The sequence below is a fragment of the Chenopodium quinoa genome, unplaced genomic scaffold, assembly GCF_001683475.1.
Source record: "Chenopodium quinoa cultivar QQ74 unplaced genomic scaffold, ASM168347v1, whole genome shotgun sequence".
Lineage (NCBI taxonomy): Eukaryota > Viridiplantae > Streptophyta > Magnoliopsida > Caryophyllales > Amaranthaceae > Chenopodium > Chenopodium quinoa.
In genome coordinates this window covers 72,246-216,424 of record NW_018742651.1, presented here as the reverse complement: position 1 = coordinate 216,424, position 144,179 = coordinate 72,246, and the positions used below count along the sequence as shown (strand labels likewise).

Sequence of the window (144,179 nt, the reverse complement as noted above, 5' to 3'; positions counted from 1 at the left end):
GATAAGGACCTTTGGACATGTAGGGAATAAATTTCAAGCGTTAACCCCCTATCTTGAACCCCACTGTGATCATACACTAAAGTACGGTGGCGTCCAAAAGGGAAGAAGATAGAGCAAAAGAGTCGCCAACAAGTTTTAGGAACTTGTAAACCATTCACAGGGTGAAGGTTACACCCCTTAACGATCCAAGAGATCGTCAACTCCATAAGGTCTTGAACCAAATAAGGGTTCGAGGATGAAGGTACAAATCCAACCTAAAAGAGATTGAACCTGCCCGAATAATAGGCGTCTACTTTATTCTGATCGTATTCATGTGCGCTTTTTGACTAACATGCAATCATTAGGATTAACCCTAAACCTGTTTAATCTATGTTGGTTGAATTTAATTCACAAATAAAACTATTATTGGCGATCACTTGAAATATAATCATGTTAACCCTAAACAAGATTATTAATTATCTTATTAAGCGTGATTACAAATACAAATTCCGTTTAAACATGCATAAAAGGTGTGATCAAGCAATAACAATAAATAATGTATCGAGCAACATAATAGTAATCATAATCATAAATTATAATTATAGAAATAAAATATAATCATCATAAATAAAATAATCATCATCAAAATAATAATAATAATAATAATAATAATAATAATAATAATAATAATCATAAATTATAACAATTATAATCATAAAATCATAATCATAAATCATAATTAAAATAATCATATCAACATTAAAGCATAATAATAATAGCAAGATCCTAGGCATGATACTAACAAGATTAATAACAAACCCTAGCATGTCACTAAACAATAAAAATCAAAGCTTTAACCCTAACATGATACTAACGATCATAAATATTAGGAAGAACATAAAAGGTATCATAGAAATCATACTTGATATTAAAATTACCCTAGACATGATACTAGGAATATCATAATAACAATCTAAACATGATTTCTACATCATAACATCAATAAAAACCATTAAAGTACTTACTTTGATGCCTCGTACTTCTTTCTAATAACAAAACACACACGTTAGTAACTTCAAGGAAAATAATAAACAAACAATTAAATTAAATAATTGAAAGAGAGATTTGGGACCAAACCCTCAGAAATTAAAACCTTTCACGTCTAGGGCGAAGGCAACTTCGAATATGGCTAGATGTATCTAGATCTAATAAATGCGGAATTTTGTATGTAAAAGCAAGTTTAGAAAAAAGAAAAGGATAAGATGGTGAATGATTAAAGAGAATGAGAGAATTGAAAATTGATTGTAGGTGAATCTTGATTAAAACTGGTTGTAGGTGATTATCATTGAAAACCGGTTATCGAAAACGGAGTTTTTAATACGTTATTTATAGAGAAAATCATCCAAAAAGATAAAATTAACAAAACAGAGCATTGGCGCACAAAAAAAGAACCAGCGCCAACGCTGGCTGTTGGCGCCAGGCGCCAAGCGTAGCGCCAGGCGCGCGCTACAGCTGGCGTTTGGCGCTGATTTCAGAAATTCATGCGTTTTCTAAAATCAGATAAATTTTGCCGTACAGGAGGATAAAATCGTATTTTCCTCAAAAATGCTCTTTGATTTTAATTAACACTCTGAAAAGTCAACAAAAGTCAATTTATCAATGCTAATTGAATTAGGAATGAAAAGAACCTTCTAGAAGAATCTAGAAGACTAAAACCATTCCTAATTGCATTAGGAATGATAAATCATATTAGGCCCTCCCCTAGATCTTTGGGCCGCATATAAGGTTCAAACCGGGCCCAGTTTAGTAAATTGGCCATAACTTCCTCAATATTCATCGGAATTGGGCTTATAATATATCGTTGGAAAGCTCTTGTCAAGCCCTATCCAACTACACTACTATTTGACCCATATCATGGACCAACCAAATTAGATTGGCTGTTTTCTTAAAATAAGTTTTAAAAAACAGAGAGAAAACAAAAGAAATTAATATTATCCGCAACACTAAACTTTTCACACTTTCGCTTCATTCGATTATGATTCAACGCGAAAGGTACTCATCACTGGGTTTGGTTTTGGGGAGACACAAATGGGTGTCTACAGGACAACATTTACAATCTTATTTGCATATTCATAACATTTTTATGGATAATGAATATTCAATACACATTGTGACGAATGTGATTATACATATTCGTGAGTTGTGTAGAAGTTGTAATCATGAAACGAACGAAACGTAGCTGGATGTATGAAAGGAAAGTTGGACATTCTATTAATCTGGAATTTGTGAAAGGGGTAGATGAATTCCTTAAATACGTGGAAGATCATCCCAAGAGCAGCAACCCGAATGAAGTTAGGTGTCCATGTTTCAAATGTAAGAACAAACGGCTATGGGATGTGGAAACGGTTAAAATTCATTTGTAGCGCAAGAGTTTTGTACCTAATTACTATGAGTAGATGTGTCATGGGGAAGGGTTTCCAGGAGTTCCTGAAGGGCCGTCAAATGAATACCGTGAAATAAACAAAATAGGCATGTAAGAAGCCATTTTGGCTTGAAATGACTTCATTTTGAGGATATGGACCCATAAACTTAGAAATATGCTTCTTTTATGTGATTTCAAGTCATAATCTCTTAAAACTATGTAATTATGAGATGGTTTGAGAAAGAATTAGTTCAAAAGTTAAGAAATAAACAAAATAGGCATGTAAGAAGCCATTTTGGCTTGAAATGGCTTCATTTTGAGGATATAGACCCATAAAACTAGAAATTTACTTCTTTTATGTAATTTCAAGTCATAATCTCTTATAAATCTGTAAATATGAGATGGTTTGAGAAATAATGAGTTCAAAAGTTAAGAAATAAACAAAATAGGCATGTAAGAAGCCATTTTGGCTTGAAATGACTTCATTTTGAGGATATAGACCCATAAACTTAGAAATTTGCTTCTTTTATGTGATTTCAAGTCACATTCACTATATGTTTATTTGCTTTACTTGTAACTTATGTTGTTGGTAATTATTAAAATCATATATAATTGTATAATGTATTTCTTGTAGGAGACCTACCAGAAGAAGGTTGAAGAAGCCACCACTCAAGGGATTAAAAAGAGTCCTAATGAGTTGTATTGGGAGACTGTGGGTGGTCGCAACAAGAAGGGTCGGGTGAGGGGACTTGGCCAAATTGCAGAGCTGTACTATGGCGACCGGATGGGTCGAGTTTCTAGGTCTTCACAACAGTACACACCGTCCGTTGTTTCTCAGATGCAAGATCAGATGGAGCATAGGGTTGAGGCTCTTCGTATTGAGATCCGTAGTGAACTCCGGAGTGAAATACGGAGTGAACTTCGGAGTGAAATGGAAGTTGAGATACAAGCCCGAATTCAATCTGAAGTGGTCAAAATGGAGAGGAGAGGTGGAATGACTTCATCAGACGATTCGGCAACAACGACGCATGTTCCACCTTTCAGCCTCAGCGTCGAGACCCTAGGGATGACTCGGGTAGTGGAGGAGCAAGCCAGGGTACCCCTGTAGTTTTTTAGCCTAGCTTAGGTTTATGTAGTGTGGACATGTACTTAATTTGAATTTATGTAGCATTTGATTATGTTCCTGCTTTTGTAGAACTTACTATATATTATGTAGCTTTTGGATATGTTCTACTTAAGCATATAGCTTTTGTGAAAATATATTTATTAATATTTCTGTGATTTGATTATGATTTTAATTATCACAGGTATTAGGTGCAGGAACAAACGCTATTAATGATTTTTTTATTATTGAAATTTTTTGGAATCTATTCGAATTGAAAAAAAAATTTTGCGATGGAAAAATAAGTGATATTAATAGTCGGAAAAAAGAATTTGCGACGGAAAAAGGAACAAATCGGTCGGAATGTCACAATTTGTGACGGAAAAAGGGCAAATATCGTCGGAAATCTGCTGTATTTTGCGACGGAATTTGGATCCGTCTCTAGTTAGCGACCGAATTTTCCATCGTGAACTAGCGACAGATTAATTTTCGTCGCAACTTTCATTTTCAGCGATGGATGGTTTTCGGTCGTAAAGCTTGATTTGAGACGGAATTTTCCGTCGTCATGGTTATTCCAACGACGGATTTTTCCGTCGTAAATTTGCGACGGAATATTCACAAAAGTCAAAAAAATGTCCGACGGATAATTTTCGGTCGGAAAATCCGTCGGAATACCCCTTTCTGACGGAATTTTCCTCGAAAAAACATGTTTTTCCTACCAACTGTTTTCCGACGGAACTCAACGACGGAATTCCGTCGTAAACGTGTTTTGCGACGGATTTGGAAACTTCAGCGACGGATCTTTTCGGTCGGAAAAAGGCCATGTTCTTGTTGTATTATTTGACATTATGAAATTCTCACTTCTTAGAATTCAAATTTATTTTATAGAAAAAAATTGCTTAACTAGTTGTTGTCGTATTTGATTTGATGGAGTCATGGAGATACCAACATATATTCTTTTTATTATTGTTGATTAAGAATCTGTTCTTTTCTGCTTAATTTCAGTTCAATTCAGTTCAGCTCAGCGCCAATCAGTTAAGTTCAGTAAAGTTGTTAAATACGGGTCTGGGCCGCACCCGTTCCGGGAGAGTGCAAGTCCACCACTTTACAAGATCAAGGAGGTTCCACCTCAAAAACCATATGGCAATGAGGGGAGTAGCCCCTTAGCCTTATATTGTGGCGGTAACTCTTGAATTCTTTCAATGTGGGATTCCATTACCACTACACTCCCCCTTAAGTGTTTAGTGTTTTTAGTGTGGGACAAGAGAATGCTCACATGTGGGCTGTTCATGGGCTCAACGAACAAAAGTTCAGTTCAGCTCCTTCCTTCTCTCATAAACAATTCATTTCGTTTCAGTTCAATTTAGCTCCAATCAGTTCAATAAATCAGAACAGACTCTAATTAATACAGATTTTTTGATCTTTCAAAAAACAAAAGTACAGATTTTGTGAGAATAAACTTAATAGAGGCTTCATGGGGTATTTGGATTACAAAAACAAAAATTAATGGTACAACGAAGAAGGTTCTAGAGAAAAGTACACAAATGAATCATTGGACTTTTGGAAAAATTATAAAGCTACTATCTCGAAAATAATAATATTAGATTTTTAGGAAAAGAATGCCTAAAATTTTTTTGTCCATTTAGTATAGATTGTGATTTATTTGGAGTATCTATTAATTATGTTATTTCAAAATTAATCTACATACTTACATATTGTCCTTTTTTAAAAATGTAATTCGTATTTTTGTGTATAGCAGACAGAGCCATATAAGTATAAGAAATTGATGTAAATGAGACTCGATAACATATTTTAGGTATTATTCTACAAATTTATGATTTTTTTGTTTTTTAAATAAAAAGTCATAAGAGCAAGTGATGAGAATTAATCTCATGATTACCTAAAATCAGAAGGAAAGTTTCAGCTATCTCTCACTCTAGTTAAGATAACTAACATCTACCGCTAAAAATAAATAAAGGATGTAATGGCTTAGAATAGATTTGAATAATTGTTTAATTTCCAAAGAGCAATGTATATAAATTTCTATAATAAGGAATGCAATGAAACGAAGCATTGAGCTTTTGGAGCAAATAAAAAGCTATTACACGTATTAAGTAACGATAATATTTTAAGATTGATTGATTATATTAGACATAATATATATATTTGACATAGTTACCTTGTGAACAAGTTTATTTGAATGATAAACACATTGTCAACCCTCTCGATAGCTTGTTTTACATAAAAAGATAATTGTTTACTCAATATGAATTATCGATACTTTATTTCTATAAGCTAAATATAATTAATTAAGAAGAACTCATAAACTAATAAGTTCAACATCCTTTACCTAGTTTTATAATTTGCTTGTCAGTGTACACCTTTGAGTCTTTGAACCGAAGTATCTCTAACTATGTATTTGTTAATATTGCATTAAATTGATATTATCTGAAAATATATATTTAAGCAAATAATTCGACAAAATCTACATAAATAAAATTTTACGTAAGTATAATTTTCAATAATGCCAATTAAAATAAAACTTGTGAATAAGGTCAAAAGTCAATAAAAGTTTTTTTTTTCTTTTCTAAAGTGAATTGTAAATAATGCATGCATATTATCAATTGCATTAATCCTCACTAAAAAAAACTTACAATTATTGTAGAGAAGATATGACAAATTGACAATTATGCACTTTCATATCGATATTTGTTATGACATTAGCTTGTTAGAAAAATCATTACAACTATATGTCATGAACACTAGCTTGTTAGAAAAATCATTGAAACTATTTCTTCTGAAGAAATGTTACGACCAATTTTCTATTTAGGTGTATGGAGATGTAATAAAAATCATCAAGAATAACTAATATAGAAGGTGCAACTTGCAAGCAAAGTTTAGTTCTATATACATAGATGCATGGATACACGTCTTCTTAAACTTTAACAACTAACTAATAGCGGAACGAGACATTGTCATCTTTGAATTTACACTCTGAGGCTGCGGTGTAAATTTGAATGTCACGTGTCACTATATTTTGATTATTTGCGTATGTCACTGCTTAATATCGCACGACACTGATGTAGTAGGAGAACAAAAAAGAAGAAAATTTGCCTCTAGGAAAAGGTCGAGGGTCACAAGCCACAAGGTGTTGTTGTGCTGGTATGTAGCTTATATTTGACACAGCATTATATTATGGTTGATAAGTCATGCTACCTTTGTTTTCATCATTTGGATCCCACACACGTTTAGGACCATTCTAACCAAGAGATGTTTACATTACATGTACTGTGAAAGCTATGTTATTATTATTATTATTTTTTTAAAAAAAAACAATATTATTAATTTTTTTTTTAGGAAAATTATTATTATTATTATTATTATTATTATTGATCTCAAAAGCACGCATGATATATATAAAAAAGTAAATACATGTGGAAGTGTATTTTTCGGTATTATTTCATAATTCCCAACCTATCATTTTAGTTTTGATAAAATATTTTAATTTATCAGCCATATATTGTGACACATACTCTATTAATTATGATTTTATAATGGTCCAATGACACTTGTAATTTTGTACTCCGATCTTATAAGAACGATTACTTTTTTAAAAAAGAAAAATTAATTTTTTTTAACTTTACTCAATAATTTTAAAAAACAAGATTTCTATATTATAACTGATATAATGATATTTCATATGTATTTCTGTGGTTTGAATTTACCCCAAAAAATAAAATTACATAGATGAAAGTGATTTTTGTTTTTACTAGATTAGTGCTGGTCTTATTCATGGTTCATACTCATACTCCGTAATAACTATATTGAGTTGTCACATTTTCATATTTCATGTTGTCTTTTTCATTAATATATGGGTTAGAGTGGAAATTAAACATGAACACTTTTCTATTTAAAAACCGCCAAAAAATAAAGCAAAAGTTGTCACGTAGTAGTCCAGCATTAATACCATTGTTGATTGTTAAAACATTGTTGTTATTGTCATGTTGTAATCCAACGTTAAGACCTTAATTAAGTATTTGAATTTGGGCATACTTACACTTAGATACATTTTTTTTAGGAAATACACTTAGATACATAAAAGAGTACGGAATATATATATTTTTTAATTTATTGATCGAAGAGCTTCAAATACTCCGTAAATAAACTTAAAGTTTTACAGTAATCGTTTGAAAGATGACTATCATAACATTTTAATGATTATATAACTCATAATTGACATATTTATTCAAAGCAATAGTTATATACTTATATTACTTTATTAATGAAATAAACTATGAGTAGTATTATCAACATTTTTTACTTTATTAAATTTTTAGTTTCATTTATGTAATTTTTATACTTATTTTATAGTTCCTCAACAAATATTTATTTTATGTTGGATTAAAATTTTTAAAATTTATATTTATATTGTAGATATTATAAGACTAATTGTGACTATTATTTTATAACGTGAAAAAATAACCGATCATATTGTATATCATTAAAATAATATGGTGTCATTTTTCAAAAGACTGCTATAAAATCATTAATACTTTTGATACTGCTAATTAACTCTAGATATAGGGTCTATTCGACAAAATTAGCTGTAGCTGTTGGTTATCAGTTGTAGAGGTAGCTGTGCTGTCAAGTAGTAGCTGTTATAGGTCAGCTGTCAAGGTAACGGTTCATACTATGAGTGTTCGGTAAAAGTAGCGATTCAAATTATAAAATACAGTCATTATTATTATTATTATTATTATTATCATTATTATTATCATTATCATTATCATTATCATTATCATTATCATTATCATTATCATTATCATTATTATTATTGTGACGTGTTATGTAACATATGTTTGATAATTTTTAAAATTTTATAGTATAATGTACATTGCTAATAGGTAATCAATTTATAAAATAAAAGATAGAAAAAAAAATACTCCTCATAATGAAAGGAATAAAATAAAAAAAGATATGAAATAGAAAATTTTGACATTATGATTGACCGAAACAAATACACTGAGTCAAAAAGATAAAAAAAATACTCATAAAAAAAAACATATATAAAAAAAAAGGTTGAACGCTACTTTACAATTTCAAAAGCTATATTTTTTAGCTTTCAACAACAGCTACTTAAAAACTACCTTTACCTCTAAGGGCTCTAACAACTACTTAAATCACTACTTCACCAAACACTAATATTATTTTAAGGCAGTGTTTTGATTAGGTCTAAAAGCTAACAACTACCTTAAAAGCTAATGCTGAACAGGCCCATAATCAGGTCAGTGCATCTAAGAATTTAACAACTAGAAGCCAGGCTTGTCAAGGAATATATATTATGTAGTATAAACATATTGCATTGCTTTGAATTATCTATAAATGTTTTTTTCTATGGAGATTTCTTGACCTTTATTCAAAAGAATTTATTTCGCGTGTCAATGTTAGGAATTAATTTTCCGTAGTTGTATTACTGAATGAACAAGTATATATATACTAATATACGACCTAATAAGATATTAGGGTCGGTAACATTGGCTCATTAGCTATACAATATATAAGGCCTAACAGTCAATAAATATACACACATATAAACTTATTAACAACTTAAATTGATAACATAAAATATAATATTTCTATTTTGAATCGCAACATGTTACTATAGATCAATTTGACTTGAATTTTAAAATAGAGTAAAGTGAATATTATTTAAAAATTAATACACTATCTACCTTAAAAAGTTTATAAATAATACTTCGTACTAACTTATCAAAATGTAATATCTTGGTGTTTTACATAATTCCTATTAACTTTAAACATGTTTAAATACTCTGGAAGTGTTTAACGCCAAAATAAGCTTAATTCAACAGTTAGTCCAAAAATAACATGTCATTTGAACTGTTTGATAAATTTATGTGAAAACCATAGCACGTGTGAATGTCAATTAAACTGTCTTTTGAGGTTTGGGGTGCTGAGAAGTTGTATAAGGATGAATAGACGAATTGAACTTGCTGATTATAAACAAGACAGTGAGAAGAGTGATAAACAAGCTATCCCCATTATTATCACATTGCCTAAATTATGTGGAAATTGTTTCACCAAACCACGACCAAACAAAATTTTTGAAGACCAACTGAATATGACTTCCAACATTATCCATGTAATGTTGCATGGATCGATCATTATCTATTAAAGGCGGGTCTGGGCCACACACCCGCAAACTAAGAGAAAGAGTCCACTTCACAAGTTCAAGGAAGTTTCATCCCAAAATCATATGACAATAGGAAGAGTAACCCCTTAGCCTTATAAAGTGTTTAATTCTCTCTTCTTCAACCAATGTGGGACACTTATATGTGGTGACACTTGAGAGGTTAATTCTTCAACATTATCATTACTTTATACTCCCTCTGTCCTTTATTATTGTAACTTTGACCTTAAATTACCATTAATTTATAAAAGATAATATAGTTACAAGAAATCTAGTTAGATTCGTCTTATTGTATATGTTATTATTATCACGTTATAACTTTTACGTATATAAAAATAAATATATAGACGTTATAAGGCGAGTGTTGGAGACCGTGTAAAGTCAAAGTGGCAAAAAAAATAGGGATTGAGGGAGTAATAGGGCAAGGGGTCTATTCCTTAATTGTTATGTTATTATTGTTTCAAGTTTAAGGCTCTGTTCTTTTGAGTTGCCATGCTCTGAGCTCTGCTCTACTCTGCTAAAGTCTGCTATATGCTAAAATCTGCTTTACTATGCTCTTCTATGTTCTGCTAACCCCTGCTCTACTATGTTCTACTGTGCCGGAACCTCAAAAGAACAAGATCTTAATTTTCTATTAATCTATCCATACTATATATAAAAAAGACGTTCCTAAAATAAAAGATGTTTCTAAACAAGCTTATAAGTTTGATAACTTAAATGTTTTCCACTAAGCTATTACTAAATACAAGTATTTTTCAAAAGCCAAGCCCTCTATTCTATATGAGTATATGGGACAAGGTGAAAGGCTACTCATCTTCAATTGCGAGCGGGAAATGCCAGAGTAGGGGTAAAAAGAAAGGAATGAGCTTGGGGTGGGTTCGACTCACCTGTTTAGACACTTTGACTATTCTAATTTGATAAAAATGAGATATTGAATCATGGCATTAATCTGTGGTTTATACACACGGGTGTACAGTGCTCATCATACACCCGAATAAATAAAAAAAGGCGGAAAGAACATCCTGTGTTTCATAAAGAACATACATGTATTTGACAAAGAACATGGTTGTATTTGACAAAAACATGCATTACCAAAGAGCATAAAGATATAATAAAAAGAACGAGATAAAAGCTTGATAATTTTTTTGAAAAATTACACATTATTAACGGGAAAAATTTAGAAGTGATAAATAATCGAGTAGGGCCGGGCCATATCATAATTTCTCGTGCTCAAACCCGTAGAAAAGTAGCGGGTTTTCGGGCTTTTTTTGAACCCGAATCGAGTTTTAACTAAAAATGCATTTTTAGGTTTGCCCAAACCCACCCTATTTCGAGCCGGATCGGGTCGGGATGTGAGTCATGCCAATGTTGATCACCTCTTAAAAAATCCTTACCAAAGATATCATTTCCCCAAAAAATAGTTTTCTATCTCTCCAAAAAAAAATTCAACTTCCCATAATAATTTAGTTTTTTTTACTCTAACATTATTTTCAATTAAAAATAATTTAAGATTTCAATATCAAATTTCAAAATACCAAATGTTAAAAAGAACATAATTTATATTGTAAAGTACATATAGTTAATACCTAAATAACACACTAATCAAACTCAAAGAATGTGCGATAATAAAAGTAATTTAAATATGACATGATAATAAAAAATAGAATTTGGGCGTCACTACGACCTTAAAGAACATACACGCCAAATTCAAAGAACATACTTTGTATTATTAAACCCAAAAAAAAATATGTTTATCAACATATGTTAAATAACATAAGTTATAATGTAAAGAACATATAATTTTACTCAAAGAACACACTGATCACACTCAAATAACATATTAAAGGTATGTTCTTTGTCAAACATAGGTATGTTCTTTATCAAACACTATATGTTCTTTCCGCCTTTTTTTGTTTACCCGGGTGCACCATGAGCATGGTGCACCCGGGTGTATTATCTAATTTTCATTAATGCAATAACTCAGAGTATTATCCGGACGCAAAGTCTAATTTTGTTTTATAAAGAGTATATTTATTGAAACAAGTTATTAGTATCGAAATATATTAATTTAATTTAAATTTAATAATATTTTTTTTATTAACAGATTGAATAACTCAAAATTGAGTTTAGTTAAAGTTGATTACTGTACACAATTGAGCTCTCATACTACGTATATAGTTTCGGTTGGGTCACTTTGGGTTTCCGGTTGTTGCTTCGGGTTTAAATTGAGCCTCGGATTGAATAACTGGGTCCGGATCAATTTTGGTGATTGCTTTGACATTTGAATACTACTCTTAAAATTAGGATTAGCTGAAAACAAACTTTAATTTTATTAAATGGTGATTTAAATATATAAATTGATGGGCTAATAGAGAATTAAATGTGAATGGACTAAGAGAGTAATGGAAAATAGTCAAAATTACATGAATGGGCTAATAGACAATGAAGGTAGATGTGTTTTTGCAGCTACTCACACACTCAAGAACCAAGAATAACAATGAAAAGAAGTGAACCCCCCCACCCCCACCCAAAAATACATGTTGCTTCAGCGTACAAAAAAGAAAAATACGCAATCAACTCCCCAATTAAGTAAGTATTATTGTACTCCGCATCTTAAATGTTAGGCAAAATTACCATTATTGACATAAATTTTGTTTTGTGGTTTGTTATTCACATCAACTTATATCACATGTTAAATTAACACCAGTTTCTAAAAAATTACGAAGTATAAAATTGATATAAATGACGCAAAACAACTAATTTTACGTAACTTTATACCCTTAGCTTGTAGAAGTATAAAATTCCTTTCAACAATCATTTGCTTCAAAAATTACTTAATTTGTTGGAAAGATAAGACAATATAGATGTCATATTGAGAGTATTATTAAATGTTTTTTTTACTTTTGCCACCAAAAAAAATCACGAAATTGTTTTTTACTACCAAAAATTTTAAAAGTTGTATTTTATCACCAAAAAAAATTTCTAAAAATTGTGTTTTACCACCTATCGTCAAGAAAACCGTTAAATTTAATGGTTAAGAAAACTCTTCGATTTTCGTGCGCAAAACATGTTTTTCATAGGTTTAAGGGCATTTTGGTTCTACGGAACCAATTTGAAGTCAGAATTGACAAAAAAAAGTGATCAAAAATACCTCTTTTTGCGTGTTTCACACAAATGGCGGTATTTTTAATCACGCAAAAGGAAGCATTTTTGATCATTTTTTTGTTGATTTCGACCCCTAAACCCCTACATATGTGTTTGGCACGAAAATCGAAAAATTTAAAATTTCCGTTACGCTTTTAACGGCAGGTGGTAAAAAGCAATTTTTAATTTTTTTTGGTAAAATAAAACTTTTAAAATTTTTTGTAGTAAAAAACAATGTCATGATTTTTTTTTGTGGTAAAAGTAAAAAAAATCTTAAATGTTTAGTGCCTTTAATGTCAATTTTATTCTTTTTTGAGCCATTTGATGTCAGTTTAATAAGTGAAACAAGTTTGTGTCAATATTTGCAACAAACTCTTAAATTAGTTTGCTGAACTTGAATTATTTTTGCTAAACTTAATTTATTTTTGCTGAACTAAAATTAAGTTTAATGAACTTAAATTATTTTTACTGATTCGCTATTATATTTCTTCTTTTTTAATTTTTGCTTAACTAAAATTAATTTTAATGAACTGAAATTATTTTTACTGATTCGCTATTATATTTCTTCTTTACAATAACAAAGGTTAACGTTGTCAAGATCGAAATCCTACTACTTTGGATCAGTGAGAGGAGTAGGATCGAATCAGTAAAATCGAATCGTAGAATCGTAAGATCCTACAAAATTGATAAAAGAAGTAATAAAATGGTGGAAATTTTGTGTAGAACTACCCTATAGATAGGGTCATTTGTGAACAACTACCCATTTTTTTTATTTGTTTAGAACTACCCGCAAGTTTGGAAAAGATTGGGTAGCACTACTCACTAACTTTTTCATCCAATTAAAACGTTATTTTGGCCCAATTTTTCACTTTTTTCAATTACAATGGCCAATTAATGCTAAAATAAGCAAAAACCCCAATTCAATTAAACCCCCCAAACCTTAGAAATTAAAATCCCAAAATAATACTACACTCATGAACCCTAAAATGAATTCTGATTAAAACCCTAATTAGGTTAATTAAGGTAAATTAAAACCTTTATACAAATTGGGAGAGTTAATTGGGGTGGAAAAAGTGAAAAAGGTAAGCTCCGATAACGTCTTAAATGGACGGAAAATGTCAATGGGTAATGCTACCGAAACGTTTTCAAATTTGTGGGTAGTTCTAAAAAAATACTCCCTCCGTTTCTTATTTCTTGCAACATTTACCATTTTTGGATGCTTCACATTTCTTACAACAAACTTCTTTTTTTTCCTTATTTAGAAGCTTTTTTCTACCAAAAAGACCAATATACCCTTATTTATAAAAATTTAACATATAACACTACACATAATTACAATTCATTATAACCCTAATCGGGCCTAATCATATTTAATTATCTCTAACCCTTCCCACCCAAATTAAATCAGCTCCCCATTATCTTTCTCTCTCCTCCTTATCTCTCATTTCATCTTTTTCACCTCTCATAATCAAATTTGGCTTATTGGTGCTTTCGTTGGTTTTGGTGGTGTTGTGGGTGGTTTTGGCGGTTCATCAGCCTAGATCGGGGAGGTTTGGTGGTGTCGATGGGTTTCGCAGGGGTTTGTCGGTGGTTTAGGTGGTTTGGTTTGTGGGTGGTTTAGGTGGTTTGGGGAGTTGGTGGTTTTGGTGGTTTGGTGCTTCGTGGATAAGAACTGGGTTTGGTGGCGTCGGTGGTTTCGCAGGGGTGGAGGAGAGGTTTTGGTGGTTTTGCAGGGGTGGAGGAGGGGTTTTGGTTGTTTCGCAGGGGTTTTGGTGGTTTCACAGGGGTGGATGAGGGGTCTTGGTGGCGGTTTTGGGTGGCGTGGGTTCTATATCTGGGTGGTTTTTGGTAGAAGCTTAAGTGGTTTCGTTGGGTGATTTCGGGTGGTTTTAGGTGGTTTTGGGTGGTTTCCAGGTGGTTCTGGGCGGTTATGTTGGTGGTTCCAAGTGGTAGAGTTTCATTGCTGGTGGTTCTGGGTGGCTTGCACGTTCGTCGGAGGTGGTGCCGGAGTTTTAGTTGTTTAATTAATTATTCACCCTCTCCCCTTCATTACATTATTTACATGCCCTTACTTTTTTTTTATCATCCTTAAAAACTTTTGACTTGGGAACCGTGCACCTCCCCTTTGTTGCAAGAAATAAGAAACGGAGAAAGTAAGAAAAAATGGGTAGTTGTTCACAAATGACCCTATTTTTAGGGTAGTTTTACACAAAATTTCCTAAAATGGTTGCTACATAACTTGATAACATTTTTTAAGCCATAAAAATGGTAAAATTTATATTTTTTAGTAGTTGGATAGTAATTTTCTTAGCTTAGAGAAAAGTTTTATTGCTTTAAGCTCATTTGTATAAGTAAAAAGTAGGATCGGACTATCCTAACCGATCTTGTAAAATCCAATAATATAATATAAGTGAAAAATAGCATCGTCATATCCCACCCGATCTTGTACGATCATGAACGATCCTACCTTATCCCATGTGATCCAGACCTATCCTACAACAATCCTGCTTGCTCTGCTATTCTGCATCTGATCGAATTATTTGGCTAAGACGGGATCGTAGGAACGCACGATCCTACTATCCGGATCGCGATTTTGACAACAATTGCTTTTTACTGAAGTGAAATTATTTATCGAATATCATTTTTTCAAGGTGAAGTAAGAAAAGGCCTAAGTAATAAGATTGTGAAATTTGCTATTTTAATAAACACTTTGGAAATATGATCATATTTAGCAAATGATTCCCTCGCTATCATAGTTTTGAGTTTTGATATTCTCAAAAGTTACTCTCTTTGTTCTACAATATTATTCATCTAATTTTTTTAAAAAAGTGTCTTAATATAATATCTAGCCCATTTCCTTTTTAGGTGTATCATTTTTTTTATCTTTATTGTAATTGCCTGCATTTAAACTATCTTAAAAAAAATTTATTGTCTTATGTAAATTATAAACTTTTATCTTTATTGTAATTTTGTATTATATTCATCAGTTTATTTTTAATGATATGAGATTAATAAAATTAATGATCAATGTACTTTAGCTTCACTATATTACTTATACAACTTGAAAAAAAAAAAAAAAAATTGTATAAGAATAGCACAAAATTTGAGTCGAGGTTAATTGTCACATGTTAATAAACTCTGGTAAACTTGTATGTAATCAAACTCACCCTCGAAACCTCCACTTTAAATTTAAACTTATGTTTGATACTTTGACCTAGTAAGATTAGTGAAATTGTGACTTGTGAGTATCTAAAAACGAATATAAAAGGCTACTCACAATGATGCCAAATCTCTAAACCAATCAATGAAAAAAACAATTAATTAAAAAAAAAAAAACCTAGCCCTCAATTCTCAGCGCAATGAATTTAAGGATCAACATATTATTAATAAATGCAACTTTCAGATAAGCTATAAAGTCCCACAGTATATTTTGATGACATAATGCTAGTGGAACGTACTCATACGAACTTGGAAAATTGTTACATGGTTCATAAAAAGACAGATATTTGTAATTCGATTTTGACAAGTAAACTAGTTGCTTAAGTGGATAATATTGAAAGTTTTATACATATGAATAATTTAATGGACTTTTGACAAAAGTTATCCGTAATCATAAGTTATAAGTAGATCATCGTATAATGTTCTTTGGGTTAAACCATCAGCCATCGTACGTAATTAAACACTACTGATTAAATTATGGTAATATGGTGGATGACTTATAAGCTACGGCAGTCGAAGGTAGGTTGCGTAAGACTTGTGACTTGTGAGGGTTAAAACCTATACTACAAAGTATTAGGCGGCGTTTGATTCGAAAAGTAGAAACAGAGTGGAAAGAAAACAAATAACAGGGGAGAAAAGAATCATTTAAATACTACCTTTTAATTTGTTTGGTTTAACCATAGAAAGGGTATTTGTTACTCAAAATTTTTGAGAGGTAACAAATAAGGGGTAATCATTACCCTTAATTAATAGTAGTTGTTACCATGCCTTCAAACCAAACACTCGTTAACAGTATCGGTTCAATCGAATCCGTTTCCAATCCAAAAAATACACAAACCAAACGTCCTCTTAGAATTTTAAATCGTAGTGGCTAAGTGGATACTGACGTACTGTACTGTGTAGATGATGGATTTGAAAGTTTATTTGCTTCACATGCTTGTACTTGTCTTAAATTAGTGAATTACTCCATAACTAATTGAATTTATTATGATTTATAAATAAGATAAGTACTCCGTATTAATTTATTGTAATTGTGCACTCTTAATCAAGTACTGTACCTAATTACTTGTGCTGCATTTAAAGAATAATTTATGACATGTTTGATTTTTTTTTTTTTTTTTTTTTTTTTTTTGCACAAGGGTTAAAAACTTAAAACCCGTCCGTAGGGAATATTTCAAGCATTACCCCTAGCTTGAACCCCACTGTGATCATACACTAAAGTACGGTGGCGTCCAAAGGAAAAGAAGGTAGAGCAAAAGAGTCGCCAACAAGTTTTTTTAGGAACTTGTAAACCGTTCACGAGGTGAAGATTACACCCTTTAACGATCCATGAGATCGTCAACTCCAAAAGGTCTGGAACCATAACTGGTAGTTTGGGGATGAAGGTACAAATCCAACCTAAAAGAGATTGAACTTGCCCTAATAATAGGCCTCTACTTTATTCTGATCGTATTCATGTGCGCTTTCAGACTAACATGCAATCAATAGGTTTACCCTAAACCTGTTTATCTATGTTGGTTGAATATTAATGCACAAATAAAACTATTAATGGCGATCACTTGAATTATAATTAAATTAACCCTAACAAGATTATTAATTATCTTATTAAGCGTGATTACAAGTACAAATTCCCTTCAAACATACAAAAAAGGTGTGATCAAGCAATAACAATAAATATCAAGCAACATAATAATAATCAAAATAATAATCATAAAAATAATCATAATCATGTTAAAGCATAATAATAATAGCAAGATCCTAGGCATGGTACCAACAAGATTAATAACAAACCCTAGCATGTCACTAAGCAATAAAAATCAAATATTTAGCCCTAACATGATACTAACAATCATAAATATTAGGAAGAACATAAAAGGCATCATACTTTTAATCATACTTGATATTAAAGTCACCCTAAACATGATACTAGGAAAATCAAAACGCCCTAACATAACATTAGGAATCATAATAACAACCTAAGCATGATTTCTACATAATAACATCAATACAAACAATTAAAACACTTACTTGGATGTCTCGTACCTCTTTCTAATAACAAAATACACGCGTTAGTAACTTCAAGGAAAATAATAATTAAAACAATTAAATTAAATAATTGAAATAGAGATTTGGGACCAAACCCTCATAAATTAAAACCTTTCACATCTAGGGCGAAGGCAACTTCGAATATTGCGAGGTGTATCTAAGTCTTGTTTGTATTTTGAGAAAAGGCTAGTTTAGAAAAGAGAGAGAGAAAGTAATCAAGAATTTCTTAATGAGAGTTGGTGAATGAAAACGGAGTTTTTAGAAGGCTATTTATAGAGAAAATCAGCCAAAAAGATAAAAAATCAAAACAGAGTTCTGACGCGTAAAACGAGGTCAGGCGCTAATGCTGGCGTTTGGCGCTTAATTAATTATTGACGCGTTTTCTAAAAATTAGATAGAAATTGCCGTACAGGAGGATAAAATCGTATTTTCCTCAAAAACATTCTTTTATTCTGATTAAAACTCTAAAAAGTCAACAAAAGGTCAATTTATCAATGCTAATTGAATTAGGAATGAAAAAAACCTTTTAGAAGAATCTAGAAGACTAAAACCATTCCTAATTGCATTAGGAATGATAAATTCATATTAGGCCCTCCTCTAGATCATTGGGCCGCATGTAAGGCTCAAACAGGCTCAGTTCGATAATTTGGCCATAATTTCCTCAATATTCATCGGAATTGGGTTTATAATATATCGTTGGAAAGCTCTTGTCAAGCCCCATCCAACTACACTACTATTGGACCCATATCATGGACCAACCAAACTGGATTGACTGTTTTTCTTAAAATAAGTTTTCAAAAACAGAGAGAAGAGAAAAGAAATTAAACCTATCCGCAACATAGTTATTCCACACTTTCACTTCATTCGATTATGATCCGATGCAAAAGGTACTCATCACCGGGATTGGTTTTGGGGAGACACAAATGGGTGTCTACACCATCCAATTTACTTCGTACTTGATTTGCTTATCAACCGTATGTGTGACAAATGTTTCAATTGTGTTGATGTAGAACAGTAGAAGGGAGTATTTTCCATGTAGCTGCCCATGAACCTTGCATAAAAAATCACGTTTTCAATAGCTTTTGTGCAACTAATGATGATTACATATGATGCAAGCGCTAATGAAGATTACGTTTCTTTTGAATAGAGTTACTTACACGGTTACACCCCTAAGCTTTTGTGTCAAATTTGCCAAAGAAAAATTAAGTTTGGAGGGAATTGAATGTCCAATTTATGAAGCCATGCCACCCCCTCTATATACTTATTTCTACATTCGCATGTATGATGTATCCCATAGGCTAATCAATTCGAGTACAAAGTAGTAGATTTGAATAGGTTGTAAAATTATATGAAGGTAGACAAAGAAAGGTCCAAGCCCAATCTAAAGCAACAATAAACAAAGAGAAAATGTTTTTTTTTTTTTTAAATAGATCACCTTAATGTCTTTTAGAAAATACTTGTTAATAATCTTAATATGGCATATTAACACGTATTATTAATATAGGGGTATAATGGTCTTTTTGATTTAATTAACAAGGCTAGTTAGGGGTGAACAAAAATTCCGAGTACTCGGAATTAGAACTGGAACCGATTAGGAACCGGCGGGTCCGGATCTGGAATTGGACCCGGTGGGGGGTAATAAATTTAGGAACCGGTTGCAACCGGTTCCAATTCCAATTTCCAATTTTTTGGACCCGGAACCAGTTGGGTACCCGGTTACCCAATATATATTAAACTAAATATACTTTTTTCTTAAAAAAAAATGTTAAATGTATCTAGTTAGTAAAATAAAAAAATATATATTATTAATATCTAACCTAAATAAAATAGCTTCATGCATGTATAAATATAAGTATTAAACGCTAAAAATAAAAATGGATCAATATAAGTATTAAATTTGTATTAAAATTTAATAATTATGTACATAAGTGGATACTCGGAACCGGACCCGGTACTTGACGGTTCCAATTCCAATTTCTAAAATTTAGGACCCGATTGAAATGGTTCCAATTCCAATTCCGAATTTTAGGACCCGGTACCAACCAATTCCGGGTCCGGTTTCTAAAATTTTGACCGGGTACCCGGTTTGCTCATCCCTAGCTAGTGGAGTAAATTCAGCATCAAGAACAGTACTGATAGAGTATAAAACATATTCTTGGGCCTCAATTAAAAGCTTAAGCTCATGGTTGAAGCTCAGAAATATGTTTTATACTCTATCACTCCCCTCACATGAAAGGCCCTTTGGGCTTGAAATGTGGATGCAACACAGGCCCACCCATACCTGGTGCAAATTAATTTCACTTTGAAGGAAGGGTAGATGAGATTCGAACCGTGACCTCTATGTCACGTTGGCTCTGATACCATGTTAGAGGACCAACTCAACCAAAAACTTAAGTTAGTGGTTGAGTTCCAGGAATATATTTTATACTCTATCAAGTACTACCTCACTTGATGCTAATTTGCATCGTTAACTCCGTCATCTCCATATCCACTTCTTCTTCATTCAAAATTGAAACCAATAATGGAGAAATTGGCGACTACAATGGACAACTCAAAGGTGATGACAAATTTATACCCTTTAGGGTTAACCATGCCCTTTGCTTCACCCTTTATCCTTAGGTTTTCGTTTATTTTGGCGGCGAAGCCGCCGGAAAGTGGTGGCGGTGGACATGCTTGAGCATCTTCAATTGTGGATGAAAGCTTGGGCATCTTCAATGGCAGACGAAAGCTTGGGCATCTTCAATGGAGGATGAAAGCTTGAATTGGGCATTTACTTAACGTTAACGACGAAAGCTTTGGGTTGGGTTACAGGTGGTAGTAGAAAATAATATATATAATAATATATTCCACTCCTCATATTTGCAAAATTGCCACCATATTAACAAGTTTTGTTAATATGACATATCAACTAGAGGTGTCAATTCGGATAACCGGATGGAGTTAGGGTCGGGTGTAACACCCAAATAATTCTCTCTTTAAACCCGTGAGGACCCTAAACAATATTCAAGAGAATTACTGGCGTGCTACCGCCACGTGCTCAAACGTTAAGGCTATATCAGAAATTAGCAGCGGAAAAACTAAAATAAATATATATAAGTTTCAAAACCAACAACCAAAACCAAATTAAATCTTACAACTTGAAACCCTTAATGCCCTTATTCAAAACTGAAACCAATAGTAACAGTATAAAAGCAAAGTTGAATTTAAATAACTTTAATTATAAATAGTAAATAAAATAAGAAAAGCAACCAACTCTTCACTCAAGATCCCACCATCTAGAAATAGATGCTTCATGTAAGAACCTGTGGTTTATCTGCTCCCCAATATTACAAGTGTAAAAATTGGATCGTCACAGGGTCATTGAAAAGCGAAGGCCATGACCAAAGAAAGATACACAAAGCACGCAATCAGCAAAGCTAAGTACATACAAGCTGCGAAATAAAAGAAATCCCTAACATGCTACTAATAATAAAGCATAAGCATCATTAAATACAGACTCAACACATGACTCAATTATCAAATTTATTAAGACCTCACTAGTTAATATTAACTAACTCATTTATTTATTTCATTGGATTTAGCAATAACAAGGTTGTCTAACCCATGTCCCATTTGGAACATCAATAAAAGAAAAAACCCATGCCTCCTTTCGGAAACATCAATAAACATCCAACGACCACGGGCGTAACTTCGTGACTGTAGTTAGTATGAGATCTCACCTAACTCCTAGTTTAAAAAAAATATTTGAAATAGGAGACTCGTAGATCAGACGACCTCGATAAAAGTACACGGCTAATACCCCATGTACCCCAATCCTTGATTGTCATTACTCTAAAAGTGCACCAATCCAGAGTTTTATTGCTAATCCATATTGCACTTTACGTGATTTACAGGTTTAGACTTAGTGATGACTCATATGCATAACAATATAAACATTCCAAACACAATTCGATCAAACAAGGAAAGTTTCCAATTTCAATTCTTGATTTATTAGTGACAAACAACATTTATTATTTATTTCTTTACTACCTCGGTGTATAAACACCTTGAGTGCGTAAGGCACCCCAAAACCTTAACCCCGTCTTATAAGACTTAAATTCTTCCTTTACTCATCCTGCTTGCATAATCATGAATGAGTAATAAATTAATCATTACACCAATCATATACCTTTGCCTCTAAGCGCACCTTGCATAATTAGAGCACAAATAATACTTGCAATATAAAATATTGCACATCATATGAAATTCACAATGTATAACCAAACAATTTAACCCAGTCATTCCTATGCATGATACTAAGTTCTCGATCCGTTCTTAAACATGCACCTAAAAGCAAGGTTTCGTAACTCGTACGACCTTGAATAAACGAATTGGTATGCCACTTTACTATCTAGAAATCACCTTCAATAAAATCCTCTCCTAAACCAAACAATAACATCTCAATCAATACCCAATCAATCAAATTTACAGCAATACTAACTTACTTTAAAACCTTCAAAATCTAAGTCAAACAACACTTTAAAACCTTCCCTTTAGTTAAAATTAAAGGTTTATATATAGTTTTTTAAATTTTCTTCATAAAAACCTTAAAATACACTCTTATACATGAAATTACAGCAAGTTTAAAGTTTAATAAAAATCTGAACATTATTTAAAAACCCTTTATAATCTCCCTTTTTAATGGGTGATTAAACCCTCTTAATAAAATATCAAAAGTAATACTTAGAAACTATTTCCAGGACTTAAAACTTCAATAAAACATATATTTATGCTTAATTAACTTTAAACATAATTAATTTTATTAATCAAACTCAAGGATAATATATTAAGTATAAAATAACTTCGTTAAATCAAAAACTGCCTGAAAATCATATTTAGAGGCTGAATTTGACCACGAGAGGGTGGTGAGTACTTATTAAAAAGTTATTTCCACATGGAAAACACTAATTTTTTTTATCAAAATCGGATGAGTTCAAAACCTGATCGAGATTAAAACGGGATTAATATTAATGAACGGAAATCTTAAAATTAAAACACGAATTTAAGTGTTTAAAATAATCTGGAATTAAGTTAAACTAATTAGTAGTTATAATCACCAAAATTTCAAAACATCATAACTATAAAAGCCCTAAATCAATTGTTCATAAAAATCCTAAAATCATGATTTTCAATAATTAAAAATCCTAGGTTATAAAATTTACAAAATCCGAAAATTATGACATTTATAAAATCTGAAATTATAAAGTTTAATCATCAAAATAGAATTTGATACTAATTAAATTAATTTCAAACAATAAAATCAAAATCCATAAATCAATAATTATAATTATACAAATTAATAAAACAAAGGAGAAAATAAGACTAACCTTTTTGTGTGGAAAATTTTGGGGATTAATGGGGTATTTATAGGGGAGAATGTTGTAGGGTAAATAGAAAGATTGGGCCTCATAAAAATAAAGGGTCAATTAAGTAAACAAATGGGTTAGGCTTGTTTGATTGGACATAAAGTGTAGAATAAAGGTGCATAAAATAATTTGTTCAAATAATTTTCGACCCAGATTAATAATTTGAAACTTTTGAAATTAAGTTCCGGAAAATAACAAATAAATATTATAAATAAAATAAAATTCCATTTATAAAATATTTAAAAAAATACGGGGGATTACATCGGCTCTGTTTGGGTCGGATATGTTCGGATCAAAATTATCCTTTTACCTCGGATCGGGTCAAATTCGGGTCGGGTCAAATTCTGGTCATGGTCTATCGAGTCTGGGTCGGATATGGGTCAGGTCAACTCCAGATCGGTTCACTTTCGGTGCGGATAAATTTGGATCGGGTTTAAAACGGGTTTAACCGGATAACTTTGGGTCGGAAGAATTTGGTTCGGGTTGATTTCGGTTCGGATGATTTCGGTTCGGTCAAGTTCGGTTTGATTAAGATAAGGTTGATCCGTCGATTCATTAAATGGTCAGTTTCAATTCAATTCTTTTTTGTGTTTGGCTGGATTTTGGTCGAGCTGACCAAATTCATATCCAAATAAGGTTATTTTTAATCTAGAGATATTATTGAATTTTTACCTTATTATTGGTTCAATATGATTATTAATTACGAAGCACGAAGTTTTAGTTTTCTCATTTGATCAAGTTATGTATAATTTTTATCTTAACGGAAAATTGAGATTGAATAATTATCGATAACTTATCATACCTATATAAGTGAGACCGAGCTAGTGATATATTGACGACTTATAGTTACATATGGTGATATATACAAAAAAGAATATCAATTTTTAAGGTTATTACAAGGTTACAACTCTTCATCACTTGTATAATAATCTTACGAGGTTATGAGTTCTGTACTATTAGTTTAGTTTATTACTAATTCAATTTGTATTAGATATTTGTTAGAGTTGTTAGAATTACTTTATTACTAATTCAATTTTTATATTAAAAGTTTGACATTATACATATTGATAGTTAATTGTTACTATGTACATTCTTTTAATTTGAGCGTAAATTATTGCATGTGTATGTAGTGTGTATATAACCGTACGATGTATAACGCCTATAATTCTAGGATAATGCACAGTTGTAGAGGAAGTAGTAATGAAGGAATGTTATTTATTTGTAAATACATAACTGTAGGGAATATTTCAAACGTTAATCCCCTAGCTTGAACCCCACTGTAATCATACACTAAAGTACGGTGGCGTCCAAAGGGAAAGAAGATAGAGCAAAAGAGTCGCCAACAAGTTTTTTTTAGGAACTTGTAAACCGTTCACGAAGTGAAGGTTACACCCCTTAACGATCCATGAGATCGTCAACTCCAATAAGGTCTTGAACCAAATAGGGTTCGGGGATGAAGGTACAAATCCAACCTAAAAGAGATTGAACTTGCCCTAATAATAGGCCTCTACTTTATTCTTATCGTATTCATGTGCGCTTTCTAACTAACATGCAATCAATAGATTAACCCTAAATCTGTTTATCTATGTTGGTTGAATATTAATGCACAAATAAATCTATTATTGGCGATCACTTGAATTATAATCAAATTAACCCTAAACAAGATTATTAATTATCTTATTAAGCGTGATTACAAGTACCAAATTCCCTTTAAACATGCATAAAAGGTGTGATCAAGCAATAACAATAAATAAGCATCAAGCAACATAATAATCATAAACAATAATCATAATAACAAATTATAATTAAAATAATCATGTTAAAGCATAATAATAGCAAGATCCTAGGCATGATACTAACAAGATTAATAACAAACCCTAACATGTCACTAAACAATAAAAATCAAAGCTTTAACCCTACCATGATACTAACAATCATAAATATTAGGAAGAACATAAAAGGCATCATAATGATCATACTTAGTATTAAAGTTACCCTAGACATGATACTAGGAATTATAATAACAATCTAAACATGATTTCTACATCATAACATCAATAAAAATCATTAAAATACTTACTTTGATGCCTCGTACCTCTTTCTAATAAAAAAATACATACGTTAGTAACTTTAAGGAAAATAATAATTAAAACAATTAAATTAAATAATTGAAAGAAAGATTTGGGACCAAATCCTCAGAAATTAAACCTTTGACGTCTAGGGCGAAGGCAACTTCGAATATGGCTAGGTGTGTCTAGGTCGTGTGAATGCGGAATTTTGTATTTGAGAAAAGGCTAGTTTAGAAAAAAGAGAGAGAGAATAATCAAGAAAATCTTGATGAGAGTTGGTAGATTGTAGATGAATGAAAATTGGTTATCGAAAACGAAGTTTTTAGCACGTTATTTATAGAGAAAATCAACCAAAAAGATAAAATATCAAAACAGAGTTCTGGCGCACATAAAACCTGATTAGCGCCAACGTTGGCCATCCAATGCTAGCGCCAGGCGCCAAGCGTAGCGCCAGGCGCTACAGCTGGCGTTTGGCGTTGATTCAGAAATTCACGCTGTAGACACCCATTTGTGTCTCCCCAAAACCAAACCCAGTGATGAGTACCTTTCGCGTCGAATCATAATCGAATGAAGCGAAAGTGTGGAAAGTCTAGTGTTGCGGATAGTTTTTCTTTTCTCTTCTCTCTGTTTTTGAAAACTTATTTAAAGAAAACAGCCAATCCAGTTTGGTTGGTCCATGATATGGGTCCAATAGTAGTGTAGTTTTATGGGGATTGCAAAGAGATTTCCAACGATATATTATAAGCCCAATTGCGATGAATATTGAGGAAGTTATGGCCAATTTACCAAACTGGGCCATGTTTGAGCTTTATATACGGCCCAATGATCTTGGGGAGGGCCTAATATGATTTATCATTCCTAATGCAATTAGGAATGGTTTTAGTCTTCTAGAATCTTCTAGAAAGTTCTTTTCATTCCTAATTCAATTAGCATTGAAAAATTGACTTTTGTTGACTTTTCAGAGTTTTAATCAAAATCAAATAGCATTTTCGAGGAAATTATATGATTTTATCCTCCAGTACGGCAAACTTATCTGATTTTCAAAAATGCGTTAGAATTAGGCTTGGCGCCTGACCCCAGGCCTTGGCGCTTGAAACCAAGCCTGGCGCTAGTGTTGGTGCCTGGCGCCAGCTAGCCAGGGTTGGCGCCAACTCTTTTTTTTTTTGTGCGTCAGACTCTGTTTTGTTTAATTTATCTTTTTGGATGATTTTCTCAATAAATATCGTATTAAAAACTCCATTTTGGATTATCAATTTTCTTCATCAATTCTCCTCATTCATTCATCACCAATTCATTCATTCATCATCAATTCTCATCTACACTCGTCTACAAACAGTTTTCTAATTAGCATTCATCAATTCTTTCTTTCTCTTTTTCTAAACTAGCCTTTTCTCAAATACAAAATTCCGCATTCGCAAGAATTAGATACGCCTAGCCATATTCGAAGTTGCCTTCGCTCTAGACGTGAAAGGTTTAATTTCTGAGGGTTTGGTCCCAAATCTCTATTTCAATTATTTAATTTAATTGTTTGTTTATTATTTTCCTTGGAGTTACTAACGTGTGTATTTTGTTATTAGAAAGAGGTACGAAGCATCAAAGTAAGTGCTTTAATGGTTTTAATTGATATTATATGATGTAGAAATCATGTTTATATTGTTATTATGATATTCCTAGTATCATGTCTAGGGTAATTTTAATATTAAATATGATTCTTGCGATGCTTCCTATGTTCTTCCTAATATTTATGATTGTTAGTATCATGTTAGGGCTAAAGATTTGATTTTTATTGCTTAGTGACATGCTAGGGTTTTTTATTAATCTTGTTAGTATCATGCCTAGGATCTTGCTATTATTATGCTTTAATATTAACATGAACATGATTATGATTATAATTGTTATGATTTATGATGATTATGAATATTATTATTATTATTTTGATGATGATTATTTTATTTATGATTATTATTGTTTTGATTATGATTATAATTTTATAATGATAATTTTTATTATTGTTATGATTATATTTTAATAATAATTATTATATTGATTATTTATTATGTTGCTTGATATTTATTTTTATTGCTTGATCACGCCTTTTATGCATGTTTAAAGGGAGTTGGTACTTGTAATCACGCTTAATAAGATATTTAATAATCTTGTTTAGGGTTAATTATGATTATAATTCAAGTGATCGCCAATAATAGATTTATTTGTGCATTAATATTCAACCAACATAGATTAAACAGGTTTAGGGTTAACCTATTGATTGCATGTTAATCAGAAAGCGCACATGAATACGATCAGAATAAAGTAGAGGCCTATTATTAGGGCAGGTTCAATCTCTTTTAGGTTAGATTTGTACCTTCATCCCCGAACCCTTATTTGGTTCTAGACCTTATGGAGTTGACGATCTCTTGGATCGTTAAGGGGTGTAACCTTCACCTCGTGAACGGTTTACAAGTTCCTAAAAACTTGTTGGCGACTCTTTTGCTCTATCTTCTTCCCTTTTGGACGCCACCGTACTTTAGTGTATGATCACAATGGGGTTCAAGCTAGTGGGATTAAAGCTTGAAATTTATTCCCTACAGTTTTTGGCGACTCCACTGGGGAGGATTTCTAATTTAATTCCTGAATTTGTTTCGGCAATGATTTAGAATGAGTGGATGAGACTCGAAACGTTCTAAGTATTTCATATGCGTAATTTTGATTAACATTATTGTCATATGCATAAAAAAGATCTCACTGGAAAGACCATTCATAATGAGTTAAAAACATAGGATTTTACACGTAGGAAATTTGAGAAATATCTTTCACAACTAGGACTGAAATAACATCGCTTGAAACTGGAAAATTTTATCGAGCATAGAAAGCTGCTGAGGCATGTGGGAAGTAGCGTCAGGGGCCAGAGCTTGGCGCCAGTATTTTAGTTGTAGCGCCAGACGCCAGTATTGGCGCCAGGCGCTACAGTTAAAAGCTGGCGCCAGTCTCTGTTTGCTGGCGCCAATTTTCCCCAATTTTGAGCCAGAAATATGCGTTCTAATTTCGACCAGTTTTTCGTATTGTTTGCTCGATCCTACTTCCTGATTGAATTTTTTCTCACTTTTCTGAAACCCATATGTGTTCTACATATGGACATAACCCTCTGGGAATTCATGCTCCATCTACCCAATAGAACGCTCCGTGCAACAAAGGGTACATCCGAGATGTTGAATTCACCAAACCATGGAAGCGAGTTTTTTCTAAAGCTCGCGGTGTCCCATCCACTCGTGCCAACCCTTCACGGTTAGGCTTCCGCGCGGTGCATACGGACAATTAACCATGGACCCTCTATTGACTAAAATATATCCCAAACTTTAGAGAACTAGAGCCATGGTTAGGATGCAAACTCATTGCATCATATTGTGCCTACTTGACTAATTGTGCATTATTTGTTGTGCATACTCTATGTGATTTTTCCTAACCGTTTGTTTGACTTGTGTCAAAACTAAATAAACCGATTAATGACTAAGGACTTTGTTTAATTAATAAATTAATTAATTTGAGCTAATAAATATACCTAAAATCGAGTCATAGTTCCTTTAAGTCAACCCGGATTTTTATTCCCGTATACTGCACAAACGTCAACTTGTTTTGGTCATAGCCGGAGTTCTAGGAAGAACTACAAGTCGTACAACCTATGGATCTGTAGCCCGAGTTTTATATTTAATTTGGCGTTGGTTTCATCCAAATCAGAGTCACAGATAAAAAGTTATGACTAAAATACCACTGTTTGTCAAGTTTAATGCATGTACGTGAAGACTTAACTTAGTCTTTGCTTGAGTCTAGTCTCATAGTCTAGCCACATGGTCATGACACGAGTCTTAACGTACCATCTACACTCACTAGTCTTAGCACACACTTTGAGTATATGTCACCATGACCATGTCTTAGGTTCATGCATGAGTCGGTCTTTTTCCGTCATTTGAGTTGGGGGGTACATTCTATTCCTAATTCTTCATATCCCTCCATCTACATCATTTTCCTTCACATTCTATTCCAATCTTTCTTCACATCCTCCTTCCATTGCATGTTGAATAAAGTTTGAGTCAAATAATTAACAATGAATATCCCCAAATTCCTTTTCCACACTACTTGGTTGAGGAGAGAAGGGCGATTAATCAAGGACAACCTCTTTGTTCAAGTCTCACTTTTTGATAAACCGATTTGTCAAAAGAGGAAGGCTAAAAAGATAATGGCAACTCAAGAGGAAGTTAATGAACTTAGGAGTCAATTGACTAACGTGACTGAGACACTGAAGCTACTCACACTCAAGATCGATGATCCCGTGAAGCAACAACAAATGAACCTCATGCAAGAAAGTTTGAGCAAGCTATCTAGTGACTATAAATTTCAGGGCATGAGTTCACAAGGGGTCTCGCTGGACAAGGAACTTCTTTCGCATAAGTTCAACGCCACTGACATCCCAAAATTCAAGGCAACAGATAATCCTTACTTTCATTTAAGAGCTTTTGAAACCATAATGAGTATTAAGGGTATCGATAAGAAGGTTTTTCCCTCTCTGTTCTCACTATCTCTTTAAACCGTTTGCCAACAATGGTACTTCTCCCTTGATAAAGAGAAAACCTCTACCTGGGAATCGATAGTAAACGCTTTCGTTGATAGGTACAAGTGCAATATTCAAGTTGAAACCGACCATAGACAACTTGAGATGCTAAGACAAAAAGAGAATGAAGGCTTTACTTCTTTCTTTAATAAATGGAGGGAAACTTCCGCCAAGATGATTGAGGTCCCCACTGAAAAAGAATCCGTGAGGATGTTTATCAAGAATCTCCAAGAGAAGTATTCGAAGCATTTAAAATATCAACACAATTTGAATACTTTCAAGGCCGTTTATGACATCGGAATTGAAATCGAAGATGACCTCGCAAAGCAAAAAGCTACTAACAATAGTAACCACGGTGGCTGGAAAGGAAAGAAGAACGACAATCCTTCTTCTTTCGAAAACTCCCACTCTAGTAACAATGTTAGTACCATTGATCTCAGTGAAGTTTTAGCAATGGATAACCAAGGATCTAAGAAGCAACTAAGGAAAGACTTTACCCCCATTGGGATGAGCTACGATACTGCCTTCGATCGACTCCATTCCAAAGGACTCATTACTCCCATTGGACTTATTCAAGATCCCGCACCTGAAAAGAGATTGCCTAGTTGGAATCCAGACAAACACTGCAAGTACCATCAAGGTAGGGGTCATACTACTGAGAGCTGTTGGAAGCTAAAGGAGGCTATCCAACATTTGATTGATAATAACAAGCTTCCTATGCCTCCAATTAGCAAGAAGAGCGAGTGATGATAAAGGAAGCAACACAAGACAAGAGGCGAGCTTCAATGACAAGATTTCATGACCTCTTTTTCTATTTCTTTTTCATTTTTTCCTTTCCCCAATAAGTCTAGCATAGGCACCTTTTTATTCTCCTTAGATTAATTTTGTAGATTATTTTCTTTCTTTTCTTTTAATAAAATGAGCATTTATTTCCTTATATATGATCATTTCATTATATTACATTAAAAAAAAAACCATGTCGAATTAAACCCAAGGTATACCAATGATTTGAGACACCCCTTGTAGCCACATCATATCTCCTTTCATTCTTCGATTTACAATCCTTTCTTCATAAACCACTTTGAGCCTCGTCTAACGATAGACCCTTCATTTTTTCAACCCATATCTTCCTAACCTTGGGATGGGACAGTGTGCAACTTTTGCAATTCTAAAAAAGGGCTTGAGTGATTCAAAAAATTAAAATAGAAAAAATAAGCAAAAATAAAATAATCATAAAAGTGTACAAAAGGGTAAGTGTTCCAATGTCTTTGATATGAAAATATCTTTGATAAGAACACGTCTCAGATTGCGTCTCTTATCGAGTACTCGGTACCGTGCCTAAGAAACATGAATGCCAAGTGAGAGATAGACCGCATGATCGAGATTGCTCACACTTATAAAAATGAAATAAATGCTAAAGCAAAAGAAAGAGCTAAAAAAAGAGTAGAAAACCTCAAGCATGAAAATACAAATATTCAAAAGCAAGGTTGCACACCTTGGGGGCTTATCTAGGGTCTTGAGCCTTTATCCCTTTTTTCTATAACCCTTAGCCTAACCACGTTACAACCCTTAAAAGACCTTTTTGAGGTATACACACACTTGTGCGAGGTTTGGCTAGAGCTACGTTCGACCTGATTCCTAACGGATACGTAGGCAACCTCACATCGAGGTGCGGCTGTAATAAACATGCATTCATATTCACATTCACACACTCACACCATGATCATATCAAGGGATCTCCTATGCTCATCCCTATTCACTTAGAGCTAGACTTGGGGGCTTGATCCCTACATCATTAGCTTATCTAGCCTAAGAGTCACCACCATTTGACTCTTTTAAATAATATTTTTTCCATACACTTAGCTCTTGTGGCCTAGCTTTAGTGTCACTTTCACACACATCACAGATACATGACTAAATATACTTCCCTTAGGAACCCTTTGTCATGGAATCTTAACACAACGCTGAAGCATGCCTTATCATATCAACATCACTCATCAATCATAATCGTCATTGCATCATGAATCGAAGTATGAAGTGCTTAGCCTCCGTGCCTAAGTTACCCAAATGCTTTCATCATTCAGTCAACAATTGAGATAGCCTAGGATGAATTAATCCTTGCACCTTGAGAGACAGTATCAAATGACATTTGACTAAGCTCATTCAACATGCACCTTCAAAACTTCGATTCTTTTTCGCGTCTTTCTTTTTCGGGAGAAAGTCGGTACCATCCACAAAAATGACGGAAAATTTTTGCTTTTTTGCATTTTTGAGTCGCACGATCACATTACAATGCACACACGAGTTATGTACACATTGAGTCATGTCGTGTCATATCACTTTGATTTGAGTCTAACACATGTGTCATTTCACTTCTATTCGAGTCAACCTCGAGTCAGTCAATCATAGCGAGTCAAGTTTATGCCTTAAGTCATGTCAAGTCAATGAGTCAAGCAATGCTAAACCTTAGGTCAACCCTAAGATAATTAAAAAGATTGGAAAAGTTCTATAGTCAAAAATAAATGCAGGTGCAGCAGAATAGGGAAAACCCTACTCTAGAGATATTCCAGCAGCGACAGAGCTCGAAGCCTCTCAGAAAGGTGATTTCGACCTCATACAACAATTTCAGGTTCCTTGGTACGCTAGTTAGCCCCTATGAGCAATTTGACATGATTAAGTAGTCGGTTTGATTACAAACAGCAAATAAGTGATCAACCTGATGAAAGATCGTTTCACTTAGCTTAAAACGCCTAAGCATTGGCTCAAAAGCAGAAAAGGCACCGACATATATGTTCAAAGCAACGAAAGCACCAACGTACAGGCATAGCATAAGCAAAGTTCGAGCGAGATTTAAAGATCGGCAAGTGTTGGTCTTCGGTAATTTTCTTCGGAATATTATCGCAACAACTGAGGATGATTTCAAGTAAAGTTGTTTTCGACAGCGTTCGCTAAGATTATGGAAGTTGTCACCCAAGATTTGAGGAGATAGCACGAGATGGGCGGTCTTCGACGGCATTCGCTAAGATTGTGGAAGTTGTCACCCAAGATTTGAGAAGATAGCACGAGATGGGCGGTCTTTGACGGCGTTCACTAAGATTGTGGAGGTTTTCACCCAAGATTTGAGTAGATAGCACGAGATGGGCAGTCTTCGACGACTTTTGCTATGATTGGAAAGGTTTTCACTATGATTCAAGAAAAGGCTCAAGATGTAGCAACATTGATCGACGGCGTTCCCTAGATTGCGGAAGATCGTCAAAACAAACAGCAAGATGGCGTTCCCTAGATTGTGGAGAGTTGTCACAAACAACTGAGGATTATTTCAAGAGAAGCAATCTTCGATAGTATTCCCTTGGACGTGGAATGTTATCAATGCGGATGAGGATTGTTTCAAGAGAAATAATCTTCAGTAGTATTCCCTTGGACATGGAATATTATCATAGCGGAGGAGGATCGTTTCAGGCGAAGCAATCTTCTAATTTGGAAGCAGCTACGGGTGTAGCGGTTTTCAAGCCGGATGGCATTTTCTAGCTTGTAGGAGGTCATCAAAACAACAGTAAAGCGGCAGCAAATCGGTTACTTTCAGAGACGTGTACTCGACGGTGCGTCGGCGTTGCAAGATTGATTTAGGATTACATAACGTTCTGAATCATTCTCCGTCCCTATCGATACTTTGAATTTTGTTTTCGAAACTTGCGTTTCTCCAAACTCAGTCAAAGTGGGGGCTTCTGTAGACACGCATTTGTGTCTCCCCAAAACCAAACCCAGTGATGAGTACCTTTTGCATCGAATCATAATCGAATGAAGCGAAAGTGTGGAAAGTCTAGTGTTGCGGATAGTTTTTCTTTTCTCTTCTCTCTGTTTTAAAAAACTTATTTTAAGAAAACAGCCAATCCAGTTTGGTTGGTCCATGATATGGGTCCAATAGTAGTGTAGTTGGATGGGGCTTGCAAAGAGCTTTCCAACGATATATTATAAGCCCAATTCCGATGAATATTGAGGAAGTTATGGCTAATTTACCAAACTGGGCTCGGTTTGAGCTTTATATACGGCCCAATGATCTTGGGGAGGGCCTAATATGATTTATCATTCCTAATGCAATTAGGAATGGTTTTAGTTTTCTAGAATCTTCTAGAAGGTTCTTTTCATTCCTAATTCAATTAGCATTGATAAATTGACTTTTGTTGACTTTTCAGAGTTTTAATCAAAATCAAATAGCATTTTCGAGGAAATTATATGATTTTATCCTCCAGTACGGCAAACTTATCGGATTTTTGAAAACACGTTAAAATTAGGCTTGGCGCCTGACCCCAGGCCTTGGCGCCTGGAACCAGGCCTGGCGCTAGCCTTGGCGCCTGGCGCTAGTATTGGTGCCTGGCGCCAGCTAGCCAGGGTTGGCGCCAACTCTTTTTTTTTTTTTGTGCGTCAGACTGTGTTTTGTTTAATTTATCTTTTTGGCTGATTTTCTCTATAAATATCGTATTAAAAACTCCGTTTTGGATTATCAATTTTCTTCATCAATTCTCCTCATTCATTCATCACCAATTCATTCATTCATCATTAATTCTCATCTACACTCGTCTACAAACAGTTTTCTAATTAGCATTCATCAATTCTTTCTTTCTCTTTTTCTAAACTAGCCTTTTCTCAAATACAAAATTCCGCATTCGCAAGACTTAGATATGCCTAGCCATATTCGAAGTTTCCTTCGCTATAGACGTGAAAGGTTTAATTTCTGAGGGTTTGGTCCCAAATCTCTATTTCAATTATTTAATTTAATTGTTTGTTTATTATTTTCCGTGAAGTTACTAACGTGTGTATTTTGTTATTAGAAAGAGGTACGAAGCATCAAAGTAAGTGCTTTAATGGTTTTAATTGATATTATGATGTAGAAATCATGTTTATATTGTTATTATGATATTCCTAGTATCATGTCTAGAGTAATTTTAATATTAAATATGATTCTTGCGATGCTTCCTATGTTCTTCCTAATATTTATGATTTTTAGTATCATGTTAGGGCTAAATATTTGATTTTTATTGCTTAGTGACATGCTAGGGTTTGTTTATTAATCTTGTTAGTATCATGCCTAGGATCTTGCTATTATTATGCTTTAATATTAACATGAACATGATTATGATTATAATTGTTATGATTTATGATGATTATGAATATTATTATTATTATTTTGATGATGATTATTTTATTTATGATTATTATTGTTTTGATTATGATTATAATTTTATAATGATGATTATTATTATTGTTATGATTATATTTTAATAATGATTATTATATTGATTATTTATTATGTTGCTTGATATTTATTTTTATTGCTTTATCACGCCTTTTATGCATGTTTAAAGGAAATTGGTACTTGTAATCACGCTTAATAAGATATTTAATAATCTTGTGTAGGGTTAATTATGATTATAATTCAAGTGATCGCCAATAATAGATTTATTTGTGCATTAATATTCAACCAACATAGATTAAACAAGTTTAGGGTTAACCTATTGATTGCATGTTAATCAGAAAGCGCACATGAATACGATCAGAATAAAGTAGAGGCTTATTATTAGGGCAGGTTCAATCTCTTTTAGGTTGGATTTGTACCTTCATCCCCGAACCCTTATTTGGTTCTAGACCTTATGGAGTTGACGATCTCTTGTACCGTTAAGGGGTGTAATCTTCACCTCGTGAACGGTTTACAAGTCCCTAAAAACTTGTTGGCGACTCTTTTGCTCTATCTTCTTCCCTTTAGGACGCCACCGTACTTTAGTGTATGATCACAGTGGGGTTCAAGCTAGTGGATTAAAGCTTGAAATTTATTCCCTACACACGCGTTTTCTTAAAATCAGATAGAAATCGCCGTACAGGAGGATAAAAATCGTATCTTCCTCAAAAACGTTCTTTGATTTTAATTAAAACTCTAAAAAGTCAACAAAAGTCAATTTATCAATGCTAATTGAATTAGGAATGAAAAGAACCTTCTAGAAGAATCTAGAAGGCTAAAACCATTCCTAATTGCATTAGGAATGATAAATCTATATTAGGCCCTCCCCTACATCATTGGGCCGCATATAAGACTCAAACCGGGCCTAGTTCAGTAAATTGGCCATAACTTCCTCAATATTCATCCGAATTGGGCTTATAGTATATCGTTGGAAAGCTCTTGTCAAGCCCCATCCAACTACAGTAATATTGGACCCATATCATGGACCAACCAAATTGAATTGGCTGTTTTTCTTAAAATAATTTTTCAAAAACAGAGAGAAGAGAAAAGAAATTAAAACTATCCGCAACACTAGACTTTCCACACTTTCACTTCATTCGATTGTTATCCGATGCGAAAGGTACTATCACCGGGTTTGGTTTTGTGGAGACACAAATGGGTGTCTACAGAAGCCCCCACTTTGACTGAGTTAGGAGAAACACAAGTTTCGAAAACAAAAGTCAAAGTATCGATAGGGACGGAGAATGATTCAGAACGTTCTGCGATCCTAAACCACTCTTGTAACGCCGATACCTGCAAACTAGCGTTAGTTAAACAGATAAAAGAGTTAAGAAACGTGTATCTTGCACCGTCGAGCACACGTCTCTGAAGGTAACCGATTTGCTGCCACATTGCCGTTGTTTTGATGACCTCCTGCCTAGAGCTGGCAAAAACTGACCCAACCCGACAACCCAACCCAAACCCAACCCGAAATAAATGGGTTATGAGAAAAGTTTTAACCCGTTTATGTAATTGGGTCGACCTGAACCCAATCCGAAACTAAATGGGTCAGGTTCAGGTTGAAAATCTCAACCCAAAAATAACCCGCCTAAACCCGTTTAACTAATTGGGTTGGTTTCAGGTCGGGTCAACCCGAACCCAACCCATATAACCCTATATTAGTAAAATGATATTAGGCCTTAGTATTTTTATTTGGACAAAGCCCAACCTATGTCAAAGCCTATAGAGTACAAAAAATCCCAAAAAGTGAAAACCCTATTTTTTTCTAGTCATTTTCCCACTTGTTCAGCCGTTTTCATCTCTATTTTCCCATATTATTCTCTCACCTCTCTCTTCTTTCTCTATCTATCTTGTTTATCAAAATTGCAACTTCAAACTTGTTTATCTTAAAAAATTTTGCCTACTACCGTAATGTAGTCATGTATTTCATTCTATTTACAATTATCTGTTTTAGTGTTGTTAAGAAATGTTGATTGAGACTTTCTAATTTGGTGAATAATATGAATAATAAAGAATTTCGGCTGTGTTTGGGGTTTTTTTTTCGATTTATGATGCTTTGTTTTTGATAAATTGGTGAATAATCTGATTATGTTGCTTTTTTTTGTCTTCATTTATATTTCTATGCATGCATTTGTTACTTTGTTTTTTTCATTTTTATGAGATTATTTTTTGCATTTTACAAGTTGATCAGGATTTTGTGTTATGCACTTTATTTATAATGAAGGTGAATGATGAAGCCAATACACCAAGCCCATTTGAGAGCGCACCTCAAAGTCAGTAGCAAGACTAGCAACCATAGCAACTAGTTAAACCTGATGAAGTTTTCCAGGATCTAATTTTTATTTTGTTGGGAATATTGCCAACCTTAAGACATTGATTTTGATTTTGATTTTGGACTGTACTGTAAACTTATTATGTGTAAACTATGGTTAGTTTTACTTGAATGTATTTTTATTATGCTTAAATTGATAGGTTTATACAGCAAAGTTTTATGAAAAATAACAATTTTAATATACGATTTTTTTTTTCATTATATTGTAAAACCGTTTAAACCAGGTCGGGTTCAGGTTCGCCATTCTGACCTGTTTAAGTAAACAGATCAGGTTCAGGTTGGGGAGTCCTGACCATTTTATTAAATAGGTCAACCCGAACTCGACCCAACCCGACCTGTTTTCCAGCCCTACTCCTGCCAAGAGAATGCCATCTCGCTTGAAAACCGCTTCGCTTGTAATTGCTTTCAATTTAGAAGATTGCTTCGCTTGAAACGATCCTCTTCCGCATTGATAATATTCCACGTCCAAGGGAATTCTATCGAAGATTACTTCGCTTGAAACAATCCTCTTCCGCTATGTGACCATCTTCCACGTCTAGGGGAACATGGTTGAAGACAACTTCGCTTGAAATCAACTTCAGTTGTTTGTGACAACGCTCCACAATCTAGGGAATTTCGTCGAAGATATCCTCGCTTGAACCTATCCTCATTTGTTGCGATAATTTTCCAAAGAAAGTACCGAAGATCTCCTCTTGTCGATCTTTAAAAGCTCGCTTGAACTTTGCTTCTGCTATGCCTCTACGTCGGCGCTTTTGTCGCTTTTGAACCTGTATGTCGGTGCCTTTTGCGAATGAACCACTATGTCGGTGCCTTTTGTTAATGAGCCAATGCTTAGGCGCTTTAAGCTAAGTGAGACGATCTTTCATCAGGTCGATCACTTCGTGTAATCAAGCCGATTACTAAAAATCATGTCAAATTGCTTAGAGGGGCTAACTGGCGTACCAAGGAACCCAAAATATATTGCAAAAAAAATAGAACAACCTCACTGAGTGGCTGAACACTCTGGCGCTGCTGAAAACACATCAGCGCCACATAACTGGCTGTAGCGCCAGACGCTGGGATTGGCGCCAGGCGCCAAGCCTATCTGTTGATGCCAAGGTCTAGCGCTTGGCGCCAGAATAGGGTATTCCTTAAATGCCCATTTCTTCTTCATTTTCCCTGCTGCTCGTCGCATTTTTGCTCGAAAATTTCCAGAAACTTATTTGCTTCGTTCTTGCTCGTTTCTCAACCAAATTCGCTAAAATTTGTTGCAAATCAAAGCTTATTTCATCCACTTTCCTGATCTATGTAAGTTTTCCTCGAACTCACACCGGTTTTTATGAATTTTGCATGTGTTTATTTTCGAATTTCATGAAATATCGAAATTTAGAATGCTCAATTCTCTTTGTTTGTGAAATTTTATGCCATGAAATTGCATGATTATGTTTATATATTGCCTTGGGAGTAATTTGAGACTTGTTTGACTCAATTTGGTGAAGAAATGAACGAATTGCCATTGTTGGACCTCTTGAGGTCGAGAATACAATGTGGCCCGTTCTTGATGTTTTTGCTAGCAATTCTTGTCCAATTTGTCACAATAATTACTATAGTATTGCAAGAAATTTTTTGATTTCTTGAAAAAATGTCGTTATGCTCAATTTGAATTTATGCTCTATTTTAGTACTACGTACTCTGTTTTTTGCGAACATAGTATCATGCGGTTAGGCGAACCTTAGATACTATAGAACCTTAATTTATGATAATTCTGCACAATGTAGCATGGATAGACAACAAGGTTCTGGTTCACGGTCCCGAGACATTCGACGGGAGCACGAGCCCGTGGAGGACGACGCCGAGCCGTCCACTTCGCTTGGTCGACTCCCCGAGTGGGATGAGCGAACCTTGTTCTTTTCCCCCGTCCACCACATTTCTGAGAGGGTGAGACGGGGTATCACCGTTGGGAGGACGCGCTGTCACGGCTCCGGCTGTGACCGTTTGGGCGATCTATACAAGATGTACATCGCCAGAGATGTCGAGACGAGACTCCTATGGGAGTCCTGCGGCCTTGCTGCGCTGTACGAGACCTCCGAGGAAATGGTTGCCTCCAGCTGGGGTCACCATGTAGTTCGTGCTCTAGTGGAGTTCTTTTGGGACACCACCAACACTTTCCACTTTCCTTGGGGTGAGATGATGGTCACTCCTACCGACTTCAATCTCATCACAGGATTGGAGTTTAGCTCCGTGCCACTGCCGTTCGACAGTGGGATCAACGTCTTTTCCCCTGAGGTCGAGGAGCTGTTGGGGCCCATTACCATTCGGGCTCGAGATGAGGTAGAGTCGTCTCAGTTCAGCGCTAGGGGGATTCGCCGTTCGACTTTGGCAGCGGCTTTTGACGATGCTGCGACCACCCGAGAGCAGCGGGTGCGCATCTTTGCGCTTATTTTGTTGTCAGGGACGTTCTCCCTGACAAGGGTAGTAGAGCGCTGCTTTATTACCTTCCTGCCGTCCGCGATCTACGTCGGATCGGGACTTACGACTGGGCCATCTTGGCCTATGCTGACTTCATTCGAGAGCTGAGGGATTCGTGTTGACATCGGTCCTTTGGGACGAATGTTGTTCTATCCAGCTTTTGGAGGGTCATAGAGGTAAACATTATTCCCTATAAAGTTTAGCTCTACATTTTAGCTAGCACTTGCTGATAATTTTAACTCCTTGTAGATCTGATTCTACGAGTACTTCCCTTCTGCTGCACCGGCGAGACCATCGCCGCGCAGGTTTCCAGTCAGTGCTTCATGGGGCAGCCTCCGTGTGGGGATGTCCACTGCGTATGTCCGAGACTGGATCATCGCGGTATGATTCTTTTCTTATTTTCCATTTTGTGATGCTTTAGATAGACTCTCGCCTGATTGACGCTCTTTGCAGGAGCCTGAGGTGTTGTACCGGCCGTGGGTCGGCCTGGCAGTCCCTGGGTCAGCCGCGCAGTATTCCGCTGAGCGTCGCTATTTCCTGGGGACTTATGGAGCGATCGCATACCTTGGAGAGAGGGTTGCTAGACAGCTTTCCTCCGAAATTTTTGTCGTTCCTGCTCCTCCAACACGAGTCATGTTTAACGCCGCGAGGTTGTTGAGCATGTCAGAGGGAGCTGGTACCCCTTAGCGATCTTGCACAATCCCTGGGCGATGCTATGCGGAGGAGCTACTGCCGTTGTTAGCTCCAGATCCTGTACCGGCTGAGGATGTGGCGGTATGATTTTTCAGCTTTTATCTTTCGTTAAATAGCCCCCAAGTAATGCTTCATTGACTTCATTTTTGCTTTATCAGGACGACGTTGCTGAGTTCGTGCAACCTCGTATGTCTATCCATTACCAGGGGACATATGGGCCGATTGAGGAGTTGATTCCTCTGGCTCCTGAGGACGAGCGCTTCGTGGAGCGGTCGATTCTTCGCCACCAGACTCGGGTAAGCCCATTTATTTGCAACTTTCGTCCATATATATTATGCATGTTTACTGACTTATTTCTTTGACAGTTCTCGCGCAAGGTGGTTTTGGCGATGGCACGATGTATAGATGCCTTCCGGAGCCAGCTTGTCCAGATGAGGAACGTGGCTACTTGCCGTCGGGACGACGCCGTTCAGGAGGTAGTCTTTCTTTCATATGTTTTTGCATTACCGCTTCGATTTTGCCTTGTTTCTGATTTTGATTCCTTTTGCAGGGTCAGCCCATTCCTTCTCGTACCCGCACGAGACTTGAGGTGTGGAGGGATCCGGCGAGGTCTAGCTCGAGACGTCGCCACACTACTTCAGGAGGTAGAGGCGGTCGCTCTGAGGTTGCCCGTACTGATGTGGTAGAGGGATCAGCTTCCTCCTCTGAGGGTGCTCATGATGCGCCGGTAAGCTAGGGAGAGGCTACCTCGGCTCTTAGAGGTGGTGGGGTGTACGAGGTTGGCTCGTCATCGCAACAGCCTCCGCAGCCTCAGCCTCAGGTTTATCTTGGGTGGACGTTGAGTTTTCCTCCTCATGCGGAGACTGGAGCTGATACTGGAGCTCGAGCCGGAGCAGGTGGAGAGGTTACTCCTCGTACGGTGGAGTTTTATGCGATGATGAGTTTGCCTCCCCCGGCGCCGTAGTTTGTACCTGTGCTTTTTATTTGTTTTTGACTTTGTATAGAACTTTGCCTTTGAGTTAGACTCATCATTTTTCTTTAGACATATTTTGTATATACATGAGTTTATTTTATTAATCATGTTTTTTCATTTATTATTATTATCATTATTATGTGCATGTTTGTGTGTGCAAGAAAGTGTGACAAGTAATTTTGCCCAAAAAATTCCGTCATTTTTATTATTGATGGAAGGTATCCGACTGTCTCCCCCAAAAAGAAAAAATGAAAAAAGAATAAAATATTGGGTTTATAAAAACTTGGAAATTAGTTTAAATAAAATCCCAAAAAAGATAATAAAATTAATATAATAGCTATATTAATTAAAAAAAAGAATAAAAAGATGTTTAGAATAGATAAGGAAGCCGTAAAGTCATTAGCAGACTCGAATTGAGGTAAAAACGTGGTTTTAGAAAGCGTGTATGACGAGGCAAATTGGCGCCAGCTGGCGCCACGCGTATTGGTGTAGCGCCAGGCGCTACACTTAGCGTTTGGCGTCTGGCGCCAAATAGCGCTGACTCCGTATCCTTCCCAGATTAAAACTGCTCCGATTTCGTTCATAAATAGCCCTCTGCCCAGCCGATTCTTTTCATAATTTTAGCAAATAAAATAATTCTTAGCTTTAGAAAAATAATATCATGTCTCTAGTCACCAAAACTTTTACCCGATACACCCATGAATGGTGTCGGTCTCTTAATGCCAAAGAAAGAAAAGAATTAGATGTGTTCCACTTGGGGGGGATTTATGGTATCAAAGGGGTAGATCTTGACTTAGATTTTATTCATACCGCTCTAGAATATTGGGATGTTGATACTCATTGCTTTAGAATAGGGTATGATGAAATTAGCCCTTTGCCGGAAGAATTTGGTACTATTTTAGGTTTCCCTGCAATAGATCTCATAGTAATCCCTAGAATAGATGCTTATTATTACAAGGATTTTGAACGCTTCTTCAATTTAAAAGAAAGGGATTTATCTAAAATAGTAGATGGCAGCATAGTTAATTCGAAAGAATTTGCTCGCCATTATTTTGATAGACCTCACTCCGAATCTTTTCATATATATAGAAGAAGGTCTTTCTTATTTTGTATGCTTAATCAATTTTTTCTTAGTAGTGGTAAAAATAATGAGGGTCAATCAATTATAACTAGAACAAATTTAATCAAGGAGAAATCCAATGCCATTGATAGTTGGAGAGACTATGATTAGTCTTGATGAATTGAAAAGGAAACCAAAAGCACCTTTTCGAGGTTCTCCAATTTTATTACATGTAGAAAAATAATATTTTTAATTACGGAAATAAAAAAATATATTTTTGTACAGTAATAATAAATTATTTGCATTGCAATTTTTGTACAGATGTGGCTAATGGAAAGGCTAGAATTAATTAGCCCTCCGGACAACATTGAGAAGTACACTCCAAATTGTTTTGTGAGGAGGAAGAAACGTTTCTCTAAAATGGGGCGCCACGAATGGAAAAGGGTCTTCGAATCTCGCAATTTTGCTATCAAGTGGGTCGTCCCGTGGTGGAAAATAGAAAGGATGGTTGGTGTCAACAAGCAACCTTTCTGCCGTCTTCCAAGTTTGTCCCGTATGACTTATTACTATCCCTGCAGGGTAAAAAGAAAATACGACTTACTTCTTAATATTCCTCCCGGAGATCTTCGTCCTCCCTATGAGTTCCCTGTCTCCCAGAAAGTAGACAGATTTGATGCTTATTAGAGTGCTAGACCTTTATGGGAAGTGATTACCCAAAAGGTTCCTCCTTCCTTGCCCAATGATGTGAAGAAGTGGCTGCTGAAGAAACCTTCAAAGGACTCGAAGAAAAATCACGGTAAAACTGATGTGAAGAGTCGTCTAGGTGACAAGGTGGTTCCTGTTAGGGAACGCTTAGGTGAAAGAATTGAATTCAAGACACCTGCAATGCCTAGGAAGAAAAGTACTACAAAAGATAAGGGAAAAAGGAAAGCTGACACCACAGAGAAAAAAGCTTGGGTAGAAAAAAAAGCATGGAGTCCTAGTTGAAGGGGAATCTATCTACTCTAAGATTGAATGTAGGTCCTCTAAAAGATGCCTACTAGCTAAGGTTATGGATGACGAGGAGGAGGCAGACAAAAATTGGAAAAGGGCTAGGAAAGAAAAGGAAGATTAGGAGCATTGCTTAATTTCAAATTATTAGACTTAGTTTATATTTTTTATTTAAAGTTAATTTATTTCAGCTTTATTAAAATTCCATGAATAATGTAATTTTATTTTATTAATGAAATTTCAGTTCTTAATTAATTATTTACTTTAAATTTATTTATTAAAGCAATGAAAATCGAAAAACAAAATAATTTTCCAGAAATTCTTCGAGTACGGAAGTCAAAAATTTTCTGAAAAACACCAAAATATTTCCAGAATTTAAACTGTGAATTGGCGCCACCTATCTGCGACCGGCGCCAGCCATGGTAGTCTGGCGTCAGGCGACGGTGCCGTCGGCTGGCGCTAATGCTCAACTGCTGGCGCTGGAACGTTTTCCGTGACACCGATATTTCGCCAATCTTCTGTCGAATTTTTAATTAATTCTGGGATGCGAGATTTTTTGAAAATAAAGTGGCCGTACCTGTAAAGGGTTGCCTACGTATCCTTTCTTAAGAAATTAGGCCAAACGTAGCTCTCTTGAGTATCCTACTCAAGTAATTATGGGTAGTATTTCTGAAGTTGGTCAAGATTTGTCATGTTCGAGAACTCATTGTCGTCCATATCAGTTAGTTTTGTTGCACCTCCTGACAGGATTGTTTTGACAATGTAGGGTCCAGACCAATTAGGTCTAAATTTTCCCCTTGGATCTAAAACATTTTTCCTTAATTCTTTTAAAACCAAGTCTCCTACTTTGATGTTCCTTGTCTTGACCTTCTTATAAAAATTCCTAGCCATACGAGTTTTATAGCACTGAGTGTGATGCAGAGCTTCTAGTCTCTTTTCATCGAGTAGAATCAATTCTTCATATCTTGCCCTAGTCCATTCAACTTCATCGAGTTTTCTCTCCAATGCGATGCGTAGAGATGGACAGGTTGTACGGCATCCATTCCCTATACCAAGGAAAATGACGTATTTCCTATTGACGTGCGAATTGACGTGCGGTAACCCCACAATGCGAAGTGAAGTTTGTCAGGCCAATCCTTATAATCATCCGTCATTTTTTCGATGATAGTTTTTTAATTTTTATTAGCTGCCTCGACTGATCCATTTGCTTGAGGTCTGTAAGTGGAAGAATGATGTCGTTGAATGCCATATTTTTGTAACAATTCTTCACATTCGGCTTGAAAGTGAGTTCCATTGTCACTTATCATTTCATGTGGGACTCCGTATCGACAAATAATATTTCTCTCGATAAAGAGTGCTACATGTTTTGCAGTGAGTTTAGCGTATGATTGCGCTTTGATCCACTTTGTGAAGTAATCAATTGCTACTAGTATATATTCGTGGCCTCCTATTCCCGGGGGAGCAATTTTGCCGATGATGTCAATTCCCCATGTAGAGAATGGCCATGGCGATGTGTAGGTGTAGAGCAATGATGGAGGAACATGTTGTAAATTGGCATAGATTTGGCACTAAGGGCATTTTTTTACATATTGATGGCAATCCCTATTCATTGTAGTCCAATAATATCCTTCTCGCATTATTTTCTGGACTAACATTTTGCCATTTATGTGCGTGCCACAGATTCCTTTATGGACTATTTTCATTGCTCTTTGTGCATCCTTTTTTCCTACACATAAGAGAGCTCGACCCTTAGGTACCCTTTTATGTAGCTCGTTGTCTATGAGTATATATTGGGAAGCCGAGAGTCTTAATGCTCGTTTTGCTCTTTTGTCAGCATGGGGAGGGTATTCTCCTTTGGTGACATAATTGAGTATATCCGTGTACCACGGTTCTTCTTCTTCCTCTTCTTCTTCTTCTTCTTCGTATTGGACTACTTCGACGTCTTCTATAGCCTAGATGTATGCTGGTTTGTGCCTTTTCACTATAGTTAGAGGCATTTGCTCGATTTCCGTGGGAATCCTAACCATTGAGGCTAGTCTTGCCAAGGCATCAGCAAATTGATTTTCTTCCCTAGGTAGATATGTGTATTCTACCTTCTCTAACTGATCGGTAAGAGTTTCCAGATAGGTTTGGCAAGGGGCCAGACTTTCGCTCCTTACTTTCCACCTTTTAGATATTTGATTGATAATTAAAGAAGAGTCTTCGAATATCCTTAAATTTTTTACTCCTAATGCCCAAGCTGTTTCAAGGCCTACCACGCATGCTTCATATTCAACAGCATTGTTGGTAACGTCGAAATCAAGCTTTATGGAGATTCGAACATGCTCTTCTTTAGGTGATATTAGTAATACTCCAATGCCACATCCCTTTTGGTTTGAGGCACCGTCGAAGTGCAAGGTCCAGGTATCATCTTCAGTGACCATTAATTCTTCATCTGGAAATTCATTGTCTTATATTGGCGTCGAGTCTTCTATTGGAAAGTCTGCTAGAAAGTCTGACACCACAGATCCTTTGATAGCTTTTTGCGGCATAAACCTTACATCAAACTGGGCTAAATTGACTATCCATCTTGATATGCGTCCATTGAGTGTAGATTTCTCGAATAAATACTTGAGTGGATCTAATCGGGAGACTACGAAGACAGTATGCACTAGCATGCAATGTCTTAACTTGGTTATGGCCCACACCAAGGCGAGGCACAACTTCTCAAGTGGTGTATAGCGTGTTTCGTATTCGAGCATCTTTTTGCTTAGATAGTAGATTGCATTTTCTTTGCCCTCTACTTCTTGTGCTAGCATAGCTCCCATTGTCTCTTTGGTAACCGTCAAATATAACCTAAGAGGTATTCTGGGAAGTGTTGGTTCTAATAAGGTAGGATTTGCGAGATAGGCTTTGATCTTTTCAAAGGCTTTTTGACACTTGTCCTCCCATGTCACTGTTACATTCTTCTTGAGCTTTTTGAAGATTGGTTCACATATTGTCGTCAATTTTGATATGAACCTACTTATGTATCGCAACCGGCCAATAAATCCTCGAATCTGTTTCTCGGTTTTGGGCGCTGGCATTGACATGATTGCTTTGATCTTGGTTGGGTCTATCTCTATTCCTCTAGAGCTTATGACATAACCCAAAAGCTTGCCTAAGGTGACTCCAAAAGTACACTTAGATGGGTTCAACCTCATATTATATTTTCTTAGCATTTCGAAAAATTTCCTTAAGGCTACTTGATGGCCTGGGCGGACTTTTGATTTTACAATCATGTCGTCGACATATACTTCGACTTCTTTATGCATCATGTCATGGAGTAAGGCGGTCGCTGCACGTTGGTAAGTAGCACCCGCGTTTTTCAACCCGAATGGCATTACCGTGTAGCAGTAAGTGCCCATGGTGTTATGAAAGTTGTTTTCTCCATGTCTTCTTCTGCCATGAGAATCTGGTTGTAACCTGCGTACCCATCCATGAATGAGAGAAACGCGTGATTTGCCGTGTTATCTACTAGAATATCGATATGTGGTAAAGGGAAATAGTCCTTTGAACCTGCCTTATTTAGATCTCGATAGTCGACACACATTCTTACCCTTCCATCTTTTTTCGGAACTGGGACGATATTGGCTACCCATTCGGGGTATTTGGATACCTTGATGAAACCTGCAGTTATTTGTTTTTGGACTTATTCTTTTATTTTAAGAGCTACGTCGGGTTTCATTTGACGGAAATTTTGTTTTACAGGTTTCATTCCTGGAATTAGTAGTATAGTGTGTTGAGCTATTTCTCTATTAATGCCTGGCATATCTTCGTATGACCAAGCAAATACATCGATAAATTCTTTAAGTAAGTTAATTAAATCGGTTATTTCTTGTTCATTAAGTGTTAATCCAATTTTAACTTCTCTTTTATTGGTTGAATCATTTGAGATATCAACTGTCTCAGTTTCTTCGATTACCGGTGTTTTCTTTTCGAGTGTTTCCATTGCTTTAATAATTTCTTTGTCTTTTTCATTGTTAGTTAAGCAATGCTCGTCATCTTTGGATAGAGAAGAACACAAGAAATAAGGAAAAGAAGAAATATTATTATACTCTGAGATCATTACATCAAAGAGTGATATGTCCTCATGGACTTGATCACTAACTATTCTAGGAGAAGAAATAGAAGGGGATGGTGCTACTACTAAAGACCTAGATGACTCTATAGGGAGAGACTCCGACTCAGACTCTGACTCAGACGACTTTTCAAACATTGGTCCTTGCCCTATCGTGATGGATATTTTTCTTCCACTTGGAGTAGTCACCTTGACGGTCTTGCGCCACCCTTGTAGTGATCCTTCAGCTGGAGTGATTAGCTTTGAGGGATCGAAGCTTTCGCTTTGTAAGACTGTTTGAATGAGCGAGGAATTATCTTCTCTGTAAGTTGGCTCATTCTTTTCTCGCCCAAATAGTAATCCCATGACGTTAAAGTCAAAGCATGGGGGTGCTTTCTCCTTATGGACAGGAGTTGGGATTTCATCTATGAAGTAACAATCCAAGAAAATCTCAAATCCCGGTTGCCTTATGCCATTTACAACAAATGGATCGGGAAATTCATGACATGGATAGTCCTCTCCTTATTTTATAAATTGACCATTAAGTGTAAGAGGGTACTGTTCCATTGGGATTGCCTTCTTTTGAGTGCGAGCGTCTCTACGCGCCTTTGATTTTTCCTGGGCTCGCTTGAGATCTTTCCGAGTCGGTTCGAAACCAAGTCCGAAAATGTCTAGCTTAGGGAGGCCAGGTGACTCTAGCGATTTTGCTATTCCTTTCTTCTTTCCTAGGGTCATCCCAGGAAAATGTCCTTGTTTCTTCAGAATAGCATTTACAACCATGTTGGAATGGGGGTTATGGCAAAGAGGGGTCCTTCAGAACAGCAAGGTGGTGTTCCCTACAAACAACTAAGGATTGTTTCAAGAGAAGCAATCTTCAATAATATCATAAGCGGAGGAGGATCGTTTCAGGCGAAGCAATCTTCTAATTTGGAAGTAGTTACGGGCGTAGCGGTTTTCAAGCGGGATGGCATTCTCTAGCTTGCAGGAGGTCATCAAAATAATCGGTTACTTTCAGAGACGTGTGCTCGACGGTGCAAGATACGCATTTCTTAACTCGTTTATCTGTTTAACTAACGCTAGTTTTGCAGGTATTTGGCGTTGCAAGATTGGTTTAGGATCGTAGAACGTTCTGAATCATTATCCATCCCTATCGCTACTTTGACTTTTGTTTTCGAAACTTGCGTTTCTCCAAACTCAGTCAAAGTGGGGGCTTCTGTAGACACCCATTTGTGTCTCCCCAAAACCAAACCCGGTGATGAGTACCTTTCATGTCGAATCATAATCGAACGAAGCGAAAGTGTGGAAAGTTTAGTGTTGCCGATACTTTTAATTCTTTTCTCTTCTCTCTGTTTTTGAAAACTTATTTTAAGAAAATAGTCAATCCAGTTTGGTTGGTCCATGATAAGGATCCAATAATTGTGCAGTTGGATGGGATTTGAAAAGACCTTTCCAACGATATATTATAAGCCCAATTCCGATGAATATCGAGGAAGTTATGGCCAAAATACTAAACTGGGCCCGATTTGGTTTTTATATGCGGCCCAATGATCTAGAGGAGGGCCTATTATTAATTATCATTCCTAAAGATATTAAGATTGATTATAGTCTTTTAGAATACTCTAGGAGGTTCTTTTAAATCCTAATGGAGTTAGGATTGATAATTATGTTTTAAAGAGTTTGAAATTGAATAAAACTACTCCTTTTAAGAATCCTTGTTTTGTACAAAGTGGAATATATTCAGATTTTATTTTCGTGCCTCATAATATTTATCCAAATTTTATATGCTTGGATATATATTGAAATTATCTTTTCAATTATATATTATAATATTAAATCCGAGTTATAACGAAAAAGATATGAATGAGACATGAAATTTTATCCAAAACTGAAAACCTTCCACTATTTTGGCCATATATTTTTATCTACAAAATATTTTAATCTGATTCTAATTGAGTTGGAAAGTAGACTTTAAGAGCTTTCCAACGACATATTATATGCCTTATTTGGACTTCCGGATCAAAAGATATGATAAAAACAAAAACGCGTGAATTTCTGAAATCAGCGCCAAACGCCAGCTGTAGCGCCTGGCGCTAGTGTTGGCCCTTGGAGCCAATAGCCTAATGTTGGCACCAGCTCTGTTTTAGCTGCGCCAATGCTCGGTTTTGTTAATTTAATCTTTTTGGCTGATTTTCTCTATAAATAACGTCGCAAAAACTCTGTTTTCATTCACCAACTCTCATCAAGATTTTCTTGATTATTCTATCTCTCTCTTTTTCTAAACTAGCCTTTTCTCAAATACAAAATTCCGCATTCGCAAGATCTAGAAATACCTAGCCATATTCGAAGTTGCCTTCGCCCTAGACGTGAAAGGTTTAATTTCTGAGGGTTTGATTATTATTTTCCTTGAAGTTACTAACGTGTGTATTTTGTTATTAGAAAGAGGTACGAGGCATCAAAGTAAGTACTTTAATTGTTTTTATTGATATTATGATATAGAAATCATGTTTATATTGTTATTATGATATTCCTAGTATCATGTCTAGGGTAAATTTAATATTAAATATGATTCCTGCGATGCTTCCTATTCTCTTCCTAATGATTGTTAGTATCATGTTAGCGTTAAAGATTTGATTTTTATTGCTTAGAGACACGCTAGGGTTTGTTATTAATCTTGTTAGTATCATGCCTAGGATCTTGCTATTATTATGCTTTAATATTAACATGAAAATGATTATGATTGTATTTGTTTAATTTATGATGATATTATTATTATTGTTATTATGATTATTATAATATTATTCATGATATTGATTATTATTATGTTTCTTGAAACGTTATTTATTTTTATTGCTTGATCACGCCTTTTATGCATGTTTAAAGGGGAATTTATACTTGTAATCACGTTTAATAAGATATTTAATAATCTTGTTTAGGGTTAATTATGATTATAATTCAAGTGATTGCCAATAATAGATTTATTTGTGCATTAAATTCAACCAACATAGATAAACAGGTTTAGGGTTAATCCTATTGATTGCATGTTAATCAGAAAGCGCACATGAATACGATCAGGACAAAGTAGAGGCCTATTATTAGGGCAGGTTCAATCTCTTTTAAGTTGGATTTGTACCTTCATCCCCGAACCCTTATTTGGTTCTAGACCTTATGGAGTTGACGATCTCTTGGATCGTTAAGGGTGTAACCTTCATCCTATGAACGGTTTACAAGTTCCTAAAACTTGTTGGCGACTCTTTTTCTCTATCTTCTTCCCTTTTGGACGCCACCGTACTTTAGTGTATGATCACAGTGGGGTTTAAGCTAGTGGGATTAACGCTTGAAATTACTCCCTACACCTAGCATCCTCGCAGTTCTAAGTGGACAGACGTTGATGGCCGAACCATTGTCTACAAGAGTCATAGAGACATTCATTCTCTTGCAAACTACTGTGAGGTTTAATGCCTTGTAATGTTTGTCACCTTCTGGAGGTAAATCCTTGTCAGAAAAGGTGATCAAATTGATTAGACTAGGAAGATCACTTGTGAGGAAGTTGGCTAACCCCTCAGGAGTAGTGTTAGAATCTATCCCTAATTTGTCCAAGGCATTCATTACAGCCAACCTATGTTCTCGAGATGTCGCCAAAAGTTTCCATACGTTCATCTCAACTTTTGTCTTCTTAAACTTCTTAACGATATCATTATCTTCAATGATAGGTATGGGAACTTGTTGCGTGGTTGGCATGGGTTGTGTTGCAACGGGAGGTTGCATTCTCCCGGATCTTGTGAGGATGTCTATCGATGAGTCTTCTTCAGCTCAAATGTCATCCATGGCGTACGACACAGAAGGTGGAGATCCTACTATGTCTTTTAAATAGACGTCTTCTTCATCACTATCCCAAACTCCATTAATGGTTTCATCATCTTCTTGCAGAACTTGGACTAGTTTCTTTTCATCAATCATTTTCTGAATTAAATCCTTAAATTTAAAATAGTTTTCGATAGTGTGACCCCCTGATTGATGATACTGACAGTAATACCTATATGTCCTTTTCAATGATTCGAATGGTCTTGGTTCGAGAGGTTTGATCTCGCCACTCTCGGAGAGCATTTCGAACATTTGTACGTATGGGATCCCAATTGGAGTGTAGATTCTATTACTCTTCTTGGGTTTTTCATTGAATTGTAAAGGAAAATGCTTTGCCTCATAAGTCGTTCCCATGGGTGTGAATTCTCTCTTAGGTACATCTTTCGGGAGTGGAATTTCGTCATATTTCTGCTGAAGTCCCTTTATAGCCTTGAGAGCTTCACGTAGCAAATGCGATCCTTCCATCATAGACAGTGTGAGAAATTGTACATCTTCTTTACTTGCCGCATCTGGAAGGCTTTCCATGGCGTTGAAGAATATCTCATCGTCTTCTTCAATGGCATGGATTTCTTTGATAGGTTTAATGAGAAACGAGGGGTCAACCTCGTTTTCCTCATTAGAGATAGCCAAGGCATGAGCGAGAGGTGCATTATCAATGCTTGGCTTCTTACTGGCAGGGGGAAATGGCAGCTTGTTGTTGTCGATTAAATCTTGCATAGCTTCCTTAAGCTTCCAACAGTTTTTGGTGAGATGGCCTCTACCTTGATGGTACTCGCAATGTGCATTGGGGTTCCAATTAGCTGACCTCTTTTCGACTGGTGGGTCCCCAAATGGTCCAATAGGAGTTATAAGACCTTTTGCATTTAATCGATCAAATGCGGTGTCATAACTCATGCCAATAGGAGTAAAGTTCCTCCTAAATGGTTTCTTTTGTCCTTGATTGTTCATAGCAAGGACTTCACCTAGGTTAAAAGTGCTAACGTTGTTTGAGTGGGTGGTTTTGGAAGAAGAAGGATTTTCGTTCTTCTTTCCTTTCTAGCCATTGTTGGAGTTATTGTTGGCAGCTTTTAACTTTGCTAGGTCGTCTTCAATATTGATTCCAATGTCATAGAAAGCCTTGAAGGTATGGAGATTGTTTTGATACTTGAGATGCTTGGAGTATTTTTCTTGAAGGTTTTTGATGAATAACCTTACAGACTCTTTTTCACTTGGCACCTCAATCATCTTAGCTGAGGTTTCTCTCCATTTGTTAAAGAAAGAGGTGAAGCCTTTGTTCTCTTTCTGTTTGAGGATTTCAAGCTCCCTATGGTCAGTCTCAACTTGAATGTTGCACTTGTATCTATCAACGAAAGCGTTTGCTATGGACTCCCAGGTAGAGGTCTTTTCTTTCTCAAGAGAAAAGAACCATTGTTGGCAAATGCTCTCGAGAGATAGTGAGAACAGAGAGGGGAAAACCTTCTTATCGATACCCTTAATATTCATTATTGTTTCGAAGGCTCTTAAATGAAAATAAGGCTTATCAATTGCTTTGAATTCCGGGATGTCATTGGCATTGAACTTCTGCGGAAGAAGATCTTTGTCCACCGAGACCCCTTGTGAAGTAAGCCCTTGAAACTTGTAGTCACTAGATAGCTTTCTTAGACTCTCTTGCATGAGGTCCATCTGTTGTTGTTTCACGGGATCATCGATATTAAATGTGAGGAGCTTCAGTGCCTCAGTCACGGTAACCAGTTGGTTCCTAAGCTCATTGACTTCTTCATGTGTTGCCATTAGTGTCCTAGCTTTTCTCTTACGAGCTATTGGTTTGTCGAAAAGTTGGACTTGTATGAAAAGGTTGTCTTTGATTAACCGTCCTTCCTTTCTTGACCACGCGCTGTAATTTAAACCATTTTGTGTTTTAATTACTTAACTCGCATCGACTTGACTTTACGGTTTTTTAAAGAGGAAAAAAAAAATGGGTGCATATTTTTTGGCAAAAATAATGTGTATATTTTTAAGAGCTAAGTATAGTATATTTTTTTTTAGAAAAAATGGAGGATTAATATCCGACTTACCCCCCTAAAAAATGACGGAAAAAAAAACGCGCATGCAAGACTCTCTTAGACATGGTCAAAGTGTGTGTATTGGTGTGTGCGTTGAGTGTAAGTGACATGTTTGGACTCTTGTGTAACACCATGGGACTTAGTGCCTAAACTCGATTAATGACTCAACCAAGTACTATTGACAACGAAAATTAACCGAATTAATTAGCAAAATGGTTAATTAGACACTAGGTGATGACTCGACCAATAATCCAAACTGTCGGCAAAACGACAGGACTGGCGTCGCACTGTGTAGTGTAGCGCCAGATGACAGAGCTGTCGCCAGGCGCCACACCCCACAGAGTGGCACTACAGCTCATCTTTTGGCGCCAATGCTGGAGCTTCAATCTGAGACTGTTTTCGGTGCTATTAATCAACAAGGGCATGCCTAAAGTCGTACTAGGTCAATTCTGATTAAAATATTAGACTTTATTTACTCAAATTAATTAATCGATTAAGAATTTAGGCAAAGTTCTTTAAGTAATTAATTTATTATATCTCAACACAAGTCAAACAAACGGTTAAGAAATCATAGTATATGCATAACAAATAATGCACAATTAGTAAAATAGGCACAATATGATGCAATGAGTTTGCAACCTAACCATGGCTCTAGTTCTCTAAAGTTCGGGATATAGTTTGGTCAATAGAGGGTCCATGGTTAATTGTCCGGATGCACCGCGCGGAAGCCTAACCGTGAAGGGTTGGCGCGAGTGGATGGGACACCGCGAGTTTTAGAAAAAACTCGCTTCCATGGTTTGGTGAATTCAACATTCTCGGATGTACCCTTTGTTGCTCAGAGTGTTCAATCAGGTAGATGGAGCATGAATTCCCAGAGGGTTATGTCCATATGTAGAACACATATGGGTTTCACAAAAGTGAGAAAAACTCAATCAGGAAGTAGGATCGAGCAAACAATGCGAAAAACTGGTCGAAATTAGAACGCATATTTCTGGCTCGGTATTGGAAAAATTTGGCGCCAGCAAAAAGAGGTTGGCGCCAGGATTTAGCTGTAGCGCCTGACGACAGAGATGTTGTCTGGCGCTACTATTAAATGTCTGGCGCCAGCTTCTGTTCGCTGAAGCTAATTCCTAAATGCCTCAACAGCTTTCTGTGCTCGATAAAATTTTCCAGTTTCGCGCAGTGTTATTTCGGACCTAGTTGTGAAAGATATTTCTCAAATTTCCTACGTGTAAAATCCTTTGTTTTTAACTCATTACGGATGGTCTTTTCAATGAGATATTTTTTATGCATATGACAATAATGTTAATCAAAATTACGCACATGAAATACTTAGAACATTTCGAGTCTCATCCACTCATTCTAAATCATTGCCGAAACAAATTCAGGAATTAAAATAGAAATCTTCCCCAGTGGAGTCGCCAAAAACTGTAGGGAATATTTCAAGCGTTAATCCCCTAGCTTGAATCCCACTGTGATCATACACTAAAGTACGGTGGCGTCTAAAGGGAAAGAAGATAGAGCAAAAGAGTCGCCAACAAGTTTTTTTTAGGAACTTGTAAACCGTTCACGAGGTGAAGGTTACACCCCTTAACGATCCATAAGATCATCAACTCTAATAAGGTCTTGAATTAAATAGGGTTCGGGGATGAAGGTACAAATCCAACCTAAAAGAGATTGAACCTGCCCTAATAATAGGTCTCTACTTTATTCTGATCGTATTCATGTGCGCTTTCTGACTAACATGCAATCAATAGATTAACCCTAAACCTATTTATCTATGTTGGTTGAATATTAATGCACAAATAAATCTATTATTGGCGATCACTTGAATTATAATCAAATTAACCCTAAACAAGATTATTAATTATCTTATTAAGCGTGATTACCAAATTTCCTTTAAACATGCATAAAAGGTTTGATCAAGCAATAACAATAAATAAGCATCAAGAAACATAATAATCATAAACAATAATCATAATAACAAATTATAATTAAAATAATCATGTTAAAGCATAATAATAGCAAGATCCTAGGCATGATACTAACAAGATTAATAACAAACCCTAGCATGTCACTAAACAATAAAAATCAAAGCTTTAACCCTGACATGATACTAACAATCATAAATATTAGGAAGAACATAAAAGGCATCATAACGATCATACTTAGTATTAAAATTACCCTAGACATGATACTAGGAATTATAATAACAATCTAAACATGATTTCTACATCATAACATCAATATAAATCATTAAAATACTTACTTTGATGCCTCGTACCTCTTTTTAATAACAAAATACACACGTTAGTAACTTCAAGGAAAATAATAATTAAAACTATTAAATTAAATAATTGGAAGAGAGATTTGGGACCAAACCCTCAGAAATTAAACCTTTCACGTCTAGGGCGAAGGCAACTTCGAATATGGCTAGGTGTGTCTAGGTCTTGTGAATGCGGAATTTTATATTTCAGAAAAGGCTAGTTGAGAAAAAAGAGGGATAGAATAATCAAGAAAATCTTGATGAGAGTTGGTAGATTGTAGATGAATGAAAATAGGTTATCGAAAACGGAGTTTTTAGCACGTTATTTATAGAGAAAATCAGACAAAAAGATAAAATATCAAAACAGAGTTCTGGCGCACATAAAACCTTATTAGCGCCAACGCTGGCTATTTGGCGCTACAGCTGGCGTTTGGCGCTGATTAAGAAATTCACGCGTTTTCTTAAAATCAGATAGAAATCGCCGTACAGGAGGATAAAATTATATCTTCCTCAAAAAACGTTCTTTGATTTTAATTAAAACTCTAAAAAGTCAACAAAAGTCAATTTATCAATGCTAATTAAATTAGGAATGAAAAGAGCTTTCTAGAAGAATCTAGAAGACTAAAACCATTCCTAATTGCATTAGGAATGATAAATCTATATTAGGCCCTCCCCTAGATCATTGGGCCGCATATAAGGCTCAAACCAGGCCCAGTTCAGTAAATTAGCCATAACTTCCTCAATATTCATCGAAATTGGGCTTATAATATATCGTTGGAAAACTCTTGTTAAGCCCCATCCAACTACACTACTATTGGACCCATATCATGGACCAACCAAACTGGATTGGCTGTTTTTCTTAAAATAAGTTTTCAAAAACAGAGAGAAGAGAAAAGAAATTAAAATTATCCGCAACACTAGACTTTCCACACTTTCACTTCAGTCGATTATGATCCGACGCGAAAGGTACTCATCACCGGGTTTGGTTTTGGAGAGACACAAATGGGTGTCTACAATAACAATGATTAAAATATTTTAAAAACACATGGTAGAGAGAGAAAAAAGGAGAGAGATAGGAAGAGAGAGCTTTTTATGTGGACCCCACCTACTTTTGGTCAGATTGTCTCACGTGATGGGTTTGTAGTAAACTTAAGACTCCAGACTATTTTTTTTGTAGTAAAAAAGTTAACTTATTAATAATTAGTAAATATATAGTATAAGAACTTGAATAAAAAATTCAATAATCAATTATGGTCGGGTTAAATTCGGATCGGATAAAAATCAAATCGAGTTAAAATCGGGTCGGGTTAATATCAGTTCGGGTCAAAACAGATCGGATCTGATCGGTTATTTGTCGGGTCAATTTTGGATCGGGTTGAGCTCGGGTCGGGTCAAATTAGTTCGGTTTGAGTTCAAGTCGGGTCAAATCGGATTCGGGTTGAGTTCAAGTCGGATCAAATCGGTGTCGGGTTAAGTTCAGATCAGATCAAGTTCGGATTTTGGTTGAGTTCAGTTCGGTTACAGATCGGGTTTGGGTCTTGAATTTTTCAGATCAAATCGGATCGGTTACAGTTCGAAACGGATAATTTTTTTCGGGTTGGTTCGGGTTTGACACCTCTAATATCAACTGGGCTTTCCTCAATGTCTTCGATCCAATAACTAACAACTCTATAAACTCTATAAGTATATCACCTTCCCCACCCTCTTACCCTTAGAATGCCTCCAAGCTAAATCACTTTGTATTGCTTATTTCTCTCTCCTTTATCACTACTGAACCACCATCGGCACCACCTTCTGATAACCGCACGACCATGGGTGATGATGGTCGGCAAGGCCATGAGAGGGGGGGGGGGAGACAGAAATGAGTGGCCATGGGAGATGATGGTCGGCAAGACCATGAGAGGGGGGGGAAGTGCTTTTATTTTCCAAAATGCTACTATATTAACAAGAAATGTTAATATAGGATATTAATGAAGACTAGCTCATTAATTGAATGGCTAAATATAGACAAGAAAATAAACCTCGTCGCACAGTCCTATACTTAGCAACTTGTAGGGCCCTCAATAAAGATTGATCCCTAGGGGCAATTTCAATGTTATATTTCATAGTAGCATACAAAATCACAATATAATTGGATTCTAAATGTTTAGTGCGTGTATTTTCATGTAGAATTTTAAATTAAAATCAAACTTACATGGTTTGGGCAAGACATGTTAAAGGTGTTTAAATTTTCATAGGTAGGGTAGATCCCACAATTTCTTACGGATTATGTGGGCATCGGTTCATAGCAAAAGGAATTTTTGTGCTCCCTCCGTCTCATAATGATGTTTTTGTTTATGTAAATCTATCAATACAGAGAGTGAGGGATAGCTCAAGTGGTTAAAGGACCAACTCAATTAAAACCTTAAGCTTATGTTTGAAATCCAAGATCGGTTTATATACTCTATCGAGATCTATGATGATTGTTTTCGTTAATAATACCCCACCATTTAAATAGAGAATCAAAACCAAATACTTAGATTTAATTTGGGTCTAAAATACCATGAACATACAGATTGTTTCTTGTAATGTGATATGCTAAATGTTGATTATTATGCATGTTTAGTATTAGGATTAGCTAGCAGATTTAGTTGAGTGACTAATTTTACAATCTAAATGTGATTGAGAATGGCTTGACCTTGGCACCTTGCTCTATTGATTCAGGGATTTCGTAGGTTAGTGTGGCTGTGGTAACATCAATTGAGGTATGACTTAATAGTTGTGTTTATTAATCATCTTTTACTAATTAACAAAGTAATAATGATTTCCCAACTTTATAGTGTCACAAAGAGGGAGAAGACAACAAAATTCATGATGCGCTGCTATTCAAATTTTATGTAGTTTGATTATTAAAATAAGGTTTTCAATTTGACATGATGCGCTGCTATTCAAATTTTATGTAGTTGTAAACTTGGAATTCTATTAACCAACTTTTCATCCAAACCCAGGAAGGTGATCCACATACATTCAATGTATGTAGAGCCCACATACATTCCCAATTAGGTGATGCCACATAATCTTGAGCCAAAAAAAGAAGAGGGAATATTAGGGGGGAAAATTTCACCCTCAATGGCGCTAAGGAGTAACTTAAGCGGGAAAAATGGGTGGCGAAAATTCTTGGCACCTAACCTCATTTAATGCACAATGATTTTTTTTTTCTATTACTTTATCATTGATGGTATCACAACCATTATACAGGTTAATATGAAAAGGACGCCGGAGAAGATGAGCAGGACGTCGGAGAAGATGAACAGCGTCGGTGAAGATTACGGAATCCAACGCCGACAATTATTTCTCAGATGAAGTTATCAGAATTTTCTATTCGCGAGCATGTTTACTGGACAAACAAATTCGATTTTGGACAATCAACAATCCACCATGATCGATTTATTTCTAACATTTCTTTAATTTAATTAAATAAATTTCACTGCACTTATCTATCTCGCTTTTCCAATTAAACAATTGATGGTGAATGGCTAATTAAATTCCAGTATATGATATCAATTTAGATAAAACATACATTATATTGAAATAATGTCATTCATTTCTCGTATTAAGATTTCTACTAATTTCCAAACTGGATTCTGAACTTGAACGGGTAATTAATTTTCAGTCATTGCAACTTTCATGGTTGAAACATAAATACATATATATTTAGTAACAAGAACAATTGTTTAAGTAAAATCATATTTTTCCACTTATCATGTATAAATTTAAATGTGTTAAATTGTCTAATCAATTACTAATTAAAACAGTAACAAATCCTATACCGACCTTTATTAAGAAAAAAAATTAACTATTTATATTAGCGTATACTAAGTATACTTAAAATAATTAACAATTTATATTAACAATTTGCACAGTATACCCTGAAACCCCGAATACAAATGGCTTGTTAGGTTATGTTATAATTAAAAAAAATTAAACTAGTCAAACAGTTATTGTTACTACATAATAATAATAATAATAATAATAATAATAATAATATTAGTGAGCTATTGTTACTTAGGGCTTGTACCGGAGTTTCAAAACTCTACTTTGCGTTGCGTACTTGTCCCCCTAGTACTTTTGAGGCGGCTCAGCGCACTTTTGACGAGGCTCTTCGATCTTCTTTGGAGCGTATTGTTACTGCTTCAGGACCTGGGTTTGGCGATTGGCAGTGGCGGCTTGCCACTTTACCATTTGCGTTTGGAGGGCTTGGTGATTATTCTGCAGGTGATGTTCGGCATTATGCTTTTCTTGCTTCTCGGTTACAGTCTAATGGGTTGCAGACAAAGCTTATACGACATGCTAACATTATTGGTCATGGTCGAGCTTTTGAAGACGCTTTGGGTCTGTTTAATGGCGCGGTGGAGTCTGGTTTTTTAAGTAATCCTAGTGAGGTCGCTGCCCCGAAACTCATGAAGAAATTAGCGGATATATATTTCACGAAGGTTATCGATTCTGTAGAATCCACCTTTTCATATGCCCTCGTCTATCAGCATTGTGGAAATCTCAGCAGGGAGATCACACGTCTGCTTGGCTTCGGGCCGTTCCTATTTGAGGATTGGGTCAGACTATGAACGCAAAGACTTATCGATGTCTATTATGCTACCGATTGGGTGTTCCGTTGTTCTCTGCCTCGATGTCGTGCTCTGCTTGTTCGAGGGTTTTTCCAGGGGATATTTTTGGCGATCACGCGGTGTCGTGTGCTGGTATCGTGGGTATTAAACATAGACATAATGTTGTTCGGGATACCCTAGTTGATGTTTGCTATCGTTCTGGGATTTCAGCAAGGAAAGAGGTTGATATTGGGTTATCTGGAGGGAACGACGAGGCCCTCAGACCTGCTAATGTGTTACTTTATTCTTGGGATCGTGGTCGCGATGTCTGTGTAGATTTGACATGATCTTCTCCTTTGACAAAGTCAGGGCTATCTGACTTTATTCCTAGACGGGTTGTGGCTGATGCAGCTCATCGGAAGCGGGTTAAGTATGAGGCTCATTGTCAGACGATTTGGTATGGGTTCATTCCCTTCTCCTTTTCTTCGTTTGGTGAATTAGAGAAGGAGGTTGTTGCGTTGCTTAAGCGAATTCAGAGGTTCTCGACGACGCAAGACATTGGAGCACGTGCTGCAGGGCTTTGCTATATCTAGAGGAGTGGGGGCCCAGATTGTATCTCGGCTTCCCACTAATTTATTGTAGGTTGTATGACTTTTTGTTTTTGAGATATAATAATAATAATAATAATAATAATAATAATAATAATAATAATAATAATAATAATAATAATAATAATAATAATAATAATAATAATAATAATAATAATAATAATAATAATAATAATAATAATAATAATAATAATAATAATAATAATAATAATAATAATAATAATAATAATAATAAACCAGAGCAATAGAAAAAGAAGAAGAAAAACAAATCACATCACAACAACCACTAATGTAAGAATAATAACAACAATGTGGCCTCCGTTTCCTTTATTTTATGAGATCATAATTAACTTACAACTTTGATCTAAATTGATTACTTAGGGCTTAAGTTAAACAGTATTTCCAAGAGAAGGAGAGAATAACCATCTTTCATTATTATAGATAAGATATGTCGCATACGTATACAACTGAAGACTTTTCAATTACATTTTCTTATTAAAGAATGAAACACAAATCATTGATTAATTTTTCAACGGAACTAATCATATCTCGATGCCAGTGTTGTAACAATTTAAGAAGAAATAATACATTTATTATAATTTTATACTACGTTAGTACGTTACGTAGAAAGTTCCATTGGCTAATTCCTTTGGCATGTAAACTAGCGCTTTTTAATTGTTTGAAGGTGATCCATCAACAAGATTTATATTATTCTCTTTATTAATTTTCTCGTGTATGACACATTTACACTTAATGATTATTTCAATTGCTAAATACTTATTATTGCTAAGATTTTCCATTTTGTTTTTAACTAATTTCATGAATCAACATTTTCTGTTACTAATTAAGAAAGTTATTAATTTAATTTTTTCTTTTATATAATTCACGTTACTAATTAATATACTAACGTATTGAACAAAAATGGGTTTTTTTGGGGGGGGGGGGGGGTGGGGGTGGGGAGGGGGTGGGACAATAACAATAAGGAATAATAATAATAAGGAAAACAGTAACTTCGTGACCTGCCTCTGCTTTATGAGGTCATAAAAATTTACAACTTACTTTGATCTAAGTTGATGAATAAGGTCTCAAGTTACAATTTTTTTTTAAAGTGATTATAGTACTGATATCCTCTTTACCGACTTTCAGTATTTTATATAAGATATGTCGCAAATTAATAAGGACTATATACAAATGAAGGCATTTCAAACAAATATTTTATGTATAGAATGAAATACAACACAGTGATTATTTTTTTCATGGGACCTTATCAAATCGTGATGCTAGTCTATTAAGGATTTGAGAATAAATAATACATTTTTACAATTTAATACTGGTTAACATAGAAAGTTCATTTGACAAGTATACACTTTTTAATTGTTTGAAAGTGATCCGTCCACAAATTTATAGTATTTACTTCATTATTTTGAATTGGAGTATGAAATTTTTCACAATAAATGATTATTTGAATTGCTAAAAAATCATCATTGCTAAATTATCCATATTCTTTACTTGATAGGGTGACCTTTTTTCCTCTAAGGGTCTGTTCATATTTACTGAACTGAGCTGAACTGAACTGAACTGAACTGATTGGAGCTGAACTGAACTGAACTGAATTGAAAAATTAAAATGCATAAAAATATATGAAAATGTTTATGAAAATTAATGATAATATATATAGTGGATTGTGAAAAATATAAAAGTGTTTTAAAAATAACTCTGTATTTTAAATTTTTAAATTTTAAATTATTAAATTTTTGTGTATTATATTTTAAATATATATATATATAAAAATAAAAAGTATTCTTCAATATTTTACTGTAGTCAATCGTTGCTTGTTGTACTCTACACAATTTTGTTCGTTTACATGAACTAGGGATTCCATTCACGCACCAAGTTGAAGTCATGGGACCAACAGAAGATCATACTATGTACGATAATAGCAGAAAAGCAGCTATGGATATTGTACGAAACCAAATAAATGATCAGATGTGGGAGTCAATTCAGAGGAATGCCGAGGTAATGGAGCAACTTAATGAAGAAGAAGAAGACGAAGAACTAACCGATTATGAAAGCTAGTAGCTGTTGCGTAGTACTCTCATTTTGTCAATGAGTTCAACTATAAAAAAACATGTGACCATTTTGAACGACTAATATAATTTAAAATAATAATAATAATTATTATTATTATTTTTATTTTTATTATTATTATTATTATTATTATTATTATTATTATTATTATTATTTTATTATTATTTTATTATTATTTTATTATTATTATTATTATTATTGTTGTTGTTGTTGTTGTTGTTGTTGTTGTCATTGTTGTAATATGCTAAAACATCTAAAACAAAAAAAATTAACAACTGAGCTGAACTGAACTGAACTGAACTGATTAGAGCTGAACTGAACTGAACTGATTGGAGCTGAACTGAACTGAACTGAACTAAACTGAACTGAACTGAACTGAACTGAAAATAAGTAAATATGAACAGGTTCTAAACGTGAATGTATTTTAAACACATACAATTATACATGGTGAATGCCAAATTATAATTTTTTTTTTGTAACCATTGGTAGTTATAATTACTAATACAATAATTACACAAGATCACTATAAAGGTAACAACAAAAAAATAAAATACAAGGGAGACAAAGCTTTCAAATAGTCTCGTAACTCAGAATCGATATGTTCGTACCAAATTTACTTTCCTATGTTACTAAAAATCATATTATGAATTGTAGTTTCATTTTCAGATTTTTGTGCATCAATATTGTTTCCTGAGTTACTAAAAAGTTATCTATAAACAATGTTCGAATATTTTGGAGGTTTTCCGCCATCGTCGTTGACGACCTAAGCCCTCTTACAACCATTGTTGTTGTCGTCCTTCAAATCTCTTAATTATCTAATATTTAATAAGCAGTCGGATATTTATGTGCCTACAATTATAGTATTCCAACAAAAAATCCAAATCCGTTTGAAATCGATAAGAAGAGAAGATTCATTTCACTTATTCAATTGAAACTGGGTATATTCTGCAAATATACCCATTAACGAAAAGGATACGATTAATGGAGGAATAATAAGTCAATTACACAATAACTCTACAAATAATATATACACGTTTACATAATTAACTGGAATAAATCCAATTCGTAAACCCCCAAATTGAAAACTCCAAAACCTAATTCACTCGAATTTTCTCAATATTCTCGGGTAAACAACGATTTGTTTGTTCAATTAAACCGAATAATCTTTGCGGTTGTCGTTAATTTAAGCAATTTGTCGTATAACGAAGCAGCTTCAAGGTTTTTTTGTTCATCTCCAATTAATATCCATCGTCGCCCATTTCGCCATTTCGTCCTTTCCTTTCTCCTTTTTGGTTTTCGTGTTGCAGAAATGATTTTTTTTTTTAATAATATTAAATAAATTGCATGGGAAATAACAATTAATTTGAATTTCAAACATCTGAATTTTCATTCAAATTTGAATGAAAATTGAAAATTAGTGGAAATTGGGGCCCAAGCATAGAACCAATGAAATGCTGCCAGCTATGAATGTATGTGAACTCCACATACAGTGAATGTATGTGTAGCTTTTTCGTCCAAACCCCAACTAATAAATCAATGTGTTATTGAGCACATTTATTGTATTAATGTGTTGGAGACCAATCTTATACTACTACGTAATTGCTATGCATAGATTATCAAAAGCATAAATAATTGAACTCTTTTGCCATTAATGGTATTACAATAAATTTGCAAAAGTATAATGGTCTGTTTAATACTCTACTAGGGGTGGGACTTCGGTCTGGCAGTTCGGTTTGACCTCGGTTTGAGTCGGTTTCGGTTTGGAGCGGTTCAGATTGAAACGGTTTAGTTTAGCTGGCGGGTCGGTTTGGGTTAGTCACGGCTCGGTTTGGTTTCGGTTTATTTCTTCGCGGTTTAAATTCGGTTTGGGTCATAAGCGGGTCGGTTTATAAACGATTCGGATTATGTCGGTTCGGTTTGATACGGGTCGGTTTAAGGGGCGGGTTTACCCGGGTCAATGTCAGTTCGGTTTACAAACGGTTTGGATCAAGCCGGTTTGGTTTGAAATGGGTCGGTTTAGGGGCGGATTTACCCGGGTCAATATCGGTTCGGTTTATAAACGGTGCGAATCGTGTCGGTTCAGTTTGAAATGGGCCGGTTTAGTAGAGGGTTTACACAGTTCAATTGGTTCGGTTTATGAACGGTTTGGATCATGTCGGTTCGGTTTATAAGCGGTTTGGGTCATGAATTGAATTCATGATTGTTTTAAAGATCGCGTCATGACCATGATTTAATGAGTTGATACTTATAATACGATAAATCGATAATTAAGAATGTACAAATACTCAATTAGATTGATCAACAAGTGTTTTAAACTTTTAAGTTTTAATAATCAGATATGTAAATATGTTTATCGATTGTAGATTTGTAGTACATACCAATAATTCAATGAGGCAATGATACTTATGATAGTATGATAATGATACCAACCATACATTCGTACGATATGATATACATAATAATTAATCTATAATTACATATACATTAACAATATCGTATTGAATCAATTTCCATTTCCAAACATTGCATTTCTTATAAATTATAACTTACACGAGATTAAATGGATTCGTTATTTAGTTTGTTACTTTATTTAGATTACTAACTCAAACAACTTAATAAGTTAAATGGACGAAATCACGAAATCATGACCATGATTTAATGAGTTGATACTTATAATACGATAAATCGATAATTAAGAATGTACAAGTATTCAATTAGATTGATCAACAAGTGTTTTAAACTTTTAAGTTTTAATGATCAGATATGTAAATAACTAAATATGTTTATCGATTATAGTACATACCAATAATTCAATGAGGCAATGATACTTATGATAGTATGATAATGATACCAACCGTACATTCGTACGATATGATATACATCATATACATAATAATATAATTACATATACATTAACAATATCGTATTGAATCAATTTCCATTTCCAAACATTGCATTTCTTATAAATTATAACTTACACGAGATTAAATGGATTCGTGATTTAGTTTGTTACTTTATTTAGATTACTAACTCAAACAACTTAATAAGTTAAATGGACGAAATCACGAAATCACTAATTAAAGTGGTGATGAAAGCATTATGCAATACTAATGTACGAATAGTCAAATATACAACGGTTAGATTGAATGCCCATGAAAAAACAATGGTTAGATTTTCATTACTTTATTAGTTATTAGTATTATTACTTATTAAGTTATTATTAGTTTTATAGTTTATTATATATACTGATATACAATCACAGACTCACATATGTCAGATATTGTCATATTGATGAGCATTAAGCCATTAACTCATTAAGTCATTAACTATGTCGTATTGAATCAATTTCAATTTTGAAACATTTGCGTTTCTTACAATTTATAACTTATAAGTAATAAACTAATAATAATAATAATAATAATAATAATAATAATAATAATAATAATAGTAATAATAATAATAATAATTATAATAATATTATAATAATAGTAGTAGTAAACTAGTAATAATAATAATATTAACAAATAATTATACTAACAATAATAATAATAATAATAATAATAATAAATAATTAAAAAAACGGTCAAAAAGACCTAGAAAAGCACAAAGAAAATCTAGACCGTTAGATCTAGATGAATATTCTAGAATCTACAAAAAAAAAAAAAATGAACGGTTAGATCTAACTTAGATGTTGAGATTGAATATGGACGGTTAGATCAACTGAAGTAAAACCTAAACCTAGAAAAAAAAACCACTCTCACTCTCTCAGCCATTCTCATTCACTCATTCAGCCGATTCTCTCTCAATCTCACAATCTGTCATAGTTTCTCTCTCTAACTTCTCAGTTTCTCACTCTTTCGTTCTGAAATTCTCAAGAATCTCAAGCTCAATTTCGTTTCATTTGTGTTTTGGATCTACATTTCTGATTTCTAGCTTTACATTCTCGTTTTTTTGTTAATTTTTGTTGTTTTCGTTTTGATTTTTTTCGTTTTTGTTCCGGTTTGTTTATTTAGGGTTTTTGTTTTCGTTTCATTTGTGTTTTGGATCTACATTTCTGATTTCTCGCTTTACATTCTCGTTTTTTTGTTAATTTTTGTTGTTTTCGTTTTGATTTTTTTCGTTTTTGTTTCGGTTTGTTTATTTAGGGTTTTTGTTTTCGTTTCATTTTTGTTTTGGATCTAAGTTCTGATTTCTGATTTCTGATTTCAAATCTTCCTCTCCTTCAAGCCGTCAAACCCTAAGGTAATTTTTTTGTTAATTTATTCGATTTTTTTCGTTTTCGTTTCGGTTTTTTTTTTATTTCAAGTTTTGATAATCTACATTCTTGATTTTTTCTTTTGATCTCCAGTTCAGGTAGTTCTCCATCTTCAAATCTCCTTCAAGCCGTCAAAGGTAATTACTTTTTCCTTTTTGTTTTTTTTTAATACAGTTTTTCTGTTTTTGTATTTGATTATTGTTGTTGTTCTTGCTTGAATATAGTCAAAATATGCCTAAAATGAGTAAAAAATGTTGTTGATTGTATTTTTGTTTTTTACGGGAAAATGGTAGATTTGTGCTGTTTTGTTGTTTATTATGCTCGATTTAAAAGTAATGATGATGGGTTGTTCAGATTATGTGATTATTATTGTTGGAATACATGCATTGTTTATTTATTGGGATTTTAGCTTTATATTTTTAACCCATATTGTTGGAATACAAGCATTGTATATGATTGGCTTAAAGTTAGTACTTAAAATGTACACATATGTGACTGTATCGTATATAACTTTCTATATTCTGTTAGGATATATGTTGTAATCACGTTTGTTGTATAATTCTGAATTTTGAAACATTGACTAGTGCAAATAAAATTCTGAAATATGAACTATCTATTTAGTTGAATTTTGGTATTGAGTGAATAGGATTCACTGTCGTGACTTCAGTGTCAGTCACATGATTCACTGTCTCTGCTGAGTTGTTATTGCCTATATTGTTGCCTGCATGAGCTGGTTCCTGCCTCCTGCCAGCTTGAGGTGATGTGTTGCTGCCTTTTGTGTTATGAATTTATGATAAGTTTTGTTGCTGCTGTTTCTTATGCTTGCTGTTTTAATTTTTCTTGAATCATCGTTGCCCTTGTCATTTATGTTGAGACTTCAATGTATATGTACTTGCTGGCAGCATTTTTCAAGTTTTAAGTTAAAACAGCCATTGCTCAGTGATGATACGATAAACGTAAATCTGAGAGCAATTTTGAAAAACAAAAATAAGTTCTTGCTGAGTCCCTTCTGCTTATATTATTCCTTGCTTCGGATAAGTTGTTGATCTGTTATTGCGTGTGCTGGTTCCTGCTTGTTGCTGCTATTTCCTCTGCTCTTGGGTGCTGGGCTGCTGCTTCAAGATTCTGCTTCAAGATTCTGCTCCCAAATCACTCACATTCTCACTCCTCCCTTCATCTTATCATGTATCATTTTTTGCAACCCTAAACTTGATGATGTTTCAGTTGATAAATCTGAAATCTAATCTGGGTAGTAGTGATAGTAGTTTCATTATGTATTGGTATATGTATTGTGAATTTTAATCAATGAAAATGGTGACTTTTTTTAATAGCTTGTTGATATTACTCTAATTTTAATGTTATTTATCTCCAATCTTATGTTATCTTATTGGATGATCATGAATATCAAGGAACAATGAAGATAATTTGGGTGGACTTTATTACTGGAATGAAAAGATACAAATGATATATCTTGTAATTAAAATAAATAAGTAATCTAAAACGATATTAATAATGTCGTTGGCCTAGATCTAGGTGATATAAACCTTTGTATAAACCTAAGCCGTTTGATTAGATCTACATTTATTAACATTAATTATTTAATTGTATTTACTATTTATCCATTTAGGTTGTAAATAATTCAATTTGAATTAAGCAGTTTGTAATTGGATAAGTTTAAACAGGTTGCGATTCGAAAACAGTTCGATTTTAACGGTTTAACGGGTTATGGCAGTTCTGTTTAGACGGTTAGCGGATTATAACAGTTCGGTTTATACGTGCGGTTTAAACGGTTTCGGTTCATAAACGGGTCGGTTTAAACGGTTAGCGGGTTACAAATGGTTCGGTTTAAACGGTTTTTTTTCGGTTTAAACGGTTTCGGTTTATAAATGGTTCGGGTCATTAACGGGTTTATAAACCATTCGGTTCGGTTTCGTTTCGGTTCGGATTTGCGCAGTTTGGTTTGTTATCGGTTTACGGTCCGTAACGGGTTGACATTGAGCGGTTCAATTCGGTTTCGGTTTGATATTGAACGGTTCAGTTCGGTTTTCGGTTTACATTTATCGGTTTATAAACGGATCGGTCCGTGATGGTTCGGTTCGGTAACGGGCGGTTTCACGGTTCGGTTTGAAAAGTCCCACCCCTATACTCTACGTATTTGATAACCTTTAATTATCGATGATGGAGTATATTTGGTGATCGAGTTTCAAGTTGAATACTCTCTATCGTATTATAATTGACACGCTTGACTTAATTTCATTAATTATATATTTTCTTTGACTATAGGTTTTGTTTTTGTTTTGTTTTGTTTTTTTTTTTTTTTTTTTTAATTTTTATAACTAATGTTGTAAAAATAAATATTGTCATAACGTCTTTCAAAAAAAAAAAAAAAAAAAAGAAAAGAAAAGAAAAATTGTCATAACAATGTTATTAAACGGTATTAACGATCTGGATGAGCGGTAAATTGATGTTTGATGGTGTCGGGTTAAGAAAATGGTTCATGTGAAGAGGACTAGATTAGGAGGTAAAGATTATTCCCCAACCGACTTTAGATTGGAAAGACATATTTTTGTGTTTACAGGAGGGCATTATTTTTTTTTTTCCCCTCAAATATCCACTACCATTTATTATCAACTATAATGGAGAAATGAGTGAAGATGGAACATTCACTCGCAAAGAAGAAGAGAATCCATAATGATAAAATAAATCTCTCCATATGAACCTCACATATAAAAGTTATTACATAAGTCAATATAATCTTTAATACATGGTCAATTCTTGAATAACACAACATCTATATTAAAATGCCTAAAACACCGTTAATTTATACGTATGGCTTTGCATATCTTTTTTGAACTAGGTTACCTCCCGTGCTCTGAACGATAATTTCCATTAAATAATATTAAAATTAACACTATATTGTAATTTCCAATAACTATTTTTTTTTTAAATTAACACTATATTAAAAAAAAAATTAGTTTTGTATGATATATTTATATCAATTGAATGGAACAACAAAATTTGGCTTGGCAAGAAAATATCACACTAATAATAATCAACATGTGCCGGTCTAGACAAGTTTTATTGAAGTATTCATAGTTAATTATAGTATAGTATTAATTGATTAATATTCTTGTCATAAATAATTCAAGGAAATAGCAAAAATTTCATTAGTTGATTTGATATGGGCATTTCATTATTGAAGCTTATAGCTTAGCTTCTATTGAGAAAATATATAATCTTATTGTAATAAACGTAGTACGTACTACGGGCCTGTTCATATTTACTGAACTGAGCTGAACTGAACTAAACTGATTGGAGCTAAACTGAACTGAACTAACTGAACTGATTGGAACTGAAATGAACTGAACTGAACTGAACTAAGCTGAAATGAATATTTTATGAGAGAGGGAAATTAAGAGCTGAACTGAACTGATTGAAGCTGAACTGAACTGAACTGAAAATAAGTAAATATGAACAGGCCCTACGTATGACATACATAATACATACATATATAATATGTACATATATAATGTATGTCTTTCCTAAAACAAATACTCCATATGTCACAAATATGATAAGAATATAATTTTTTTATTTTATCTTTTTGCTTAATTTAAGTTTATAGTTGTCAATATTTTTTTTGGAAAGACGCATCAAATCTTCTATTATACTTTATACATTATACATGTAAAAGATTTGATTCTTAAATATTCTTTTTCAAAAAAAAAAAACAAATTAAGGACACACCAAGAGATGACACGTGTCATTGCGGGTGTGTCTTTTAGTATATAGTTATTGATTGATGATTATTGATAATAGAACACCCACACATTCATATAGATCTATTATGAATTCATTATAGGTTTGATACAAACATGAACACCCCTATTCAACCAATCAACCATTAATTTAACTATCTTATTTGAAATTAAGAATGGATTCGTACTATATAAACCAATTCAAACTCTAACATTCTCTTGAATAATTGAAAACAATTTTAATCTGTATATAAATCTACTCTAATCAACAATTATAGCATGAAATAACTTACTCCGTAACAAATAAAAAAAAAAGTAAATTCATTTTAATTCATCACATTATTACCGTCTACCAAACGAACAACTAGACGTAGTCTAGTTCATCCATTGTCATCGTATTGACATGTCCAAAAGAGGTAGATAAACACTTCAACAGAAGACAAAGAACAAAACAAAAGGAAAAGAAAAAGAATAGAATTAGAAAGTTAAAAACAAAGAAAACGCCAAAAAGTTAGAAGTGGAAATAGCACCAGTATTTGCTGGAATAGGAGAGAGAAAAACTCACCTTACCTCACCATTATGCTTGCAAATCCAAGTTTTTTGATACCATTGCATTGTCAATTCACTCAATTTCGTAAGTCTTTCTACTTTACTGTTCATCAATTTTGATGTTTAGTGTAATAATTTGTAATAATTGAGTTTGAGGGTTTCAAATCTGTAATTTTGGGGTTCATTGATCTGATTTCGTCGATTAGGGTTTATGTTAATTTGATTGCTAGTTTACGGAATTTATAGAAGTAGTTAAAGTAATCTATTGTTATATTTCAGTTAATTTTGTAATTGAGTGATTTTGTGATGTTAATTTATATGGTGGTTTTTGTTCCCGAATGAAAAAAATTGTTCAAAATTACTACTTTTTTTTGGGTTTATGATTTAATTCTGTTTATTTTGGGTTTATGATTATCAAGTTAGCTAGAAATTGAAAATTTGGTATTGCAGGTGAATATTTTGTTATGAATTGCCAGTGTCAAACTAGTTTGCTGGGTTTCTAGCATGATGGTGAAGATTTCGAAAGGCTGTTATGCAGCAGTGGAATCATTGTTGGTATGAATTAATTGATTCATATAAGAGGAGAGGCGGAATTCGACGATACATTCTGCATTAGTTAGTTTCAGGACTGTTGGGGAGTGCTAATTATACATAAACTTTAAAAGGGTCTTGTTGTTCTGCTTTCTGCAATGTCGAAGGACTCGTATGAACGGCAGACAAGGAGCTCTTCTGGTTAGATATTTTTATTTGTTTTTGTGCTTTCATTTAATTACGCATTTGCTTTTGAATTACTCAGCTATTTGATATTAAGGTGCATTCCATGAGTTACAATCTAGTGTAATCTTGTCTACTAGAATTATACTTTTAAGTTATGATGCCTGTAGACCTCTTGCTTGTAGCCATATGAATGGAAGTAATGCCGCGTTGAATTTTCCAAAAACTGGCTCTTTGGCGAATCATTTGCAATTTGGTGGGGGTGGTGGGAGTCCTGAACTTTGGGTGCTTAAATGCTTAAAATATGTTATGTTTGCAGCTAGACTCTTCATGTGCTTCATCTGTTTTTATTACCAACCTAGGTTCTATGGGTCACAGGAAGTCTTATTGATAAATAAAGTGGACAAACTGAACATCTGCATAGCATTAGGTGGCAGTTTTGTACTCATTTAGTTTTGTCTCAGTCTATTAGTAGGAGGGCCACAATTTTATAATCTAACTACTTGTAGATATTTTGAGATGCACATATTTAATATCGGTGAATATTTTACTTCGAATGTTGTGATTAATAAAACCAAATTTAATTGTGAGAATTATGAGAGGGAAAACATCTTAAGACAAAACTGGTATATAGTAGAAGCTTTCTTAACTTACTTGAAATTCTAGAAATGATAGGAGCAATATGCTTTGTGCAACATTAGTTGGTAGTTTTGGTACAAATGACAATGCTAGATACCATGCACAATGTAAGCCTTACTGTAAGTTTTTATTATAGAGGTTAATTTGGCACGTAACTGATCATAATCAAGCCTTCCCAATCCTTCAATTTGAGGTTTTATCTGTGAAGGGGAAGAGAGGTCATCCTCCATATGTGTGTCCTTATTGGGATAACTTGGTCGCCTCTACGTATCTTGAATTGAAGTTTTGGGCCGTTCAATTGAGAGATTTGTGTCACAGAAAGGTCAGAAACCACCTTTTTGGTTCTTCTTAATGCAAATGATAAGGAAGTAGGAAGAAGAATGCATCTAGCATAAACTTTTAAGGACAACTTGACGAGAAAAGCAATGGACCATTGGTTGTAGAAATGTTTAATACTAAAATGATCATTTCTCATCATTGAACTTAGGTGTACAGTAGTGAAACTATCTTGAAGCTTCTCAAATGAGAGGAAAGAAATGAGAAATTGAAGGACATTAGTTTTAGAACAATTTTTGTAGGATGGATTTCCCGTGTGAAGGTCAATAAGTGGGTTGAGGGCATAAACTTCTATTTGTCGTGTTACCTAACGAAATGATATATGAAACTATTACGATTAGTGTATTAGAATTTTCTACATTTTGTACTTTAGTTTAAGATGTACCAGTTTTCTTATTCCTCTTTTAGAATCAATTGAATCAATGGTATGTATAGCCTTGCAAAATTCTTATGAAGTCTAACCAGTTTATGGAGATCTCATTTTGACCCTGTTAATTAGGATTTCATTATAACGTTACATTGCCTTGTTTTGTGAACGGTGGATTGTGAGATTCTGGTAATCAAGTAAGGATTTTGGCAATCACCTTGCTTCAGTTACTAATGATGCATCTTTTGTAAATCTTTAGGGATTTCTTGTCATTGTGCATCTGCCCGTCTTTAATCGCAGTGGCTTGTGCACTGGTGGTTTTTCTTAATGTTACTTCCTTGCTAATTTTCAGATCATTTGGTGATTTACTCCTTTAGTGTATATTTTAGCAATATGAAACCACTTGTAAAATGATTTCTACACTGTCTTAATAAATACACTTGTCCTATGATTCAATATGTTGCTTTACTGTGCTTGGTCCATCGGGTTTGTTTACTGATGTTAGGAACTGATTTGCAGTTTCTTCTTTCAACTTATTGATTTTTTTTTGTAAAAAAAAAAAAAAAAACTTCAAAACAGTACATTTGGAAGTCCTTTTTTTGGTAAAAATGACTGAATATGAGGGAGCTGACTCAGCTGAGGCCTGAGATTTAAATAGCATTACATCAGCTCTCAATTCTGTGCACAATGGTGTAAAACAATCTCAATAGAAGTATAGGTTGAGCAATAATCTTTTAGTTGCTGAGGCTTTCATGGAAATGTGATGACCAGTGGAGAAAGCTCAATAATTCAAACCAGATCATTAAAGGCACAATAAAGCTTATAGTGTAGAATTGTAGATCCTAAACGTCAAGCTGTAATTATTGTGGCATTTGACTAGGAGGAGCAACAAATGATATTTTTTTTAAAAAAAAATAATTAAAACTATGGATTGTGTAATTGGGAATAACATGTCTCTCATGTTTATTATATTTAATATTTAACAAATGCCTCTATGACTCTTCAAGGTGCCAAAATTTCTACTTCCTTAAGTTGTTTGGTTTTCTCCCTGTTTGCATGATGGTTCTTGGTGAGCCTATATTAGTCAGATGTGTTAAAGTTGATTGATGACCGAACTGCTAGGTCCCACTATTGTTGTGCTGTCTAGGAATCTAGGCTACTTAGTATTGCTCCAAGGTGATACTTCAGAAACAATAAATACTACTTATGGCTGCATTGTATAATAGGATTTATTTTTATAGGGATAACCGGAAAATATATGCAGCCATGAGGTGCAAACTATGCATTTACCCTTAATCTTTTCTATTCATCACATAGATTTATTTAACCCGGAGTGAAATTGAGATTCAATATTGTTAGGATATGCCTTGAATTAATTAGCCTCCTTTAAACGACCATCATGAGGGTCTTGCTTTTGGGCCTAATTTTCGACCTATTATGTTTTCTGTTTTGGGGGCTACGATATAACCTATCTGGGTTTTAACCTAAGCACTTCTCTGTAATCTGTACTACCCTCAAGATCGATAACTATCCTCTCGCCAGTCCGTGGACCTAACTCATCGTTAGTGACTCACGTAAAATCCTTGTTTGTTTTTGTTGATTGTGTGAATCTTTCTTGTATTTGTTATAACAATTAACAACTTCACAAAATGTTGTGAAGACTATTGTTTTTGGCTTGATTGTATTTGATTGAATAGTTTTGTTGTGGCTTTATTTAAGGTGCGATAGAACAAGAGCACAAATGTCAAATGAAGCTTCAAAGACATAATTTCTAAAAGAGGCCTTTTCTTTCAGGGGCAAATAATTTCTTTCAGGGGCCAATAATTTCTAACATAAGTGTTCGTCTAAAATATAATACTCCCTCCGTCCCCGATTGATAGTCACTTTTGCCATTTTTGGTGACTCAAAATGTTAGTCACATTTACTTTTTTCAAGTACCATTAATATAACTTTTTTACCAATTTTTTCTAATATTTGCAAAAATATTTGTGCAAATTTAACTTTCCCATATAAATTTTACTTTCCCATGTACTTCAATTACTTTCTCTCTCTACTTTTTTGCATACCAAATGTAAATTTACCTTTTCAATGTACTTTTTTAAATTCTCCTTAATTCCCGTGAATTTTCTTCAAAAGTGACTATCAATCGGGGACGGAGGGAGTATGTTCTAACATAAGTATACGTCTAAAATATAATATGTTCTAACATAAGTGTACGTCTAAAATATAATATGAATGAAATCAAGAAACTAACTTTAAGCATACATTCAATTGATTGACTAATTTATTTACTACCTCTGTTAAATGTTATGTGCAACTTTGGAATATTTTATATCTCACAAATAATACCCAAAGTTGCACATAATATTTAACCGAGGTAGTATTATCAATGCATTACTATTCATAAATCACAAGTATAAATCAAAAGTTAAAAATAAATTATCAATTGATAGATATTAGTAGAGAAATAAAGAATGACATACCAAAAGTAAAATAGTACTCTATATTCTTAATTGAGTAATTTATTGACTTTAAATCTTTGATAACGTCTTATCGCCTAAAATTATTAATTTGTTTTTTAGTGCATTGCCTGATTAATATAGCATAGAAATTTAATTAAAATATAAAAAAACTTAAAACCAAAAAACTTAATGAATACCTGATTCATCAATTGGATGTTGGGATTGAATTGCAATCATGAAAAAAGTAAAAATATTTATCAATTGTGTTGGTGAACTTTGAAAACGTAGTAAAAGAAGGAAAGGGTTTGGGATTTTGGGCTGTCAGTAATTTCTAGGGAATTGGTAAATTGAGTTACTGAAAATTAGCATTTAGGAGTATACTGACTTACTGAGTATGTTAGCTTTCTTCTGTTGCTACTGCTTGACAAATAAAGCAAACACTTTATTTTTTTAATGGGCTTTTACATTAATCAAAATATTTTATCCAAAAAGTTATCAGGGGCCAAGCCCCATTGAGCCCCTATTATGGTCCGCCCCCGAAGACATTGTCTGACTTCAAATTATGCTAGTTTTTATCATTGTTCCTTCCGCTATTCCTTTCTTTCTACAGTATTATCTGCTGTAAGTATATGAACTGGGCTTTATAAGTCCCTCACATTTGGCTTTGAAGAAGGGGGCAAGTCCTCCCCGCGGGGGGGGGGGGGGGGGGGGGGGCTTCTAGTATACAACCTATTAAATATTCACCTGCAAGGTCTATATCCAGAAAATACCTACATTTTATGAGTACCAAGGTTTGTACAAATACTAAATTCAATCCCAGAGGCTTTTAAATGAGCAATCCTTTGTCCTTAACACCCAAGATTTTGTTCTTGTAGGCTTGTAGCCCATCTTTTCATGTGTATGTGGCTAAAATCCAATTCTGATGCTTAAGTCTTTGGAGAAGAAAAACAAGCATTGTTTTTCTTTGAATAGGCTCGATTTAGTCATGTGCTCTGTTCTATATATATATATATATATATATATATATATATATATATATATATATCCCATGCTTTATTTATTTATTTTTTTTCATGTAATGATACTCAAATCATTTTTGTTCGTGGTAAAAGTTGAAATGATATTGTTTTGTTGCTCCTACAAGGTTACAAAAGCCTGCATACTGAAGGTTTGTTAATGGTTTATGTTACTTTTTCTGTCTTTGAAGTAGGTCGTTGTCTACTCCTGCTTCTTTTGTTGCTTCATTAGATTGCTCCTTTGTATTTTGAGTTTGTTATTTAGGCACTAATACCAAATGTATCTAATTGCCAACAGGCATATCCCCTGACCAAGCGTCTATTGGCTCTGGGACAAAGAGGTCCAGCGTATCATCAGGCGGAAAGAATCGAGATAAAAAGGAATTTCTTCGGAGATTTGTAGACAGCAAAATATTTACTTCTAATTTGGAGGAGTGGTTTGAGGCTGTATCAGATGATTCAGGACAAGAGACATTTGATGTGCCTTTTGAGTTGGTAGAGCTTCAGAAATTTGATTATGCATTAGAAGGGGTTTCTTTCCAACAACTTATCCGTATGCCTAGTGCTGTCTATGCTTCTACATCTGATGGTGTTGAAACTACAGCATTTCTAGCAATTGAGGATTTCCTACATGCATGTGTAAAGGGGTTGTGGGAAGCATTTTGGAGTGATGGAGAACCTTTACCATTCTATGTTGCTTGTCTTAATAATGAAAATATGAAATTCTATCAAGCTGAAAGAGCAATTGCCAATGGTAAAGTAGGAGGTCTCTGTGCAGCTTCTATTTTACTGAAGAATGCCAAACATCCACATGGTAAATGGGATGAAGTGCTCGAGCTGGCTCTGTTGACGCCTGATATTGGAATCCTTGCAGAAAAGAATGTGCGCCTTCCTCCTCTGTCCATATTAGGTGAAGCTTTATATTTTGCTCTCCGGATGATGTTGTCTAGAAGCCTTAGCAAGAATAGTTTTCTTCAAAGTCCAAGCCCTGTTTTTGTGCTTCTTGTTGATTCTCAATATGCTGGTGTGATTAAAGTTGAAGGAGATTTGAGCAAATTGAAGCTAAATGTAAATAATGTATATGAGTCTGCCACAGAATGGATAAAGCATCATTCAAATATTTCGATGTCTCCTATTGATAGGATATGGAATAAGCTTGGAAATGCTAATTGGGGTGATATTGGTGCCCTTCAGGTGCTTTTTGCAACTTACCACTCCATCCTGCAGTTGGCTGGAGTGCCCAAGCAGTCTATTGAAGATCTGGCTGCTGACCACAGCTCTCGTCTTCAAGCAAGAAGGTTGGAGAGGCAACTTGCTGACACCACAGTAAATGGACATGGCTTACACCAGTATCAGCAGCGCCATGGCTCCCCAGAAATTGTTGAGGTCCTAGATGAATCCAACAGAAGGGAGAGTGCTGAGCCAATGAATCTAGAAGTTGGGTCAGTTTTATGGTTGGAGGATTCAAACCACCAGAAAGGCTATCAGATTAGTGAAATTCGAAGTGATAGTGAACTTACTTATTACATAGCGTTTTCTGTTGAGGACCCTGGAAGGTCTCTCTTCTTATACATTGGTTCGCATCCCTCTCAGGTGGAACCTGCTTGGGAAGATATGAATCTGTGGTACCAGGTTCAGAGGCAAACTAAGGTATTGACAGTGATGAAACAGAAAGGTCTATCCAGCAAGTACTTGCCTCAACTGGTTGCTTCTGGTAAGATAAGTCACTCTAGTCGTTCTAGGAGGTCAAGCTCCAGTGATGATTCCAATCATCTTTGGTGGGGAACCCCTGTCCTTGTGACTAGCCCAGTTGGTGAAACAGTAACTGATATGGTCAGAAGTAGCTGTTTTGGCTCAGATGAGGCTATCAAGTGTTGCCATGACTGCTTGTCTGCACTTTCTACTGCCTCTTCTTCTGGCATTCGACATGGTGACATCCGACCAGAGAATGTGATATGCATTACTTCAGGTGTAAGAAATCCTTACTTTGTCTTGGTTGGGTGGGGTCATGCTGTGCTGGAGGAGAGGGATCGGCCTGCATTGAATCTTCACTATTCATCTACATATGCCCTTGAAGAGGGTAAGTTGTACTCAGCATCTGATGCAGAGAGCTTAGTTTACATGCTCTATTCCTGTTCTGGTGGGGAGCTGCCTGAATTGGATTCAGTTGAAGGGGCATTGCAGTGGAGGGAAAGGGCTTGGTCAAAACGGTTGATACAGCAAAAGCTTGGGGATATTTCAGCCGTTCTTAAAGCTTTTGCTGATTATGTTGACAGTCTATGCGGGACTCCGTATCCTATTGACTATGATATTTGGTTAAGACGGTTGAAAAGACATATTTGTGAAGATGATCACGGCAAGGAAATTGACATGTCAGGGTGAACATACCTTTTGAGAACCCTTCTCTATAAACCAACATTTTTGCTCTCCAACATTGTAGCAGGGAAATCTGGAACCTGAGGCGAGCTGTGTAAATAAATCAGTTTGATTGATGCCATGGTTGGAAACTGGGTGCAATCCGATGAGGGGATGACATGAAAAATCAGGGCCTGTAAAGTGTCTGTGAAAGTTTGAGAGCACTGGTTTGAGGGGCTACTTTTGGGTACGTTGATGATCAGCTTTCACGTTTTGAGCTTATCGGAGGATCTGACTTTTGTAGCTTATATATATATATTTTGCGGCAAGGGTGGTTCTCAGTTTCTTATCACACTGGGGGTTTTATTTTAATATTTTTTTTGGTATCAAATTCAAATGATTTGTAATTCATTTGTAAAGAATAGGATGTCCTTTTTGGTTCGTTGAGAAATCTGGGTTTTGCTGCTTGTATTGAAGTCTGTTTATTGATTAAAAAAGGAGCCCAATTAATGGTGTAAGTTCCTTACCGTAATGTTTGGATGATGTCCAGACATCAATGCTTACTAATCTTGTTCAGCTACTCAATTTGAAATAAGACACTTGCTCGGATAATTACTCCGACATTCAATGAAATAACTGCTCACATCCCTGTACATTGCTATCAATTGCAGCAGCATCTTCAGCGGATCTATACTTGGTTAGTATTTAAAAAGACAAACCACAATCACTTATATGACACATGCATCATAATTCACCCATATGCCACATAACACATTCATTAATATTTCCTCTTTATACTCCCTTTCAAATTAAAATATAAAAGGGTTTTTCTATATAGTAACCCTGTTTTTTTCACTTTTCTACGTTGTGCCCAAACATATATCACTTTCTACACTGTAACCTCAATATATTTTTTGTTTCCATACGGTAACCTTGCCGTTAAAAATCAAAATTCAAAATACAATGTTTTCCCAATATATTTTCCCAATATATTTTTTGTTTCCATACGGTAACCTTGCCGTTAAAAATCAAAATTCAAAATACAAAAGGGTTAAGTTAGGTTACATCAGAAACAATGTTTTGTTAATTCAAAATACAGGCAGCCCTATCAAATTACATCATTCTAAATCAAGATTAGCATTTTCCTAATTCTTAAAGTTGTGTTAGTAGATGCAGCTTCTTTAGTTACAGGAATAGGCTCCGTTGAAGACCGACAAAAAAAAACTAGCCGCCACTTCATCACCAAAAAGCCACCCTGAAAAATAAAAATTGGAGGAACACATGGCAGAGTTCATAGATGAACTTATGGATGAGTACATTCAGCATCAACAAGCATTGGATGATGAATTCATAGAAGATGAACAAATTGAAGAAGAATATCCATGGTGGTACGATTCAGATGATGATCAAGAGCAAGAACAGGAAGTGAATGATGACGGATATGATGCAGATGATGATGCAAACAATGAAGAAGCACAACAACATGTAAGAGCAAGCAGAGAAATGAATGTAGAAGAGAAAAGAGCACTTGTTGATGAGATTATGTTGCACATGGAGGGGGACTCACTGCCAAGGGGCTTCTTAGCCAATTTGGCTAGAAAACATTCAGTGCACAAATCACCAACAACAATGTGGTTCAAGGTAATCAAACAATCTCTTGCTGAAGGTACTGTTGTTGATGTTAATACCAAAAAATTAGGCAGGACAGGAACCAAACCAAAAGTGTACACAGATGAATTTCTAACATCAGTACCACTGTACAAGAGAGGGACAGAGAGAGGTTATGTTGCAGCCTTCAAAATACCAAAGACATCACTGCACAGACTCAGGCAACAAGGCAGGCTGAGAACACACACCAGCACAAATCATCCAGCTCTTACAGACAAGCACAAAGTGTCAAGACTCAAATGGGTCCTAAGTCACATAGATCCCATTCCAACAGAAGGGGACCCAAAATTCAGAGACATGCATCAGTGGATACATCTAAATGAGAAATGGTTCTTCATTAATCCAGAGACTAGAACATTTTATTTGTTGCCTACAGAGGAAGATCCATACAGGGCACAACAATCAAGGAGATTTAAGATAAAAGCAATGTTCATGGGAATGATTGGGAAACCCTTGTTTGATGAGCAAAACAACATGGTACATGATGGGAAATATGGTCTATTTCCTTTTGTCAAGTATGAAATGGCCAAAAAGAAAAACAAAAACAGAGATGAAGGGACTCTAGAGACAAAGGCACTTCAAAGTGTCACAAAAGAATGCATTAGGGACATGCTACTAACACATGTGATTTCAACTATCTATGAAAAGTGGCCAGAACAGCTACCTAAGGACATCTTCATTCAATAGGATAATGCAAGACCTCATCAAGTTCCTAAAGATGAAGAAGTTCACGCAGCTTGCCATGCAAATGGATTCAACATTCAATTCATTTTCCAACCAGCTCAATCACCAGAAACAAATGTGTTAGATTTAGGTTTGTTTAGTGTCATTCAATCACTACAATACCAATCATTCCCAAGGAATCTAGATGAGCTCATAAAGGAAGTTGCTAGAGCTTTTGAAGAGTTTGATCCAGTTTTGAACAAGTACACATGGATCACACTACAATCATGCTTGATTAAGATACTAAAGAAGCAAGGTGGGAACACCTTCTCTCCCCCTCACATGAAGAAGAGAAGTTTGGACAGTCAAGGTCTACTACCACAGTTACTAGAAGTTGACAGGAATCTCATTGGTCAAGTTGTTCAATATTTAGATTCAGTGACAGTAATTGGTGATGATCAAGGACACATGGAAGTGGATGCAAACTGAAGCACATGAGGAGAACAATGCAAATGGAATAGGGACTCAACACATGACTGCCACACATAACCTTTTAATATTCTAACAACTTTTTGAGTGAGTTTATGTCTAGGTTATGTGTCCTTTTGGTAAATACAAGTTACACATTTATTAGGCAGTCATGTATTCATTATAGTGTTAATATTTTGTTTAGTGAAACATGTAATCAACCCAAATAGTTAAATGTTTTGTAACTAATATTTCCATCAGAATGGGTGTTTTTTCAGTCAAAGCTTTGGTGAGTGTTGGTACCTTAACAAAACCTCATACAGAGATTACATGAGCATCCACACCACCCAAGTAGCTATCAGGTGAGTCCCATCATCATTTGGAAAATAAACAAGGTACGTATTTACAGTTGGGGGGACTCAATGCATTTTAGGGACTCAAATGCTAAGGAAGGCCATCTAGTACATGCATCTATGATCAACCAGGAGACTCAGAAGGGATGTGTTAAGCATTAAACATGTGTTAAGCATTAAGCACGTGACATGGTCCAACTAACACAATTAAAACCTTTAGCAACCTAGAGCACAACCCTAGGACAACCATAGCACAACAATAGCCACAAGACAGAGCACAACCCTAGCACAACCGTAGCAGCACATTAGCCACAAGACTGAGCACAAGCCTACCAGCACACAACATAGAGCAGAACCAAGACAACAAAGAGCACAACCATACCAGCACACAAGACAGAGCAGAACCAAGACAACACAAAGCCCAGCCCTATGAGCATTCAAGATACAACAGAGCCAACACAGGCTATCAACAACTCACAACCAACATAATCCACATAACATCATACAGTGCAAAACCCAAGTAACCAAACAACAAGTTTTAAATACAGCAAATACACAACACAATACAACAACAATTTTGAGATTTACCAGTACACACAAAACATGATCCAACATCAAAGGAAGACAATCACCATCGTAACAAACCAAACATAATCCAAAGGAAAACAAAAATAAACCAGGGTTTACAGAGTATACGCTGCGCAATCAGTTAGGAGGAGGGTTGAATTGAGGGTAGTAGATCTGCTGGTACGCCTCAATCACCTCTTCCCTCGACATCCCTCCAGGTGGACCAGATTTGATCCTCTTAGCTCCGTTAGAAGGCCCTTCATCGTCGTCGTGGGACTCAGGTGGCTTAGCTACCTCAGAAACCTCCAGATCTACTGGGTTTGACTCCCCAGTAGCAGATCCAGCAGCGGAGACCTCACCCTCATCAACTACACCAGCAGGAATATGGTGAACCTTAGCAATCGAAACCACCCCAAGTGGTGGTTCATCACCGGCCATAGCCACAGGGACCACTTCCCGAGGCTTCTCCTCCTCATCGCTCAACTTAGCAAGTTTTGCACCACGGATCTTCCTCCTCGATCGCAATCACTGAAGCACGACAAACGGGTTTCATGTTTCCCATTCCTCGCTGCGGCTTATAGGTTACACGCCCAGATCGGCGCTTAGATGCAGTTGATTCAAGGGTCTCATGGCAAAGAAGATCGAGTTCTTTGTCCGTTGAATTTGACATAGTGGGACTCAAGAAGTAGAAGAATAGAACAGAACAATGAAGGAAGGAGAAAACCCAGACCGCAAAGACAGTGACAGAGTTGGAGAGAGAGAGAGAGGAGATGCTAAACGGCGAAGAGTGAGGAGTGAGAAAAATATGAACTAGGGTTTTGGGGGGTTAATATAATCTGGAGAATTCTCTAGAATAAATGCACCCAACCATATTCATTTGATGAATTGAATGTTGTAGCATTCAATTGAGTTGGTTGGGATGATGTAGAATTTAAAGAGTTGGGTTTTTTTTTTTTGGTGGGAATGATTAATCTAATTGCTCAGTTAGGTAGTGTAATTATATTAGGTTAGTAGTATAATAACATTGGTTATAAAAATAAGTAAGGGTAAAATTGTAATTTTACCTAAAAAAAGTTACTAAATAAGGAAAAAAATGGAAAAGTTGCAAGTAATGGGGACCGGCCCAAAAAGAAAATAGTTGCAACTAATTTGGACCGGAGGTAGTATTTTTCAATTAGTATTATGTGCACCATGGTGCACCTAGAAATAGGTGCACCACGACTATACTTTTAAACATTTAGTAAAAAAATTTGAACATTTTACAAAAAATGAACATTTAGTAAAAAAATATGAACACGTCACAAAAATTAAACATAAACATGCAATTTTTATGTTCATATTTTATTAAAAAATGTTCATTTTGTATACATTAAAATGTTCAGTTTATATTACAAAACTATTGAATTATTACGAGTCAGTTCAAAATTTGTCTGACTCATAATAATTCAAAATTTGCGATTGTTCAGATTTTTTTTACTAAATGTTCAAAATTTTGTTATTGTTCATATTTTTTTTTTACTAAAAGTTCAAAATTATAGGCGTGTTGCATTGCGATTGTTCAGATTTTTTTACTAAATGTTTAAAATTTGCGATGTTAAGATTTTTTAACTAAATGTTCAAAATTCTCGATTGTTCAGATTTTTTTTTACTAAATGTTCAAAAGTATAGACATAATGCATTGCAATTGTTCAGATTTTTTTTACTAAATGTTCAAAATTTACAATGTTCAGATGTTTTTACTAAATGTTCAAAATCGCAATTGTTCAGATTTTTTTTTTAATAATTGTTCAAAAATATAGATGTGGTGCACCTAAATCTAAGTGCATCTTAAAATTTGCCAGTATTTTTTTTTATTATAAAAATAAACTTACAAAAATAACCTTTCTTGAAGATCTAAAAAAATCAATTACTCGTAACCTTGTTGTCTCTTCTCAAATTCTCAATGCTCAGTTGTTCGTTCTGAGCTCTTCCTCTTTCTCCGTTTCCCGCTTTCTTCTGGTTTTCCGGTTTTCCGGTTTTCCCTCTTCTCTACTACTCTACTTGCTTTCCATTTTCAAAGCACTCGATTTTCTAATCAATTTCTTTCATCTTTGATTTCTAATTTCTCCAATCGCCTTTTAATCTTTCGCTCCTCCATTGAAGCCATCTTCTAGTGTAAGATTATTTTTCTTTAACCACTGAAATCAATTTTACATTCTAGGGTTTATTTTATGCAATTTCGAGAAGAATTTTATGCAATTTCGAGAAGAATTTTATGTGATTTTTTAGCTTTTTCAATATTGGGTTTTTTTTATATGCAGCTTAATCTGAAATGGGTAGTGACGCAAATTTAAAATCATGGGTTTCGGACAAATTAATGACATTTCTTGGCTACTCTCAGCCTACTGTCGTGCAGTATATAATCGGTTTATGTAAGTATAAATTTTTAGGTTCAATTTCTATTTTTACTGAAGTCAAATCATTGAAATTGTTTGTTTTGTGAAAATTTGATGAATTTTATTTGGTTTTTTTGCAGCAAAACAGGCTTCTTCTCCTGGGGATGTTGTTGGTAAGCTTGTGGAATTCGGGTTATCATCGTCAAGTGAAATCCGAGCTTTCGCTGAAGAGATATATGCTCGTGTTCCCCGTAAAACTTCTGGTGTTAATGTGAGTTTTATGATGAATTTGATTTATCAATTTAGCTGTAGTACTAGTTTCTGTAGTATAACTTACAATGTGGAACATAGATTAGGAACCTAAACTTGTGAATTGGTACATTGGAACACTTTTCGGAGTATAATTAACAAAATTAGGTAGCGAATTGTGTACTTGTACTTGTTCCGTAAGCAGACTGAAATTGTAGCTTTATCTTTGAAAAAGTATCCTGTAATGTGCCCACACAAGTGATGCATATAGTTCAGGACGGTGGAAAGAATCTGATACTTGAGGGATGTTCATGATGCTATTTCTCAGGACATGTTGATAACATTTGAATGTTTTAGACTTTTAGTTGGTGGTGTTGAATTTGATGTGTAATCAATTATTGGAAAAAAAAAATGCCGAGGAGATTGATAGGTGTATTGGAATACTAAACAAGATTGTATTTCCCACAAAACTTCTGGAGTTAATGTGAGTTTGCTGTTGAATTTGCTGTATTGATTTAGCTGTAGTACTAGTCAGTGTAGCTTTAACTTACTATCTGGAACATAACTTACGAACCTAAACATGTGAAATGGTACATTAGGACACTGTTCGGAGTAATTTAACAATATTAGGTAGCGAATTGCGTACTTGTACTTGTTCGGCAAGTAGACCATGAAATTATAACATCATCGAAAAAGCGCAGTAGAGATATAGATAGATATATTGGAAAACTGAACAACATTGTATTTTCTTTTATCAGCTTTATCAGAAGCAAGAGAGGGAGGCGGCAATGTTGGTTAGGAAACAGAAGACTTATGAGCTTCTAGATGCAGATGACGACGATGATCGTATGCCTGTTTCCAATGCTGAGCCAATGAAGAAAGAATCACACAAGAAGCGGTTCAGGAAGAAAACTGACAATCCTGAGGATGAAGATGATGAGGCATAGTGTTTACTTTTTTTTTTATTGATTGATCAGTTTTCATTGTTATGGTAAGCTGCTAGATGATTAATTTATGAATTGACTTGTCATCTTTGTTGTTGACTTTATGCCATACTGCAGGTGACGGTAAGCAGAGAACAAAAAAGACAGGTCAAGAGAAAATATTCTGATGATGATGATTCTGAGGTATGCACTTGCTGATTTTTTTCAATTCATCGGCCTTCCCATCTCCTAGTCTCATAATTCTGAAGTTATTTTTGTATTAATCTGGGGAAAAATTTGGTTGGAATCTAAATTTGGGGGTACACACACACACACACATATATATATTCAAAGTATGTTTAATTTCTACATGAGGTTGCTTTCTGTTGATATTTTCTTGATTTGTCTATTTCATAAACAGTCAGAAGAAGAAAGAATACGTGACCAAAAAGAGAAGGAAGAATTGGAAAGACATATGAAAGAAAAAGATGCTGCTCGAACTAGGAAGGTAACATTTCTATGTCAGGACGGTTCAAAGTGGACTAATGAATTCTGTTGCATTAATTTTGGTTTTATTTTTAGTAAAATGCTTTTTGCTGTGTTTCTTTGTTCCATTCTTGTTCTTTCCATGCTTTGTGGTTTGGCAATGACACCACTTTTATTTACAGCTAACAGAGACGAAGTTGACGAAGAAGGAGGAAGGTTAGTTACAAAGAGTTACAATTTCGTCTTAAGGGGACTATTCTAAAGTTTGAAACTTCAAAACCATTCTGTTGTTCTATTTACTTTAAAGAAAACTTCATTTCTGTTTTGCAGAAGAGGCAATTCGGAGATCTAATGCTTTGGAGCAGGATGATATAGATGCACTTAGGTTAGTTTCTTGCTTAATCTATAGTTATATGACTCTAGCATTTGGCATAATTGCATCTTACTTCAATTTTTGAACTTTTTCCAGAACATGCCATTGTTGATTCATTGCAGGGAAACCTTTTTTTTTTTTTTTTTTTGTTCTCTAAAATTGAAAGCCTGTTGCTCTGCACCTCATTATTTTTTAATGCCTTTTTGGCCTCAAATTGCCTCCTCTCTCTTTCTCTTGCTTCCTCTCTCTCAAATTTTACAAAGGATACTAAAAAAAATCCTGATTTGAAAATAATAATTAGATGTACATTTGTACATAATTTCTTTGAAAGTTCTTGCTCGTATGAAATTTTTGGATTTCGTAGAATTCCACAGAAAGATCCTTTTATCTTATTTATAAAAGCTGTAGAGTGAAGGGCCATTATATTATGTGTGCTGAGAAATACTATCACAAATTAATAATGAATCTTAGAGTGGAACCGTAGTCATCTGAAATCCAGCTTAACCTTAGAGGCTTTGTCATCATTGTGGTGTGAAGATGTTGTTATGCATGATTTAGGTGGAAAGTATTATGCATTCAATTGAGTACAACTGTATCTCTAAATATTTTGTTTGTATTTATGTAGTAGTAACAGCTTCGTCATTTGATGAATATAAAGGTGATATGAATCGTTCCTTAAGGGTTATCTTTATGTCTTTGAATCCGACCTAGCTCTCTTTGTTAAATAGCATCATCAACTTTGGACTTCTGTCGATATTAATACATGTTTTCTACTAGGTTAATCTTTATCATGCAAAATTGAGTTGAAGAAGTGCTCCCAGTCTCCCATCATTGATTGTGTTTCGAACTTTGATGAAGCTTTAGATGATTTTAACTCGATGTTGAATAAGACTAAAATGAGTTTACTCTGCCTTTGAGACACCCTCATTCTGGTTTAATTTGCTTTTGTTGCTGTTCTTATTGTGATTACACTTGATTCTTAATGGTCCTACTTTGTCTACTTTGTCATTAGAAGGCTTATTAATTTCATCAATTTATTGCCCTGGCTCTTAGGGTGGCTCCTTAATGTGCTTTGTAAACCTTACATTGTTTTTGTGTGATGATTGCAAATTTAATTCTGGTCACCATGAGATTCCTTACTGATATAGTATTAGTAGGTTTGCAGCTAAAGAATTCTGTTCCTTGTTTCCTGTGCTGATGTTGCTTCGTCTTTGTTTTGCTCATCTGCTGCAGAAAGGTTTCAAGGCAAGAATACTTGAAGAAAAGGGAGGAAAAGAAATTAGAGGAGCTCAGGTATGTCTGCAGTAGCACCTTAAGTTATTTTTTTATTTTCTAAATTGTTAAATAGGATTGAGCTCGGGTAATTGGCTAGTTCATGTATTTTTCGCCTTTTCTACCTGATCTTATGTTTAATGTGATGCAGAGATGAGATCGAAGATGAACAGTATCTATTTGATGGTGTTAAGCTTACTGAAGCAGAGCAACGCGAATTAAGGTGATTCTTTGTCCATGTACTTAGTGATGTCTTTTAAAGTGTCATCATCTTCATATTCATTTGCTAGAATTGTTAACTTATTTATCTTCCTCGTATTTGTTTCATATTTCACAATCTGAACAGTACTGTCTTCTGGAGTCACTCCTATTGTGTTTCTTTTTTCTGTAGTCTTAATATGCCTCTTGCTTTGCATTATTGAAATTGAGGTGTATACTGCAACGTTTGATGTAATTTAATCATGTTATTGGTGGTTTTCATGTGTCCTAGACTCCTAGTAGAGTAATAGCCGGTGTTCACTGTTCATCATATGTTTTTTTCCCTTAAAATTTGTTTTATAATATTTTTGTTTTCATGAAAATTCATGTGTTTTATTATCAGGCTTCTCTTAAATTCTTTAAACATCCTTATGCTGCTGACGATTTGAATCCTTCTCATGTGGCGGTTTTGTTTATGGCATGGATACCATTTATAGTTTTAGGATTTACTTGGAACATGCAAGTATGCAACACAGCTAACCTCTAGTCCTCTATAAGTTTCTGCATGTTCTAGGGCCTTTAAAGTTTCTTTAGTTGTAATCTGGTTACGTTTTTGTTCAATTGTTTCAATGTGTTTTTTGATTAAATATATTTGTTTGTTATTTTTTTAATTTATAGCTGAATGACATTCATATTATCACAGGTACAAAAAGGAAATATATGAGCTTGTCTCCAAAAGGAGAGGAGAAGATGCTAGTGAGATAAACGAGGTGATTTGTCTTTGTTGTTTTTTCTCTTGTGATTGCTGTTTTTGAAACTCCCCCCCCCCTTTTTTTAATTTTTTTTATAATTATTATCATTTCGCCCCCCCCCCCCCTATTTATTTATTTTATTTTTTAAATTTCAATACCTTTAGTAAGGTGTACTCGTCCGTTATGCTCCTGAATGCATCTTACTGTATCCGATCACATTTCCTTGTTATATTGGGCAGTTAATCAGTTATATGGCCACTGCATATCCATCAAAAATATTTTGTTTGTTTGGATGTTTTTTGGATTATTTTGTTACAGGTCAGATTCATCATCACCTTCAACCATTTTTGCCACAAGCATGTTTATAAGTTTATTAGTCCTAAGCTAGGTTTGAATTTACTTGTGTATAGCCAAATCCTAAGTAAAAACTGTTATACAAGCTTCATAAGTTTTTAAAGTTAGAAGACAAGTAATTTTAAACTCTGTTTATCGATTCTTTGGACATAAAACATATCTACTAATGAAGTCAGTGGAAGTCTAATTATTTTCCTTCCTAAAACATGGATTCAAATTGTGTTAAGATTACCCTTGGTTCTCATATAAAGTGCTGTCTGTGGGCTTTCTGATAGTTTGGTGTACATGTATTTGCTTCTGAATCGCAGTATAGAATGCCAGATGCATATGATGATGTTGACGGTGGAGTGAACCAAGAGAAAAGATTTTCTGTAGCTTTAAATCGTTACAGGTATGTATATATATATATATATATATATATATATATATATATATATATATATATATATATATATATATATATACGGAGTGGATTTTAATTCATCAACACTTGGCTGTCAGTCTAATTACGTTTTCTGCCTCTTTCTATTTGTTCATTAGGGATGGTGGTGAATCTGGGGGTAAGATGAACCCATTTGCTGAACAAGAAGCTTGGGAGGATCACCAGATTGGTATATTTATATTACAAGAAGATTTTGAAGCATATTTTCATATTCTTCATTTTTAATTTCTTTTCCTCTCTAAACTGAAGCCCTTTCTTTCAGGAAAAGCAACCCTCAAATTTGGTTCCAAAGATAAAAGGCAGAATGCTGAAAGCTATGAGTGAGTCTTGTTTTCTCGTTGGTTATATCTGGCTTTATTGCTGATGTCTATGTTTAACTTACCACTTTTATTTGTTTACTTTTAATTCAGATATGTCTTTGAAGATCAAATCGACTTCATAAAGGCCTCTGTAATGGATGGGGACAAGGTAGAATAGATTATGTAATAATTAAGATCTTGTTTGCTTGTCACTTGTGCTCGTATATGCTTATAAGTTATAATTGTTGTTCTTTTTTGCAGTTTGAAAGTGAGATGCTTACTGAGTCACAGGAAGAGTCCAAAGCAAAGACCGCTTTGGAGAAGCTTCAGGTTTTTAATCCGTACTCATATTTTCTTGTAGTTCAACCTTCAGAGTAAAAAAAAAAAAAAAAAAAAAAAGTAGCTAACAAAAAAAAATAAAAAATGCTGTATTTAAATGAGATGATTATAATTGAGTAAATGACTGGCATCCTGAATTCTTGCTTATAAACAATGGAATCAGAGACTTATAGATGAATGAGTTTGAAGTGGGTAATCATGCTGACTTCTAACTTTGATATATAATGGATGTGTGTATGCCTCTTTTACTATGATCAGTTGTGAAATTACCTTATTTAACTTGTATTAATTAATTGTGCAATTACACCCAACACTAATTTCCCTGCAAAATTCTCCATGAAAAAGAAAATATGGCAGCCATTTATCCATGATCTCATGTATTTTATTTTTCTTTGCTAGTATGCTGTCTTCTTATTGTTGTTGCTGCTGTTGTTGTTTTATGTTGTCTCGTATTGCTGACTGTTGTGGCGATGAAAGATTGGCCACATATGGCTGTACAAACTTCTGTCTATCCTCATGTTGTATATTGCCTAATTAATTGCCACAAGTATGATCTACAAATGTTGTACCTCTTCTTTTTATTGTTCTCCTTCTGTTCATTAACCAAGGGATTAAATCAGTTTAAAGTAGCTTAAACTTTTGATGTCTACTTCCTGAGCTACGATATTTATGCTTGTGGTTTTGCATTATGCAATTCTATCTTCTTAAGTTTATTTTATTTGCTGAATCTGGATGTTTATGTCTACATTTCCCTGTTAGTTGTGGGAGAAGTCACTGTTTTTGACATGATTTTGTTATTTAACAAATTTAGTATGTTTCCTTGTTTTCCTGATTTTTTTTTTAAAGTGTAAGAACTTGTATTAATATAGTTCTGTGACTTTGTCAAAAAAAAAAAAAAAAAAAAAAAGTTCTGTGACTATTCATTGTCCTCTGACTTGCCAATCTTGCTTTTGACGGTATTCAGCCTTTATGGAGTTGCTGTTTTTTTTTTTTTTTTTTTTTTTTTTAAAATTTTTTTTTAAAAATAGTGTTAATGTGTTCTTTGATCAATAATCTATTGTCTTTTTTCCTTTGGTGATTTCTATTTTGTCGGTGCTTAGGAGGACCGGAAAACCTTGCCAGTCTATCCATATCGTGAACAGTTACTTGATGCTGTCCGAGATCATCAGGTATTTCAAACATCTGATTAAATGCTATGTACATCATACTTAATGCGCTGTCACTGCTATGTGATGTTGTGGGTTGTGACCTGTCCCCCTTGTTTGTCTTGTTAGGTCCTTATAATTGTTGGAGAGACTGGTTCTGGAAAGACTACTCAGATACCCCAGTACCTCCATGAAGGTGGATATACAAAAGTTGGAATGGTAGGTGTTCTGTGCTAAGTATATGTAATATCAGAACAAATCTTTTGTCTACTGTTTTGTTTTGCAAGTATATGTTCTCATATGGTAGTTGTTCTTGTTCTGGATTCTGTTGTTGTATTAAATTTTCTATCTCATTCTTTCTTTCCCTGAAAAATTTAGATTTGTTTTTATGGATGTTAATTCTTTCTGTAAACTGTAAACGTTATATTTCTTGCGAAGATGTTGTAATGTTTCTCCCTTTTTTTTTTTTTTTTTTTGTGTGTGTGTGGACTTGCTTCCCACTGCATGTATCAATAAGAACCTTGGTATTACCGTAAGCTAATGCGAAGTGCTTATGAAGCTTTTCTTTGCTTAACCGCTCTTGTGTTGAATTAATTCTAAGCATTATGCTTATAGAAGCTGATATGCGTATGTGCATGATTTTGTATTGTTGGGCATATTCAAGAATGGTTAATCCTATTTCCTCATTTTGCCTTAATCATTTCACCCCAAACAAGAAACTGGTATTCTGTTCTTCACTCCCTCTTTCCTACCCTCACTGTTTTAGATTCCCCGAGTCTCCAACCTGTTACAGATCTTGAGAAGTCATCCACTACTATTACTCACTTCAACACCAAATCCACGTCAACTTCTAATCCTCACAATTCCCAACCACTTGTCACCTGTAAGGCTATAACCCTTTCAGATCATCCCAACCAGCAATCGTCTACAATTACCACTCTTTTCTCAGTCTACCTCTTTTATCCTCAGAACCATCCATCGCTAAGTCCTAGCTATCACCACTTTTATTGTCCATGGTCACTACTTTCTTCTAGATAATACCTTCATTACCAACTTCTCCCAGCCCCAGAACCTTCCCTTCCTGACTATTGTGGTTCTGTCAATGGAGGTTGGGTCCAATTATTTCCTGGTCGAATTTGGCATCAAACTGTTATAGGAAAGAGGCGAGGGGATGTTTGAAGTTTCTTTTACGTAAACCAAAAAAATGAAAGGATTTGCTTGGTAAATAATTTGATTTACCTCCGCCCCCTCTCGAGCCAAACAAATATTCAAGTTCTGGGATCAATTCTCTACCCTCTCTAGTATGAACCAAATGGTCACTGAATGTGTGTGTGTGTTTTTTTTTTTTTTTTTTTTGAGGTGGACTAGACTCATAATTAATTTAAATGAAAAATAGTTGCTGTTTAGTACTTGACTACCCTACTACAAGGAAAATGACTGCTATATGCACAGTTGTGTAGATGCCTGTAAGTCGACATGTGTTAGTTTATGAAAGTTCATGTATACTCGCTTTTCTGTCGAGATACTCTTGTGGGTTATGTGGTTTGTGTAGTGAGAGTATCTAGTTATCAAGAATTTATTTTATCTTCTTTAGAAGCATACTGCATCAGAAATTTCAATGAACTTGTTCACGTGTCTGTTCTGGATATGCCTCATAGTTGCTACTTCTATGAGTTATGATATTTGTCAAGCACTGGTTAGAGCTCTGACTTCTGACACCTGTAGGAGTGCAAAATAGATTCTTGATTGCTACATTTAAAAGTACCTCCAAGCCAATTATTCCATTGTAATTCTAGATCAACCATGTTGTATTGTTGGAGAAGACTACTATTAGGATGTGTTCTCCTCACCTTATTTTTAAATTTGAACTTTTGCTCGGAAATACGTTTTTAGAAAAATATTTTCAGATAAGTTCATACAAGTTACGTTCAGGATAAAAGCTCACATGAGTGAATTATAGGTGAAGTTAACGCAAATGCACCCTAAATAGGTTCTGGTTTAAGGGAAATAACAAGAAGAAGCTTTTGTCTATACATTATTTAATCCACCCTTTTGACAATGGTTTGAGTTTTTATAATACTATCATGAGTAAATTAGCTGGATGCATTTAGATATTGTCATAAATTCCTGAAAAATCAAAACTTTGCTTTTCCTGTAATGCAGATTGGATGTACTCAGCCAAGGAGAGTTGCTGCCATGAGTGTTGCTGCTCGTGTTTCCCAAGAAATGGGTGTGAAACTTGGGCATGAGGTAAGCTTTGTTCATTGGTTGCCGATTTATGTCACTTGTTGATATCGTACCTTTAAGGTCTCTGATATTTTTAAAGGATGGAGGGAGTATATTGCTTCATGTCTTACATGAAATTCTAAATACTGAAAAAGGGTGGTGAAATGTTAGACATTAGGGTTTTGGATTTTGCTTTGCTGTCTTTTACGTTTTTTTTTTTTTTTTTTTTTTTTTGTCCAACTAATTTTTCAAAAACAAATTGCCATCTTTGCAGAATTTATTCTTGTAATTGTGGAATTTTGTAATTACTTGTGACTTTGTGATGTGCTAGAGTTTAGTTCGAAAACAGAGGATGATTCAAGCAATCAAGAGAAGTGAAATAGCTACCCAGATATTTTGTATTGCAATCCCAGAAAATTACAACACAAATGCCCTCTTTCGAGAGAAGGTTCTCTCCCAAGCAACTCAACAATATTTTTCTAGATACTTTCCCCCCAATTCCTTAACCATATTTATAATCAGAGTTTAGCCTAACAAACTCAATTATTACAGCTAACACAGAGAATCAAAATAACAAACTATATTCTGAATTACTCTTCTGCCCTCAAGCATAACAAACTCTGTCCACTCAGCTTCACACATCAGCAGCAACATTATTCTTGGGCCTTCTCCTTGCATAAGTAAAACGGACCTTAGGCCTAGGATAATCCCTTGCAATACCTCCCACCCAAAGATTCACCTTGTCCTCAAGGTGGAAGCAAGGGAACCTTAAATGGACTTCATCAAAGAATTCCCAGGTAGCTTCGAACTCTTGCAGTCCCTTCCATTGATTGAGTACTTCCATGGCAGTCTGAGAATTCCTCACTCCAAGAACAGCCTCAGGTTCTACCTCCATTATCATGTCAGCAGACAAGTGAGCAGGAAGCTGTGATGAAGTTTGGTGCGCACCAAGAGCCTTCTTTAACTGAGAAATGTGAAAGACAGAATGTATCTTAGCATGAGGGGGCAGCTGCAGCTTCTAAGCTACACTCCCTATACGCTGAACCACAGGAAAAGGGCCATAAAACCTGGGAGAAAGCTTGTCATTTGTCCTGCGCACCAAGGACTTCTGTCTATAAGGCTGTAGCTTTCGATACACCAAGTCCCCAACATTGAATGAGCCCTCTCTTCTGCCCTTATTCTCATGAAACCTCATATAAACCTGAGTTTGTACCAGATGGTACTTGAGATCATCAAGCATGGCATCTCTCTCTTGCAGCTGCTCTTCGACAGAAGAAACAGAGGTACTTCCAGCAGAGAACCTAACCAAGTGAGGAGGATCATGCCCATAGAGTGCCTTAAAAGGAGTACAATTTGTGGCGGTGTGAAAGGACGTGTTGTACCAATACTTTGCCCACGGAAGCCACTTAGCCCAGCTGTGAGGTTTGCCATTTACAAAGCACCTCACATAGGCATCAACCCCCTTATTAACCACTTCTGTTTGCCCGTCTGTCTGTGGATGATAGGCCGTGCTGCGCAAGAACTGTGTCCCTTGAATACGAAATAACTCTCTCCAGAATATACTCAAGAAAACTTTGTCCCTGTCCGAGACAATAGAGCTAGGAATACCATGAAGTCTGACCACCTCATTGACAAAGGTTTGAGTCACACTCTGAGCCTGTGAATGGGTGCTTAAGTGGAATAAAGTGCCCGTACTTAGTCAACCTATCCACCACGACTAGTATGGTATCCCACCCCAATGACTTGGGGAGACCTTCAACGAAATCCATGGATATATCTTCCCACACTCTCTCTGGGATAGGCAAAGGCTAGGCTGAAGGAGACCCAAAGGAGTGAGCGTTGAAGTTTTATTCTGCTGACACATGTGACAATGTTGCACATAAACCCGAACATCTTTCCTCATACCAAACCAAAACCATTCTCCAGCAAGTCTTTGATACGTCTTTAAGTCACCCGCATGCCCACCAATCACTGAATCATGGTACTCTTTAAGCAATTTTCTGGTAAGTTCACATTGCTTAGGAATTACCAACCTGCCTTTATATTTCAAGACTCCACTATCCTAGGAAAACCATTTGGGAACCGACTCTCCAGCCTGAATTTGAGAGATTATTCTCTGTAGGATATCATCCTTCTGGATAAAAGATTGCACATAATCCCATCGTAGGCCACACGAAGTCACCATGTTCCAGCACTCCACCTCTGGTGAAAACTGACGAGACAAGGCATCTGCCAATTTATTCGTAGGCCCTGGCTTATAGTGAATTTCAAACGAGTAACCCAAGAGTTTGCTTACCCATTTTTGATATGCTTGACCAACTTCCCGTTGTTCGAGGAGAAATTTGAGACTCCTCTGGTTAGTCCGCACCACAAAGTGGCGGCCAAGCAAATAATGCCTCCACTTTTCAATGGCAAGGACAATTGCCATCAACTCCTTTTCATATATGGGTTTGTTCCTGCTTCGCACACCTATAATCTTGCTGAATGGTCAGAAGGAGTACTGCACCCAAACCGTGCCCTATCAGTTTCCAACACAAAAAGGAGAGAAAAGTCCGGGGCAGCAAGGATAGGTGCGTTGACCATAGCTTCTTTGAGAGTGTTGAAAAGTTGGTCAGTGAGAGGCCAAGCTATGAGGGCATAACCTTGGATAAACTTCTGGTAATAGCCCGTGAAGCCAAGGAATCCCCTAAGCTCTCTCAAATTCGAGGGAGGAGGCCAATCCATCATGGCTTGAATTTTGGTGGCATCCACCTCAACCCCTGCTGCAGAAATCACATGCCCGAGATATGCCACTCGAGTTTTGCCTATCTCACATTTCTTGTAATTAGCATGGTGTGTGGCCAAAGTTTTCAGCACTTGTCTAAGATGGACCAAGTGGGACTCTTCACGCATAACTAAAAACTCGTCATGGCCATCGTGCGTGCGAAAAGCAATCTTCTGCACGTCTTCTGCCTTTACTCGAATCTGGTGGTATCCAGATTTCAGGTCAAGTTTCGTAAAAATGGCCGCCCCGCCCAATTCATCCAACAATTCATCAATTACGGGGATTGGAAATATGTCTGGGATTGTTTCTTTATTCAGAGCTCTGTAATCAACACAGAATCTCCAGGAATTGTCCTTTTTTTTCACCAAAAGCTCAGGAACTCAACATATCAGACACCAATTTTTCAATTTCATCTTTATGTGATTGTGGGTACCTGTAAGGTCTAATGCTGATGGGATTAGCACCACTGCGAAGAACAATGCAATGCTCAATTTGTCGTTGCGGGGGCAACCCTTGCGGCATATTGAACACCTGATGGAACTTCTGCACCAAGGGCTAAAACACCTCTGGCACTAATGGTTCAGCTTCATTCTCCACTCGTTCCATCCGATTAAACTCAAGCAAAAACCCCTGACCCTCTTTCTGCAGATTCTTGAGCATGACCTTTAACGAAATCCCTGTTCTCCCGAGTTGAGGCTCCCCCTTCAAGGTTACTGTATTTCCTCCCAATTGGAATTTAAGAGTTTGAGTTTTCCAATTGGTGGTGGTGTTCCCCAATTTTTCCAGCCACTGGATTCCCAGAATAATGTCGGAATTACCCAGAGGTAACACGAGAAAATCTTCCACGGTCGTTACCCCTGGAGGTCCAGCACGACTCCTTTACATTCTCCTTCCCCTTGAACAGATTCCCCCGTACCCAAGGTCACCCCAAAATTCTTAGAGTGGATCAAGTGTTTCGTGGCGGTGGAGGAGATAAAGTTATGTGTTGCTCCGGGGTCAATCACCACCACCACAGAGCAACCGTTGACAGTTCCAGCCAACCTCATGGTTTTCGGGCTGGTTAGCCCCATCACCGAACTCAAGGTGACTTGCGGTACAATAGACGGCGACGGTTCTAAGAGAGGTGGTGGTGCTATAGAATTTTCAAGGAGGGTTTCAGCCATGGACAACTCACCAGAGTCCTCGCCGTCCTCGTCTTCCATCGTCAGCAGCACACTCAAGCCGCGGCGCTGGCAGCGGTGGCGACGGGATATGGGTTCGTGTTTAGGCCAGTGTATAGGTTCGAGGTTGGGGATGTGTTGGGGTTGGTTCGTGTGTTTGGGTATTGGGTTCTCCACGTGTTTGAGGTCGGGTTTTGGGCTTAGTTTTAATTTTTCTTCAATCCGCATGGAGAGATCCATGGTCAGATCCAACGTGGGTGGGTTTTGGATCCGAACTTCGACCCGGATATCTTCTTTAAGTCCATTGATATACTGACCTTTGGCAATTTCTTCTGGAACTCCATCAATGGGAGCGAGCAATTCGATGAACCGGCGACAATACTCAGCCACCGAGCCGGTTTGCTGATGAGCGAGCCACTGCTCATGAAGCGACCCCGTGGCGGTGGATCTGAAGCGGCGGAGGAGGAGCTTCTTCAAGGTGTCCCAGCTTGACACGGTGTGCCTCCAGTGCTCCCATTGGTACCAAAGCAGAGCATCGCCATCCAGAGCGACGATCGCCGCCTTCCTCCGACAATCGGTAGAAATGGAAAAAACGTTCAGCTCTGAGAATCCACCCATCAGAATTTACACCATCAAAAATTGGTAAGTCAAGTTTCCTTAACTTCCAATTAGATTGGCCTGCCTGAGAACCTCCATCACCATGATCCAAACGAGGTTGTGAAGAGAATGGGTTTTCCCAGTGATAACTGAGAGCTTCCCCAGATTGCGGTGCATTGGATAAGGTGGAGCGCACCTCCGATCGGATTTTCTCCTGCCCAGCAGCAATCTGGTCAGATATCTCCGATTTGAAGGCCGCCATTGCTGTGGTGATTTCGCGAGCAACGCGCGAGGGCAGCCCTGAAATCTCCTGCTCCAGTAAGTCCAAACGCTGACCGTGATTAAGGCGAGCCATTTTCTTCTCCGGCAAGAATCGTCACTGCTCTGATACCAAATTTGCTAGAGTTTAGTATGAAAACAGAGGATGATTCAAGCAATCAAAGAGAAGTGAAATAGCTACCCAGATATTTTGTATTGCAATCCCAGAAAATTACAACACAAATGCCCTCTTTCGAGAGGAAGGCTCTCTCCCAAGCAACTCAACAATATTTTTCTAGATACTTTCCCCCCAACTCCTTAACCATATTTATAATAAGAGTTTAGCCTAACAAACTCAATTATTACAGCTAACACAATTAAAATAACAAACTATATTCTGAATTACTCTTCTGCCCTCAAGCATAACAAACTCTGTCTACTCAGCTTCACACATCAGCAGCAACATTATTCTTGGGCCTTCTCCTTGCATAAGTAAAACGTACCTCAGGCCTAGGATAATCCCTTGCATGATGTTAGATATATTACCCAAGAATGTAAAGTAATGGTGTATCATACATTCATACAGTTGTCATTACATGTGTTCTCTTATGAAAAACTTACTGACCATATTTAAAAATGGAATCACAGCACTGATCATACTTAAAAAAGTTCATCGTTGATACTATAGGGAATCTGTGTTGTATTATTATGTCTATGCTTTCATGACAGGAATTCAATTATTCAGTGGTTTAGCAGTTGTGATGTTCATGATAAATAGCCATGTGACTATTAGCGAATGCAGTAGTTATCAGTATGATATGCTATTATGCTGTGCCCTAAGATTGTACAACTTTGTTTTCATGTGCAGGTGGGTTATTCCATACGGTTTGAAGATTGCACATCTGAGAAGACAATTCTTAAGTATATGACAGATGGTATGCTTCTTCGCGAATTTCTTGGTGAGCCTGACCTTGCTAGCTACAGGTGACTTGCTAGTTCCAGACTTGTCTAACTCTATTCTTCTATCCAAGTTATATGCCTAGACATCTGATTTGTTATTTTCTCCAGTGTTATCATGGTGGATGAGGCACATGAGAGGACACTTTCTACGGACATATTATTCGGATTGGTCAAGGTAGGTGCAATCTCTTGTTAATCCAATCCCAGATGTTTCTCTCAATTTAAGTGAGGTTGACCTACCTGGTAAATGATGGGGTTGTAGTGCTTTGTAAAGATTCCAACTGTCTTATCTTAGCTAGTCGAGGGAAATATTTGGATGTTTAGGACTATGTGTTTCTCTGGCAGTGAATATTGTTTTGTTTCTGTGATCATTACCAATTTATCTTGCTATATACTCAGAAAAGTGCTCCCGTGTAATAGGATGTTGCTCGCTTTCGGCCAGATTTGAAGTTACTCATCTCAAGTGCAACTCTTGATGCCGAGAAGTTTAGTGACTATTTTGATTCTGCTCCAATTTTCAAAATTCCAGGGAGGCGTTACCCTGTCGAAATACACTATACAAAGGCACCCGAAGCTGATTATTTGGATGCAGCCATTGTTACTGCGTTGCAGATACATGTCACAGAATCACCTGGGGATATTCTTATATTTTTGACTGGACAAGAAGAAATTGAAGCAGCAGAGGAAATACTGAAGCATAGGACTAGGGGCCTTGGCACAAAGATTTCTGAACTTATTATATGCCCCATTTATGCCAACCTTCCAACAGATCTGCAGGCAAAGATATTTGAACCAACTCCTGAAGGGGCACGTAAGGTTGTGTTGGCCACAAATATTGCTGAGACTTCTCTGACAATTGATGGGATTAAATATGTTATAGATCCAGGTTTCGTCAAGATGAAGTCGTATAATCCACGAACAGGGATGGAGTCATTGCTGGTGACACCCATCTCCAAGGCATCAGCAAATCAACGTGCAGGTCGATCTGGACGAACAGGGCCGGGAAAGTGCTATAGATTATACACTGCTTACAATTACTACCAAGATTTAGAGGATAATACTGTCCCTGAAGTTCAGCGAACAAATCTTGCAAATGTTGTGCTTTCCCTTAAAAGTCTTGGAATTCATGACTTGTTGAACTTTGATTTCATGGACCCACCACCATCTGAAGCATTATTGAAAGCTCTTGAGTTGCTCTATGCACTTGGTGCCCTAAATAAGCTAGGTGAGCTGACTAAAGTTGGTAGAAGAATGGCGGAATTTCCCCTTGATCCCATGTTATCAAAGATGATTGTTGCTTCTGAGAAGCATAAATGTTCAGAGGAGATCATTACCATTGCAGCAATGCTTTCTATTGGGAACTCGATATTTTACCGCCCCAAGGACAAACAAGTCCATGCAGACACTGCAAGGATGAGATTCCACGAGGGGAATGTTGGAGACCATATTGCACTTCTCAAGGTATTAGAGCTACTCTATGTTTAGATTGTTTTTTCTAAAATTGGAAAAGGAGAGAAGCACACTGGTGTGGTAAAAGGCATTCATATTATTCTTTTGACACTTTTTTCATGGAAAGCATTATTTTTTCTCTTATGCTAGTGCATTAGACACATTGGTGTCTAAGAACTCCTTCCTTCTCTTTCTAATATGCTTGGATTTATGCCGAGCATGATTATTGTGGAGCTCGATTTTTATTTCTGTGAATATTGCTGAATTTTCTGCTATCTCTGTAATATTTGTTGATTTTTGTGCTAAATTTTTGTCCTCTTTCCCTAGATCTACAATGACTGGAAAGCATGCGATTATGGAAGCATGTGGTGCTTTGAGAATTATGTTCAGGTATGCAGTCTTTTATTTTCATTTTATTTGATTTGGTAAGGAATAGTGCTAACTGCTCTATCTAAAGATTTGGTAGCATTTCTTTTTCTATAGGATGGTGCCTATGTTAGTGCTGTCTATCGTAGTTATCTGATTCATGCTCTCCAGTAAATATTAAATTCTGGATTCTTTTGTTTAGGTCAGGAGTATGAAAAGAGCAAGGGATATTAGAGATCAACTTGAGGGACTTCTGGAAAGGGTTGAAATTGAAGCCACGACGAGTCTAAATGATTTGGAAGCTATAAAAAAGTCAATCACTGCAGGTTCTTATGCAAAGCCCTCTATTCAGATTTTTGATAACATATGCTATCTGTGAGACTGTAAGATAAAGTAGTAAATGCAATTTTACATTAACTGCTACAGGTTTCTTTCCTCATACGGGAAGGTTACAGAAAAATGGATCTTATAGGACAATCAAGCATCCTCAAACTGTGTACCTTCATCCCAGTTCTGGTTTAGCACAGGTAAGCTGTGTTTAGTTTTCAGTTGCTTGGATTCTGTTATTAACGTCAAAGCAAAATCCATCAAATGCATTTTCATGTACTATTCTGTATGTCATGCATTTATATGATGTGAAATTTTCAATGCACACGTGAAGTATTGGTACAACAGTGAGGTAATTAATTTTAATTTTATCCTGGGGCTTTTAAGATGGCTTCGTGGCATTTAAAAAAGAAAAAATAACAATAAGTGGTGAGCATGGGTGGGAAGAGTGGAACTTTGGAATGGTTTTTGGTTTGATAAGTGGCTTCAATTTGTCTTGTTTATTTGAAATTTTTGTGTTGGAGTTCGAACTTCGAATTATAATCAGGTACAGTAGTGAAGTTTTTTTTTTTTTAATTTAGGTCATCATCTCTTTGTCGAGGGCCATTGGATGGATTGATCATAGTCATCTTGAATGGCTGTGCAAAAAATTCTCATTTAAAATTTTCACGAACTAGATCCTGATGGTTTGTTGTCACTTCTTTTACTGAATCTTCTGTTATAGCTATGAACTTGATTACATGATTTGGCCAAGTTGAAGTTAAATCTATCCTGATGGTTTGTCCCCAATCTCTCTATCCCAAGCCAAAAAAAGGGCAAGGGGGCGGGGGTTGTAATTGACTTTTCTCTAAGTTTGTCGTTTGGGGGTTGGTTATTTACATGCATTTCTAGTAATGCCTAATACTGCAAAATATATGCTTTCTGCTTGTGTGTGTGTTTTCTTTTCTGTTGCATACCCTGTTCCCCTGACTTGCCTTGTGCTCCGAATCCTTGGTTACCTAAGTTTGTTAGTATACGAAGTATATAGGTTTTTATATTGTTTTTGGAACTGAACAATTGTTTTCTTTATGAGCAGATGGAGCCACAACCAAGATGGGTAGTATACCACGAACTGGTTCTGACAACGAAGGAATATATGAGACAGGTGACTTTTCATCCTTCTTCCTTCTGCTTCCATTTGACTGTTTTGAGTATTATATTTTGGATGGGCATATATATTCTTCTGCTAGCTTTCATTTTCTTTCGAAAATATATTTTTCGTACATTGTTAAGTTGTTGACTCGATTGGCTAATTGCAGGTAACTGAGCTAAAACTGGATTGGCTGATTGAGATCGCTCCTCATTATTACCAGATGAAGGATGTCGAAGATGGTATATGCTCTCAATCACCCTCTTTAATTTTTCATACCTTCTGAATTTTTTTTCATCGATACTGTTTGATACTTTCTATGTTTCAATTAGATCTTGTTTCTGAAGTTGATTGTATTAGCTGCTAATTTGATTTATTTTTTTTTCTCTTTGCAGCTAGCACAAAGAAAATGCCAAAGGGTAAGGGTCATTCGGCTGCTACTCAGGGGAAGTCTTGAAGAGATAGTAAAGTTTAGTGTATTTTTGCCAGAAGAATTAACTGGGTTCGTTTGGTCCCTTTTCTTAGTTAGAAATCCTATGTTTCATATCCGATTCTTTACAGCGTAGACTTGTACGGTAAAAATGTATATATAACCTCCACAATTCCGCAGACTTGTGTTGTTGAGGTCAAGCCCAATTTTGTAATTTTCTTCAACATCACTTATTTTCACCTTTTATAAATTATTTAGATTAGTGTAATCATAAATGAGCAGTAACATACTTACATACGTAGGTGTAAACCCTTTAGCGACAATTCTAATCGTTGTAATCAATATTGATTTTAAGGAGTTTCAGAACTTGTATGTTTTCTTGTAAACAGTTTATTTATCTTTCGGTTTTTTACAAGCCACATTGTTTTCTCTGCGTAAAATATGGTGAAATTTAGAGTTTTAAACAATTAATCGGTATGTATGAAGATCGACCAAAAGTGGATCGGAATAATATAGAGGGGAATTAAAAAATAATCCACAGGGAATGTGATTTTATTAGTACTTAATACAGGAGCTAGCTATTTCAAAACTGAGCTTGGGTATGTATTGCCCTTCACAAGCTCTACTTTCAACTTTCTTAAAAATTACCATACATAGTTTTACCTTGTACGTGTCACCGTGATTGGTGGCAACAACCCCGTATCTGCCCTCTTCGCCACCATTGCTAAATGCTCTCGGTGGCTCTTCTTAACTTAACACAACTACACAAGTCTATTAACTAAAGATAAGTAAAACTTATACAAGTAAATTTACAAACATGCAATAAAACTGACTATAGGATAACATTTTTTCACACATACATAAATTTCATACTATAATAACATAAAAAGGAAAGGCATTCCTTCAAAATGGCCAAAACACTAACTACAAATCCGTGTCTTCCTTCCCTCCATCTACGACCATTGCAACATACACTTCTAATTTAGAGCTCATCATCGTCGTCATCGTTATCAGCAATGTTACGAGTCGAGGTCATATCTTGAGCAATCTCCTTAGCATTACGCAAAGTATCACCAGCCTTCTTCTTAGCAGCATCATACCCTTCCTTGGCCTTCTCCTTCATCCAACTCGAATGCTCCTCTGCGGCTTCCTTAGCATCTTGGGCCTTCTCCTTGGCATCTTGAGCCTTTCGAGCCGTTGCCTCCTTTGCCTCATCAACCTTCTGGCCCGTTGCCTCCTTGGCCTCTTGAGCTTTACGGCCTACTGTTTCCGATTGTTGTTGGACTTGGTCTTTGACATTCGAGGCCTTGTTAGAGGCCTCGTTGGCGTATTGCTGAGCCTTGTCCTTCACCACTTCGGCATGCTCTGTGGCTGCATCTTTCGTCGATGCAGCCTTGTTCGCGGCATCTCTAGTAGCTTCGGATGTTTTATCTTTAGCTTGTCGTGCCTTTTCGTTTGCTTTGTCGGAGGCTTCATTTGCTTTTTCATATGTCTTCTCTTTGGCTTCGTTTGCTGCCCATATCATAAAATTATAATCTTGCACTTTACTCGATCAATATTGCACATTTGTACTTCATTTATAATCATTCTATTGTTAAAAATCTTTATAAGCTTGATTTATGATCTATGTTATGGATTATAACCATTTGATTTAGTACAAATTAACAAGATTTAAAGTTTACACATCTAAGCAAAACAAGCTATTAAGAAATAACTAATACGATGTACAAAGTATCATATTGTTGTGAATAGTTGTTGTCGTACTGTTCCAATCCCTCATAATAATTATAATACCCTCGTAATAATTATAATATGAATGTAAGATGAAATTATATAGTCGGGTTTTACTTGTAATTTCCTTCCAACTAATTTAAGTGACAACATATTAGTAGATAAAATCTAATCACAAATGATTATGCCATATTACCATCATGATTTTCTAAAACTATTCAAAGAATCCATAACACAAGGGAACAAAAGGCCACCATAACACAAAATAGCATGAATCCATGCATACTCCAAACTCAATTTTTTATTCAAGTATGGTTGTACTAGGGTATGTTACGTTGCGCACTTAACACTTTCAATAAAGGTATTGTTCCGTACACTCTTAGGAATTAAGGGTGATTACGTGGATATTAACTAGTTCAAATTTTGTCTACATCACTGCATACATTACCTAAACTAAAAATTCATCTTGGTAATTATTACCTGCATCACCAACATTTTGATGTTTTAATCCAAGCCCCTCTTGGATCTTCTCCTTAGCCCACCCCATCCACGATTCACCGCCTTCTTTAATCTCCTCCTCGGTGGCTTCGTGTGCATGCGACACGGTGACATTGTCCGCCACCACCACAGCCACCACAATCACCAACAACATCAACTTCATCCCGGAGCGTAGTCGTGCCGTCATTAGCTAATCACGTATGCTGTTATGTTACGCCAAATAGTTAAATATCAACAACTACTATGATTAATTAATACAAAGTAATTCTTAGGACACAAAAGTTAGATTATATGTAAATGAAAGTTGGAGATCCTTGAAGAATAATTGTAACTAATTTAGGCGTATAATATAGAAGGATATGATATTAGGTAGTTTTAAATTTAGAATGTGGTGGAGCGAGGGAATGGTTCTAAATTACACGTGTGGTAAGGGGTGTTAGTTTCATTTTCCAAGTGTTGAGAAGAGAGTGTTGCATGTGTTTCGATTTTGTGTTCATTTTGCCACCTATGTTTTCCTTTCTTGTGGGTGAATGAGAGACCGCCTAAAACTCCCTTTTTGAAATCGTTTTCCAACTCCCTACGTTACAAAATAATTACTCACCTTCGTTTCATAGCATCATGTATGACAATGGAATATTTTATATCTTACACACACATATTTCCTCTGTTTTTTAATAGTTGCAACACACCTTATATTACGTTTTTCGAGAAAGTGATTAGACTAAGTAAACGAATTAATTAAGCTATAAAATTTTAATCATAGAAACTTATCCCTTCTTATCGGTGGTAAAAATTTGTGATTAATTTATCCGTTTACCTAGTTTAATATTCTCTTAAAATGCGTGCTAAAAAGGTGTGTTGCAAGTAAATAAAAACGGATGAAGTATAATTGATACACATAATGTAAAACAGAGGAATTATTTATTTGTTTTTATCATGTTTTTATTGTATAAAGAATCATAAATAACTCTTGTTTTTACCCGGTAAAGATTATTGAGAGAATTATTACAAAAATTATATAAATATCTATCTATAAATCACAAAGGATGCGTAAAAGAGTTTGTGAATAGTGTCAAAAGTCAAAACATGTCAACTAATCTGAATTTAGAGGAGTAGGTATTAACATTATATTGTCAGTGTGTTTGTATGTACAAGGATAAAAAGGTCGATATTGGTCTTAATTAGGTGTTGTGGTACAAAGAAAAAAGTGCCGGTGCTGGAGTCTTTAATTATGACGGCTTTAATGATGTTTGAAGCTAATTGTCCGACTGTATATTCAGGTTAACCAGGACGGAAGAGAAGAGTGAGGTAGGTTAAAATATTTTAATAAACCAAATTGACTAATAATTAAAGAATGACACCTGATCTATATAACATTTTAAAGAGGTAAAAATCGGTTAGGGTTTTAGGAGAAGAAAGTCCCAATGACAAAAAAATTTTAAGGTTGCTAAACGATGAGATTATTTATGTCAATTTTTTCAAATTAAAAAAGAAGAAAAATATTAATTATGGAGAAAATTCCCCTATAATTTAAGAAAGAAAGAATACAGCTTTACAGAAGGAGGAACATTATTAAGCCTAAAAAACTAAATAAATAAACTACAAAATAATAAAATATATTAGGTTTTCTATAGAAGCTTTAAGCCCTCCAAGTTTCTTACTAGTTCCAATATTTCCCTAATATTGCAACATAAGGAGGGGAAACATATTTTAAAAAGAGTTTAGAATTAGAGAGGGATAAAAATAGTTGGATTTATATAATAAGATGATCGAAAGAGAAAAAACAAGTGTAAATAGGGAAATGTTGCAATACTTTGCAATTTAATAGCCGTGGGACGAAAGAAGTGTGATTTTCATTCCCTTGTTTACATCATTTTTTTTTATAAAATGTTTACATCAATTTACTAACATTAATAATTGTACTATTTGAGTATGGAGTATTAAAGTAGAGAGAAATAACATTAAAAAAAATGCGTAGTAGTAATTTTCCAAAAATAAAAGTGTAACACTTCCAAAAAAAAAACGGCCACATAAAAGGGTTACGTTAAGTAAGTCAGACTACGTTTTACTGTTTTAGCACACTTAAAAAATCACCAGTGAGACGCAATCTAAGTAAAATTGTATAAGAACTTTTTATACTACTGGAAGTCCTAATAGTAATATTGATGTTTTTTTAAAGTATTACTAAGGCCTTGTTTAGTTTAACTTATTTTTATTTAAAAAAATAAAATCGGATCAAATTATTGTTTTATGTTCAATTTTTTATAGCTAAATATCTTAAATTTCGTAATGAACAAAAATTATGAAAATTACATATTAATAAAATACCCATTATTATGAATCTAACAAGACCCCCACTTGGTATATTTTTTTTCTTATAGATTATCGTACACTTAAGGTCAACGTTTTTATTATATTACTATTTATATTAGACAAGACCAGATCAAATAAGCAAAAATAAGGTGAACTGAACAAGCATGAAGAGTGTCGTTTATACTACTGGAAGCATATGTATAGTAATGTTCTGTAGTACTTCATTACCTCTTAGGCCCCGTTTACATCATCTTACTTTTGCTGAACTGAAATTATTTTTACTGAGACAAAATTATATTTGCTGAACCTAATTTATTTTTACTAAACTTAAATTATTTTTACCGATTTCTATTATAATTCTTCCATAAGATAACTAAATTTTATTAAACTGAACTGAAATTAATTATATTGAATTGAACTGAAGATATTTTTATTTAACATTTTTTTAAAGGTAGAGCAAATATGGCCTTAGTAGTACTCTTAAAATTCATAATTTACAATAATTAACATTGTTATGTGTTTTTTTTTTCTGGAAAAATGGAAAAGAAAAATTCAAAATTTGCACTTTTTCCGTAGAAAAATCCAACTTTATACCCCTTCTCTAAAATGGACCTGTTGGATAAGGAGGGGTATAAAGGTTGGATTTTTGAGAAATAAACAAAAGGTTGGATTTTTGAGGAATAAAAAAAAGGTTGGATTTTTATACAGAAAAATTGCAAAGGTTGGGTTTTCTGAGTTAAGTATAATGTTGGGTACTAACATTTTAATTTTTCACCTTTTGAGTACTCCCACTTTTTTTTCACCTTTTGGGTACTCTAATTAAGTTTCCGGCCAATTAACTCAACATAAACTCACCGGAGAAAAAGTCAGTCCCCTCTTTCATTTATTTGGCAAAAAAAGTTAGTCCCCTCCATGAAAAACGTTAGAAATAAGTGAGTACCTTGATTAATTTAATCATATAAATGTATTCCAAATTTTTTTAAACAAAAATACTAAATTCCCAAAAAATGATGAGGCTGCTTCAAATATACAACTAGCCGTTGAATTTAAAAATAAAACCAAAAAATTCATATTAGCAACATAAAGCAACAACAGGAAGCCATCAGCAAGCCTTCATTCCTTCAAGTTTGTTCTCCAGTCTCTGCAAGGAAGTAGGAATGGCTAGTGTTACTAATTTTTGTAGATGTTCTAGACGGGTTGCTCGGAGAATTTCAAGAACAACCAGAAATCCTTTTAGGAGATTTCATACATGCCAAAATTATATGAAGCCTAATGGATGTGATTTTTGGGAGTGGATTGCTGACGATTATGAATGGGAGGTGAAAAACGAAATGATAAAACTGATGCAGAGCAATGACAGGCGACTTGAAATGGAAGAAATCAGGAAGAATCATATTTCATTTTATAGGATTGTAATCTTAACTCTACTTATGGTTATTGCTGTAATGTATATGTACAAGTGAATTAGGGATTGTTAAAAAAAAAACCTAGTTAGAACATGCGCACTGTTAGAAATACGAAAGGATTAATTTTGGACCACTGATTTAAGTCACTGGCAGCAGAATTTCCCGCTTCCCCATGGACACGTGTATTTACCCTAGAGGCCCCCATCCAATCATATGTCAGTCGCAATTAATAGGGTACTAACATTTTTTGCTGATTTTATTTCTTAATCCAAGGTACTAACTTTTTTAACCTAAGGTACTTACTTTATCACCGGATTGTACACTTGAGTACCCAAACGGTGAAAAAAATGTGGGAGTACCCAAAAGGTGAAAAATTGTAAATGTGTACCCAACATTATACTTAACTCGGTTTTTCTTTTTTATTTTTTCTTTTTTTTTTTTGAAAGATTGTTACGTGTTTGCTTGTGTCTAACCGTGATGTATTACGACTTCCTCCCCGATTACCCGGAACCTAAGATACGAACCTAGAATATTTTTTTTTAACCCTTTGGAGCATTATCACGTTTCCGCTGCGTTGCTGCAGCCCTCCCTCCCTACTCCATTGAAGGAAGCGTACTCTGAATTCTCCATTGAAGCCGCCTCTGAGCTTTTTCTCCTCCATTGAAATAACTTCCGAGGTAAAATATTTTCAACTTTTTTTCAAATTTATTAACATCGAATATCAATTATACTATCTAGTTTATATCGGTACTTTAATTGTCAATATATCAATTTAGGGTTCTTCTAAGGTTGATTATTGAGCTATTGGTTATAATTACTGTAATTATGAAATATTATAACTAGCGAGTTGTTGCTAGACTTTGCTATTCATATTCTTAAGCAAGAAGAGTTTACATTATTTTTTAAGCCTAATTTGATGATATAGTCAAACTTAATTGCTAATTGTTGGAGCCTCAGGGATAGTTTTGCTATGAAATTACAAATTATATGATATGTATTCTACATTTCTACTTTTTTGTGTCATTATTAGTTTATGGAATTTAGAATAATCTGGCAAATTTATGATGAATTTTTTAAATTTGACTCATAAGAATCTAATGCGTATATGGTTAGATTATTGATATAAGAAAGTTTTAATCTTTTTTTAAATTTTTTTTTTTTTTTTATGTTTTTGAAGGACATTCACTTCTTTTGGAGTATTAGTGATGTTAATAGTTAAGTTATTATTTAGTTCAAAAGGGTTCTTAAGGTGATTAAGAAGAGGATGTTACCTGGTTCAGATTAAGAGCAGATTAATCTCAATTAATTTTTTCTTAATTGTATAAATCAATTTTTGTTAAACTAATACTCGGAGAATTGTAGTTTCGATTATAGAATGATAGGTTGGTCTTTTTTTTAGCACAAATTAATGCTTGGGAATACAAGTTTGATTAAGTTTACGTGCTAGCGTACTCGCCGAGCTTGGTTCAACTTGGCTCGGCCCTATACCTGTTTATATAACCATCTACTTCTATTGGTTTTATTTTTTAGAAGTTGAAGCAAATTTTTTACATGAATATCACAATGTACTATAGGTATGATGCTTGATTATATAAGGAACTATCATTGATTAACCAAGTTGTATGCATGAACTATACCTCTTTAGCTCCATTTTTGAATGAGATAACTGATTTAGTAGTGATTTACATCAATCATTACTCATCTAAGTTTTTATCAATTATTCATACTTGTCTTCCAGTCTTTCTATGTCTTAAGTTTTGGCACATAGACCTTGTGTAAACTATCATTCTGTTGCACAGGTCAAAAGATGGAGGGTAGCCATGAGATAGAGGTTGCTGAAGCTCAAGAAAACCTTGATAATGTACCTGTGGAGAAACAAGAAACCCGTGATGAAATGCTTTCAAGGCACAGGTAAATTTTTCTATATTCCATTAACAATTTAAGCAATAGATAGGATGTTACTTTCTTATGCTATATATTTAGTTATTTATATAGATGCTCTTTTAGTGACAAACCACCATTTATGCAGTTAATCATTTCACCGGGGTTACATACTTCGTATATGATTGAGGCAGAGAGCTAATTGTAATATCGTATGCTTTTTTATAATGTTCCTTAGATGCTCTTTTAGTGACAAGCCTCCATTTTACGTAGTAGATCATTTCGCTGGGATTATGTCCTGTGTAACTCTTCAGTTACCTTGTCCTTATGATCTTATTATAATCCTTATCTCATAAGGGATTTTTTCTGCATTATGGAAGTATTAAAACCTTTTATATTCTGTTGTGTCAATACGTTGTTTTGGTACAGATAAGTAATTCACTAGATTGTTTTAGTAAACTAGTCCATTATTTTACCTCATACCATGGATTGATGGACCATATTCCAATCCCCACTATCCTGAATGATTGGATAGTTGAGTCCCTTGGGTGTGAGGATTATTTAATTAGTACAGACCAATGTGGAATTTACCTTTGGAAGGAGCTACACCAATCCAAACCTTGTCTGACGAGTGAAGCTTTAAAAACTTTTCAATCTTTCTTTGAATCAAGGTAGTCATGCTTGAGAAGTTGAAAGCACTGTAACTGAAGTCTCTGGAGCATTTGTGTTTTCTTGAGTTATGCTTTTGAAAGCTATCTGATGTACAAAGCCTATTCTTTAAATGCCTACTTTTTTAATAACATTTGCAAGATATAGATCTGTCCAGTAATGCTTTCCTAGTTTCCTAGATTGTAAATATTGGGTGAATTAGTACTTTTTTATTTTTGGGGATTGATCATTATGCTGATAGTTTGGTTTACAAATGTGGGTGACTGGGCCTAAGATACTATACTCTGTAAATCTTACAATTTGTGGTTTGTGGACTTGTGGTGAGCATAGTGTAGAATAATTTATTCAGAGAATATGTGGCTGGAGTCTTATGCTCAGGTTTCCTTATCAATGTGACTACCATAGCGATTGCTTTGAGCAGTATTCTGACTACCACAGGAATTGCTTTGAGCACTATTTTGTGAATAGCGATTCCTGGTCTATTAGAATTGAGCAAGTTTAAGTGTAAATCTTCTCTCTTCCAAAGTCATTGGCCCCCTGGGAAAGCTATTTGTTGTTCGATATCCTATGTTATTCTCTAGTTCTACTATGGAAAGTAGAAGCATGTTCCCTTGGCAATTCTGGAGTATTTTTTTTAGTCTTTTCTACATTTTGCTGCCCCTTTCAGATAATTAAATTTGGTTTGTTGGGAGTATGTGTCCGTCTATTCTCTTTGAATTCTTTGGCATGGTAGTTATTAGCATTCCTTAATTTGAAGATGGAATAGTAGCTTCATATTTTTTCATCATTAAATAGAAGTGATGGCTTTTGAAAAAATATTCGTCTACAATGAATAAATATCACATATTAGTTGTAGTTCTACTTACTCTATATGTGATCTATCCAAGATATTGCAAGTATGTGAATATGTCATTTTGTATATCTTAGTGTTACTCCTATTTATGTCTGTAAATTTTCTTTTAAAAAAATCTTTATAAATTAAAAAGGATCGAATATCTCATAGCACTCTAATTAGGGTTATTGGGTTTATAAATCACTGAGCTCTTTGAATCAGTAGGGTCACTGATGAATGTTATAAAGTATTTGGTGGCTATTTTCAAATAGCTTTTTCTAGTCTTTGGAAACAGCAGTTCATTATCTTATAATTTTATCGTAAAAATATTTGAATTTTGGTAATTTTTCATTTTGGCACTTTTGAGTTATGCCAACATTTTCACTTTAGTGCCCTGTTTTTGTATTATTCATAGCAGTTTCACTTCGTTAACCATTGAACACTGCAGATTGTAGAAGTAGTTTCACTTCAGTCACCTCAGATTGTAAATATGATAAATCTATTGGCCTGATGCAAATACTGTTAAAATATCTGTTAAATAGTGACTTGTTATGCAAGATCTTATTTGGAATCTTGTAAGTTGGATCATGAAAGGAGAATAGGGAAATAACAGGTTATTTAAGTGTTAACCTTTTCATTCATTGGCTTATCAAAATTATTATTTTTGAAAGAAAAGTATGGCCTCAAAGACACCAACTATGACTTGGGTGTAAAGAGCTGTACAACTTGAATGGGATGCAAGTTGTGACATAGACGACACTATTTGTGACTCCCTACAACCACCAGAGTAGTGTGGTGCATAGTTTGTGGTCCAAAGTGCACCTGTTTGAAGTTGCGCTTCTTTATGCACCCATGCTATAGTTGGTGTTGTTGAGGCCAACTTTGCCTTTCTAAAAGAAAACCTTAATAACATTTGTTAGTTCATAAATTTTTGTGGAGTGTTAGTGTCACTGATTATAGTATCTTAGGTTACCATAGTGAAAAAACTGAAAATATACAAAATATAGTTTAACAAAGTGGAAATTTTCCTATCTCAAGGGACAAATTGAGCATTTCCTTATAATTGTATTTGATACTTCAAAATAATACTATCTCCATCCTTTTTATGATGGTTATAATTACTATATATATATATACACTGAGTATGAGAGAGTGTGGGTAGTGGGGGGCATGTGTAAGAAATATAGGAAGGGTATTGTTCTTAATAATAGAAAGCTGGCATACTTTTTTTAACCTTAATTATTTTTTGTCATTGGAATAGATTTAGTTTACCTTCTTTTGGGGCATACAATCCTGTGGATCAGAGAATGTTATCTCACTGTCATTTTTCAAATACCCTCTATTAATTACAGGAAAGAAATTTCCCAGCTACAGAACAAAGAGGTTGAGATGAAAAAGGCTGCAGCTAAAGGTAGCAAAGCGGAACAGAAAGCAAAGAAAAAGCAAGTTGAGGAAGAAGTAGCCAAGCTATCTGCAAATCTCAGAGATAAACATGCACAAGAACTTTCTTCACTGGGCTATAATAGCAGCACAATTGGCAATGGAAATGACAAAGGAAACCTTGATACACTTGTCAAAGCAATTGCTGGAGTATCTGTGGCCAGTAGTGCTGATAATCACAAGCCTAGTAAAAGTGTTAAGAGACGTGAGAAAAGAGCTCAGCAAGAAGCTGCAAGGGAACAAAGAATAAAAGAGGAACAAAGCAACATCACTAGTGATAGAGTGATTGAAGATGGGTTATTGGAGAAGAAGCTAGACCCACTTGGATTGACCATCAATGATATTAAACCTGATGGCCACTGCCTTTATCGTGCTGTGGAGGATCAGCTAGCTCACTTGTCAGGAGGTTCTTCACCTTACAATTTCCAGCAGCTTCGAGAAATGGTTGCTTCTTATATGCGTGATCATGTCTCTGAATTTCTCCCCTTTTTCATATCAGAGAATGAGGTTGAAGGAGAGTCAGATTATTCTCTGGCGCAGAGATTTGAAAACTACTGTCACGAGGTGGAAACAACAGCAGCTTGGGGTGGGCAACTGGAGCTTGGTGCCTTGACACATTGCTTGAAGAAACATATAATTATATTTTCAGGGTCCTTTCCTGATGTTGAAATGGGCAAGGAGTACAAGACTGATGGTTCTTCTACTTCATTGAACTCTTGTATCAAGCTATCATACCACAAGCATGCGTTTGGTCTGGGTGAGCATTATAATTCTGTGGTTCCCAGTTTATAACAAAATCATTTAGCCATTTTTTTTTCCTTCTCTTTTTTTATGAGAGAAAAAGTAAGCGAATTGTGAGTGCACATTTAACTCCATCAAGAGTGATAGTTTTCTGTTGCATTTTTTAATACCATACATACTGATACTGATACACTTCAAGTTTGATCTGCTTGGATAGTTGATACCCTTTAAATTTTGATACAATAATCAATGATTGCCATTTTTATTTTTGTCGTGTTTCTTTGTAAGCAATTCTTTGTTGAGACCATCTTGCACAAATCTTGTTTGATCGAATGAACTTTGGGAAAGATGAATGAACTTTGTATGCGATAATTTTCTTTTATCTTATTTGATCGAATGAACTTTGGGAAAGATGAAGCTCTCTGCTAAGGTTAGAGAGATGTGGAGCAATACTGGACTGCTCAACTTGTAGTGACTAGTGATGGCCACTTTTGATTTCTCAGCTTGTGAGTTGTGACATCGTGACGATTATGAAAGCACCAAAATAACTTGCTGCAACACACTCCACACCTGGATTGTGGCTAAACCTTGGCCACGGCCTGGCAATGGCCTCCCCATGACACGCCTGCCCAAGAAGCAGCACTACTTAATCAGGTGCAACTCTCCTACGTGCCACTACCAGATTTTGCTTTTAGATGTATTTTGGTGGATAGAAATGCTCTTTCCTTATTAAATTATGCTCGAATCACAATTAGTTTAACCTTAATCTTAATTCAGAAGAAGTTAATACAACCTACATACATGTGTCCAAGATAGACATAAGATTTAGCAATACAATACTTGAACAATATTAAACCCAGTACTTTTTTTTTTATTTTTTTTATTTTGGCATTCTAGATTGACTCGTGAAGACTTCTGGGCCTTCTCAATAAGTCTTAAATCTTGATTTCCAAAAATTAAAAACCAACACTTACTTTCTTCTTTAACGCGGAAAAGGGAAATATATTAAAATTTGGCTAGGCCATTAAAGCGAAAAGTGCAAACAAAAAGGGAAATAACAACAAACAGACGACGAAGGCCAGAGACATCCTTAAGAACATAGCAATAACCTACTAGTTCAACTTACATCTAATGTCAATCCAAATATAGAATAAAATCACTTGCAAAGGCAAATTGGATAACAAGGGCAGTCAAGTGCACGAAAACCCTTGTTAAACTCTGCAGTGACACCTTGGGCAACTGCTGGTACACAAATGGTTGTCAACATAACGATGGCAAGGATTATAGTAGAAGAACCATACCATAATTGTTTCGCTTCATCATCTTTGCCACAAATATTACTCAACTCTGTCTTATTATTACTTTTGTGTGTTTGGCTGGATAGATCAATATACTCCCCCTTGGTTAATTTGATGCTCAAGTCTTGAGTATATGTGTAACCTTCAAAGTCAATGCATCCACATGTATCAAACGTAGATATGAGCTGGTTATTGATTAATTATACTTCTTCGTATTAGTTTAATAAGACTAGCGTTTACTAATATATATCCAAGCAACTTACAGTATATATAGTACAGTATCAAGGATTAATCTTGCTGCATAATGATTATATAATAAAGAAGTAGATATATATATATACTTCTTATACATCTATACAAGAAAAAAAAAATGTATTATATATGAATTGGAGCTTATATTTTGCCTCTGATTCCTTAAACTTTAAATTCGTATCCAGAAACTGTTACTACTCCATTATTCTATCTGTAGCTAATGGGAGTGGGCATTATGCATCCGAAGCTGATAAGAGTGGGCATTATGCATCCGTAGCTAATGAGAGTGGGCATTATGCATCCGTAGCTAATGAGAGTGGACATTATGCATCCGAAGCTGCTAAAATGGAAAAATATGTAGTTTGTTAATGGCTGAAAACATATAATATGTAATGCCGCACCACATGATCAATATTTCAATTTAAACTCTGAACACAGGTAAGAAAAGCAGTACATTAAATGACCAATATTCTGAGTCATAGAATATGGAAAGGTAATCAGAAAATAGCTTAACCCCTGCCAAATTGTGAGAGACTTCAGTTCGCCACATCAATAGGTATATGGGTCATAAAAACCATGGCACCTCTGCAACTCCATCCCTTTTCTTTCCCGCCATCTCATCTCTTTCTCGAGAGGCTCCCCTCTCAAGCACCAAACTCTACTGCCTAAGAACATTACCTTCAAAACAACATTCTGTATCATTTTATAACGTCCTTTGCAACTCACTGAAACAATGTTGAGATTTTTCCATTCAGCTGATCAGTTTATTCAACTCAATTTTTTTTGGCTAAACTGTTAACTTAATACACCAATGTAACTTCTAAGTCTGCAAATTATACCTTTCTACTCGTACCTGTTTAATTAAAATAAGATACTTAAGCAAAGATTTGGCATATTGTAAATACATCCAACTCTATCAACTGTTTGCAATTTGTAAATGATTACATTGACAAATACCATGATTACTTCCAAGTACGAAATTTGTATCATTATACTAGTAGTTAGTATACATGAAATTTTAGTAATACATCCAATTTATAATGTCAGAAGTATGGTAGTTTGTATATAATGGAAGAGATGTGCTTAATGTGAGGCCAGTCTTCCCCTGTGTGTTGTTGGCATCTTTCCTTGAGGCGTTCAGAACAGCGATAAAGTCGAAGTATCCTGAGGGAAGTCAGTTTAGGCATCCAATCCCTGGCAATCATAAATTTCGAGGGTATGGAGGGCTGCCAAAGATTGCATCCAATTTGGAAGAACCACAAGCTGTGGTAGATAATACAATTTCAAGTAACAAAGGGAGTGAGAAAAGGATGGCCATGACATGCCAATAGTGTTCATTTCCTCCTCTTCTCACAAAAAATTTACATTAGGGCAACTAGAGATTGATAAAGCCTCCAAGGCGGAGAGATGTTCCAATCCTCCAGAAATAACACTCCTCAATTTACGATAGCAATATCCAATTTCCAAGGATCGCAGGGAAGACGAGCAGCTACTGAACACACCCCCAGCTTCTTTCAAACTCTCCAACTCAAAATTATGGAATATACACAGCTCAACAAGACAGTGAATTACTTCTCTGGGAAACGAATTAAGCCATAGAACATCATCTATACTAACTTTCCTTAATTTGGAAACATCATTTGAAGAAGAGGATGAAGATAAGAAAGTAGTAGAACCAGTACTGCTGCCACTTACATCCGCCTTTTCATCCCCCAATTTCGTAATATGCACAGTTATTTGGAGTCTTTCATTGAACTTTTTGATATTCAGTTCTTCTAAGTTGGGACATAGCAGAATCAATTTTAAGTTAGGGCAATCTGATATCTCCAAAGTGGTATTGGTGCCATGCTGAAGTTGCTGTTAATATCAAGACAAAGCTGATTATTACTTCCCACCCCCTCCCCGAAATTTTTCCATCCTTGCAATTCTGGAAGCTGCCACATATCTAGCTTTCTCAGGTGGGGAAAGAATCCATTCGGATCACTGCCACCTGCTAATGCACTCTTTTCAAAAATGTACTTCAAATTATAACATCTGACAATTCTAAGGAATACCAAATGACGAAGATTCCCAAGGCATATCAAGTCCTCCATCCCGCAATCGTAAAGATGCAATCTATTAAGATTAGGGAGAGAGGTCGCCAACTTATTTTCCCTAGCCCAACTCGGCATTCTCATGCCAACACAACTAACCAACTCTAATCCCTTGAGATTCGGATGTGGTTGCAGCTCTTCCATTAATCTCCTTCCTTCTTCATCAATCCCCATATTATCAAAGTTTATTATAATAAGTTTGAGATGTTCCTTACCCCTCAAATATGCTCCTTCCGTATCTATATCTTCCTTAACTTTTATGGCATTTTCTACAAAATTGATTTGGACAAAAAGTTCACCCTTCAGGCTATTAAGTCTTTTTAGCTCTCCCAGCTGATCAAACCATTGCTTCTGACTTGCCTTTGATCCATCCAATACAAACTTACTTAGCACACGAAGGTAAGTCAACTTACTCAAGCCCTTTGGCATGTTAGTCAGGCTATTACAATCAGTTATATCCAATATCCTCAAGTTAACCAACCTCATCAAATCTTTTGGCAACTCTTTCAAGAATATACAGATATTTAATTTCAATGTCTGTAAATTAAATAACTTGGTAATTGATTGAGGAAGCACATCTAGAAGAACATTGTATGAAATATCTATATATCTTAAATGCAACAATTCACCTATTGAGTGCGGCAAACATTGTATACCTGATTTACTCAAATCCAACACCCTCAAACACACCCAACTTGCTACTAATGCCTTCAAAAAAGATTTGTCAATTACAACACGATCTTCCAATGTGCCAGTATCCAAAAACGAACGAATGTGGGTCTTACTAAAAGAGCATTGATAGTGTTCGATTCTTACATGGGAAATATGCCGGACTTTTCTATCCATGTTGTCTCTTACAGAATTTGTAAAACAAATCTCCTTTCCTGCTACATTTTGAGCAATATCACGCATCAGATCGTGTATCTTACATCTTGAAAAAGCATCTCCGCATCAGAATAGCAAAATATTCCTCAACAGCGTCTTCCAAACTTTGACCATCATCTAATGGAACAACATAGCCCTGTGCCAACCAAAGATTTATCAAAATCTCCTTCTGTATGACAGCGTCTTTTGGGAACAATGTACAATATGTGAAACAACTTTTGAGGGGCAATTCAAGTTGATGATAACTAAACATGAGTATAGGCATGATGTCCTTTTGGCTTTCTCTAGAGTTAAATAACCCAATCTTCTGAAATGATATCCATCTACTCTTGTCTTGACCATACAGAAGACTACCTGCCACTCTTATGGCAAGAGGGACACAGGCACATCCTTCAACAATCTCTCGGCCAATCTTCAACAAATCGTCGTGGGGGCTTAATTGTTCTGATCCAAATGCTAATTTCTTAAACAAGGACCATGAATTCTCCTTTAACAACCCTTGGAGTTCATATGTTCGACCACCTCCTACAATTTGGGCCGTCTTGTGCGACCGTGTTGTTACCACAACCCAACTTCCTCTCAGACCTCCCAATAAGAACTCTTCAAGCTTAAGCCAGTGATTGCGATTCTCAGTCCATACATCATCTAAAACGAGCAAGTATTTTCTGCTTGTTAATTTTTCTCGAAGTTTGCTTTGTAAACTTTCTATGGTAGATTCCTCATGCTTTTCACCAGTTGAAGCATAAATCTTACCAAGTATACTTTCTACATCCAACTGCTCCTGATCATGATCAGAGACACAAGTCCACAACCTCAATGGGAATGCACTTGTGACCCTTGGATCATTATACACCAGTTGGGCAAGAGCAGTTTTCCCTAATCCTCCAATACCCACTACACTGAGGAAAGAAACATCTTGTTGAACGGTAGAACAATTCAACAGATGACCTACAAGTTTCTCCAAGTCATCCTCTCTCCCAATGATACTACCCTCATAGATGTAAGAACATGTCTCCTCCCTCCTCCTCCTGATAGGCTGAGGATCAATACTAATGCCAAATTGAGAGTGATTTTTGGCAATAACATCTAACATCAATAGGAATATCAAGTATAAAAATGTATGGACTACTGTATAGTTTGACTACTTGTGCTCAGTTTAAGTCTAGTAATTAGTGTATACTATATAATTGCCTAAATAAATGCAAGTGGTAAATTAAATACATCAGTGCTTATATTGATGTCTTTAATTGTAAACTCATAGTTTTGATGGTTGAGGGAGCCCCAATTCATCTCATTGATAGACATAATTCATTTATCAAAGGGAAAAGCCTAATATCACCGGCATGAAATAGTGAAGTAGAGATTTTGGGGCAAATCCCTATCTCAACTCTCAAGTAGCGGTTTTACTATGACAAGTAGAAAAATTTATGTATTTACGGAGTAGAATTTTGCAATTTGATAAACAACAATCATTTATCAACGAAATGAACTTAGATGTTCTCTTAATCTGTATATTCATTTTTCATAGTTTTTGATCCATTTGATGGGTATTTTTGTTGATTTACAAATTATGTAATTTTTTTAGAGAACACAAATTGTCACTTAATTTGCAATTAACTTTGAATTACCCCATCTTATCATCATAAATAAACCCAGCTTGTTTTCCGATGAGCTACTTTCTAGGTGTTCTTTCTATTCCTTCAATTTACAATCAGATTTCCAAATTTGGATAAAAAGTACTAGTACTAAATAAAGGTAAGAGGAGAGAGACTAAATGCAGGATTTTCTCCAGAATTTGTCAGCTGACCTTTAAATTTGACAAAAAGTTGTATAATTATCGAAATTTGAATTAAAGAATCGAACTCATATTAGTCTCCATTTTCTGGCAACAATAAGCTGCCGCCGGCGGAAATGTTGAAATACTTTGTTGACTCGAATGAACAATACAAGAGGGGGGGTGAATTGTATTGTAGAGGAACTAGGGTAATTTTTGCGGAATTTATAAAGGAACTCGAATAAAAACTAAAAGTGCAAAGAGAGATTTTACGTGGAAAATTTCTTGGCCCTAATCAAGAAGAAAAACCACGACAACAAGGGATTTTATACTCAACTCTTAATAATAATAGGGCAAACAACTTATTACAAATTAAGACTCTAAACTCAAGTTCCTCTACGAACTTAAGCTCCCTTCAACTGATCCCTCAATCAGTTGATCTTTCTAACTCTCTTTTTCTCCTTGCTTCACTCAAAGCAATAAACACTCTTAGAGTTTCCCCAAACTCTATCCCTATACAACTCAAAGATTAAACTCTAAATTGCTAAGTACAAGGACACTCAAGGACTTAAGTGGATTATAACTCTTTTGAAGACTAAAAGACTGTAATGCTCAAGTGTGTTTTCCCAACAGAATACCAATCCTATTTATACTAGAAAAGGGAAGTTAAAACACTGTCGTTTGCCTTAACTCCCACTAAGCCACAACTTCCATAAAACTAGGAAGTGCAGTTCGTGGGTGCTTGGGCAGCAAGCTAAAACTCTTTATAAGGAAGTGGTTTACGGCTTCCTATTTTCTCTCAACTTCCTTGACCAAGTAAAACAACCGTTTTTAAAAGTATTTTCCAAATCAGATTTTCCAAAATGATAGGATAGAATCAAAACAGAAAATCTTTTTAACTAACAAGATATTTTAACTCAAAAAGATATTTTCGAAATTAAATTAAAACAAGTTAAAATATGGAAAATAAAATCTTTAACAAATTAAATTAAATCCACTTAAATCCTATCAATTGACAATGTACTTAACATAAATACAAGAAGCCTAAAATAAAGATAAAATACATTAGACTCCTTCAGATACTATGAAGATTCGACTCTGGAGCTTCAGTTCATCACTAAAGGAACTTGACTTCTGATTGTCTTCTTTGTTCATCCATAGCCTATCCTTAGACCTTGTTCCATGCTCCATTCAGGCTCTAGAACTTCGTTGCATATATAAATCTGTCAATAAATCAAAGCTAATAGACAGAAGTTAAAACACTTAGGGTTTGCTTAGGTTCCTTGTGACATCATCAAAACTTAAGGTCAACAATATTCCCCCTTTTTGATGAATGACAAACCTAAGCAAACTCACTTAAAATAAATAGAAGACAATCAGTAACAAAAAGAAAATATACCTCTATTTAGATGGATGGAGAGCTTGTCAACAATTGAGTTTGCCTTTCTTTTCCCCCTTTTGGCGTTCATCAAAATTAATGCACATATATATCAAAACACAGCACCATTACAATGGTTGTGTCCAAAGCATAGAACAAAGCACATATAGGCAGAAATAGTATGCAAATAGTCATAAAGCAAGCAAGCAACATCCATATAAACAAACTGATGTTCCTCTAGAACATCAAAACAAAAGAAAATACCCTGTTTAATAGTTTACAGACCAAAAGAAGCAAAATAAAACAAGTTCAATCCGGACCAAGTTTAAAGATAAAAAGTTTTAGAACTAAGATAAACATAAAGATATCAAGCTTTAGGGGCGGAGGACTGGGTCTCTTCTTCAGCATCATTCACTGGCACCTCTTCAATGACCAAGTCCCCAGTTTCTTCAAAAGATCAGCCTGCCCCTGAGAGAGAGTTGATGTGCTCTGTTGCATTGCTGAGATGAGCTCTGTGGAAGCTTTTACCAAGTCAAACACTACCTTCTCAAGAGCTTCAATCCTCTGAATCAGACCTGGTTGGACATCAACTAGCTTTTGCACTGTCTCCTTGAGAGCTTTAAATTCCAAGGTGGAACTCACTGTGCTGAAGGCAGTAAAACCTGAACCTGTAGGAAATGATTTTTCAACAGATGTTTGAAGTATGCTCTGTTCCCCCTGAGAACCATCTTTCTCTTCAAGGATCCCTTGATCCCCTGGTGCACTGTTTCTTTCCTCACTCAGATCAACAACTGCAGCAGACTCAGCCTTGTCCTTTCCTTTTGGCCTAATTTCCAACCTAGTACTCTTTCTCTTCCCAGAGCTTTGAGTACCCTTTTTGTTTGACATCACAATCACCTCTTTCTTTTTCTGTTCTCCTTCTCCCTCACTGTCCTCTTCCTCCAACCACTTATCCAACTCTTCATCTTCCTTTTTCTTCAAACTACTCTCATCCTGTTTAGGCTTAGAAAGGGATTTGGAAAGGAATTGAGTAGTTCCTTCAACAACAGTTAGGTTTCGGGCTTCAAGAGTTTTGGGTTGGACATAATGGTTAGTTTTAAGCTTAAGGTATTCATAGTTTGTCATGGAGATTCCATATCTTTCAAGAAGAGTAATAATCAAATTTTCATACCCAACCTTCAAATGATTGGCAAGACAGGGGGTGAGGTGTTGGATCATCAACGATAGAAAATTTATCTGAATTTTATTTTCAAGGCAATACATAAGCACAACATCAAGGTGATTAGCCTCATGTCTATGCTGGGTTCTTGGGATGATAGCTAGGTGAACAAAAATAAATAGCAACTTTTGAATAGGTGAAAACAGATTATGGTTGGTTCGTACTTTGGAAGCTTTACCCCCAATTGACTCAACAATTTTTTCAATAGGTACGTCATCAACACTCAATTCAGTTTCTCCTTTAAAATACTCATCAAATCCCTCATTAGGAGTTCCAAACACAACAGCTAAATCATCATCATCAAAACTAATTTTCTTGTTTTTAAATTTGTTAATACACACACCATTCACATTCCTAAAATTCGCACAAAATTCCTTTAGAGGAGCATGAGCAAGCACATTGTCATAACATTCACTAAACAGCTTAATCCAATTTTGTGCTTCGAGAATATCAAGGAGTTCAGAGTACTTACTCGACTCGCACCACTTTAGGTTTATACAAAACCCAGGAATGAATCGTTCAGAGCTATCTTCAAGCCTTTTGACAGCAGCTGACTTCGATTTTTCCCCCTGAATTGGTTCACCAAGTTCCTCATAGTCCAATTCTTCTTCAACCTCGATCTTTCTCTTTTTCGAATCACTGCGAGCCATGGGTTTATTTTGGGGTTTTTCAACAGCGGCTTTGACTAAGGTTTCATTCTCTATGTCCATGGGTGATTCCTTTTGAGGTGAGGTTTGAATTTTGGGTGAGATTTCCATGGGAATTGGAGAGGTGTCACTAAAGATGAGTGTGTATTTTACGGAGTGAGGTGGTGAGGAACAATGGTTAGGGTTTGGTTTCATTATATAGTGGTGGAATTTAGAGAGGTGAATTAGGTCGGTGGAATGGTGTAGAAGGTTAATTGAATGGGGTAGGTGTCGATTGATGAAGGATGACACAAATACTTCTCACTTGGTCAGATTTAATTTTTACTAAGAGTGATTTGACAAGGAAAAGTCTAGAAGCTATGCTTGATCAGAAACTTAGAATTGAAAGCAAAGAGTCACGGGTATTTAATCAACAATTTTGAGGAATGAATTTGAAATTTAAAAGATAAACAATGTAGAATAATTCAAAATAAAAGATAATATTTTAAATAGATAAAATTAATTAACTGAATGAATTGAATGCAAAGAGTCACATAGTTTGTTATAACACAGACATGCCCAATGCAATTTGATTTCTTCACATACAGCCACAATCCCATATGCAATGCCATACATTCAAATGCTCAGGACTATGTTTTCACATATTCAGATTGTGTAAGACATACATTGCATACATATTGACTTATACCTTTAGGGGGAACTTGAGGTCTTCTTAACTCAATTGTATCATACCAAGTTCCATACACATCTTTTCAAATTTATCCCTGCTCAAAGGCTTAGTAAGAATGTCAGCAATTTGATTTTCTGTATCACAAAAATCCAATTTAATTAAGCCTTTTTTAACATTATCCTTAAGAAAATGATGCCTTATGTGAATATGCTTCACACGAGAATGATGAACTTGATCTTTTGAAATGCATATGGCACTTGTATTATCACAATAAATAGGAATGCAATTATACTTCATACCATAATCTCTTAATTGTTGTTTTATCCAAAGAACTTGGGAACAACAAGCTGCAGCAGCCACATATTCAGCTTCAGCAGTTGATAGGGCCACTGTATTTTGTTTCTTGGATCCCCAAGAAACTAGACATGGTCCGAGGAACTAGATCATTCCGGAAGTACTTTTCCTGTTCATCAAATCTCCTGCATAATCAGCATCTGCAAAACCTTTTAAATCAAAATTATCACTTCTAGGATAGAAGAGACAGAGATTGTTAGTTCCTTTGAGGTATCTTAGAATCCTTTTAACTGTTGTAAGATGAGATTCTTTAGGATTTTATTGAAACCTAGCACAAAAACCAACACTAAAAGCAATGTCAAGTCTACTAGTAGTTAAATAAAGAAGGGATCCGATCATACCTCTATACTTGGTTTGATCTACACTAGTTCCTTGTAGATATTCATCCAATCTTGTGCCAGTTCCCATTGGTGTATGGTTAGTTTTTGCTTGATCAAGGTCGTATTTTTTTCAGAAGTTCCTTGGCATATTTTTGTTGGTGAATTGCAATTCCTTCTTCAGTTTGTTTGATCTAAAGTCCAAGGAAGAAGTTGAGTTCTCCCATCATACTCATCTCAAATTCACCACTCATTAAATCAGCAAAATACTTGCACAAGATTTCATTAGTTTCTCCAAAGATAATATCATCAACATATATTTGAACAACTAATAAGTCAGTTCCTTCAGATTTCAAAAACAAAGTTTTATCAATTTTTCCTCTTTTAAAATCATTTTGAAGAAGGAACTTGGAGAGCCTTTCGTACCAGGCTCTAGGTGCCTGCTTCAGCCCATAAAGAGCTTTATCAAGCTTAAAGACATGATTAGGAAATTGGGGGTTTTCAAAACCAGGTGGCTGTTCCACAATAACATTTTCTTCAAGAAAACCATTTAAGAAGGCACATTTAACATCCATTTAGTATAGCTTAAAACCCATGAATGAAGCAAAAGCAATTAACATTCTAATAGCTTCTAATCTAGCAAAAGGAGCAAAAGTTTCTCCAAAGTCAATACTTTCTTGCTGATTATAGCCTTTCACAACAAGTCCGGCCTTGTTTCTCACAATAGTTCCATACTCATCCAGCTTGTTTCTGAAAACCCACTTGAGCCTTATTACCTTTTTATTTTTGGGTTTCTCTTCAAGATGCCAGACCTTGTTCCTTTCAAATTCATTGAGTTCATCTTGCATGACAATTATCCAGACAACATCTTTGAGAGCTTCTTCATGATTTCTTGGCTCAATTATGGATAGAAAGGCTTGGAAGGCACAGAAGTTCCTCATCTGTGATCTGGTTTGAGTTCCTCTGCCAATGTCACTTATGATGAGGTCAGTAGGGTGAGATCCTTGATATTTGAAGGGCTTTGGATGAAACTCTCTGGCAGGAACTCCTATTTGAGGCAATTTTTCTTCTGCTTCCTCTGGTTCCTCTTTGTTTCCTGTTTCTTCATGACTTTGTTCCTCCTGAATTTCAGGTGGAGGAACTTCAACATTTTCTTGATGATCTTGTTCAGGTTCAATTTGCTTTTCCTTGGGATGACTGGTTTCCTCTTCATCATCCTCCCTGTCTCTAACCATTCCAATTTCATAATCATTAGAGTCTTGTTCCTGCACATTCATAAACATATTAGATTCATCAAATATCACATGAATGCTTTCTTCGACACACATAGTATTTTTATTGTAAACTCTGTAAGTCTTGTTATTTGATGCATAGCCAAGGAACACAACTTCATCACTTCTTTCATCAAATTTTCCAATGTTCCTTTTACCATTATTATGAACAAAGCACCTGCATCCAAAAGCTCTAAAGTGAGAAATATTGGGGTTTCTTCCCTTAAACAGTTCATATGGAGTTTTATTGATGATTGGTCTCATCATAACTCGATTTATAATATAGCATGCAGTATTGATAGCTTCAGCCTAGAAGTTCCTTGGAAGTCCACTAGTGTAGGAAATAATTTCAAGCGTTAACCCCTAGCTTGAACCCCACTGTGATCATACACTAAAGAACGGTGGCATCCAAAAGGGAAGAAGATAGAGCAAAATAGTCGCCAACAAATTTTATGAACTTGTAAACCGTTCACAGGGTGAAGGTTACACCCCTTAACGATCCAAGAGATCGTCAACTCCATAAGGTCTAGAAGCAAATAAGGGTTCAGGGATGAAGGTACAAATTCAACCTAAAAGAGATTGAACCTGCCCTAATAATAGGCCTTTACTTTATTCTGATCGTATTCATGTGTGCTTTCTAATTAACATACAATCAATAGGATTAACCCTAAACCTGTTTATCTATGTTGGTTGAATATTAATGCACAAATAAAACTATTATTGGCGATCACTTGAAATCATAATCATAATTAACCCTAAACAAGATTATTAATTATCTTATATAAGCGTGATTACAAGTACCAATTCCCTTTAACATGCATAAAAGGCGTGATCAGATCAAGCAATAAAAATAAATATCATCAAGCAACATAATAAATAATAATAAATATCATGACAATAAAATTATCATCATCAAAAATCATGATCATTATAATCATAATCATGTTCATGTTAATATTAAAGCATAATAAAAATAGCAAGATCCTACGCATGATACTAACAAGATTAATAACAAACCCTAGCATGTCACTAAACAATAAAAATCAAATCTTTAGCCCTAACATGATACTAACAATCATAAATATTAGGAAGAAAATAAAAGACATCGCAACAATCATATTTAATATTAAAGTTACCCTAGACATGATACTAGGAATATCATAATAACAATTTAAACATGATTTCTACATCATAACATCAATAAAAACCATTAAAGTACTTACTTTGATGCCTCGTACCTCTTTCTAATAACAAAATACACACGTCAGTAACTTCAAGGAAAATAATAATCAAACAATTAAATTAAATAATTGAAATAGAGATTTGAGACCAAACCCTCATAAATTAAACCTTTCACGTCTAGGGCGAAGGCAACTTCGAATATGGCTAGGTGTGTCTAGATCTTGTGAATGCGGAATTTTGTATGTGAAAAGCAAGTTTAAAGAGAAAGAGTAAGAGAATTAATGAATGAATTAAAAGAGAATGAGAATTGAAAACTGATTGTAGGTGAATATTAATTAAAACTGATTGTTGATGAATCTGGTTATCGAAAACAGAGTTTTTAATACGTTATTTATAGAGAAAATCAGCCAAAAAGATAAAATTACAAAATAGAGCATCTGGCGCACGTGAAACAGAGCTGGCGCCAGGCCTAGCTCCAGGCGCCAATGCCTGGCGTCAGGCGCTAGTCTTGTTTTTGACGCGTTTTCGAAAATCAAATAAGTTTGCCGTACTGGAGAATAAAATCGTATCTTTTCCTCGAAAATGCTTTTTGATTTTAATTAAAACTCTGAAAAGTCAACAAAAGTCAATTTATCAATGCTAATTGAATTAGGAATGAAAAGAACCTTCTAGAAGAATCTAGCAGACTAAAACCATTCCTAATTGCATTAGGAATGATAAATCATATTAGGCCCTCCCCTAGATCATTGGGTCGTACATAAAGCTCAAACCGGGCCCAGTTTAGTAAATTGGTCATAACTTCCTCAATATTCATCGGAATTGGGCTTATAATATATCGTTGGAAAGGTCTTTGCAAGACCCATCCAACTACACTATATTGGACCCATATCATGGACCAATTAAACTGGATTGGCTGTTTTCTTAAAATAAGTTTTCAAAAACAGAGAGAAGAGAAAAGAAATTAAAACTATCCGCAACACTAGACTTTCCACACTTTCGCTTCATTCGATTATGATTCGACGTGAATGGCACTCATCACCAGGTTTGGTTTTGGGGAGACACAAATGGGTATCTACAACTAGCTATGAGCATTGGTCTTGCCATGTCTTCTAGGGTCATGTTCTTCCTTTCCACAACTCTATTTTGTCGAGGAGTTCTTGGGGCTGAGAAGTTATGATCTATGTCATTCTCTTTGCAGAACTCATCAAATCTTGAATTTTCAAACTCAGTTCCATGATCTGACTGAATGTGGATAATTTGATTTCCACTAGTTTTCTGCACTTTCTTGGCGAATGACACAAATTCATCAAAGGTTTCATCCTTGCTAGACAGAAAAATCACCCAGGTAAATCTAGAAAAATCATCAATAATAAGTAGAACATATTTCTTTCCACCTCTACTTTGAACACGCATGGGACCACACAAATCCATGTGAATGAGTTCCAATGGCTTTGTGGTGCTCACCAAGTTTTTACTTTTAAAAGATGACTTGACTTGCTTGCCTCTCACACATGCATCACAAATATGTTTTATGAGGAAACTGACTGAGGGAAGCCCTATGACCAAGTTCCTCGCTCTAATTTTATCCATGAGTGAGAAACTAGCATGTCCAAAACGCTTATGCCATAATAAAGGATCATCATTAATGGCACTTAGGCATGTAAGGTTGTTCCTTGGGACAGAATTAAGATCCACAATATATGTGTTCCCTTTTCTAGTTTCTTCAAGAACAACCCTTCATGTTTTGTCATTAATGATGTTTCATGAATTAGAAGTAAAACTTACAGAGTTTCCTTTGTCACAAAATTGTGATATGCTCAGCAAATAGTGCATCAAACCCTCGACCAAAAGTACATTCTTAATTGAATGGGAACTTGACCTTCCTACTTTTCCTTTTGCAATAACTTCTCCTTCCTTGTTGTCTCCAAAGGTCACAGTTCCTCCTGAATAGGTCTCAAGTGAGAGGAATTTTGATTTGACTCCTGTCATATGCTTTGAACAACCGCTATCGAGGTACCACGTGTTGTTCCCCCTCACTAGGACTTGCAAAAGAACTCATTGATTAGTTTTAGGAACCCAGGTGTAGGGAATATTTCAAGCGTTAATCCCCTAGCTTGAACCCCACTGTGATCATACACTAAAGTATGGTGGCGTCCAAAGGGAAAGAAGATAGAGCAAAAGAGTCGCCAACAAGTTTTTTTAGGAATTTGTAAACCGTTCACGAGGTGAAGGTTACACCCCTTAACGATCCAAGAGATCGTCAACTCCATAAGGTCTTAAACCAAATAGGGTTTGGGGATGAAGGTACAAATCCAACCTAAAAGAGATTGAACCTGCCCTAATAGTAGGCCTCTACTTTATTCTGATCGTATTCATGTGCGGTTTCTGACTAACATACAATCAATAGGTTTACCCTAAACCTGTTTATCTATGTTGGTTGAATATTAATGCACAAACAAATCTATTATTGGCGATCACTTGAATTATAATCATAATTAACCCTAAACAAGATTATTAATTATCTTATTAATCGTGATTACAAGTACAAATTCCCTTTAAACATGCATAAAAGACGTGATCAAGCAATAACAATAAATATCAAGCAACATAATAAATAATCAATAATAATAAATTATAATCAAAATAATCATAATAATAATCAAAACAATAATCATCATAATAATAATTATAATTATAATAATCATAATCATAATAATCATGTTAAAGCATAATCATAGCAAGACCCTAGGCATGATAGTAACAAGATTAATTACAAACCCTAGCATGTCACTAAACATTAAAAAATCAAAGCTTTAACCCTAACATGATACTAACATGATATTAGAAAAGAAATTAGGAAGCATCGCATGAATCATAATAAGCATATTTGATATTATAACCTTTTCCCTAAACATGATACAAGAAATCATTGTTGTTATTCAAAACATAAAATTAAGAAAAACATCCTAACATGACACTAGAAATCATAATAACAACCTAGACATGATTTCTATATCATAATAACAATAAGTCAATTAAAGCACTTACTTGGATGCCTCGTATCTCTTTCTAATAACAAAATACACACGTTAGTAACTTCAAGGAAAATAATAATTAAAACAATTAAATTAAATAATTGAAATAAAGATTTGGGACCAAACCCTCAGAAATTAAAACCTTTCACGTCTAGGGCGAAGGCAACTTCGAACTTGGCTAGGTGTGTCTAGTGCTAATGTATGAGGAATTGTGTTTGTAAAAGGCTAGGCTTAGAAAGAGAGAGAGAATCAAGAATTTCTTGATGAGAGTTGGTGAAAATTGGTGAATACTGATGAAAACTGATGATTCAAAACGGGGTTTTTAGGAAGCTATTTATAAAGAAAATCAGCCAAAAAGATAAAAAATCAAAACAGAGTTCTGATGCATAAAACAGGGATTAGCGCCAGACGCTGACATTAGCGCCAGGGGCTAACGCTAGCGCTAGGCGCCAAGCTTAGCGTCAGGCGCTAATGCTGGCGTTTGGCGCTGACTAAGAAATTGACGCGTTTTCTAAAAATCTGATAGAAATTGTCGTACAGAAGGATAAAATCGTATTTTCCTCAAAAACGTTCCTTTATTCTGATTAAAACTCTAAAAAGTCAACAAAAGTCAATTTATCAATGCTAATTGTATTAGGAATTAAAAGAACCTTCTAGAAGAATATAGAAGACTAAAACCATTCCTAATTGCATTAGGAATGATAAATCTATATTAGGCCCTCCTTTAGATCATTGGGCCGCATATAAAGCTCAAACCGGGCCCAGTTCAGTAAATTGGCCATAACTTCCTCAATATTTATCGGAATTGGGCTTATAATATATCGTTGGAAAGGTCTTTTCAAACCCTATCCAACTAAACCATTATTGGACCCATATCATGGACCAACCAAACTAGATTGGCTGTTTTCTTAAAATGGGTTTTCAAAAACAGAGAGAAGAGAAAAGAAATTAAAACTATCCGCAACACTAAACTTTCCACACTTTCACTTTATTCGATTATGATTCGACGTGAAAGGTACTCATCACTGGGTTTGGTTTTGGGGAGACACAAATGGGTGTCTACAGAAGCCCCCACTTTGACTGAGTTTGGAGAAACGCAAGTTTTGAAAACAAAAGTCCAAGTATCGATAGGGACGGAGAATAATTCAGAACGTTCTGCGATCCTAAATCACTCTTGTAACGCCGATACCTGAAAACTAGCGTTATTTAAACAGATAAAAGAGTCAAGAAACGCGTATCTTGCATCGTCGAGCACATGTCTTTGAAAGTAAACGAATTGTTGTTTCTTCCTTGTTGTTTTGATGACCTCCTGCAAGCTAGAGAATACCGCCCAAAGACTGCTACGCCTGTAACTGCCTCCAATTTCCGCTGTGATAGTCTTCGAAAAGATCACTGCTTGTTGATCCTTAATGCTGCTATGCCATTATGTCGGCGCTTTGCTGCTTGTGAACCAGTATGTCGGTGCTTTTGCTGTGATGACAATCCTCTTTTCTTTGGGAATAGTTGCCAACACAACTCTTGTATGATGTATGACAATCCGATTAAGGGAAAGTTGTCAATGCTTTGTAACAATCCATCCTTCGAAATGTTGCCACGATGAAGCGACAATCCGTATCTCGGAAAATTTGCCAAAATCCAATTTTTGGGAAAAGTTGCCAATGCTTCGTAACAGTCTGTCATAAGAATTTTTCTACGATCGACAATCCACATCTTGGAATATAACTCTTGAAAGCAATCCACCTTGGAAATTTGCCAATGCTATGTGACAATCCTTTTGGGAAAATATTGCCACAATTGACAATCCGCGCCTTGGAACATTTGTAAAAAAGAGTTGACCGACAATCCACTTCGGGAAAATTTTCCACTTACTGAAATGAATGACAATCCACGTTGAGGAACCTTTGCCGAAATTTATGATGAATAGAGTCCTACAAAAATCCTTTGGGAAATTTTTCCATAGGGAACTAGGTGTATGACAATCCAATCTCGGAAAACTTGCCAGCGATGACAATCCGAACTTGGAAAAAATTGCCAAATAGAGAAGGAGCACGACAATCCACGCTTGGAAACTTTGCCAGAGATGACAATCCAATCTTGGAAAAATTGTCGTTGAAGTAGCTGCACGACAATCCATTTTTGGAAATATTGTCAGTTGGGGATGACAATCCAATTTTTGGAAAAATTTTCGTTTAAGAAGAATGCGCGACAATCCATATTTGGAAATATTGTCTTTTAAAAAGAATGCGTGAAAATCCGTATTTGGAAATATTGTCGTTTAAGTGCTTGCTTTTAAACCGATACGTTGGTGCTTGTAATGAGCCAGTGTTTTAGGCGCTTAAGCTAAGTGAGACAATTTTTTGTCAGGTCAATCACTTACTATGATTGTAATCGATCCGACTACTAATCATGTCAAATTGCTTATAGGGGCTAACTGGTGTACCAAGGAACCCGAAATTGTTGTATGAGGTCGAAATAACCATTCTGAGAGGCTTCGAGCTCTATCGCTGCTGAAATATCTATGGCGTCAAGAATTGGCTCTATCGCCAGACGCTGGGATCTAGAGTCAGGCGCTGAATTTTGTTGCCAGACGCCAGATGTTGTTGCCACACGACAGCCTTGTCGCCCGGTGCTGGAGTCGGGTCTTCGCTACTCTGCTCTTGCTGCCGTTGTTGCTTGGTTTTGCTCCTAACTTTGAGCTTGGTCTTTTCCTTTCAACCAGATCCGCTCAAATCTTTTATAAATTAAAGCTCTTCATCTCTAATTTACTGATCTATGTAATTTTTCTCAAACTCCTCTCATCTTGGAAGAATCTCATGTATCATATTTGCGGTTTTTTCGAAAAAATCCGGGAATGTCCTCGCTTGCTAGGATGTACCTGCATTTATATCTTTGACTATAGGAATTTTCTTATCTTTCTTTAGGGTTGACCTAAGAATTAGTGTTGCGTGACTCATTGACTTGTCATGACTCAAGGTATAAACTTAACTCGCTGTGATTGACTCGAGGTTGACTCGACTCAAAGTGTTTGACACATGTGTTAGACTCAAATCAAGGTGATATGACACGACATGACTTAATGTGTACATGACTCGTGTGTGCATTGTAATGTGATCGTGCGACTCAAAAATGCAAAAAAGCAAAAATTTTCCGTCATTTTTGTGGAGGGTACCGACTTTCTCCCGAAAAAGAAAAAGACGCGAAAAAAGAATCGAAGTTTTTGAATGCATGTTAAATGAGCTTAGTCAAACATTGTTTGATACTATTTCTCAAGGTGCAAGGATTAATCCATCCTAGGATATCTCAATGGTAGACTCAATGATGAAAGTATTTGGGTAACTTAGGCACGGAGGCTAAGCACTTCATACTTTGTGATGCAATGATGAGTGATGAGTGATATGACAAGGCATGCTTCAGCGTTGTGTTAAGATTTCATGACAAAGGGTTCCTAAGGGAAGTATATTTGGTCATGTACCTGTGCAGTGTGTGATAGTGATTCTAAAGTTAGGCCGCAAGAGCTAAGTGTGTGGAAAGATATTATTTTTAGAAGAGTCAAATAATGGTGACTCTTAGGTTGGGTAAGCTAATAATGTAAGGATCAAGCCCCCAAGTCTAGCTCTAAGTAGATAGGGATGAGCATAGGAGATCCCTTGATATGATCATGGTGTGAGTGTGTGAATGTGTATATGAATGCATTTTTATTACGGCCGCATCTCGATGTGAGGTTGCCTACGTATCCGCTAGGAATCAGGCCGAACGTAGCTCTAGCCGAACCTCGCACAAGTGTATGTATACCTCAAAAGGTCTTTTTAAGGGTTGTAACGTGGTTAGGCTAAAGGCTTGAAGAATAAGGGGATAAAGGCTCAAGACCCTCTATAAGCCCCCAAGGTGTGTGTAGGGAATATTTCAAGCATTAACCCCTAGCTTGAACTCCACTGTGATCATACACTAAAGTATGGTGGCGTCCAAAGGGAAAGAAGATAGAGCAAAAGAGTCGCCAACAAGTATTTTTTAGGAACTTGTAAACCGTTCACGAGGTGAAGGTTACACCCCTTAACGATCCAAGAGATCGTCAACTCCAACAAGGTCTTGAACCAAATAGGGTTCGGGGTTGAAGGTACAAATCCAACCTAAAAGAGATTGAACCTGCCCTAATAATAGGCCTCTACTTTATTCTGATTGTATTCATGTGCGCTTTCTGACTAACATGCAATCAATAGGATTACCCTAAACCTGTTTAATCTATGTTGGTTGAATTTAATGCACAAACAAAACTATTATTGGCGATCACTTGAATTATAATCATATTTACCCTAAACAAGATTATTAAATCTTATTAAGCGTGATTACAAGTACCAATTCCCTTTAAACATGCATAAAGGCGTGATCAAGCAATAACAATAAATATCAAGCAACATAATAAATAAAAATAATAATCAAAATCATAATAATAATTATAACAATTATAATCATAAATCATAAAAATAATCATAATAATGTTAAAGCATAATAATAGCAAGATCCTAGGCATGATACTAACAAGATTAATAACAAACCCTAGCATGTCACTAAACATCAAAAATCGTATATTTAACCCTAACATGATACTAACAATCATAAATATTAGGAAGAACATAAAAGGCATCATACTTTTAATCATACTTAATATTAGAGTTACCCTAGACATGATACTAGGAATCAAAATAACAATCTAAGCATGATTTCTACATTATAACATCAATAAAAACCATTAAAGTACTTACTTGGATGCCTCGTACCTCTTTCTAATAACAAGATACACAGGTTAGTAACTTCAAGGAAAATAATAATTAAAACAATTAAATTAAATAATTGAAATAAAGATTTGGGACCAAACCCTCAGAAATTAAACCTTTCACGTCTAGGGCGAAGGCAACTTCGAATATAGCTAGGTGTATCTAGGTCTAATGAATGAGGAATTTTGTATTTGAGAGAAGCTAGTTTAAAAAAAAAGAGAGAGAAAGTAATAAAGAAAAACTTGATGAAAGTTGATGAAAGAAAGGATTGGTGAATGTAGATGATTGTGGATGAATGAAAACGGAGTTTTGCGACGTTATTTATAAAGAAAATCAGCCAAAAAGATAAAATATCAAAACAGAGTTCTGGCGCAGATAAAATTGAATTAGCGCAAACGCTGGCTATTGGCGCCAGCCGCCAACATTAGCGTCAGGCGCTACAGCTGGCGTTTGGCGCTGATTCAGAAATTCACGCGTTTTCTTAAAATCAGATAAAAATTGTCGTACAGAAGGATAAAATTGTATTTCCCTCAAAAAATGTTCTTTGATTTTAATTAAAACTCTGAAAAGTAAAAAAAAAAAAAGGTCAATTTATCAATGCCAATTGAATTAGGAATGAAAAGAACCTTCTAGAAGAATCTAGAAGACTAAACCCATTCCTAATTGCATTAGGAATGATAAATCCATGTTAGGTCCTCTCCTAGATCATTGGGCCGCATATAAGGCTCAAACCGGGCCCAGTTCAGTAAATTGGCCATAACTTCCTCAATATTCATCGGAATTGGGCTTATAATATGTCGTTGGAAAGCTCTTGTCAAGCCCAATACAACTTCACTACTATTGGACCCTTATCATGGACAACCAAACTGGATTGGCTGTTTTCTTAAAATAAGTTTTCAAAAACAGAGAGAAGAGAAAAGACATTAAAACTATCCGCAACACTAAACTTTCCGCACTTTCACTTCATTCGATTATGATTCGACGTGAAAGGTACTCATCACCGGGTTTGGTTTTGGGGAGACACAAATGAGTGTCTACAGTGTGCAACCTCGCTTTTGAATCTTTGTATATTTTTTTATTCTATCACTCACTTGTCATTCATATTTTTCAGGCACGGTACTGAGCACTCGATAAGAGACGCAATCTGAGACGTGTTCTTATCAAAGACATTTTCATATCAAAGACATTGGAACACTTGCCCTTTTGTACCCTGTTATTTATTTATTTTTTGCTATTTTAATCATTTGAAGCTACTCAAGCTTTTTATGAAATTGAGAATTGCATAAGTTACACACCATCCCATTCCAAGGTTAGGTAGATGTAGGTTGAAGAAAGAAAGGTCTATCGTTAGACGAGTGTAGGGAATATTTCAAGCGTTAACCCCCTTGCTTGAACCCCACTGTGATCATACACTAAAGTACGGTGGCGTCCAAAAGGGAAGAATATAGAGCAAAAGAGTTGCCAACAAGTTTTAGGAACTTGTAAACCGTTCACAGGGTGAAGGTTACACCCCTTAACGATCTAAGAGATCGTCAACTCCATAAGGTTTTGAACCAAAATAGGGTTCGGGGATGAAGGTATAAATCTAACCTAAAAGAGATTGAACCTGCCCTAATAATAGGCCTCTACTTTATTCTGATCGTATTCATGTGCGCTTTCTGACTAACATGCAAGCAATAGTATTAGCCCTAAACCTGTTTATCTATGTTGTTTGAATTTAATGCACAAATAAACTATTATTGGTGATCACTTGAATTATAATCATATTAATCCTAACAAGATTATTAATTATCTTATTAAGCGTGATTACAAGTACCAATTCCCTTTAAACATGCATAAAAGGCGTGATCAAGAAATAACAATATATATCAAGCAACATAATAATAATAATAATCATAACAATTATAAGAATAATAATTAAAATAATCATAATATTCATGTTAAAGCATAATAATAGCAAGATCCTAGGCATGATACCAACAAGATAAATAACAAACCCTAGCATGTCACTAAGCAATAAAAATCATATCTTTAACCCTAACATGATACTAACAATCATAAATATTAGGAAGAACATAAAAGGCATCATAACAATCATATTTGATATTAAAATTACCCTAGACATGATACTAGGAATCATAATAACAACTTAAGCATGAACTCTACATCATAACATCAATTAAACCATTAAAGCACTTACTTTGATGCCTCGTACCTCTTTCTAATAACAAAATGCACATGTTAGTAACTTCAAGGAAAATAATAAACAAAAGAACTAAATTAAATAATTGAAAGAGAGATTTGTGACCAAACCCTCAGAAATTAAACCTTTCACGTCTAGGGCAAAGGTAACTTCGAATATGGCTAGGTGTTTCTAGATCTAATGAATGCGGAATTTTGTATTTGAGAAAAGGCTAGTTTAGAAAAGAGAGAGAGAATCAAGAATTTCTTGATGAGAAAGAGAGTAATGGTAGATGATTATAAGTGAAAACTGGTTAAAACTGGTTTTAAAATAAGAATTGATGAGAATTTTTGAAAACTAGTTATCGAAAACGGAGTTTTTAATACATTATTTATAGAAAAATCAGCCAAAAAGATAGAATATCAAAACAGAGTCTACAAAAAATCAAACCAGCGCCAACGCTGGCTATTGGCGTCGGGCGCCAATGCTAGCGCCAGGCGCCAAGCGTAGCGCCAGGCGCTACAGCTGGCGTTTGGCGCTGATTCCGAAAATCACGCGTTTTCTTAAAATCAGATAAAATTGCCGTACAGGAGGATAAAATCGTATTTCCCTCAATTAAAACTCTGAAAAGTCAACAAAAGTCAATTTATAAATGCTAATTGAATTAGGAATGAAAGGAACCTTCTAGAAGAATCTAGAAGACTAAAACCATTCCTAATTGCATTAGGAATGATAAATCTATATTAGGCCCTCCCCTAGATCATTGGGCCGCGTATAAGGCTCAAACCTGACCCAGTTTAGTAAATTGGTCATAACTTCCTCAATATTCATCGGAATTGGGCTTATAATATATCGTTGGAAAGCTCTTGTCAAGCCCCATCCAACTACACTACTATTTGACCCATATCATGGACCAATCAAACTGGATTGGCTATTTTCTTAAAATAAGTTTTCAAAAACAGAGAGAAGAGAAAAGAAATTAAAACTTTCCGCAACACTAGACTTTCCACACTTTCACTTCATTTGATTATGATTCGACGCGAAAGGTACTCATCACTGGGTTTGGTTTTGGGGAGACACAAATGGGTGTCTATAAAAGCCCCCACTCTGACTGAGTTTGGAGAAACGCAAGTTTCGAAAACGAAAGTCAAAGTATCGATAGGGACGGAGAATGATTCAGAACGTTCTGCGATCCTAAATCACTCTTGTAACGCCGATACCTGCAAACTAGCGTTAGTTTAAACAGATAAAAGAGTTATGAAACGCGTATCTTGCACCGTCGAGCACACGTCTCTGAAAGTAACCGATTTGCTGCTGCTTTACTGTTGTTTTGATGACCTCCTGCCAAGAGAATGTCATCCCGCTTGAAAACTCTACGTTTGTAACTGCTTCCAATATAGAAGACTGCTTCGCCTGAAACGATCCTCTCCCGCTTTGATAATATTCCACGTCCAAGGGAACACTATCGAAGATTGCTTCTCTGAAACAATCCCTTTCCACTTTATGACCATCCCCTACGTCTAAGGGAACATGATCGAAGACAACTTCGCTTGAAATCACCTTCAGTTGTTTATGACAACTTTCCACAATCTAGGGAACACCATCTTGCTGTTTCGATGTTCACTCGTCTCTGAACAAAGAGCTTGTAGAAAATGTTCACGCGTCTCTAATTAAAAGAGCTTGAATAATATGCCCACGCGTCTTTGGGCAAAGAGCTTTGATGGAAATGTTCACGCGTCTCTGAACAATAGAGCTTGAAAGAAATGTTCACGCGTCTCTGAACAAAGAGCTTCTTTGATTGAATGTTTGTTGCGATAATATTCCGAAGAAAAATTTCCGAAGACCAACGCTTGCCAATCTCTAAAGCTCGCTTGAACTTTGCTTCCGCTGAAACCAGTGTGTCGGTGTCTCCGTGATAAGCCAATTCTTAGGTGCTTTAAGCTAAGTGAGACGATCTTTCATCAGGTCGATCACTTATTTCAATTGTAATCAAACCGACTACTTAATCATGTCAAATTGCTTATAGGGGCTAATTGGTGTACCAAGGAACCCGAAATTGATGTATAAGGTCGAAATCATCTTTCTGAGAGGCTTCGAGCTCTGTCGCTGCTGAAATATCTCTGGCGCCAAGAATTGACTCTGCCGCCAGACACTGGGTCTAGCGCCAGGCGCTAAAAACTGTTGCCAAACGCTAGATGTTTTCGTCTGGCACTGGGGTAGGGTCTTCCCTATTCTCTTGCACCTGTATTTATTTTTGACTATAGAACTTTTCTAATCTCTTTAATTATCTTAGGATTGACCTAAGGTTTGACGTCGCTTGACTCATTGACTTGACACGACTCAAGGTATAAACTTGTCTCACTGTGGTTGACTCGAGGTTGACTCGACTCGAAGCGAAATGACACGTGTGACTCATGACCCGTGTGTTCATAGTAAAGCAAAAATTTTCCGTCATTTTTGTGGAGGGTACCGACTTTCTCCCGAAAAAGAAAGACGCGAAAAAGAATCGAAAGTTTTGAAGGTACATGTTGAATGAGCTTAGTCAAATGTCATTTGATACTATCTCTCAAGGTGCAAGGATTAATTCATCCTAGGCTATCTCAATAGTTGACTTAATGATGAAAGTATTTGGGTAACTTAGTCACGGAGGCTAAGCACTTCATACTTAGATGCAATGATGATTATGATTGATGAGTAATGTGACCAGGCATGCTTTAGCGTTATGTTAAGATTTCATGACAACGGGTTCCTAAGGGAAGTATATTTAGTCATGTATTTGTGCAGTGTGTGAGAGTGACACTAAATTTAGGCCGCAAGAGCTAAGTGTGTAGAAAGATATTACTTGTTAAAAGTGTCAAATGGTGGTGACTCTTAGGTTAGGTAAGCTAATGATGTAGGGATCAAGTCCCCAAGTCTAGCTCTAAGTAAATAGGGATGAGCACAGGAGATCCCTTGATATGATCATGGTGTAAGTGTGTGAATGTGAATATGAATGCATTTTTATTACGGTCGCACCTCGATGTGAGGTTGCCTACGTATCCGTTAGGAATCAGGCCGAACGTAGCTCTAGCCGAATCTCGCACAAGTATGTGTATAACTCAAAAAGGTCTTTTTAAGGGTTGTAACGTGGTTAGGCTAAAGGTTATAGAAGAAGGGGAGAAAGGCTCAAGACCCTCGATAAGCCCCCAAGGCGTGCAACCTTGCTTTTGAATCTTTGTATTTTTATGCTTGAGTTTCTACTCTTTTTTAGCTCTTTTTTTTTTTTTGCTTTAGCATTTATTTTATTTTTGCAAGTGTGGGCAATCCCGATCATGCGGTCTATCACTCACTTGGCATTCATGTTTCTCAGGCACGGTACCGAGCACTCGATAAGAGACGCAATCTGAGACGTGTTCTTATCAAAGACATTTTCATATCAAAGACATTGGAACACTTGCCCTTTTGTACACTTTTATGATTATTTTATTTTTTTTGCTTTTTAATCTTTTGAATTCGCTCAAGCCTTTTTTAGAATTGCATAAGTTACACACCATTCCATCCCAAGGTTAGGTAGATGTAGGTTGAAAAAAGAAGGTCTATCGTTAGACGAGGCTCAAAGTGGTTTATGAAGAAAGGATTGTAAATTTGAAAGGTGAAAGGAGAGATGATGTGGCTACAAGGGTACCTCAAATCATTGGTATACCTTGTGCTCAATTCAACATGGATTATTTTTTTAATGCAATATAATGAAATGATCATATACAAGAAAATAAATGCTCATTTTATTAAAAAAGGGAAAAGAAAGAATCTACAAAATTAATCTAAGGGAAAAGAAAAGGTGTCTATGCTAGACTTATTAGGGAAAGGAAAAAAGAAATAGAAAAAGAGGTCATGAAATCTTGTCATTGAAGCTCGCCTCTTGTCTTGTGTCATTCGCTTCATCATCACCCAGTCTTCTCGCTAGCTAGAGGCAATGGGATCTTGTTTGCTTGTATGAGATCTTGAATGAGATTTTGAAACCTGTAGCATTCATCAGTGGTATGACCGTTTCCTCGATGGTACTTCGTGAGTCAGAGACTGAGAGAGCAGCTAAATGAAATACTTCGTGAGTCAATTACTCCCTCCGTTTCTTATTTGTTGCAACATTTGCCATATTTGGGTGGTTCACATTTCTTGCAACAAGTTTTTTTTCTTATTTAGTAAATTTTTAAAGATAAAATGACCATATTACCTTGTTTTTGTATCATTAATTTGCTAAATCACCCTAATCTAATTGTAAAGACATTGTTAAATTATAATCAACTAATAATCATTCCCACCAAAAAAAACATCACCCTTTTATCTCCCCTTTATTTTTATCCAACAGATTCATAAACAAAATTCTTCATCTTCCCAACCACTTCATTCAATTCCATCTCCAGTTTCTCCACCAACCTGCATTTACTCTATGGCTTCCTCGTCTCTCTCCTCTCCCTTTAAAAGCAAGGGTTTCTCTCTCCTGTTTTTTTTTGGAACCCAGCTCTTCTGCTGTGAATCGCCGCTTCCTCCTTCTTCCAAACTTTCTAGCTTACTCCCCTTCTAGATTTGTCCTATTTCCTTCATCACAATATGAGTACCTCTGAAAAAACCGATGCTTCGTTGTTTTTCTATGAGAATCTTCCACCTGAAACACCCAAAGATGACCTCCTTCCAGGTGCGACTCGATACATTTGTGAGAGGGGATCTGGGAAGATCAAACCCTTGCACAGCGCTAGGATGAGGCCGCTCTCCTGTAGGGTCCATCGTGGTGCGAAACGTGATGTCTCTTCAGATGATGAGAGTGAGGTCCAGTCTGAATTGGCTGGAAAAAAACCTAAGCACCCTATTGA

The 144,179-nt window shown here is 35.4% G+C and overlaps 7 protein-coding genes across 8 annotated transcripts; 4 read left to right on the top strand and 3 right to left on the bottom strand.

The window, feature by feature from the left end:
- The first annotated feature begins 71,370 nt into the window (after nucleotides 1–71,370).
- Nucleotides 71,371–80,529, top strand: LOC110722041. The gene is made up of 3 exons (XM_021901265.1): nucleotides 71,371–72,096; nucleotides 72,462–72,743; nucleotides 77,844–80,529. Exons 2-3 carry the CDS (start codon nucleotides 72,701–72,703, stop codon nucleotides 79,925–79,927), a joined length of 2,127 nt encoding a protein of 708 aa, XP_021756957.1. The 5' UTR covers nucleotides 71,371–72,096; nucleotides 72,462–72,700; the 3' UTR covers nucleotides 79,928–80,529.
- A 652-nt stretch (nucleotides 80,530–81,181) lies between these two features.
- LOC110721998 lies at nucleotides 81,182–82,720 on the top strand. Its single transcript, XM_021901222.1, has 2 exons — nucleotides 81,182–82,141; nucleotides 82,256–82,720. The coding sequence occupies exons 1-2, from the start codon at nucleotides 81,182–81,184 to the stop codon at nucleotides 82,718–82,720; spliced, it is 1,425 nt and encodes a 474-aa protein (XP_021756914.1).
- Nucleotides 82,721–85,488: 2,768 nt separating this feature from the next.
- On the top strand, nucleotides 85,489–104,864 carry LOC110722038 (pre-mRNA-splicing factor ATP-dependent RNA helicase DEAH1-like). Of its 2 annotated transcripts, XM_021901262.1 has the most exons (28): nucleotides 85,489–85,773; nucleotides 85,920–86,030; nucleotides 86,135–86,265; nucleotides 87,002–87,184; nucleotides 87,305–87,370; nucleotides 87,588–87,674; nucleotides 87,835–87,868; nucleotides 87,983–88,037; nucleotides 89,259–89,318; nucleotides 89,449–89,520; nucleotides 90,199–90,265; nucleotides 90,910–90,992; nucleotides 91,142–91,212; nucleotides 91,306–91,363; nucleotides 91,454–91,511; nucleotides 91,604–91,672; nucleotides 92,782–92,850; nucleotides 92,956–93,045; nucleotides 94,990–95,076; nucleotides 100,700–100,815; nucleotides 100,900–100,966; nucleotides 101,212–102,252; nucleotides 102,568–102,630; nucleotides 102,809–102,932; nucleotides 103,033–103,133; nucleotides 104,009–104,077; nucleotides 104,232–104,304; nucleotides 104,458–104,864. In XM_021901262.1, exons 2-28 carry the CDS (start codon nucleotides 85,931–85,933, stop codon nucleotides 104,517–104,519), a joined length of 3,156 nt encoding a protein of 1,051 aa, XP_021756954.1. In that variant the 5' UTR covers nucleotides 85,489–85,773; nucleotides 85,920–85,930; the 3' UTR covers nucleotides 104,520–104,864. The 2 variants fall into 2 exon arrangements, with proteins under 2 accessions (XP_021756954.1, XP_021756955.1); XM_021901263.1 differs by lacking the exons at nucleotides 85,489–85,773; nucleotides 85,920–86,030; nucleotides 86,135–86,265 and having other exon boundaries at nucleotides 87,108–87,234.
- Nucleotides 104,865–105,310: 446 nt separating this feature from the next.
- On the bottom strand, nucleotides 105,311–107,087 carry LOC110722039 (late embryogenesis abundant protein D-29-like). Its single transcript, XM_021901264.1, has 2 exons — nucleotides 106,704–107,087; nucleotides 105,311–106,004 (listed from the first exon to the last, which is right to left on the bottom strand). The coding sequence occupies exons 1-2, from the start codon at nucleotides 106,906–106,908 to the stop codon at nucleotides 105,475–105,477; spliced, it is 735 nt and encodes a 244-aa protein (XP_021756956.1). The 5' UTR covers nucleotides 106,909–107,087; the 3' UTR covers nucleotides 105,311–105,474.
- Nucleotides 107,088–110,770: 3,683 nt separating this feature from the next.
- LOC110722037 (OTU domain-containing protein 6B-like) lies at nucleotides 110,771–116,272 on the top strand. The gene is made up of 3 exons (XM_021901261.1): nucleotides 110,771–111,117; nucleotides 112,240–112,351; nucleotides 115,175–116,272. The coding sequence occupies exons 2-3, from the start codon at nucleotides 112,248–112,250 to the stop codon at nucleotides 116,052–116,054; spliced, it is 984 nt and encodes a 327-aa protein (XP_021756953.1). The 5' UTR covers nucleotides 110,771–111,117; nucleotides 112,240–112,247; the 3' UTR covers nucleotides 116,055–116,272.
- An 887-nt stretch (nucleotides 116,273–117,159) lies between these two features.
- Nucleotides 117,160–120,558, bottom strand: LOC110721997 (putative disease resistance protein RGA1). The gene is made up of 4 exons (XM_021901220.1): nucleotides 119,608–120,558; nucleotides 118,919–119,410; nucleotides 118,129–118,246; nucleotides 117,160–117,443 (listed from the first exon to the last, which is right to left on the bottom strand). Exons 1-4 carry the CDS (start codon nucleotides 120,556–120,558, stop codon nucleotides 117,160–117,162), a joined length of 1,845 nt encoding a protein of 614 aa, XP_021756912.1.
- Nucleotides 120,559–120,571: 13 nt separating this feature from the next.
- On the bottom strand, nucleotides 120,572–121,624 carry LOC110721996 (disease resistance protein RGA2-like). Its single transcript, XM_021901219.1, has one exon. It carries the CDS (start codon nucleotides 121,622–121,624, stop codon nucleotides 120,572–120,574), a length of 1,053 nt encoding a protein of 350 aa, XP_021756911.1.
- Nucleotides 121,625–144,179: the final 22,555 nt, after the last annotated feature.

Excerpts from the sequence above, each read along its gene's own strand:
- LOC110722041 (XM_021901265.1), top strand. The coding sequence starts at position 72,701 with ATGTCGAAGGACTCGTATGAACGGCAGACAAGGAGCTCTTCTG. Across the intron at positions 72,744-77,843 it reads GCAGACAAGGAGCTCTTCTG|GCATATCCCCTGACCAAGCG; the intron begins GTTAGATATTTT and ends AATTGCCAACAG.
- LOC110721998 (XM_021901222.1), top strand. The coding sequence starts at position 81,182 with ATGGCAGAGTTCATAGATGAACTTATGGATGAGTACATTCAGCATCAA. Across the intron at positions 82,142-82,255 it reads AAGGGACTCTAGAGACAAAG|GATAATGCAAGACCTCATCA; the intron begins GCACTTCAAAGT and ends TTCATTCAATAG.
- LOC110722038 (XM_021901262.1), top strand. The coding sequence starts at position 85,931 with ATGGGTAGTGACGCAAATTTAAAATCATGGGTTTCGGACAAATTAATG. Across the intron at positions 86,266-87,001 it reads GTAAAACTTCTGGTGTTAAT|CTTTATCAGAAGCAAGAGAG; the intron begins GTGAGTTTTATG and ends TTCTTTTATCAG. Across the intron at positions 104,078-104,231 it reads CGAAGGAATATATGAGACAG|GTAACTGAGCTAAAACTGGA; the intron begins GTGACTTTTCAT and ends GGCTAATTGCAG.
- LOC110722039 (XM_021901264.1), bottom strand. The coding sequence starts at position 106,908 with ATGACGGCACGACTACGCTCCGGGATGAAGTTGATGTTGTTGGTGATT. Across the intron at positions 106,005-106,703 it reads TCAAAATGTTGGTGATGCAG|CAAACGAAGCCAAAGAGAAG; the intron begins GTAATAATTACC and ends TGATATGGGCAG.
- LOC110722037 (XM_021901261.1), top strand. The coding sequence starts at position 112,248 with ATGGAGGGTAGCCATGAGATAGAGGTTGCTGAAGCTCAAGAAAACCTT. Across the intron at positions 112,352-115,174 it reads GAAATGCTTTCAAGGCACAG|GAAAGAAATTTCCCAGCTAC; the intron begins GTAAATTTTTCT and ends TATTAATTACAG.
- LOC110721997 (XM_021901220.1), bottom strand. The coding sequence starts at position 120,558 with ATGCGTGATATTGCTCAAAATGTAGCAGGAAAGGAGATTTGTTTTACA. Across the intron at positions 119,411-119,607 it reads TTGGGAATCTTCGTCATTTG|CAACTTCAGCATGGCACCAA; the intron begins GTATTCCTTAGA and ends TGATATTAACAG. Across the intron at positions 118,247-118,918 it reads CAATCTCTAGTTGCCCTAAT|AATGTTGTTTTGAAGGTAAT; the intron begins GTAAATTTTTTG and ends AAAATGATACAG.
- LOC110721996 (XM_021901219.1), bottom strand. The coding sequence starts at position 121,624 with ATGTTAGATGTTATTGCCAAAAATCACTCTCAATTTGGCATTAGTATT.